We start from the raw sequence: 131,984 nt of genomic DNA, 5'->3' as shown, positions 1-131,984 counted from the left end.
TGTGCAACTGTTTTCATTATTTTGCAGACTGGGACTATGTCCTTTATTTGATTAATATATGGAAAAGAAATTTTTCATTGCTGGCTAATCTCTTATGCTTCTCTCCTGTTTTGGTATTAAACAACCTTCTTGTTCACAGTTTGTATGGTGCGAATTGTCATGCTTTTTTCAGTTATGTAATTCATAAAATCTTCTGTAGAAGGGTAAATTTGACTCCTGCACAATTAATTGTTTTAATAGTTCTTTCAGTATTCCAGTTAGCTCATATTCATGGTTGCATTGCAACCTTCTGTGTTATCTGATGGTGAAAAACAAGGATCACCATATCTTCTCTCTCTCTCTCTCTCTCCCCCCAACTTTTTTTAATGCAACCGATCAGAATTTAGGAATTAGGTTACATCAAAATGGTGGAACTCAATTTATTGGAGGTGGTTGGTTATGGTGTGGTTGCTGGCCATGCGAAAGTGGTGGTTGGCAAAGGTGGTGGCTTGATGGTAGCCAGAGGGGGAATAGTAAAGGGTGGAAGTAATGAAAACTTTGTCTTCAAAACAAATAAATAATTATACAGAATTTGGTAAATTTTATATATTTTTTACAATTTTTTGAAAATAAAAATAGATACGAATTTTTACTTTATAGTCTAAACATAAATAAATAACTGTAAAGAATAAAGATCAATGTTATCAAACTAGTCTAGCAGTAAATGTGAAACCTCAACTTCCAAACTACAAATATCAATTTAGTCCCAAGATACACCATTTATCTTAACCGAACTTTATGAAGAAAAGAAAAGAAAAGAACAAAAAAAAGACTGTAACATCAATTGTTATTGTTATCAAGTCTGTAACATAAAATTGGTTGACTATAGAAAAAAAAAAATATATGACAACAGAAAAAGGAACCAAATACAGAGGAAGAAAAAATGTAACAAAATGGACTATGTTATCTGGCTGAGACCAGATTTTCTAGGCCTGTGCCAGATTCTGACTTTGAGGTATCCTTTCCTTCTCTTTACTTTATTTCTTTTTCACCTCATCTTCCCCTTCCTTCTGGATTTCGATCCTCGCGAAGATAGGCTTCGGTTGAGCCATGATCTGACCACCTTTCAATCCACCCCATTTGGTGTCACTCTGAGATATAGGATCATTTAAACAAGTTGGTAAAAAATATACGTTGACGATTAACAAGCATGCAAATAAATGCTCTGTGTGCGTGTTTGTGTGTGTGTGTGTGTGTGTGAGAGAGAGAGAGAGAGAGAGAGAGAGAGAGAGAGAGAGACCCAGGTAACAGCATTGAACTGGTCCTCTGAGTAGCCAAGCTGGGTATATATTCTGAAGCATAACCTTGGTGCAATAGGGGATAAAGCAATTGCTATGATCCTCATTGTTTCCAAAATGATCACAAGGTCCTGTTCAAAAACCATCAACGAGAAGAACATGAAGCACAAGTTTTAAAAAATGGTCAGTATACGTGTCGGTATCGGGGATACGATCATATATGGACAGCATCAACCCATGTATCGGTGAATATGGGTATCAAAGTCCAAAATCTCGATATTTACAGCCCTAGCAACAACAACAAATTATAGCCATCAATGATAAAAGGAAATCTTGAACTGGCATATTAGGACTCTGAAAGTTCTATATCAAGTTCAAAGGAAAGCAAGGATAGATGATAACAGATTTAGTTAATCCTTGTTGAGCATCTACATATTTTTGCATTGACTAAGTAGCTGAATTAAGGTTTTGAAAGCGGATCTGAAGTCTGATGGTCTTTTTAATCTCAGTTATAGTGAACATGTGTAACATCTAATAGAAACAGAAAGAAATGGAAACCTTTGCAGCAGCTTCAGAAGCAGCACCCCCTTGCTTAAAAAGAGACCACGGTGCGTGTTCGTCCATGTACAAGTTCCCGGCATTGCCAATCTCTAGCACGGCCTCACAGGCTGATGATAGTGAGAGATTTTCATACTGAACCCGAGCCTTCTCAACCTACAAAAAGAAAGAAGTTAAAAGTTACAATCAACTGGGGAAAGTGAAAAAGGAAAGATTCTATGCCGTCAAATGCAGGAGTGATCCCCACCACCTACAACTAAAATTCATCAAAGCCTCAAATCCCAAATTCTTAGGGTTGGCTTCATAAAATATAATCAACATGAACTTGCGCAAATCACATGAAAGCAAAAAGATTTATGTGCGTATTCACAATTGTAAAATGAAAGGCCCTTGATTTTTCCTTTTAAAGGAATTAGTTTTGATAATAATGAAGAAGTTTTAGAACATGAAACTGCGGGACAGAATTTAACTATGCATATGCATATACATAGAACACGTTTGTCTAGCATTCCAAACTGAGGAAAGGAAAACCCATGCAACTTCATATTTCTTAGATTAAATCAACGAATAATATTGATGAAAACAAAAGAAAATGAACACATGAATGTCCTCAACTAAATTTTCCATGGATTTCCAGACAAACAACTGCCCGATTGAAGTTTTCAAGTAATCTACTTATTGCAAAAAAAATTAGAAAATAATCCAGGAAAACCTTACCAGCTTCTCCACAGTGTCCTTGAATGCATTTCCTTCAGCTGCAATAGTTGAATCAACTGCCAAAGTGGATTGACAATTCTTTTTCAAAAGCCCAAGTGTCCGGTTAAGAAGATTTCCTGCATTAATAACTTTAAAGGTCAACCTTCTTTTTCCCTATCTCAGTTTTAGAATTAGCCAGAACAAATTCTATTGTGGAGAAGGTAAATGAAGAAATACCAATCGTATTGGCAAGGTGTGCATTGACAATATTGATGAAGCGGTCCTCTGAGTAGTCCCCATCATTACCAAATTCCACCTCCCTAAGGAAGAAGTACCTGACTGCATCAGATCCAAACCTTTGCACCAAATCATTTGGTTCGAGAGTATTCCCTAGTGACTTCCCCATCTTCATGCCATCCTAAAATTTTTAAAATAAAAAGCATTGCTGCATGAAATCAAAATGGGTATATGAGATTAAAAAATAAAAAGTTCCTTACTAACTTGCATATCTATTTTTCAATAAGTCAAAACAGACATCAAGTCAAATGTATCAAAGACTTGCAGTTTGAAAAAATCCCAAACTAAGACAGCATTGAATATCATGAAGTGTTTAATTATATTAATTGTGTACTCAAAGACATCAAGATATATGGGAAAAGGATATAAAAATTAAGAAGACAGGTAGTGATTTATATTACAGAAATCTTCATGCCCTCCAATATGTAACGTAAGAATGAAACTACTCAGGCATGACACAGGCTCCAGTTATAGTTTACACAAATATAACAGGACTATATTGAGCTTGAATACCAGTCTCTGATTTTGCAACTTAATGGCATCTTAGCAAGACTTGGTATTTGGTAATAGGCCAGATAATTTAAAAAACAACGACACTTGTGAATGTGAAAGGAGTAAGATCCTTCCTGGGACACGTTATACCAGTGTTTTAGAATTTTTTAAGCTATGTATGGCCCCTAGACTTGTTTTGAATAAAGGAGAAGTCATAAATTACAATTAGTTACCTTTGTTAAGAATCCATGGCCAAACACCATCTTCGGAAGTGTTAGTCCGGCTGACATTAACATAGCTGGCCAGTATACTGCATGAAAACGCAATATATCCTGCATAAAAATGTAAAATACATCATACTTCAATGAGTGAAGTTTGAACCAACCATGTTCTTAGAACCATAATGAAAAGATAGAAAATATGAACTATACGATATCTTAGAAATGGTAAAGGAATGAATTAAAATATAGAAAGTCAACGGAACCAAAGAGATGAGGAAGGCAAGAGAGTGGAATCACTGGTTTGTTGAACCAATTTTTGGTCTCTCTTTAAATTTCAGGACCATGAAGTTGGGCATAGAAAATTGATGGAGTTGACAATATTTATAAAGCAAATGGTGTTTGGATGCTAATTCCATGTTTGTTTCATTTGACAGACAGATAATATAGATGATATCAACATCCTATCTTAGATGCAAGCATGGGGATTGCCATACCTTTCCAATCAAGTGTAGTGAAGCAGGCCAACCTGAAGAAAGTGCAGTTTGTAAATTAGTTTGTTCCTTCTCGTCCGAAAGTGCAGATATATAACTGCGTAACATGGGGGGAGAGAGAGAGAGAATTCAAATGAAAATAAAAACTATGAACAAAAGTAATTACAAGCATTTTACTAGTTGAATTAAAAATAGGCTTCAATCAAAAAATTGAAATTACACCAATTGCATAGCTACACATTGTGAATCCAGATTTAGAAACACAAATATGAATTGCTAAGTATGGTAATATGCCTAATGTAAGAAAAATTGATGTATATTATTGATTGATGTATTGATATTTTCTGTCTATTACAAATGGTTCCTTATATAGATGTAGGTGTAGGTGTAGTGGGTTAGGTTTAGTGGAGTAGGTGAGGTGGTAGTGGTGTAGTGGGTTAGGTTTAGTGGAGTAGGTGAGGTGGTAGTGGTGTAGTGGGTTAGGTTTAGTGGAGTAGGTGAGGTGGTAGTGGTGGTAGGTTTATTGATAAATTTTAACAGCCCCCCGCAAACTCAAGGAGGATAGAAACTAACCAACTTGAGTTTGAAGAGAGGAACAAAACAAGAAAATACATAAAAATAAAAGAGGATAGGAGACACTGTATGGTCGTGTCAGACCGATGGTGAAGACACAGTATGGTGGTGTCATAACGTTGTAGAGGACACTGGATGGTTGTGTCAGACCGATGTAGAAGACAGTTTATGGGGTTATGTCGGACCGTTGTAGAAGACAGTTTATGGGGTCATGTCGGACCGTTGTAGTAGACAATGTTGTGACAGTTGTTGTGACAGTTTACGGAGTCTTGCTGGACCCTTGTAGAAACTAACCGGAATCAATGTCGGGACAGTTTACAGAGTCTTGTCGGACCCTTGTAGAAACTAACCGAAATCAATGTCGGGACAGTTTACAGAGTCTTGTCGGACCCTTGTAGAAACTAACCAGAATCAATGTCGGGACAGTTTACAGAGTCTTATCGGACCCTTGTAGAAACTAACCGGAATCTATGTCGGGACAGTTTACAGAGTCTTGTCGGACCCTTGTAGAAACTAACCGGAATCTATATCGGGACAGTTTACAGAGTCTTGTCGGACCCATAAAGGAGCTAACCGGAATCAATGTCGGGACAGTTTACAGAGTCTTGTCGGACCCTTAAAGGAGCTAACCGGAATCAATGTCGGGACAGTTTACAGAGTCTTGTCGGACCCTTGAAAAAGTTGCACCCTCAAAAGGTGTGCCCAATTTTGTCAAAAGGCGTGCCATCAAAAGGCGTGCCCAATTCATCAAAAGGCGTGCCATCAAAAGACGTGCCATCAAAAGGCGCGCCCATGTTGTCGGCGAGCGTCGAGCGGCGCATGATGCGGGTGTCTGCCGCTTCGTCAGGGTCTTTATAAATCGAAGCGGAGGCTGAGGCTGGGAAGCATAACAAACCAGTCTGAAACCTCTGAACCTTTGCAGTCTGAAACACTCTGTAAACACTCTGTAACCAACCCGTCTCTGAAACACTCAGCAACATGGCCTCTTCTTCCCGTCCAGCTACCCAAAACATGGCCTCCTCGTCCCGTGGTCTGCTCACGCTCTTTCCAGAACTGAACGAGCCCACAAGAGAAGTAACTGGTGCGGTGGCCAGTGAACCACAACCAAACACCTCTGTGTTTGCTCCGTTGAACTTTCCGATGCGGTCGGTGGAGCAAAAAATGGCAGTGCAAACGGACATTGAAGCCAATCAGTATACTTTGAAGTCCTGTGTGGAGACGATGACGGCAGTCACAAACTTGTCGCACCGGCTGCAGAGCAGGACAAATGAGGTGCAACAGTTAAACTCCCAGCTGGCTCTGCTCCAACGCATGTATAAGGATGCGCGAGCAGAGATAAGTGTGCTAAAGGCGGAAAACAAGGAGCTGAAGCGGAAGGCTACCGTGATGTTCCGATTTGGAGGGCTGCCATATGCTGCAGTGGAGGAGCAGGGAGTAGTGATCATGCCCAGTGGAGTGGGAAACACGGAGGCAACACCGGCAAGGGCCGCCCAGGACGGAGGCAAGAAGAAAAGACCGGCGGCAGAGTAGAGAAGAAAAAATCCCGCCTGTGGATGAGGTTGTTTGTTTCTTCTTTTTTTTTTTTTTTTTTTTTTGTGTGGTGTAAAATGGTGATCGGGATTGATCCCGGAGATGAATAAAAATGGGTGTTGTGCAAATTTGTAAATTATGTGGTTTTTTTTTTATTTTTATTTTTTATTTTTAGTTTTTATTTTTGTAAAAAAAGAAAAAGATAAAATAAAATAAATAAAGGTAAAGTGGAGGTAGCGTGAAGCAGCATGAGTGGAGAAGGGTGGTGTGTAAAGTTTGAAATGTAATGATGAAATGTGTGTGCGCCTCGTGAAGCAAAGCATCTAAGAGCCCACTGTTTGTTAAAACCTTTTTTTTTTTTTTCTTTTTTAATCCACAGACACAAACCCTCTTTTTTTTTTTTGTTGTCTGGCCACCGCCCCACTTTTGTCAAAAAGAATTTGTGGGTTTGAAAAAGAGGAGAGAGAGAAGAAGTGGGGTGAGTGTGTGTGTGGTTAAATAAATAAAAGAAAAAGGGTTTCAGGTAAAGCTTTGCAAATATTTATAAAAACATAAAAATGTACTGGTACTTCAATTATTACTCATCTTCACTCATTGTTAGGTTCTGTGATAGTTTATTTCCAAAGTTGGGCACCATGTAGGACAAGGCGGACCGGGGGCGTCGGGCTCCGAGCGAAGCCAGTATTGCAGTTGGATCGGCGGCCGTTGATGATCGGCGTGGCCTCCTCGCAAGCCTTCTTAGCCGCCTCGGCTTCCTTTAACGTCACGAAGCCGTAGCCCTTGGATCGGCCGGTGATCTTGTCGGAGATGATGACGGCGTCCAAGAACTCGCCGTAGACATCGAAGTGGTCTCTGAGGGCTTCCTTGGGAGTCTCCCAAGCCAATCCTCCGACGAACACGTTCGTCATCGTCGTGTCGCCGAACGGACCCACAATGTCTCCGAACTGCAGATCTCGGCGAAGGTGGGTGGAGTCTTGGAGTGAAGGAGCTGGAAGATGAGGCAACGGCGTCCGACGCAGAGTTGGAGAGTGGCTGCGGAACTGGTTCGGTAGCCTGGGAGCCATTGAACGGACAACGGGGGGAGTGGAGGTGACGGTGGTGGCGATGCTAGTTCTGTCGAAGTTGAGGATGAAGGTTTGAAAATGGTAGAGTCGGAACGTCAGTGATGATGGGGAATTTTTGAGAGAGGAAAGAAAAGCGGAGGAAGAGAAGACTTTGTGGCAGCGGAGTGAAGGTATGTGTACCAATCTCCAGCGGGCAGTGAAGGCAAGGTTGCCGACCGACTGCCCGCCGGTGAGAGAAATATAGGTCTAAATCTTATCTCTGCTCTGATACCATGTAAGAAAAATTGATGTATATTATTGATTGATATATTGATATTTTCTGTCTATTACAAATGGTTCCTTATATAGATGTAGGTGTAGGTGTAGTGGGTTAGGTTTAGTGGAGTAGGTGAGGTGGTAGTGGTGTAGTGGGTTAGGTTTAGTGGAGTAGGTGAGGTGGTAGTGGTGGTAGGTTTATTGATAAATTTTAACACCTAATAACTATGACAGGATTGGCTGAACTAAATAAAATAAGAGAGCAGAAACCACGTAATTTCATGTACATAAAAACAACCTTGAAGAACATAGCAAGCGTCAAACAAACCCATTTTCCCATGGCAATAACCAATGAAAGATGGCAATCCGACTTGTGGACATAGAATACTGATTATGTCCACAATAATCTAATGAACCAAAAGAAATTTGACCAGAAGAGAAATAGATGACCATTCATTTTTGCATCAATTGCAAGAAGAAGAAAAAATTGAAACAAAGAAAAGAAATAAATCAAGCAAGCAAGAAACAAACACTGACAAATGCAAGTCAGTTGGATCTTAAATGTGATGAAGGAAAAAAGATTAAAGCCGTATAATTATGTTAACTGGAAGTCTGGAGGCCCATTAGTTTACATCACTAAAATAATTTGAAGTACTAAAAGAAGGCATAACTTTACCCCAGTAGAGCATCAAACCAAACATAAATGGTTTGCTTAACGTCATTAGGAACTGTAATGCCCCAATCCACTGATGTTCGTGAAATAGAAAAATCTTTCAGGCCACTTTTGATCCAACCTTGCACCTGAAAAAGGCACATATCATAAATGACATGCAGGGAGAACATGAAGTAACCAAACCATAATTCTAGCTAAAGTGAATGTTCCTTAGGTTCATGGTAAATGATGCAAGAAAGAGACAATTTCCTTTAGATTTACTATATAATTAATGACAGCATCATTGTCATATAAAAGATTCACACTACAGATTTTATTTATTTTCAAATGCTCAAATTATGCACATCTCACCTCATTTAAACGAAAAGAAGGCTGCACAAAATCGGGGTTTTGTGTTAAAGTATCTTCCAACTTCTTTTGATACTTTGAAAGGGCAAAAAAGTAATTGTCCTCTTTCCTTAGGACACATGGCTTTAGATGCATGGGACAACAGTTGTTCTCCAGAAGTTCTTTCTCATCCTGCAGATTTTGCTAAGTTAAAGATAACCATGTAAATGCAGACTACTATAATTAAAAGCCAAGTAGATGCTGATCTCTGTACTTAGATGAATGTAATACATAGTCCCTAGATAGCTAGGGAAAACATATATCTATTCATATCATAGATGCATTCCAACAGACATTAATTTTTTTTTACTGAGGAGCTTCAGAGGTGAACATTTTGCATGTTGGGTACTTTCCTGCATGTGCTCACATGCTGCCAATTCAACGCATAGTGTAACAAGTACCATGGGCAAATTAGGCTTAACGGAAATCTATCAACATTATGAAAAGAAAAAGGATGATAATGATAATACTAATTTACACCACCCAATAGCTTATTGTGGTGCAGAATACCACCTTGTACTCCTCACAGTTGACGCAATAAAGGCCCTCGTAATCTGCCCGGTAAATGTCGCCATTGGCAAGAACTCTGGAGTAAAATTCCTTCACAATAACTTCATGCTTGGAAGCAGTTGTCCGAATGAACTTGTCATAAGCTATGTCTAACTGCAAACAACAAGTAAATGAAGAGAAGGGGAAAATAAAAATATTTATTCAGACTGAATCCCTAAGCAGAGGACCATACATCTTCCCATAGCGCCTTGTAAGCTTGTGAAATGACATCACAGTGTTCACTTGGGCTGGAACCACAGGCAGCTGCAGCAGTAGCAATCTTCTCTCCGTGCTCATCTGTGCCAGTAATGAATATAACTTTCTTTCCCAGCAGCCTCTGCCATGATAAATTAGACATGACAATAAGTCAGGTACCAGAGTTAAGTAGTCATTGTGCGACAGCGTTATATACAAGCCAGGTATTAATTTTTCAACATTTTAACTTTATGTCCAACCCTGTTAGGTATGGTACCTTTAAATTCACCATTTTAAATCCCATTATATATGCACTGATCTTCTTATAGCTTTAATTAATTTCTATCTTTTTTTATTACTGTTGCTCCCCTTATTTAAATATCTTATACTATGATTTATCCATTGTACTTACCTTTTTCAAGAGCCTCTTCAGCGGCTAGTTAAAACCCTTGCTATTATGAAAATTTGACATGAAACTCAACTCAAGATTGAACTCTGCATAACTTATTAAAGTCTGCTGACTCGTGAGTCATGCTTAGCCAGGTTAGCTTATGAACAGTCCTATATGCCCAGAGTTGTTAAATGTTTAGTAATGAAAGCATTGCATTTCCCTATAATTGGTAGTATACCATTTAGTATATCACTTATCTATATTTTTCCTTCACTTTCTCAGCAGCCAAACAGGGCAACCCAAAAATTTGTTGAACCAGGAAACAAATTAAGGCATGAATTCATTAAAAATCAAACGATGGACTTCAAAATGAGCTCTGAAAGGGTTAAACCCTTGCATACACAATCTTATCATAATTTTCTACTGGTAATTATTTGGCAGTACAAAAATAGAGAAACCAACAACATAATATTTTTCTTTCACTTTCTCAGCAGCCAAACCCAGAAAACAAATTAAGGCATGAATTCAATAACAAGCAAAGGACGGAGTTGAAGATGAGGTCTGAAAAGGGTACCTGAAAACGGGCAATTGCGTCGGCGGCGATGGTGGTGTAGGCACTGCCCATGTGGGGAGGGGCATTGACGTAATAAAGGGGAGTTGTGAGGACGAAAGGGTCTGAGATTGCTTCGCCATTAGAGAGATTAGTGCTTCTGCAAGTGCAGTACAGAGCTCCTCTGGAGGGAGAAGATGAGACCAAGTTGGGGCGAAAATGGAGTCGATTCTTGAAATTGAGATTATTGTGGTTGTGGAGTCCTCTGAAATTGAGTGAATATAGTGGAGATGATGATGATGATAAGAACCAGAGGGTGTTTGGTTTAGACAACTGTACTCGACCCGCCATTGATTCTCTATCTCTCTCTCTCACTCTCACTCTCACTCTCACAGTTGAGATTGACGGCTGAGAGAGACAACTTGAAGGATTGAGAGCTTAACCATTTCTAACATCCTTTTGTAATTAATCTAAACTTCACTTATTTTTATTATTATTATTATTATTATTATTATTATTATTATTATTTTGAATGAAAAATGAAGTGATCCTATAGATTTTGGATTTTGTCCCCAAAAAAATGATAAAAATTAAATGAAGTGAAATGTGCTGAGGTTTTTTTATATATATATATTATTATATATATTTAAATCAAGAAGAAAATCTTCATTGTAAAATCGATAAAAAATTAAATCAGAGGTTGTTTGAGATATTCTAAATAAGTGCACTTTCTGACTTTTATAAAATGTGGGTTGAGTTTGAAGTGATGCGGTAGAGAGGTGATGTGATTTAAATAAAATGATGTGACTTAAATAGGATAATGACTTTTTAATTTTTTTTTTTTAGAGATTACAAACAAGGCCTCAATCTCATAACAAAATATCTCATAAAGAAATAAAAAAACTTTTTAAAAGAATCCTAACCTTCATAAAGGAGAGAAAAAACCCTCACAAATGAGGGACATGACCTCCACACATGAAGGATTATTACAACAAACACTAAAAAAATAAAAAAGTAAACCGAAAATAACAAAATCTAAGTTGCCAAATGCATTCAAAACTCCATTACACTGCAACATTCAATTTGAAATCTAAGCATCCTATCTCCGCTAGTCCAGATGGAACATTGAAGTTGAGGTGGTCGCCTACCATAAAGCGAAAGCGTTACATAGTGTTGGTTTTCGAATTATGAGAATATTTGAAACCAGATTTTAATTAGTGTGTTTTGTTTGAGTTTTTTTAATTAAGTTTTTTAAAAATTGAGTTTTTTTATTTTCGTATTTTTTTTGTTTTTAGTAAATATTTTTAAAATTTTAAACATTTTTTTACTTACTTAGATGTATCTAAAAAGTAAAAAAATTGTGAAAAAATATTTTAAAAAATTAATAAATACATAAAAATATAAAAAAAAATGTACTAAATTCTCGTTTTTTATATATATATTTTTAATATTTAGTGAATTTTTTAAAAAAAAATTTCATAAATTTTTTACTTTTTAGGTATATTTATGTTAGGTATGTCTAAAAATAAAAATAAAGAATTGCTTAAAATATTAAAAAAAATCAGTAAAAACAAAAAAAAAATACGAAAAACAAGAAAGTAGAATTTTCTGAAAAGTATTTTTGAAAAACTCTAACTAAGCAATGTTTTGGAAGCGAGGGTGAAAGTTTAAGTGCAAGCCAAATATTAGATCTGAAAAATTAGAAAGAGGGAGAAACGACCCCAACATTGGTGGCCGGATGCAAATCTAGTGAGGGCATGGAGATTGTAAGACCATCTCCAACCCTGAACCAAATCTGGCATCAAATTTAAAATTTAGTGAAAAAAACACTTTTTTTATGCTCCAACGGTTTCACCAAATTGATATCAAATCGAGATTTCACCAAACGTTTCACCAAAATGAGGACAGGCTCCGCATTTCATCAAAACACTGTGCATGACCGTTGGGAGAGACCAACCGATCGACCAGCTTGTAATCTGAAAATTGTAATATAACCTTCCCCTCACTATACTGTACGGTGTGGTTATACGACTAATAGGTCAAACTCAATGCCTTACAAACATGATTAAATGTGTCAAGTGCCTAACAAATATTAATGAATTCTTATATTTGCCCCAAAAACAATATTTATATCGGTTCAATAAAATGAATAATATCAAAAATCAATTTGATAATAATTTAGTTTTGATCTCTAAGACCATCTCTCTCTTTTTTTTTATTATGAAGAAAATCTCCATTGTAAAACTTTTAAAAAATTGGATCAATTTAAGTCTAGCAGTATCACAAGATCTCAAAAAAAGATGAGTAACTTCTATAAAAAAATAATGATCCAAATCTTCATAAAGGAGGAGAAAAGGCCTCAGAGGAAGCTAACTAAAAATTAAGAAAACAAAACAAAACAAAAAAAAAATCAAGTCCAAGTCGCCACCAACCTCAAACTAACTAAAAATTAAGAAAACAAAACGAGAAAAAATAATAATAATAATCAAGCCCAAGTCGCCACCAACCTCATCCAAAATTCTGCATTCCTTAACTTGTAATCTGAAGATCCCATCTCCGCTGTTCAAGATAAAATATTAAGATTGAGGTGGTCCCCTAATATAAAACAAGTGCATTATTCAACGTCGGTTTTTGAACTATAAGAAGATTTGAAATAGAATCTTAATTTTTTTTTTAATATTTTTTTTTGTTAATTTTTTTTTTAATTCACCCAAAAGATCTTAAAATTTTTAACTTAAGAGTGGAAAAAATAAAGCGGCTATGGTCAAACTGGTGAGGCAAACATTAAATTTGAATTAAAGACCAGATCTGAATGAGAATCAAAGGGAGGGAGAGAGAAGAGAGGGAGATCAGAACAGTGAAACAACCATCCCTGTCTTCCAATCTCTAAGACCATCTCTAACCGTTCATATTTTTTTTCTCTCATTAAATTTATTTAACAATTTACATCAAAAGTTTAATTTGATATAACCCACTTCAACATTGACAATCAAATTTTCCCATCAAAGCATTTTTAAAATGCCTAACATATTCCAAAAAACTCATTTAACCAATTCAAGTAAAAAAATTTGATCTCTAATTCTTCATCATTTAACAATTCAATCAAATTTTAAGTGGGAAAAAAAAATGATTGTACAAAATTTGATGAAAAATTTTGGTCATCCCCCATTTGATGATGTTTAGTAAAAACTTAAACCGATACAAGTTTCATAAAAGATTTACAAAAGTATGCTCTATCAACTAACTTATATATGGTTTTTGATAAAAAAGACATTTTGGTAAAATAGCTCCCATAAAAACTACAACAATGATTCATCCCACTAAAAATACCACCACTAATAACACTAATGCATTAAAAAAAAAAAATACAACTCCATGACCAAAACATCACATCATTAATGGCAGGATTCACTGCCACCTAATTAGTGGGAGCACTAATTAGTGTTCCCAAACATTTTTCTAAAAACTATCCCTCACTTGTGCAAATTTGAACTTGCACCATTCTTCCTTATGTACTTTTGGAAATTTGAACTCACAACTTTTTTGTTCTTCCTAGAAAGTAAGTTGTTTTGAAGAAAAAAAAAAATTCATAAATCAAAAACAGTTTTCAAAAATAATGCAGAAAGCATGTTTTCTGTTCTTTCAGAAAACAAAAAACAAAAAACAAAAAAATAAATACCAACCAAACCCTTTCTTCTTGCTAGCCATGATAACACCAATCTATCAATTGAAGGGCACAACATGCCCAGTTGTCTCTTCTCTTCTCAACTTCTCCTAAACCACATCATTGGGCGAAAAAAAAACATATATAAATCCAAACATACCTGGGGCAGCAAGAACAGAAAGAATGCAACCAAACCAGCCTGTGCTCTCAACGAGATCTTATTTAACGCAATCTAACCTTTAACACACAACCCATTTGTACATTTAAACAGCAATCTGTTTGCTACATTGGAAAGGGAGGAAAAAAAGAAAAAAAAGACAACAACAACAAAAAAAACAAATTAAGAATCTCTCCCTTTTCAATTGATTGATCGGCCTCATGCTTGGATATTTACCTGCAAAAGCATAGGTAGCATTAGACCAAAGTTGTAACCAAAGATTCAAAATGCATAGATTGCAGAATGGGGCAGCACCCAAACACAAATGGCATGGGAAATGCTTCACAAATGCAATATTTAACAAGAATAAAAATAAATTTTATGTCCGGTAATGATCATTTGTTCACAAACATCTGTGTATTATATACATAAATATTATGGAGGGGGGTTGAAAATGAACTACCAATTCAAATATGAAGGAAAACAAATGAATTTTGTTGCTGTGAACATCTCAATAAAGAGTATTTCCGGAAAATAACCAAATACTCTTTATCATCTTCGGTGGTGATCGGGCAAACAAATCAATTCATCCAAGCCACTGAGTGCTAATTCCATTTAGTAATGTAACAGGGCAAACCTCAAAATAAATGCATTCCAAGAGGGCATATATTGTAAAAGCAATTTGCATAATAAGATGATTAATTATAGCCAGCTAACTTAACAGAAAGCAATGTTGCTCAATTAATCCCAAATTCCTACTGTTGAGACACAGAAAATGACATCCAAAATAGAAAACCCTCAAAAAGTAGTTTAGGCTAGCATTTCATCCTTGCCCTGGAGGCTATTAATAAAAAGCACTAATCTTCTTCCTCTAGGATCACTGAACCAGCAGTGACCATCAAACCATTCCTTATCCAAGTCAATCAATTCCAAACAGAGAAAATAACGCATGTTGGAATCTCCATAGCATTGTATCCACTGGAGACCACTACAAATGTCTCAAGGATAAGCCATATGTCCCAAGCTCACTTTACTCTCTCATTTTTCAATTGGAACGGTTAGTTCCATACAAAATTCCCTAAATTCTTGGACTCTTACGCTCTGTTTGGTTGGGAATTTAATAAGGAATTTCGAAAAAAGAAAGAGAAAATATGTGTGAAGTTAGGTGAAATGTAAGTATATTTTGTTCACATTTCACCTATATTTTTTCTTTTTTTTTTTCCAAATCCCTCAACCAAACGCAACGTTAGATTGTGTTTAGTTCATGGATTTATGGAAGAATTTGGAAAGGGCAAGCGAAAGGAATGTAAAATGTGAGTGAAATATAACATTTCACCTACATTTCACAAATATTTTCATTTTTCCATTCTAAATCCTCTCCAAATCCATGAACCAAACACAACGTTAATCTTATTAAAGAATCTCCAACATTGTATCCTTTTTTTTCCACCAAATTTGACTAAAAATTTTAGTAAAAACTCCATTTGATATCACACGTTCCAACGGAAGAATTTGAACTTTCATCAAAGCATCGGTCGGCCGAATGGACCAGGCGGATGCCTGGCCGGTCGATCGGCTAGTGTAACTTTTTTACAAATTTTTGCAAGGAGATGGTCATCCAAGGAGACATCCGACCGGTCGTTCGGTGGTAAAAATGCAACGGCCATGAACAGTGAATTGATGAAAGCTCCTAGCCATCCTCAATATGGTAAAAAATTTAACATATTCTCAATTTGATACTTATTTGCAGGCCCGACCCTGAAATTTTCGGAGCCCCAAACCGATAATCAACTAATAAATTTATGGGGCCCTTCACATTTTTTTTTTCATTGAATGAAAAAAAAAAATGAAAGTAAAGGACAAAAGATTTGTGTCAAAATCACAAAAAATACTTAGCATTACATTACAATAACTAATAAGTATCGCTTGATTCTCACTCTTCCTGTATTTTTAGAAGCAAATAAATCAATCATACTTGCATAATCTAATTTTTTTGTAAAATTATTTTCAATGAATAACAATACTAATTATTTTAAATGGGACTTTCATTTTTTAATGGATTAATTTATTTTAAGTTAATTTGGGTCAGCCTTAATTTTTTTTGGCTTAATATATTAGACTAAACTATAGTAAGAGAGACCCCTTTTTTGGATCTATTTTCAATAGATAACAATGCTATTTGTTTTTGAATGGCCTTTCAATTTTTTAATAGGTCAATTTGTTTTAAGTTAGTTTGGGTCTTTTTTTAGACTTAAAGCATATCTAACTATTATACTAAATTATAATAGAAGGGGCCCTTCTTTTTAGTCTATTTTGAAGGACCTAGGCCATAGCCTTGTGGCCTATGCCCCAGGGCCGGCCATGCTTATTTGGTGAAATGATTAGAGTAGCGAAAGAGGCTATTTTCCATCAACGTTGGAGATGGTCTTACAAGGACCACCCCAAAAGAATTCCCAACATTGTCTCCTCTCTAAACTGAACTAAAAAGTAGGGCTGCAAACGAGTCGAGTCGAGTTTTAATATGTTTGGATTTACTTATTAAGATTTTAACAAGTTCGAGCTCAAGTTGAGTTGGCTTAAGCTTGACCTGAGCTCGAGCCTATTCACGAGCCAAAGAAATTATAAATTCATACTTGTATATGAGACGCTTTAAAAAGAAAAAAAAAAAAAACTGCATATAAAACTAAAGTTACAATTGAAATTTTGATTATACAATTATATATACAATATATATAAACATAATAAAAAAAAATCAATACCTTACAAAGATAATAATATATATCACTACTATTATATGAATGTATATAGTTAGCTATTATTTATCTTTATATTATTAAATATATAAATAACATACTTACCCTATTATATATATATATATATACATATATATTTAAAATTATTTAATATATCGATAATGTATTTATATTATTATTTAAATAAACATTAGATGAACCAGTCAACGAGCCAAACTTTAGTATGTTTGGACTCGTTTATTAAGATTTTAATGAGATTAAACTTGAGCTCGAACATAATAAAAATTTAACGAATCGAGTTTAAATGAGCTTTCACTAAGTCGAACTTGAGTCTATTCACGAATAATTCTGTTCATTTGTAACTCTACTAAGGAGAAGAAGTAGTTGCCAGCTTGCCATTTCTTTTATGGGTGATGATTGAGACCCCCTCCAATCACCACCCTCACCACCTCCCCACAGACACGTGGCGGGTGGTGATTGGAAGAGAAAGAATAAAAAAAAGAAAAAAGAAAAAGTAGTCAATCAAGTGAAGAGGGGGTTAAGGGGATGGGAAAAAAAGGTGGTCCAAGTCATTATTCTTTCTTTTATAAGAAAACTTAGTGCAATCCATCCTAAGTTTGGCTGACATAATTTTAAATTTCCTTAATCAAATCACGGCAAAATTGCAGCCATTTGAACTAAAAAAAAAGAAAAATGCTTGAGAGCACTAAAAAGGGATCACTAAAGAGAGCACTAATGATGTGGTAGTGGGCCCCGGCTACTTTCTATGCCTTGTTTTTAATTTTTTATTTTATTTTTTGTCATTTCCAATGTATTAGTGCTATTAGTGGTGTAGTTTTTAGTGGTCTAAATCATTGTTGAAAAAAAAAACTAGAATGAAACAAAACACATTCACATGCACACGAGCATTCCTTTTATAAGAAGAGTATTATAATCCTTTTTCCTTAATTTGATCACCCAAAATGATAATACCCATTCAAACTTGTAATAACGTGTGAACATGTAAGATGTGCGTGAAGAGAGTATTCAGCAGAATAAGCACATGCATCCATCACATGCCACATTGTCCAAGATATTATTTACCTTGTTTGTTTTGATTGATTTTTTGAAAATCAATTTTTTTTTTTTTGTAATTTTTTTTAGTGAATTTTTAAAAATATTTTTAAGTAAATTTTTTATACACCTAAAAACTAAAATATTTATAAAAAAATACTTAAAAATTTCAATAAACACACAAGAGTATGAAAATGTACTAAATTTTTTTATTTTTTTGTTTTTTTTTATATTTGATTAATTTTTTTCTATAAATATTATACTTTTTAAAGTATTTTTTAAGTATTTAGATCAGGCATATCTAAAAAAATAAAAAAAAATTCTTAAAATACTAAATTTTTTTACTAAAAACAAAACAGCACAGAGAAGAAAAAACTCTTCTTTTTTTTTTTTCCCTCAAAAGGGGACTCAATGTTCTCAAAATCTTTTACCTCAACCCCCTCCAACAAATACTCGAACAAACCACCAAAATTGAACACTATGTCCTATCTAAAAAATAAAAAATTAAAAAAATTGAACACAATGTGTGAACACCCCCATAAGCTCACATCACCGCTTTACCAGTTGTTGGAGCATCTCTAAAGGGATTTGCTATAATATCATTGTTATTGCTATAATTTAGTAACGAATAGTAATAATTTGTCAAATTATAATAATGGTGCTTCAATGATACACATACTATTTTGGCAAATCTCAACCAACTTTCCCTTCAAAATTGTAGATATTGTTTGGATATAAATTCTTTTGTGATTTTTTTTTGGTGACCTTTTTTTAACTATTTGTAAAAAATATATATATTTTTTCATTATACCCAACTAGACAAATATAAAAAATGAAAAAAAAAAAAATATAATTCATTCCTCCAAAAATCTATTGTAATGGCAAATTTTTTGTTCCACTGTGTTTTTTTTATTTATTTATTATATTATTGTTCCATCTCTGGTATATTATTGTTCCATTGTGTTTATTTCTTCCACGAAATTTTTGGAGCCAAATTCTGTTTATTTGGATGATGTGGCAAGTTTGGCAGCCCATTGGAGTAAAATTTTTTAGAAATCTTGTCAAATTTTGGCAATGGCAGCTCAAATAGCTTGCCATTGGAGATGCTCTTATGTATTCGCTTGGGATGTGAATTAGTTTTTTAGCTTTTTAACTACGTTAGCTTGGGTTAAAAAGTCTCGTTTGGAATAAGTTTTTTGGTTTTATTGACTCTTTTTAGAGAAAAAATGAAATGACATTTTGTCCTATTTGACAAAAATAGCCAATTTTGTCCTATGTAGCTATTTTAGCTCAAAGTAATATATGGTTGTGTTTGGCTAGGGCTTTTAAGACTAAAAAAACATAAAAGAATTGTTATATCCAAATTATAATAATTTCATTTTTCTCTTATAAAAAAAAGAAAAAAAACGAACCCAAACAAACTTTTTAGTCCCAGCTAAAAAAATCCCAATTTAAAAAAGATAGCTAACAAAGTCCTAGCCAAATGACAACTATTAACATTATTGTGGGTCAAATTTCAAATTGGAGAAATTTTTCTAAGAGCATCTCCAGCAGTATAGTCATTTTGTGCTATCAGCCATAGAAACGAGCTTGGAAGGGTAAAAGATGGCTCCAGCAGACTTGCTCAAGCATCGCTAAGATGGTTGTGAGCTACAGTACCTCGCCAGGACAAGCGAGGTACTGTTCATGGACCTTTTAATTTTTTATTTGTTTTTAGCTCCTGAATTTTGTTTTGGGCAGTAAAATTTTTCCCTTATTTTGGCGCTAAAAGTTGTATCAGTACCTCCCCAACAAATCCATAGAGAAAGCATTCCAAATCTCACAGATCCTCTCTATCTTTTTCTCAAACTTTTTGCTCAAGGGAGGTAATAAATTTTCTCATTTCTGTTTGTTTGTCTATGTATTTGTATTGCACACCATATGTTTGTTGTAATTTCTGTTAGAATATAAATTGTAAATTGTACCCAGTTTATGCTTTCTGTTTGTTTGTTTCATATGCTTTCATATAGATGGTCATTTCTGTTTGTTTCATATGCTTTCTATTCACATAAATTCCATAGACAGAACACTTTAAATATAAATTCTCTTATGTTTGGTGCATGTGCAACCTAAATTCTCTTATGTCATGAATTCCATATGACATAAATTCTATTACCCATAAATTCACTTTAAATGTTTTCCATAGACAGAACACTTTAAATATAAATTCCATATGTTTGGTGCATGTGCAACCTAAAATGTCCTTAATTTGTTTTTCTATATGCTGATAAAAAATATTTTATTTTTTATTTTGTGCTTAGTTAGTTGATAATTTCTTACCCTTCTTAACTGTTGATGATTTATGATTTATTATTTTTTTAAAATCTGTGGTTAATAGCAAATGTAGTAAGAATTAACAAAGTTTTTAAAACAAGTATAGAGCAGTGTTTGTATTTATAACTACCAAAGCAGTGTTTGTATCTATAACTACCAATGTCGGTTGACAGAAAAGTTGAACTGCTAATCTCTGTGTGTGTAGTCGGACAATCTGAGGAAACAAATTCATATATTTAGACAAATTTTAATGAATAAACCTAATTGGACTTCGAAATGGGCTAAATTAATGGTAGTTGAGTGTAATTGAACAATTTGCAGGTTGATTGATATTATTAAACAAAAAAACTTGCTTCAATTATACATCAGCATCATCATCACCAACTCTTAGCCACAAACTTTAGGCAAAACCCAAAAGCAAGCAATTACCAAATTAGTACTACCACCTTAGGAAAGAGTGTTAGATAATGAAAACAGGGTACAAAATAGAAATGGAGATGAAAAAACACTGTTGGATTATGTTAAGGGATCAACCAAAATGGGTGGTAGAGTCTGAGAAGAAAAAACAACCAAAAAGACCAAGAATAGGGACAACCACTTCTCCTTGTACTCCGGATTCAATAAATCTAGGGGAAGACGATGTCTCACCTAATGCTTTTGTAGACTTGGAGAGACCAACCGGTAGGAAGGATGAAAAGGAGCGATTGAATAAACGAAAGAACAAAGAAAACGTACATTCGAGTATTACAAAAACTTTGGAGGACATCAAGCAAGACAAAAAGAAAATGATTGACAAGAAAATTGAAATGATTGACAAAGTGTACGTTCAAAAATAAATGGAACTTCGTATCATGCAAGAAAAGCATGAGGTGGAACTTGAAAAGCATGAAATAAAACTTTTCAAAGAGGACGAAAGAGTTATTTTGATGGATCTTAGTGGCTTGCCGGAAATCCAACAAGAATTTTATCGTGCTCGGCAGATAGAAATCATTAAGAAAAGAAGAATGAATTAGTATTCATTCTTTCTTTGCTCTTTATGATATTTTAGCTTTTGTCTAGTAGGCTAGAAACTTGATATATGATATTTTGGCTTTTGTCTAGGATAGATGTTGAACTCAGCAATGTTTTGGTACACAATGTTAGTTGTCTAATCTGATGTTGTTTGTGCTGTGTTGTTCTGCTGCTCTTTGTTCTGTGTTGCTGCCATTTTTGGCCTGTTTTCTAATATGTTTTTGTTGCTATTTTGCTGGTGTTTTTGGGCTGTTTTGATGGTGTTTTGGGGCTGTTTTGCTGCTGTTTAATGTAAGTACTAAGTGTTACTTATTCTTAGCTTTTGAATCCAAAAGTAGGTTGTGGTTGAGACGGGGCAACAACCAGTACTAATTGATTAATTGTGGTTTAGCTTTGAGCATTGATGAATGATCATCAAAGATGATATTGGGGAGGAGTGATGTGTTTAAGCTTGAGGTGTAGTTTGGTGGTTGGGCAGAATCATAATGAAATGGATTGATGTATATATGTAAAAGATTTATAGTTTTAGGATGCCAATGCAGGTCTCTTTAATTTTTATCCAAATGATTACTGCATGCATGCATCTACTATTGGAAAGTAAAAAAAAGTAAAATAAAACCAGGAATAAAAAAACCCGGGAATGCATCTCAAAAAGACGGTGTAGTTAGGCTTCATTCACCTCACACTGAATTCTTGCATATTTGGTAAGCTGGAGTCCTCTGAATTCTTGCATCTTTGGTGAGCTGAAGTCATATCCATATGAAATTGCTGTGATATTTGGAAATTGATCCATTATGGGACCATGTTCATCGGAAACTTGAAGTTTCTGAATCGTTGCTAGATAAATATTTTATACTGTAAGGGTTGTATTAGTATAATTTTGGTTTCCTAAATTGGAATGGAATGAAGCCATGAAAGAATCAGATTCATGTTTCTGGTGTATATTTGGTCAAATTGAAAGGTATTTTTAAACTATCACATAACAGTAATAACACTTCAGTAGTTATTTCTGATAAGTAACATTTATAGTGCTTAATGAAACATAACTTTTAACACGAATTAATCTCAACATTTATAAAGATGGATTGAAGTTAAACCTTGAAAGCATTGTGAGAACTAAGTGTAAATCTGTTGATTGGAGAGAATCAAATAGTTTGACTATTGTAAATCCGTTGACTGGAGTGGAAATTTGAATTGAAATATAATATTTCCCAAGAATGAATGGAAATTTGAAGGAGAATACATGTAAACTTGGCAAAATAGTTAAAGTGTAAATCTGCTACATGTTTTTGAACTGATTTTGCTACTGTTTTGTTGCTATTTTTGTGGTGTTTTTGCTACTATTTTGCTGGTATTTTTGCTGCTATTTTATGCTGTATTTTCTCTACATTGCTAATGATTTATATATATATATATATAAGGCATATAATTAGAGTGAAAACCATATAATTAAAAGGCATATAGAATTATAAAATTATACATAGATTAAAAGCATATACTGATTACATTTAAAACTAATAGCATACTACATAAAATGAAACTTCAAATTCAAAGCTTTTACAACTCACTGTGTAATTGCCACAAGTGTTCGACAAGGTCCGATTGAAGATGAGAATGTGTTTGCATGTCTCTAATGTTATGATGACATTGAATGAATTCCATAAGTTCAGTAGTTCTCTCCTGTAACACTGTTACATGAGAATTGCCATCGATTTGATCATAATTGAAGTCTTTTACTCCATTGTCATCCCGCTCATCCTCAATGATCATATTATATAGAATTATGCACACCTTCATAATGTATTTAAGCATTTTAGTATTCCAAAAATGTGCCGGTCGATGCATAATTGCAAATCGTGTTTGAAGCACTCCAAACGCATGTTCTACATCTTTTCTTGTCGCCTCTTAAGCTGCAGCAAAAAGTTTTTTCTTATTTCCTTGAGGAGAATGAATTGTTTTCACAAATGTTGACCATTGTGGATATATACCATCGGCGAGATAGTATCCCATTGTATATTCATTACCATTGATGGTGTAATTAACTGCAGGAGCACGCCCTTTAGCAAGTTCGGTAAATGCAAAAGACCTTTCTAGCACGTTGATATCATTATGAGACCCAGGTAATCCAAAAAACGCATGCCAAATCCAAAGATCATATGATGCAACAGCTTCCAAAATAATTGTTGGTTCATGAATGTGACCGGTATACATACCTTTCAACGTAGTCGGACAATTTTTCCATTTCCAATGCATACAATCAATGCTCCCCATCATTCCAGGAAATCCACAACTTTCACCAACCACTAGTAGTTTAGCGATGTCATTGCTGTTTGGTGACCTGAAATGATCATTAGAAAAAATATCAACAACTGCTTTAACAAAATATTTTAAGCTTTCTATTGCAGTGTTTTCTCCAATTCTCACATATTCGTCCATAAAATCAGCGGCTACTCCATAAGCAAGCATCCTAAGTGCAATAGTTATGTTTTGAAGAGAAGACAAACCAAGCTTTCTAGCACAATTTATTTTTTGGAGAAAGTATGGATCGTGCGTTTCTACTGCAGCTTGAATTCGAAGAAAAAGTGAACGCTTTATCCGAAACCTCTTTCGAAATAGCTCAGGAGGATATACAGGCGATTCAGCAAAATAGTCGAGAAAAAGCCTTTCATGACCTTGAACATGATCACGATGAATGACTTTACGACCTCGAACAAAACCACGACGTGAGTTTGATTTTATCTCACTATCTAGTAGTTCTTTATCTATAGTAACAGCTTTGAGCATCTCCAAATCATCATCAGATTCAGAGAAGTCAGAGTCATTTACAAGCATATCATAAAGAGAATTGGAAGCCATAGAGAGAGATATGGAAGTTTGGATGAAGTAGAAAATTGAGTTGAGGGTAAGATCAAATGATAGGGAATGTCTTATTTATAACGGAAAAGTATAAAAATATGACCGTTGGAAAAATATGACCATTGTAAAAATTTGAAAAAATATGATCGTTACAAAAATATGACCGTTGAAAAAATATGACCATTTGAAAAATACAATAGTAGAAAAATGTAACTTTCACAAAAATATAATTATATTTAGAAGAATGAAAAAAAAAAAAAATTGGAAAGAAGTTAGTTTTTTTTTTTCTTTCTTAGATTGGAAAGAAGGTAGTTAAAATATAAGAATATTCTAATAACAGATAGCTAAAGTAGATAGCCTTGTTGGAGTGTATATTAAAAAATGACTAGCTAAAATAGTAAAGTAAAATTTTGAATAGCTATTTTAACTATCATTGCTGGAGATGCTCTAAGAGCATCCCCAGCAGTTCACTTAAATTTTACCCTAAAATATTATTAAAAAATTTATTCATATTTTATGAATCATTTTTTCATTTACTCTCTCCATCAAACTCCATATTCTTTCTCTATTCTATTAAAATAATCTTTTCAACTGCTTTTAAATTTGAATATTTTTTTAATAATAGAATAATAAATGAGAAAGTGTTAGGAATCCATTTTATTTGTATGTAAATGCATCAGAAGTTGTCTAAACTTGAGATTATAAAACAAACCAGTCTCATCTCTTCTAATTTCAACTCAATCCACCAAAAACACGTCCAAATTCAAACCCCAAATCATTCAACAATCCAATCCAAACCAACCCATCAAAATTCCAAGCAAACCCGGTTCGAGAATGAACCCAATTCTAACAACCCATCAACAAGAAAAACCCTTTTTTCCACAACACCCCCACAAAAGACCCATAATGTTACACTTCCTACCTCTCTCCACCACCACCGCAACAACACCAATGTGTTCAATTCAGAACCGTCTCAACCCTCCTTAGCCTTCCTTCAATTCGATCCCTTATTCCTTCAATTCAATTCTTGAGTCTTATGTCCTTGTTGTTCATGTCTAATCCTTACTATGGGCTATGGGCTTCACTAGAACAAAAGATCCCTCTCAAACAAAGGTGAGGTCATTCGTCCAGACCTTCGGCCGGTCGTTCGGCAGGTCAACCCCCTGGACATCCAACCTCTTGTTTGGGCTGCTATGTTTGCGTATTCAACGAAATAAAATAAGAATTTATCATATATGAGAGAGCTACAATGACTCCCTACAAATAGAAAGTCACTACAACAATCCTAAATTTAAGGGATTATATAAGGGATCTGATGAGATTGAATTTTTGAATAATCAATCCCTTATAATAGCGAAAAGCCAAAAAGTTAGCCTATTTTATCTTTTGTGGCTAAAATAGCCAAAAAAGTCCCGTTTAGCTCTTGCCAAACAGAGCCTTATTGGTTTTGGGGTATCACTACGTGATATTTTAGCAATATTATCTCGTTTGGCAAGAGGCTATTTTAGCCAATTAGTCAAAAAGTTACTAAATTAGTCAAAAAGCCAACAACCCATACCAAAAAGTCAAAGATTCTCTTTTTCTCTCTACTTTTTGAATATCTTTTCGTAATTAGTCAAAAAGTCATCCCAAACATACAAGTTTTTTTTACCTACCTTTTTAGCCAAATAGCCAAAAAGTTACTAAATTAGCCTGTTCCCAAATGAGGCCAGTGAACTTACAAATTTATATTGAATAATTAAAAATATGATAAGATATAATAAATTATGATTGTTGAGAGATATGATTAGGAGATGTTCCTAAGAACTCGTTTGGGAAGTGGGTTGATTTTTTAATTTTTTGATTATTTTAACCTGGGACTAAAAAGACTAATTTGAAAAGAATTTTGACTTTTTAAATTTTTTTGTGAGAAAAAAAATATAATAATTATAAATTAAATATAATATTCTATCTTATTAAATTAAAAAATTTATTTCATTTTTTATAAATATTTTGGTTAAAAAAAAACATCAAAACTAACTTCCCAAAGGGAGGTTAAACTACCCCATAATTTTCATTCCACAAAAATACAAACCGCAACAAAGCCGAAAAACATAAAGAAAAGGCAAGCCGCAATCCACGTCAACGATCTGCGTAATGAAAACAAGACCAACCGTCGATTTATACCATATCAACGTACCAAAATCAAGAAGACAACAACACACGGATCGACTCTCTTCACCATCGATCAAAAGCCCAAAACTCAAACAACCACCAATTACCCCGCTCAAATTTCAAACCCCGCATACCTTCCCTATATAAACCCACCCACCCGCTCCCTCTCAATCTCATCAAATTCAAATCAATCTCTCTCTCTTCATATTTCACTTAACTCATCAATCTTTGTCACTCCATTCGACAATAATGTCTGGTCGTGGAAAGGGAGGCAAGGGTTTGGGCAAGGGCGGAGCAAAGCGGCACCGCAAGGTCCTCCGAGACAACATCCAGGGGATCACGAAGCCGGCGATTCGGAGGCTGGCCAGGAGAGGAGGTGTTAAGAGAATCAGTGGGCTGATCTATGAGGAGACTCGAGGAGTGTTGAAGATCTTCTTGGAGAATGTGATTCGCGATGCTGTGACCTACACAGAGCACGCTAGGAGGAAGACTGTGACTGCCATGGATGTTGTCTATGCTCTCAAGAGGCAGGGGAGGACTCTGTACGGTTTTGGAGGTTGATGCTTGGGTTTGGGATTCTGTTTTTGTTGGGGGTTTTGGCCTTAAAATGTCGATTTATGCAATGGATAATTGTTTGGTCTGTGGTTATGTAATAGAATGACTCCACATTTCAATATAATGCATTTCTGGTTTCGGTACATCCTTTCTCTCTATGTTTGTTGTTGTATATTTGTCTCTAAACTATGATTTTGGTTTTGATTGCCTGTATACCCCATATATCTTACAACTTATTTCCCAAGTTGAAGCAGTTTTTGAATTTATCTGCCAAACTCAAGTACATGTTGTAAAGTTTTAGAAAAAGGAGTGGTAGCTTGAAATCATTGTGGCTTGAATGGCTCGACAGCACAAAATAATGTTGTTTTGGGTTGTCTTTTTTTTGTTTTTTTCATTCTTTCCCCTTCATTCTTTTGAACACGGGGAGGGAAGAGGAGAAGAGGGAGAGAGAAGAGAAGGAAGATTGGTGATGGTGTGGTGATGGCGGTGGGTGATTTGAAACTATTGGTCGGTGATTTGAAGCTGTTGAAGATGATGATGATGATGTTGAAGATGAGGAAGATGATGGTGATGTTCAAAATCTAAAGCTGTTCAAAAAAAAATTTGATTTGGATGATGGCGGTGCAAAAAAATTTGTTCTTTATATTTATTTATTTTTTACTTGTTATGGATCTGAAAAAAAATAAATAAAAAAAAGTTGATGATGATGAATTTGAAAAAAGTTGTTTTGTTCTGTATATTTTTTTTTGTTGAACCAACAAGAAGAAAAAAATTTATTTATTTGTAGAACCAAATTTTTGTTATTGATTTGCAAAATTAGATTTTTAAATTTTTTTTTTTATTGATGTTAATCTAGATGTTGATAAACATAACTTTAGATAGAGGAGCTGAACCAAATATCTATGTCTAGAGATGTATTTGGATGTTGATCTTCAGATGTGGATGTAGATGTTGATCTTCAGATCAAAGACCAAATTGTCCATTTTCTTCTTCTCTTTTATTTTTTTCTTCATTGATGTTGATCTAGATGTTCATCTTTTTCTCTAGACCAAATTATGCAGATCAACATTTAAAAATAATTTATTTCATCTTTAGAAAAAACACAAAAAAAAAAAATAAAAAAGACACTAAAATGATGTCGTTTTGGTGTCGAGCTAAATTCGAGCCTCCGAATTTCGAGCTACGAATCGGAACTGAAAGTTTTATTCTGAAACATTCAATTAGTTTATTGCAGAATTTTATAAAATTGTGTTTTGAAAACACGATTTTTAAGTTGATGCTATGTTTTGAAAATACAACTTCAATGTGAGTTTTGGAAAGAAAAAAAAAATTCAAAAATTGCGTGAATTTGAAAAATTGGTTTTTAAAATATGTGAATTTGGTAAGGTATGCCTGTATCTCAGGTTGAATGTTGTGAATAAAAGTATCTCTCGTTGGGTTTTGTTGCAATTTTGTGTGTTTTCTGTGGCTAGAAGGTGTAAAGGCTAGAAAACCTAGGTTGAATTGAAGGCCTGGTTTGGCAATTGGGTTTGGTCTTTTGATGCTCTTTTGCTCTGGGATTAGGTTTTGGTCTTGTTCTATTATTTAAAAGGATCTGATTATCAGTTATGGCTTATTTTGGGAAATAAATTAAAAGTTATTTTTTTGATTTTTTTTTTGACAAAATTTGTAAAAAAATAAAGATATGATGACTTAAAAAAAATATTTTAACCTCTTCATCAGAATAGGCATGTTAATAGAAGCATTTAACTTTTGTTTATCTGTTTACATCGCCCACGTAGGTTTATTGGCTGAGCTTTGGCATTGCTTGGACTGGTTGATTATCAGCTGGATTTGAGCAAGTAATATCACTGACATGGTAATTTCCATAACTGCTACTCCTGTAGAATGTTGGTTTGATGGATTATGCCTAGTTCTATATATGAAATGTTGGAAATTTATGGTTTCATAGGCTTTGGGTCACCTTTAGCTCAAATTTAAGTGGGGTCCACACGTTTTTTAGGGTGAGTTTAAAGAAGAGATGTGTTTCTTGTTACATGATAAGTCATACGGTGAAAATGATTTGTCAAAACCATTTATGAGTGAATAAGAAGTTGATGTCATTTTTGGATTTGTAAAATGGGAAGTTGAAGAGTCAAATACAGGTTTTCTTAAATTGGTTGTCCCACATTGAAATTTTAAGAGAGTTTGTGTAGGTATATAAGCTTTAGGTTGACTTATTTGGGTTGGGTCTCGAGGGGTATCTCAAGTTTTGTAAGGAGGGAAGTTATAGACAAAGTAAGTTTTGGCCCAAATCACTACATGCACATTGATGTTTGTCCGACCGGGCCAGGCACGGGTGTGTGGGTTGGGTCGGGTCCTAACTTTAATTTTTTGAAAAAAATTTGTTTGAATTTTTTCAAGATTCTTGCAGAAAAATTTGAATTTCTAATGAAATTAATTCAAATTTTCTATCTGAAACAATGCCTCTCTCTGGTCACCTTCCTTTCCTATCCGGCAGTTCTTGTTTCACACACGTTTGGAGGGATTTATACCCTTTCGAATATGCATCATAATGCTTATAAATATAGATCCTTTCCAGTAGTTTCAATCATCCAATTCATTCTTTTGTGCTTCTGTTTTTCTTCTCCTACATGTATATTCTTCATATTAGATTACAGAATTTTCAGAGTTGCAGAACATAGGTTTGGTTTGTCAAACAGATTGTTTGTAGTGCTACTATAATTTGTGTAAAATCATTGTATCTTGGAAGATAAATGCCATTATTCTGTAAGCACTTGAGCGGGGCAAATCTGTCCTAAGGACAGAGTGTCACACACTCGACTTAATCAAAAGGTTATTGTTCTAATTTCCGATACAAGAATATTTTTGTAAGTAATTTATTTTTGTTATTTTAGTTTTATTTCTCTACATAGAAGATTGTTTCAACACGAAGTGTTTTGTGCGTGTCATATTACTTCTTTGAGTTATGATGGTAAGTTTTGGATTTAAATATTATTGAGAAACATTCAACTAAGTGTAATTTTTTAAAATTAATTACAGATTAATAATAAATTTTATAAACATTAATAATTAATATTATAATTTTTTTCATATATGTGAAATATTTTTTTGAAAACCCCAATGGATCATAAATTCCCTAATATTATTTAGGGGATGTTTGAGAAGAGGGTTGAGCTAAAATAATCTACTAAAAGACAAAATAGGTTGAAATAATCAATAAGACAAACAATCCTGTGAGTGCCTCGAAATGAGTTGCCACGAAATCTTTGTTTTCCCTCCCATGCACGTGGCTTTCACACGCTTGTTAAATAAAAGAAAACAATAATAATTCAAAAACAAAATAGAAGAGAGAGGAGAGGACAGAGAGAGAGATAGGGGAACTAGATAGCAGAGCAGAGCAGCCACCCATCTGTTAAACATCTTCATCGACAACCACGACAACCATAACGACCACCGACGACCGTCGCTGACCACCGAGACCACTGTCTACATCTGTTCAAAATCCCTACTACTGAATTTATTCATAGGAGATTAGGTAAGTTGTTTTTTCTTTTTTTTTTGGTTATGTGGCCAATGTTTTTGTAACGATGCATTCTAGGTGTTTGATGAAAGTCCACATAGAAAAATTAGTAATTTTGTTCACGAAAAATCACCCAAGTTGCAAGTGATAATAGAATGTAATGATTTTCTTTAGAATTGTAGATGGTTCTTATAGAGATGGTTCCAAAACTGGAGATGTTAAATACCATTGACTATGTGCTCTTTTGGGAAGCTGGTAAAAAGCCAGCTTCCAGCTTTTTATTAATTTTGAGTCACATCATCTCTCACATAACTTATCCACAAAAAGACAAAATAAGCTAAAAAAGTCAAAAAATCAGTTTTTACCAACTTCCCAAAACACATGTTTTTTCATGTGGAAAGTTGTTTAGATTTTTTATTTTAATTGTGGGAATCTATGTTGTGGGCAATTGGATCTCAAGTTTGTGCTTCAGTGAATATATACTTCAATGAATCAATATCTATCTTTAAGTGTCATCTATGAATTCAGAATTTTGTGGATTGGTTGAATGTGAGGGGAATTGGATTAAATTTGTGGAAATATTATATATTTTTTTTCGATTATTAAGGCTTTTTAGTCCTAAAAATGTGAGGGGTTTTGGACGTACTTGTCATACAAGGTTAGGATTTGCATTAGATTATCATGCAGTCTGGTTTGGGAAGTGAAAGAAAACATGGATGATGGTGAATACACTATACCTTTTTGTCACTACATTCGCTTACACTTTTTTTTTGGGTCTGTTTATTGGTTATGTAGACTGAATTTCTGTTTCAAGCTACATGCTTCAATGGACATTGATTCAAACAATCTTTCATTGAATGTGAGTGAGGAAGTTGAAAAGTCGGAAAACAATCCTTCATTAAATGAGAGTGGTGAAATTGAAGAACCTAAGAAGAGGATGTGATTTAGCTCAAAGAAAGAAGTATACGCGTTTTATGCAAAATATGCGGAACACCTTGGATTTGCTATAACTTATAGAACACAAAATATTGAAGAAGATAGGAAAGTAAAATACTTTGGAATTGAATGTACTCGGGTACGGTAGAGAATGAAAAGATCAGAATTACACCATCTAAAACCATATTTGCCTTAAAAAATTGAATATAAAGCAAAGGTAAGAGTGACTCTCCAAAAGGATGAGATTTAAGTTAACCACAGTTGTGCTTGAACATACGCATGACTTGATTCCTAGTGACTCACGGCAGTTTGCAATGTATAAGAGGATTCTTACTCTTGTGAAGAGAAAACTAGAAATAAACGATGAGGTAGAGATAAGGGTGGTTAGGAATTTTCATTCTATAGTTGTTGAAGCGGGAGATACGAGGCATTAACATTTGATGAATGAGACGCAAGGAATCACACTGAGAACGCTAGAAGCTTGAGGCTTGGGATAGGAGATGCCGAATCAATTGCACTTTATTTCCATAGGATTCAACAACAAAATTCGAACTTTTATCCTACAAATGACTTTGATGAAGATGGTTGCATGTGAAACTTGTTGTGGGTGGATGCAAGGAGTAGGGCATCTTATAAAGCATTTGGGGATGTTGTTTCATTTGACATAACTTATCTCACAAACAAATATGATATGTCATTTGCTCCGTTTGTACGAGTTAATCACCACGGCCAGTCAATTTTGTTTGGTTGGGGGCTGTTATATAATGAGAACACTGAGACATTTGTGTTACTATTCAGAGAATGGTTAAGTTGCATGTTAGACGCTCCCCCAATATAAGGCGCTTCTTTCTACTTTTTTCTCAAAGTCAAGCAAGAAACCTTTTGCTTTTATTGAGGAGAAATAAAAAAAAGCTTACTTACTAAGCAAACATAAGCTTGGGCTCGAAAGTAACAAGCAACGGCTTGAGCTGCACGAAAAGTCGTTGTGCGTTAGCGCATCCGTTTTCTCGCTTGTTAGAGCTATGAAGCATCTTAGAGTATTCAATTCCATTTTGCAGCTGGATAGAAAAGTTTCGACTTTCTGCGGGATCTTATTTCTGTGGGATGAATAGACAAGTCTGAGCCCGACCATAGAAAGGATAAAGGCTTGCCAGCAGAAATCATGAGACCCTACCTTAAAGCTAGCTAAGACTTCTGACGAATTTCATTCTTTTATCCGAGCTGACCATTTGTTTCCGAATTCATTTTCAATTGACTTATTAGTCTGGCCTTGTTCTGCTTGTACGCCACTCTTTTGTGGTGCTAGTTGGTTCAATCCTTACCAACAACTGCTCGAATAATTAACTAGTGTAGAGCTATGCAAAATGCCATAGAAATTTTCTTCTCACAAGCTCGACATTGTTGGTGCTTATGGCATATAATGAAGAAAATTCTAGAGAAACTGAGAGGATATTCCCAATATGAATCCATAAAATTTGCTTTACGAAATGCAGTTTATGATTCTTTCACAAAAGATGAATTTGATGAAGAATGACAAGCAATGATTGCAAAGTTCAATCTGGATGATAATGAGTGGTTGGGGTATTATATAGTGAGCGACATAGGTGGATTCTTGCATACGTTAAAGACATTTTTTGGGCTAGCATATCAACTATACAACGAAGTGAGAGTATGAATACATTTTTCGATGGATATGTGATCTTAAAGACAACTTTAAAGCAATCTGTTGAACGGCATGACAATGTGTTGAGAAGTAAGGTGGAGAAGGAGACCAAAGGAGTAAGGTGGAGAAAGAGACCAAAGCAAACTTTAAATCTCGAAACAAATTGTATGATTTCTTAACGGTATATGAGTTTGAGAAGCAATTTCGCACAGCCCACACTAATGCAAAATTTAAAGAAGTTCAAGTAGAATTGAAGTGACTATTGTACTGTTATGCGACTCTTGTGAAAAAGGAGGGATCAATTTGTATTTATCATGTCAGGGAGTCTATTGTAGTCGGTGAGAAAATGAAGAAAATGGAATTTGTTGTCTACTTTAATTCAACTGAATGAGAAATCCAATAAATGTGTCAGTGGTTTGAGGTTATGGGCATTATGTGTGCCCATTCACTTAATGTACTCATTGAGAGGTGCATATATTAGGTTTCAGATAAATACATTGTGCGGAGTGAAGAAAAGATTTGAAAAGAGGGTATACATGCATTCCAACCACGTACAGTAAATCTGGGATTGTTCTCAATGCAAAGGTGCATAAACACAAAGTGATTGATCTTGGGTTGATAGAAATTAAGGATAGAGTAAGAAAGATCAATCAGGTTATACGAGTAATGTGCCACATTCTACTAGTAATGTACGACCTTCTAATACTTCTCCCAAAAGTCCGTCTGATCGTAGTACTACAAAAGTAATCATGTCTCGCAAGTTGCTTAGTCCTCTGGTTACTCGCCGAAGAAGCCGTCCATGTACCAAATGGAAGGTTAACAAAGTGGATGAAATAGTCAATTGGTTGAAAGGAAATAATAAAAAGCCTGCGATGTCGGTTTACTTGAGATTCGTTTTTAATTGGTCGGTAATCCGGCGTATGAGAAGTTTCCAGCAGTGAGAGGAGTCGAATGAGAGGAGTATCCCGCTGACCACCGAGTCAGATGAGAGCCCTTCCCAGAGTATGAGAACTTTTAGAAGTCATTTGTGAGAAGAGAGGAGACGAATATAGTCGAATGTCTGCGTCGAAGAGGTAGTCAGATGAGGGAGGGATGAGAACGATAGGGTTTCCCATAGAGGTGAGCGAATGATGTCAAACTTTGGGTTTAAAAAACAGAAAAAAGGAGAAGTATTATGGGCGAATGAGTCCAAACATTTGGGCAATTTAAGCCATTCATTTCTCGCTACAAAACATTATTGTAAGACAAAATGTTACATCTAACCCATAATCATTTCACTTTTTCTCTTTCAATTATCAAATGAACTACAAAAAAAAAATAATTTAATAAACTTCTCAAACACCACTATTTTAATCAGGCTAAAATAGCTACAAAGTCAAATAGTCAACTAAAATAGCCAACTTCTCAAATAAGACCTTAGTGATCTGCAGTCTTTCAATTGAAGTGCTAGATATGGAAACATACAAGAATTAATGTATAAAATTTCAAGAATAAACTTTTGCTTGGGGAAGGAATGAATGTGGAGATGAGGAATCATAGGAGAATGCTATATGAAAAGTGTTGCTCTAAATTGTCTTCTGGTTTGTGCCACTCTAAGTTAATTTAAATTGTTTAGCCTTAAAAATTTGTTAGATCTCATGGGTTTGTTACTAAACCACTCCTCTGTGTTCGTTTGTAGTGAATTTTTATTTATTTTTTTATTTTTTTTATGCATTTGATCTGATGTCTTGAATTGTTATAATTCAATTATACACAAAATGAATGAGTTGGTTAAACTTGTGAAAAACCTTAGAAATTACAATACCATCTACCTTGTGTGCATTTATCAATTATTATGCTATTTGATCTTTTTTTTATTCTTCACTGTTGGCTGATCTTTTCTGAGAAAAGGCTTGCATTATCTGTTCTTGAGTGATTGCATAAATAAGAGTCAAGTCAACATATAGAATAATTTTAAATAGAAGCCTGATATGTATTGGAGAATGGTTAAAGTCAATGTGTGTGTTTGAATACACACACATACACATATATACACATATAATTAGGCAATGGCGTACATAGAGAAGATTACTTACAGATTAACATATGTCACCGTAGTCTCATGAAGAAATCATTCTTTACTTTCTTGAACATTATCTTGGGCAAACCTTGTGTAAGTCAACTACTTCCTTTTTCTTCAAGTATTTAAACTAATAAGATGATGTAGTTGAAAGTACATATTACTGTAGTAGCCAATTGTTGAGATCAACACTTCGGATCCATTAAATAAACAAAACCTGATATAGAGAAACACACTGCAGAAAGAAATCTGAACTTATAGCATATTGCCCCTAATCAACCTAGTCTTGCATTTAAAACCTACTTTTTTAATGGTATGTTGCTTGTATATGAACTGCCTCTTATTATTGTTGGAAATGGTTGGAAAAATTCTGGGTAAATCAGAATTTTTTCCTAACTTTGGTCTAATTTTTAGGTGGGACCCGAGCGTCGATTTTCGCGGGTTTAAGTGGTAACGCGTTCTATACTGCGTTGTGATTCACGTGATATATTTAGTTGCTTAAAACCATTATCGAGTGAATGAGAAATTAAAGCCAAAGTGTACTCCATGAAAATGGAGTTTTTGTGGAAATTCCTTAAGGATTGTGCAAATGGCTTGTCCCACATTGATTTGGTGGGAAGTTTTGAATAGGTTTATATAGCATGGAATTATAACTTGGGGAGGGCCCCAGGGGGCATCCCAAGTTTGTAGAAGGGAGAAGTTATGGGCTAGACCCATTGGACTCAAAAATCAACACGCGCACCACCGTCTGGGCGGGCTGGGGTTGGGCTTGTCCGGCCTAATACTAATTTTTTTGGACAAAAAATATTTGAATTTTATTTTATTTTTGGTAAATAAAATCTGTTTGAATTCAAATTATTATGCACCTCTTCAAATTTTGTATAGATTAAATTCAAATCTGTCCATTTTTTCTGTACAGATTTTATCTGTCCGAAACAAGTTTAATTATGAGCAACAAATTCGATTACTGTGCAAATTCAAAACCGAACAGTTTTGAACCTATCCAAACAGTGTCTATCTGTTTAATTTAAATTGAACAGGTTTGCACCTATTTAATTCAAAACTAACAGCCATAATTTTGCCTATAAATAGACTAGCCCTTCATTTGGATTTATTCATTAATTTTCATTCATAAAATTTTGTATTCATACTCTTCATTTTGCTGCATTATTTTCTTGTGAGAGAAAGTATAAAACACTTAGTGTGTTCGTTGTACAAATATATTGTAGTGCTGCATATATTTGTTGTTGATTATTTCATCCTGGGAGATAGACGTCCATATTCTGAAAGCACCATGGAGAGGACGAATTTGTCTTAAGGACATAGTGTCAAACACAGGACTTGATCAGAATAATATTCAAGATATTAATCAAGTAAGTTATTTATTTATTTCTTACTTTTATTATTTATTTAAATCAGATTTTAATTTTGTTTTTGTAACAAAATAAAATCTGTTTTTATTTATTTAATTCTTTTTCTAGTTTGATTTTTGTAATCAAACATTCATTCTCCTTTTCTATACTTCTTTTATATTCTGTTTGTCGTTCAGTATCAAAACAGAATTAATTAATTTAAATATAGTGAAGATTGTACAACAATTATTGCCCCTAATCAACCTACAGATGCGATTGCATTCTCGCCTTAAAAAAACAGGTCAGGGGTCGAATTTCCAAAAATGGAGGCCAGCAACATAACATACAATTACAGTGATGGAATTGTCAGGAGAAGATAGGTATGGCGTGGGGATTGTGGGTTGTCTGGGTCTCCATTCGGTTGTATACGGACAAGTATATGCATGCATGCAACGCAACCACATGCCAAACTTTTCCAATGACACCTCAAAAGCTTTGCAAACTACTCCTACCCAAGAATGCCACACTTATTTTCAATTTAAATTATTAATTTATTTCTATTAGGTAAAATTTACTTAAAACAAAATGTTTTAACCATTAAATTCAATGTAAGGACAAGTTTAGAAAGTTATAAGAGCATCTCCAATCTAATATCATATGTTTTATCAAATTTGAGTTTGATGAAAACCGTTTCATTTTGGTGCTCTAAGCTTTTCACCAGATTCATATCAAATAGAGGGAAAACCAAAACTTTCATCAAATAAAGGGATTCTTTCATTTTTCATCAAATTTAAATTTAAATTGTTAATATTGGGCCAAACATCCTCTCGAATGTCCACCCAAGAGCAACTTTGAAAACTTTTTTATTCATGTCCGGACGATTTCCAAGACATCCATCCGTTCGTCCTCCCGGATGACCGAAGACGTGAAAAAATCTGATAAAAATGATAGTTTTAGCATTGGAGTGAATGGTATCAAATTAAAATTTTCATCAAATTTTTATTCAAATTTAATAAAATCTTTGATTCAACGTTAGACGATCTAATAATAGTCAAAAAGTCACAACAAAATAAAAAAAAACTAAGGGCAAGTTTAGAAAGTTATAATAATGGTCAAAAAGTCTCTAAAATATTAAAAAAGAAGAGTTATACAGCAAAGTCAAAAAAAAAAAAAAAAAAAAACTCTCTAATTTTAACACTTTTTTTTGTGTGTGTAAAAAGTTAAAATAAAAATTAAAAAATTATTAAAATAATATATTCTCAAACCAATCCTATAAAATATTTAAAAAGTCAAAATATTCATTTTTGACATTTTTTAATTGACTCTAGTGCCAAAAAAAGAAAAATTATTTTGTGACTCTACCCACATTACTTGTAAGGTTCTTATGCTGGTGTGGCACAATCAATTCTGATATCAATTTATGGTCAATGGATATATTTTTAAAAAGGGGTAATATTAAAAGTGTATATTATATGTAAGTTGGGTTGTCGTTTGGCAACAGAATTTTTTAAGTTAATTTTTTAATTTTTTTAACTATTTTAACTTAAGACTTTAAAGTTTGTTTGGTTTATCTTTTTTAACTTTTGTGAGAGAAAAAATAAAATAATTATAGTTTAAATGTGACATTTTGTCTTATTAATTTATTTAACATATTTTGTCTTTTATGTTTTTTTAACCAAAAAGATGATTGCCAAAAAAGCCTGTGTTATTTGTGAGTTTGATTATCACAAGTGACATAATAAAAATCCTAACTAAAAACAAGTAGACTCATAATCAAACATCACATGAGTTATAACAAAATATTGAATTATAAGCAATATCATAATATGTTATAACTAACAACTATCATAACTAAAAATACAAATATTATAACCAAATAGGCATACAATTTATTTTTTAAGAAACATCTCATAATTGCTTTTGTTGATGTGTCCAACTTGACTCAAGATTTTGGCTTTTGATAAACAGTAGTGATTAAGAGCTTTAATAGTAGAGCACTAATTAGAGCTCTACTAATGTGACAACCAAGGAAGAGGAGTCACTGCTGTGGTTAAGGTACAGCAGTGATTGTTGTACTTCAATTTGAGATGTATTATAAACATATTTTTATGATCCGAATCGTTCATTTTGTAGGATTTGTTGAGTACTTCATGTCTACCAAAAATCATATTAATTGGATATCAATAACTATATGATCGATAATCAAAAAAATAAATAATAAGTTTTTCTTTTCAGAAATAGCATAAAAAATATACTATTTGATCATATATTTATTGATATCCGATTAATATGATTTTTTGTAGGAATGAAGTACTCAACAAACCCTATAAAATGACGGTTTAGATCATAAAAATATATTTATAATACATCTCATATTAAGATACAACAGTCACTGCTGTGCCTTAACCACAGCAGTGACCCCTCTTCCGACAACCAAAGGCTAGAATATCAAATCACATAATAGGGCCCATATTTGAGAGTTCCCCTAAAGGTCACAATTTAGAGGTCTCAAACATTTTTTTTGGACAAATTTTAGTTCAAGATTTGATTAAAGGAGGTTTTTTGTGATACTATAATCAAAAACGGCTCTGGCTCAAGAATTTAGCACGCAACTAGATATGTTCTTACAATTTTTTTTTTTTGTTGGTGAATTACATTTATCTCTCATAAAATTTAAAAAGAATATAATAAATTTTACAATTTTAACATAATTATATTGACTTTTTATTTTTAATAAAGTTAAATGAATTGAAACTAATATAAATATTATAAAAATACAAAAATAAATAACATAAAATAAGTTTTTATTTTTGTGTCAAAGTAATGACAATATAATTTTTTATCCACGTAACTAACAAATTATTGATAAAATAAGTAGGGTAAATTACAGTGACACTTTTTGAGATTTTTGTTTTAATACAAATACCTCCCTCGTATTTGAAAAATTATATTTTCCTCTCTGAGATTTGTAATCTTATTACAAATTACCCTCTGAATTGCTAATGTCATGTCTTAAAATTTTCTAAGTGACGATCTTGTCCTTTTTCCTACAATTTCTTTTTCGTGTCATCATAACTGTATTCTACAATTTTTTAACATTAAATTCCAGTTGAATATATTCTTATTGAGTGATGATATACAAACATAAATTTTACATAGGATTTTCAAACTCAATAATATAATTTAATGATGAACTTTCACTTTAAAATAAAACACTCATAAATATGATTTATATCACTATCACAACATTCACTAAAAATTAAAAAAAAAAAAACATGGAAAAATAATATAAAAAAAAACTTAATTTTTTGTGTAAGTTAAATCAAAGAAGATGATTGTTATTTTCCTTAAAAAGACATTAATAAAATATCTGTATTATTTTATTATTTTATGTGTATTAAGACCAAGGGGTAAATGTGTCATTTTAATTTGACAAGAGGGTAAGTGTAATTTTTCAAATGTGAAGGAGAATCTGTATTAAACAGAAATCTTAAAGAATGTTTAGTGTAATTTATCCAAATATGTACTGTATAAATTAAAATTTCAAGAAAGTTTATTGCAATTTTGTCAAAACACAAAAATTATTGTTTTATCTAAACTTCAAAGAAGATCAGTGTAATGTATCCTTTTTTTTTAAGGATCGTTTTGGGAACAAAATTTTTTTTTGTCGAAACATAATAATTTTTAAATTTTTTTTAATCTAAACTTCAAAGAAGATCAGTGTAATGTATCCTTTTTTTTGAAGGATTGTTTTGGGAACAAAAATTTTTTTTGTCGAAACATAATAATTTTTTAATTTTTTTTAATCTAAAATATGAGTTGAAAAGACAAATAGCAAATAGTTTTTAAAATATTATTTAATATTAAAATTTATGTAAAAAATATTTATTTTTTCTCCATATAAAAATACAAAAAATTATCATATAGATCCATTCTATATCTTACGTGGTATATTTTTACAATTCTATTAATTATATATATACTTATTATTTTTTATTTTTTTCTTATATATTATATAAAATAATCAATAGAATTAAAAGTCATACAGCCTAATTAAAATTTTGAACACTAGAAATACCCTTTAAAAAACAAACAGCAACAAAGCCGGGAAAAAAATAACCAAATACTAAAAAAAAAGCGAACAACGCAATCCACGTCAACGATCTGCGCACCGTAAAGAAGACCAACCGTCGATTTATACCATATCAACGTACAAAAATCAAGCAGACAACAACACACGGATCGACTCTCTTCACCATCGATCAAAGGCCCAGAACTCCAAACAAAGCCTTCCCTATATAAGCCATCACAACCTCTCCTCCATATCATATCTTATCATCAAAATCTCTTCATATTTGAGTTGACTCATCAATCAATCTTTGTCGCAATGTCTGGTCGTGGAAAGGGTGGTAAGGGTTTAGGCAAGGGTGGAGCAAAGCGGCACCGCAAGGTCCTCCGAGACAACATCCAGGGGATCACGAAGCCGGCGATTCGGAGACTGGCGAGAAGAGGAGGTGTTAAGAGGATTAGCGGTCTGATCTATGAGGAGACTCGAGGAGTGTTGAAGATCTTCTTGGAGAATGTGATTCGTGATGCTGTCACCTACACAGAGCACGCTAGGAGGAAGACTGTCACGGCCATGGATGTTGTCTATGCTCTTAAGAGGCAAGGGAGGACTCTGTACGGTTTTGGAGGTTGAGGCTTTGGGTTTTGTTTAGGTCTGTGCTTATGTAATAGAATTAATGACTCTACATTTCAATATAATGCATTTCAGGCTTTGCTACGGCATTTCTCTCTATGTTTGTTGTTGTGTTGTGTCTCTAATCTAATACTATGATTTTCATTTTGATTGCCTGTATTGTATGTCAGATTTTGTTTATTTATTGTCAATTCCATATGTTTTACAACTTATTTCCCAAATTCAAGCAGTTTTTGAATTTATCTCCCAAACTCAAATCCATGTTTTGTAAACTTGTGTTATAAAAATATTAAAACACACAGTTTCAATTAGTTTATTGTAAAATTTTATGAAATTGTCTTTTGAAAACATGACTTTTGAAAACACAACTTCAAGTAATAATATGAGCTTTGGAAATAATTTTAAAAAATGCTTAAATTTGGTAAGTAATGCCAGTATTGCAGGTTGAATGTTGTGAATGAAAGTCTCTCTTGTTGGGTTTTGCTGTGATGTTTGTGTTTTCAGTGGCTAGTAAAGTGTAAAGACTAGAAAGAAAACCTGGGTTGAATTGAAGGCATGGTTTTGCAATTGGGTTTGTTTTTTTTGATACTCTTTTGCACTGGGATTTGGTTTTGGTCTTGTTGTTTTATTGTGGTTTAAGAGGATCTGATTATCAGTTATGTGTTACAATAGAAGCATTTAGCTCTTGTTTATTTGAAATGTTTTTCTTTGCCCATATAGGTTTACGGGCTGAGTTTTGGCATTGCTTGGTCTGGTTAATTATCAGCTGGATTTGGGCAAGTAATATCACTGACATGGTAATTTCCATAACTGCTACAGTGCTACTCCGGTAGAATGTTGGTTTGATGGCTTATGCCTAGGTTCTATATATGAAGTGTTTTGTGCATTTGCCATATTACTGGTTTGAGTTATGATGGTAAGTTTGGGATGGAAATATTGTTGGGAAAAAATGCAACTCAGTGTAAATTCTTTAAAATTAATTACAAATTAATGATAAACTTTATAAACATTAATAATTAATCTTATAAACTTTTCCATGTATATGAAATGTTTTTTGGAAAACCTCACTGGACCATTACTTCCCCAATATTATTTACTGATCAGCAGTCTTTCAATTGAAGTGCTAGATATGGAAACATACAAGAATTAATGTATAAAAATTTCAAGAATAGACTTTTGCTTGGGGAAGCAATGAATGTGGAGATGAGGAATCATAAGAGAATGCTATATGAGAGGTGTTGCTCTAAATTAAATTGTCTTCTGGTTTGTGCCACTCTAAGGGTGTGTTTGATTGGGGGATAATGGGAGATTATCTACTGTTGGGATTATAATTCAGGAAAAGTTTTTTATCCTGTGTTTGTTTTTGTTTTTAGTCCGCCGGACATGGAATCCGGCCGGATTCTTTATCTTTTATATGAGGGATTATACTATCCTAGGGGGGTATAAGATAATTTCCATTGGACTATTTACTGTTGGAATTAGAATGTGAAATAATCATTTTGACTCCTTATTATTTAATTATGTATTATATTTAGTAAAATTCAATAAAATTTAAATGTCTCAATGTAAAATTAAAATAATTTTGTTTAACTTTTTATTGATGTTTTATTTATTTAATTTTTTTAAATAATTTTTTATAGATATTTTATTTTAAAATTTTGTTTATATTTTATTTAATTTCATTATTTAAATTTTAATGGATGTTTTATTTAATTTCATTGTTTAATTATTATTATTTTTAAAAATAAATTTATTTAAAATTTTAATTAAAAAATAATATATATTTTTATTGATATTTTATTTTTTTAAAAAAATTATTTAATTGTGTAAAAAATAAAATAAAATAAAATTTTATTTAATATAGATAAAAATAATTAAAATATTAAAGATTTGTTTAATATTGTTATTACTTAGTAAACAATTGAAAAATGATCAAATAATCTTTTGTTCATTTATCTTATCCAGTCCATCTAACCAATAGTTCTTTCTAGACATTTAATACCATGAAAAAACAAATACGGGATACACATCTAATCCAACCAAATAGTCTGGGGTATTCACAATCCCAAGATTCAAGTTTAATGGATTATAATCTCTCCTTATCCAGTCCATCCAACGGTGTGTTTGATTGGGGGATAAGGGGTGACTATTTACTGTACAAATTGTAATCCATTGGAAGCATCTAATTCGGCATTTGTTTTTTAGTCCGCCGAACATGGAGTCTTGTCGGACTTCTTATTCTCCATATGAGGGATTACACTATCTTAGGGAGGGTGTGGGACAATTTCATGCGATTATTTACCATTGGTATTAGGTGATGAAATGACAATTATGTATTATATTTAGTAAAATTTAAATGTCTCAGTTTAAAAATAAAATAATTTTATTTAACTTTTTATTGATGTTTTATTTATTTAATTTTTGAAAATAATTTTTTATAAATATTTTATTTTAAAATTTTGTTTATATTTTATTTAATTTCATTATTTAAATTTTAATAGATGTTTTATTTAATTTTATTATTTAATTATTATTATTTTTTAAAATAAATTTATTTAAAATTTTAATTTAAAAAATAACATATATTTTTATTGATATTTTATTTATTTAATTTTTAAAAAACAAATTTATTTAATTGTGTAAAAAATAAAATAAAATAAATTTTTATTTAATCTAGCTAAAAATAATTAAAATATTAAAGATATGTTTAATATTGCTATTACTCAATAAATAATTGAAAACGGATAAAATAGTCTTTTGCTCATTTATCTTATTCAATCCGCCCAATCAAATACTGGATTCACTAAAAATAGTCGTTTCCAGATATGCCCTCATTATTTAATTCAAAAATTTGCCTCATTTTTTAATTTGAAAGTAGACAGGTTTCTATTTGTTCCATTTTTGTTTTTTGAAATGATTTAAAAGTGGACAGATAGGCATATATATCTCCATTTTAATTTTTTTAATTTGAAAGTGGACATATATGTCTATCTGCTCCATGTTTTTATATTTAAAAGTGTACAAATATACATATTTATTCTCATTTTTTAATTTTAAACTTGTGAAAAACCTTGGAAATTACAATACCATCTACCTTGTGTGCATTTATCAATTATTATGCTGTTTGTTATTTTTTTTTATTCTTGACTGTTGGCTGATGTTTTATGAGAAAAGCCTTGCATTTATCTGTTCTTGAGTGATTGCATAAATAAGAGTCAAGTCAACATATATTTAGCATAATTTTAAATAGAAGCCTGATATGTATTGGCGCATGGTTAAAGTCAACGTGTGTGTTTGAATACACACACATACACATATATATACATATATAATTAGGCAATGGCGTACATAGAGAAGATTACTTACATATTAATATATGTCACCATAGTCTTATGAAGAAATAATTCTTTACTTTCTTGAACATTATCTTGGGCAAAACCTTGTGTAAGTCAACTACTTCCTTTTTCTTCAAGTATTTAAACTAATAAGAAATTACATATTACTGTAATAGCCAATTGTTAAACAAAACCTGATATAGAGAAACACACTACAGGAAGAAATCTGAACTTATAGCATATTCTATTGCCCCTAATCAACTCACTCTTGCATTTAAAACCTATTTTTGATGGTATGTTGCTTGTATATGAACTGCCTATTATTTCCTTCACCATTGACATACAATAATTAGCCTGAATCGTTCAACTGGACCGATATAAAACATACACCAACAAAAAATATGGAAGGAGAAGGAAGAAAAGGAACATCAGAAGGAAGTTTTAGTGTGAACTTGTCCAAAATTAGTCCACTTTAGTATGACTTTACAATTATCTATTCAAGTAACAACATCTATGGTTGTTGCCGAGTCAGTTTAAGTTCATGTGGACATTCTTTACACATCAAGAAACAATACCTTAGCCATGAAATATCATATGTTTGCTTCCTTTCTCCTTTTTCTTCTCTGCAAGTTGTCTTTTGCTAATGGTTGCCATGATTATGAAAGAGCAGCACTCTTAAACTTTAAATCCTTTCTTACAGATCCTTCGAAACGGTTGTCATCGTGGCAAGCCCAAAACTGCTGCAACTGGGATGGAATACTCTGTTCAAACTCAGGATATGTCATAGCTGTCAATCTCCGCAACCCTGTTCCAGATAATGCCTTACTCAACTTGAATTCAGAATTTGTTTCTACGGCGAACTCATCCACTGCCATCAAAGGTACAATCTCTTCATCTCTTTTCACCCTTAGCCATGTCCGCTACCTTGACCTCAGCTTCAACAATTTTTTGTTTTCAAAAATACCCACTGGATTGTCAAATCTCACAAGACTCACTTACCTTAACCTCTCAAATGCTGTGTTTAAAGACTCCATCACAACCCAATTTGCGAACCTGACTTCCCTAAAATGGCTTGATCTCTCATGTTCTGGCGAAATACCCGACTTGTCATCTGTGTCATATTACTTAGGATCCTCACTGAGGATGAACTTGGGATCGTTGTCTTCCTTCATCTATCGTGGCAATTTGTCTTCCTCAAATTTGAATTGGTTGAAGGGTCTCCGCAATCTCAGGGAACTAAGATTGGGTGGTGTCAATCTATTTGAGGCTTCTCAATTGATTAAATGGGCTGATCCATTAACATTTCTTCCCAATCTTGGGTCACTTGAATTGTTCAATTGCAGAATTTTCGGAACAATTCCTCTAGATCAGCTTCTGAACCTCACTCATCTCTATTCATTGACAATGAATACCAATTCTCTCACCTCCCTAATACCAAATCAGCTTGGAAACCTAACTTCCCTTTCAATCCTTGACTTGAAAAGTTGTAATCTACATGGTTCAATCCCTTACCTACCTCAACTGAAAGAACTTTATGTGGGTAACAACCTCGCTGTTATCGTTGATCTGAATTCAGTGTTTTCAGTTCCCTGGCCCCATTTAGAAAGACTCGAAATTCAATTAACTCAAGTTATTGGATCAATTCCACCTTCTTTTGGCAACACTACTTCACTGGTTCACTTTATAGCCGATAGTTGTTCAATTCAAGGGCCCTTACCTTCTTCCATCACAAACCTTTTTAAGTTACAAAGATTACAGCTTGATTTTAACAACATAACTGGGCATCTTCCACTATCAATATCCGAACTAAAAAGCCTCCAGTTTCTGTATTTAGCCGGGAACTACTTAGAAGGATCGATTCCAAATTCAATTTGTGATGCCTCCTCTATCCAGGAGCTTAATCTGGATGTCAACCTACTAACAGGAAGTTTACCCAGCTGCATTAGCCGGCTTCCCAACCTCCTTTCTCTTTGCATCGCCGGTAACAAGTTAAATGGAACCATTCCTTCATTGGCATATTTGTTTCAAAATTCCACCCCAAATACATTAAGTTTTGGTTCCAGTGGATTAACAGTGAAAATAGACCAATCCCCATTTCCATCCAACTTCCAACCCCAAATGTTGGAACTTGCTTCTTGCAACATCGGAGGAGGCATCCCTGATTTCATTTCAAATCTGACCCGGCTTTCATATCTGAGCCTATCTAACAACCAACTATTCGGACCAATCCCACATTGGTTGTTCAGCAACTTACCAAGACTAAGCTATTTGGATCTCTCCATGAACCAACTCCATGGGGTTATCCCACTAAGTATTCGACTACACTCACAATTTTTGTGGCCGACCACATTAAATCTAGCAAGCAACAACCTTGAAGGGCCTCTTCCTCGACTAAATCTTCAGAATGTACAAGTCGTTGATTTATCCGGGAACAAATTCACAGGTTTTATACCAACGCAGCTAGGAGAACTTCAGAGCCTCAGGTACTTATCACTCTCTGGGAACAAACTCTTTGGCGAAATCCCACTCTCGTTCTGTCACCCAACGAATTCTCTGATGCTTCTTGATCTTTCGAATAACAACTTGTCAGGGAGAGTTCCAACTAGCTTGGGAAACTGTACATCTCTCATATCACTTAACCTTGGACAAAACAACTTCACCAGAGAGATTCCTAATGGTCTTGGGAATGCCGAGAATCTGAGTTATATTGATTTAAATGGCAACAATTTTGAAGGCCCTTTTCCAAGCTTCATCCAGAGATTTCAAAGTATTGAGGTTTTAATTTTGGGAAACAATAGATTTGAAGGAAAGGTTCCCCAGTTCATTGGAGACCTCCAGAATCTCCGAATTCTTGTCCTAGCATCCAACTTCTTCAATGAATCAATCCCACAAGAGATGATGAACAATTTATCAAAACTCCAATACATAGACTTCTCAAATAATGAACTCTCTGGTCCTATCCCTGAGAAACTGGACGGTTTGAAGATTCTGAGAACTCGACCCAATGATGGAATTGTTCTAGGCTATGTCGTGTCGCTCATGTTTGCTGGTGTTCAACTTGACATAGTGTCTAAAGGATTTTCACACCAACTTGAAGTTGTACACACCTACAATAGTGGCATAAATCTCTCAGGCAACAATCTCACAGGAAATATTCCAGCCGAAATAGGCCTTTTACAGGGTCTATACATGCTTAACCTTTCGCATAACGATTTGTTTGGTGACATCCCAAGGACGGTTGGTGAAATGAGCGGCTTAGAATCATTGGATTTGAGTTTTAACTGTTTGAGCGGGGAAATTCCAGCGACATTAACATTGCTTGATTTTCTGTCATATCTTAACTTGTCGTTCAACAATTTGAGTGGGGAGATTCCAAGAGGGGCACACTTTGATACCCTTTCTGGAGATGGATCAGCGTATGTTGGGAATGAGTTCCTGTGTGGTGCTCCTGTTGGGGTGAATTGTAGTAGCAATGACAACTCTACAAATAGTACTGAAACAGATGATGAGGAAAAATGGTACTACTTTTATGGGATTGTTAGTATTGGCTATGGAGTTGGGCTACTTGGGTTCTCTCTACTCCCCTATCTGATGAGAGGGAAATTTGTAGAGTGGTATTGGAGTGCCATTGACAACATTGTATTGAGAATCATTCAATGTTTTAGATAGAGAAAGATAGTACTTTGAAGTTGGGGTGGTAGCTACAAGCTTAAGTTTAAAAAAATAAATAAATAAATAAAAATATTCTTGTGTTGAAGCCCAACTCGGTCCAATATTATGCTTAAAAGTTCAATTACAAGTGTGGACCTTAAATTGCATCACAATTCCAAGCCTACCCAATAAATTGATATATTTAATAAAATAAAATAAATTGTTGTGTTTGGGTTAGCGGTAGAATCATAATTCCATCCCCCTATTTTAGTGCTGTGTTTGAATTTAGTTTTCTAAAATTGATTTCACACTCACATTTGAAAATTTATTTTAGAACATGTTTAGCAGAGTAAGTTTTTGAATTTTAAAATTGGGTCTACCTAGTTATCTGCCCGAACATCCTCCCGAACAATTTTTGAATTTTTGGGTGTACCCTATTATCCATCCGGACATTCTCTCGGATGTCTGACGGTTGACCGGAATAATATTTTTTTTTTTCCCTCTTTTTTTGGCAGTTGCCATATGCTATTTGCATGTTTTTGATATGTTTAAAATATAGAAATTATTTTTTTAGACCAAAATGACAAATTATTTGGCCATTTATTTAAAATTAACAAAAAAAAAATTAATTTGTCACAATAATTTTTTAAAAATAAAAAAAAACATTTTCAAACAAAACAATTAACAAAAAAATTCCAGTCAAATATACAATTAAAAATAATTTTAAAGCACTAGCTGAATATTTTTTTTAATAACAAATAATATATATTTTTTCATATTTTAAATAAAAAATATTTTTGGAATGTTTTGAATTTTTTAAATAAAAAATTTATTTTTTGCAATAATTATTTTTTTGAATTGAATTTTTAAAAAAGTTTGGTTATGAGTTTTGAATAGATTTTTCAATAGAGTTTTTTGAGTTATGTATTTGATTATGAGTTATAAGTTTTTGGATTAAGTTAAAAAATTCTTTTCAAAATTCATAACCAAATAATCTTTTTTATTATTTCAAAACTCATTTCAAAAATTCAAAACTCAAATTTTCAAAATTCATAACTAAACAAATTTTCTCTTCTCAAATTATGATTTTACAACTCACAAACTCGAAAAATAATTTCATTCTCAAATCATGATTTTAAAACTAAATCAAATGCTACTAATATTTTTTTAAACAAATATTTATTTTTTGTTTGTTATATCATAAGTTTAAGGCTAGATGGGTGTATTTTATTTATTTTAAAAAAAAATAGAACTGAATAAATTATATAATATATAAAAGATTTTGTTAGTGTGACTCATGCTACGAAATTTAAAGGTGCCGTTTGGTAACACTTACGTCTTCAGTTTTCTATTTATATTTACAAAAATTTTAAAAACTCAAATAAAAACTTGTTTGGTAAAATTTTTGATTTATAAATCAGTGGTCTCAGTTTATAAATTTGGCAAAAAAATGAAAACACAAAAAATGTATTTCTATTTGAGTTTTCAATTTTTTTTTTTTTTTAATCACCCAACACTAGTCACCACCCGCCACCATTTTCCACCACCGTTTTCCGCCACCACCATCCGCCACCTACCTGCCATCCACCCACCACCACCCACCACTCGCCACTACCATCCACCGCCCGCTACCACAACCCACTTGCCACCACCACTCACCACTCACTTGCCGCCACCACCACCATCCACCACCTGCCACCACCAGCCACCCACCACCACCCACCACCACCACCAGCCACCTGTCACTCACCCGCCACCACCACCACCACCGACCACCACCACCACTACCACCACCACCACCACCACCATCACCCACCACCCACTCGTTACCACCTACCACCTGCCACCGTCACCTACCCACCCACCCACTCACCCACCACCACCACCACCACCATCCGCCACCTACCCGCCACCACCCGCCATCCGCCACCCACCTGCCACCACCACTCGCCATCACCACCACCACCCGCCACCGTCACCCACCCATTCATCCACTCGCCTACCGTCACCACCCACCACCCGCCACCGTCACCCATCCACTCACTACCACCACCCGCCACGTACCCGCCACCACCACCCACCTGCCACCACCACCCGCTACCACCACCACCACCACTCACTCGTTACCACCCGCAACCATCACGCACCCACCCATCCACCACCACCACCACCACCACCACCACCACCCACCACCACCAGTTACCCACCACCCACACCGTCACCACTTTCTACCATCGTCTTCCGCCGCCACTTGCCATCACTCGTCATTTCTTACTCTTTTTTATATTTTAAATTTTTTTTAAACATTTTGTCCATTACCAAACGCGTTTGTAGTTTATGTTTCTCTAAAAATAAACAAAAAATAAATAAAATCAGTTTATAAAATTTTTGTAAATATAAATTGAAAATATAAATATTACCAAACACACCCAAAATGTTCGCATGTAAAAATATAAAAACATGTATAATATTTTACAGACATTTGAAGTTTCTCAACAAGACATACATAGTTTACTAACGGGGTGTATGTTCACCCGATAGGTGTATTCTGGTGCTGATAGTAGAGGTGCTTGTAGTGGAAGCTGACTTTAAGGTTAGGGTTAGTGGAAGATTGACGAAGATGAGGATATTTTGGGTTGGGGGGGGGGGGGGGGGGGGGGGGGGGGGTTTGGGGGTGTGAATTGGGGAAGAACAAAAAGACAAACAAATGAACAAGACAAAATTTGTGTGGTGTGAGAGAGTTGGTAGTTTGGAAAATGAGGTTCACATAATAATATTGTGGGTATTTGGAAAGTTGCTATTTTAATATGTTATTTTAGTTTTAGCCTCTGTTTGGAAAGTGGGTTGGTTTTTTTTATTTTTTTGGCTATTTTAGCCTGGGCTAAAAAGTTTGGTTTGGGAAGGATTTTTCGGCTTTTTGATTTTTTTGACTTTTTTATGAGAGAAGAGTTGAATGATTATGGGTTGGATGTAATATTTTGTTTGTTGTGACTAAAATAATATATTTTGTTTTTTGTGACTAAAATAGCCCCAAAACCTCCTTGCCAAACTATTTTAGTAAGTTAAAATTTTTATATTTGAAAAGATGATGATATTTTTTTTGTTGGATGTGATGTTTGTGAGAGGAAAAATAAAATGATTATAGATTTGATAAGATATTTTGTCTTATTAACTATTTTAATTTATTTTATTTTTTTGTGAATTGTAGTTAAAAAAAAAAAAAAAAAAAACCCAAATTCAACTTGCCAAACAGGATATTGCAAAAAAATCCATACTACTCCCCGATCTAATAAGGGAAAGCAGTAAATTCATGAGACCAAACCACTCAAAATTTTATAAAGAAGCCAAAAAACAAAAACAAAATTATAGCATCTCTAACGGCTCCTTCAAATTTCTTCCTTGGCTATTTTGAGGATATTAACGTAAAATCTTACTCTAATGGATCAAAAAGATTTAGTTAAATGACTATTTATTTTATTAATAGTGACAAGATGTTATATTTTAGCAAAGTAATTCTAATAATGTAAATGTTATCTTTCTAACTTTTTTTTTTTTTTTTTGCAAAAATGTCAAATTAAATTGTTATATGTTGGTCCTACTATGGGAGATGTAGAGATGTCAAAACTTGTCAAAATTTACCTATAGCTAAATCTTATGTCAAATTTGGCATAAGATATATGTGAAAGAATTTGAAATCAAAAAAAAAAAAAAAAAATCAACACATTTCTGAGTTTTTTTTTTTTTTTAAATTGCATACAAACTTTACTTTTAGGTATATTTAAGTATGGGCGAATTACACTAACGATCCCCATAATTTGAGCCTTGTGTCACTTTACTCCCTAACATTTTAATTGTAACACATTTGACCTTAAATTTTAAATCTTGATCCAAAGAAGGACAATTGAAGATACTATTGCTCAATTTTAAGGGCAAAATTGTCAATTTGATAAAATATAAACTAATTTGACAAAAATAAATGTCAAAAAAATATTTTTGAATTTTTAAAAATTATTTCTAGCCACTAAAAATAAAATTATGTAAAATTGATATATGTTTTAGACATTTATTTTCTTTTTTTTTTATCAAATTAATTTTTATTATGTGTTTGGATGATGACCATGTAATGGGTGATTGTTTTTATTTTCATTAAATTAGTTTTCATTTTTTCAAAAGTCAAATATAGTGATAACTTTGATATCATTATTAAATCAAAAAATCCAAAACTAAAAACATTTCATATGTTCAATAAATATCGATTACACATTACAAAGCCTAATAGCCACCCATTATATGATCATCATCCAAATACATAATAAAAATTAATTTGGTAAAATAAATAAATGTCTAAAAGATTTATCAATTTTACATAATTTTATCTTTAGTGTGTAAAAATTATTTTTAAATATTCAAAAATATTTTTTGACATTTATTTTTGTCAAATTAGTTTATATTTTATCAAATTAACAATTTTGTCCTTGAAATTGAGTAATGGTATCTACAATTGTCCTTATTTGAAACAAGATTCAAAATTCAAGATCAAACGTATCACAATTGAAAAGTCAGGGATCTAAGTGACACGAGTCTCAAACTATAGGGACTGTTAGTGTAATTTGCCCTTTAAGTATATATATATATATATATATATATTTTAAATATGAAGAAAAATATCACTAAAAACAAAAACATAACAATAAGAAGTTAGTATTCCTTTGGCATATGGCTTTTTTTGTGTTTTTTAGTTAAAATAGGAGTTAATTATCTAAAAGTCCTATTTAGGAATGTTATGTTAGCTCAGGTCCTATTCAAGAGTTTTGAACCAATAAGTCCTATTTAGTAAAATTGAGAATATTATCAGTGTTTTTCAATTTTAAAATTAAAAACATTATCAATTTTGCATAATAAATATAATTGCTTCACTAACTGATAAAAAAACAGAGCATGAGATTAAACGTTTTTTTTTCCTTTTTATTTATTGGTTTGATTCAACTATCCAATAAAACTGAAAATATTATCAATTTTTTTCAGTTTTAAAATTAAAAATATTATTAATTTTTTCATTTTTAAAGTTTTTTTTCCCCCAATTTTTCACATTAATTTTCCAACATCATGTTCCTTTATAGATACAAAATTTACAATTTTACACACAAAAAAAAAAAAATCATTTTTTCAATTTTTACGCAAGTATTTGGTGATTAGTTTAGTGATTTATTTGTGTCGGTAACATTTTTGAGTCCGGATCCCCTCTTTAAGAAGTCTCCTCCATATCCTACTTGCAATGGCTGAGATCAGTCGTTGCACATCCAACGACTAAGATAAAAAAAAAAAAAAAAAAAAAAAAAAGAAATTGAAATTTTGGTGAATTCCCGCCCAAACAAAACACAGCTCTGTGAGGTTATACATTCACTCTCACTCTCACTTTCACTCAGCCTCACAGTCACCCGTGCTTGTCCACCGAACCCACCCTCACTGGTGAACCGGCGACTAGTCCTGACAACGACCCAGACGGCGAACCCATTCGTAACCCCACGACGACCATAGCTCCACCGCTCCAGCCGTAATATTCTATGCTTCGTGAACCATAGCTCCACCGCGACGACCACCATCGGTTGAGCAAAGAAATTTCTTGATGAACCAGGTTGGTCTTCGAACGTCTGAAATTAAGAAGTTAGGATTGTGTGATTGAGATTGAGATTTGGGTTTGGAATTGAGCTTGAGAAGTTAGGGTTCTATGAACGTCTGAAAAAATTTAGGGCTTTTAGATTTGGAATTTCAAAATTAGGGCTTTGATTTGGGATTCCAACGGCTAAAAATTTAGGGCTTTGAAACGTCTGAAAAAAATTTAGGGCTTTGATTTGGGATTCCAAAGGCTAAAAATTTAGGGCTTTTAGATTTGGAGTTTCAAAATTAGGACTTTGATTTGGGATTCCAACGGCTAAAAATTTAGGGCTTTGAAATGTCTAAAAAAATTTAGGGCTTTTAGATTTGGAATTTTAAAATTAGGGCTTTGATTTGGGTTTTTTTCTTTTTCTTCTTCTTTTTTCCATCTCTCTCCATATATAATTACTTCTGTAATTTTCTATCTTAAATTCCAGAGACAACTAATTCATGGAAATATGATACGAAATATGAACAATCTGAATACCAATTCTTTAAATCAGTAGGCAATTTTTGATAAATCAGTAGCCAATTCATGAAATATGCTCCCTGTTTTTGATGAATCAGTAGCCATTTTTTGATGAATCAGTAGCCAATGACTGAGATATGCTCCCTGTTTTTGATGAATCAATAGCCAATTTTTGATAAATCAGTAGTCAATTCATGAAATATGCTCCCTGTTTTGGATGAATCGGTAGGCAATTTTATTTATTTTTTAGCTCATTACTTAATGGCCTCAAATTTGAACAATCTGAATACCACTTGAACAGTGTTGATGTTTACTCCTCAAGTTGCAATGTGGACCAATAGACAGAATAATGTAGACAGAAACCTTGTAACTCATTCTCAACCTTTTCTTAAATGTACCTACATTGCCAAAATAATGTAGACAGAAAAATTACAGAGAATTTAGCAAGTTTAAGCCAAGTAGTAGAAATCAACTAGTTGTAGAAATGGTAACACTTATCTCAATCTCAAACTAGTTGTAGAAATCAACTTTTTTACGCAAGTTTAAGCCACATGTTGACTTTGTTCCTTATGAAAATTACATTTCACTGCTGACATGGAGTATAGAACAACTTCCATTAGCACCAAGTTAACCACACTTCACTGCTGAGCTACATTGTTAACCACAGTGTTGGTGATTCTGTTTTCAAGCTGAACTACACTTCAATGCTGAACTACATTCTGTTTTCAAGTTGAAATTCAATTGATGTACACACAGTGTTGATGATTCTATACTTATCCTGAAATCCTTAATTACTCTTAATAGAGCTAAACATAATTTACACTAGTTGTTCCACATTGTTCTATTCTCATGTCTACAGATTTAAAAAATGGTTTCTTCTAACATTAGCAACATAAGATTACAACCGAGGTTATTCAATTGTGGAAGAACCGCTGCCATACATATTGTAAGAACCAATGAGAATGGAAATCAAGGGCGTTTGTTCTTTGTTTGCCCATCAAAATATGTAAGTTTGTATTGAAAAATTTCTTCCTTTAGTAGTCACATTAATATTTATGTTATTCAACTAACTGATTCTCATGCATTGCAGAGTAACACTCTCACTACCCATTGCAATTACTTCAAGTTCGTGGTTGAAAATGATGAAAACGTTACGTCCAGAATCCGTTCCAACAGTACAGCTTGTGATGGTATAACAGTAGAAAACTTTAACGATGTAAGGACGAGGCTTGATTACATGGAAAATCACTATGGTCGAAGGCTTCAAAGGATGGAAAATAATATCAAAGCGATGGTGTATTTCATTGCATTTTCTATCATTTTGTACTTGATGATGTAACTTTTGTACGTTATTGTATTTTGGGAAACTGAATAGAAGTTTGTACAATTTTGGGTTTTATGTACTTCATGATGTAACTTATGTTCATGGAATTAACTTAGCTATGGATTGATTTTAATTTTAATTGAATTAATTTATGAACATTATGTACTTCATTATGGTTTGATTTTTGGGAAACATTGGTTGATTGCCCTTACATTGTGGCCTCAACATGTTATCTGTTATCTGTTATGGAATGAACTATGGAATGAATTTACATTGGTTGAACATGTGGCCTCAACTGGTTTTGAGTATGCCAGCAGCATGTTTATCTATTATCTGTTAACAAGTTTATCTGTTAGCATGGTTATGAGTATGTCAGCAGCATGAACTATGGCATGAATTTACATTGGTTGAACATGCGGCTTCATTATGGTTCTATATGTTACGAAGTTTATCTATTGTCTGTTAGCATGTTATGCTTCTGAGTATGGCAGCAGCATGAAGCTGTATCAGAACTAAATGATAGCAGAACCAACATATTATCAGTATGGAACATTTTGGTTTAACAACAGTAGCAGCATACCATAACCAACATGTTATGGTTTTATGAGTATGGCAATAGATCCAGCAGCTCCTGCAGATCCAACTTTGGTACCAATATGTTATGGTTCTAGCAGCAGATCCAGCATACCAGAACCACATGACAATAAAACTAGCAGAACATATAATAGCATCATACCACCAGCAGAACTAGATAACAGTATCATATAACCAGCATACCAGAAGCAATACAACAGAATATCAAACATGGACACCAATACAAGTTAAATATAGTTGTAGCAGAATCAAAAAATGGACAGCATCACAACAGATGGGATAATGTTTCTAACAAATGAAACAGCTGAGTAAATGAACATCAACTGTAAATTAACATCAACTGTAAATGAACATCAAGTGAAGTTTGCTCAGTTTGCTTTGAACACGCATACAAGCCATTAACATTTGAACACATATTTGCTTTGAACACACATACAAGTTTGCTCAGTTTGCTTCACAGTTTGCTTTGAACACACATACAAGCCATTAACATTTGAACACATATTCCTTCACATCACTTTCCAGCAGCAGTTTGCTTCACAATTTCAAAGGCTATGACTTTACTTTCCAACCCAATTTCAGCATCAATTTGCTTATGTTTCTGCTTGTCCATAGCCTAAAAGGGAAAAAGACAGAATTTTGAGCAAGTAAATACATGCTATCACAGAATTTTTATCAACTAAAAACCCAAATTTTTCAGCAACTATAAATTAAAAAGACAGCAAGGACGAACCTGACTACACATTGGACTAGTTGATTCTTAAGAATATAGAAACCCAATGTCACATCCACATGAACCTTGAAGTAGTGACTGGAATGTTGGTTGAGCAGAATACTGTTGAGGCATTGAATTTGGCAAAGAATTTGGCATTACATAAATCTCCCGCAAATTGTTCACCTACAACAATGTCATATATTAAGCTTCGCAATCATGGTTTGAGTCACATATTATATCCACACAAAAAAATACAATGTTAAACTAACACTTACATGATATGCGGGATACATCAATGGCAGATGAATAGAATTACCACCCATGGGCAAAGATGGATGAAGGGGAGGAAGAGGTTGAAGAGGAGGAACATGTTGACGAACATAGATATCTCCTTCAACAGATAATAGAGAAAGTGTAACTATTGGATTTGCAATAGATTGTGATGAAGCCAAGCTGTTAGCATGGGATTTTTTTTTGGAGTTCACTACCAACGCCGCTTCAAATCCACATTTTACCCTCCTTTTGCCCTTACTAGTTGCCGCCTTTTTCTTCAATCCTTTTGGTTGCACAACATGATTCACATCTTCGCAATCCACTTCAAAGATTTGGGTGTCATCATCATTACTTACTTCATTTCCAACACCAAAATGAGCACTTAACTTGCCTTCAACATTTGCACTTAATGTGGTAAGGTGTGCAATACAAAAATCATAAGTTTCTTCAGTTTCAGCAGCTCTACTTGCTAGTGCTCTAAATGCGGTCATCAATGTCTTATACCGCGAGACTTGTTGGAATTTCACATCTACTTGAATGTCATTTCCCTTAATGTCTTTCACAGTTTCGGTTCTTGCTTGTTTGGTCCACCTCTTTAGAATGTATTGTGGAGGAACCTCTTTCATCTTCAATGTCTCTAATAACCTTCAACAAATGACAACACAAGATTCATTCCCTTTCAAACTTCGTACAATTACAACCCAAAGAACCATCCCTCTCCATCTTCACTTTCCTTGCATGTTTGTTACCAACATCAACAACTGTGTAAATGGTACTAGTCTCGCCATATTCAATTGGTTCTATGTCCGATTCAATGGATCGAAAGTACTTATTTTGAAATTCCTCAAAGATCTTTTTTGTGTAGACATTACCCATTTGAATTAACATTCTTATTGCTGCTTTCACCTTTGGCAACCTTTGGCACAAAACATATCCGGCTTCTAACTCCTTGTATCGCTTCTCGCAAAGTACCCTTTCAAAACGCATGAAGAATTCATTTAAGTTAAAATCAGAATGAATGTAATCCTGCAAAAAAACATTAGAAGATTCACTAAGTTGTGTGGTACTCATTCCCGCAGCCCATGCTGATCTAACATATGGCCAGCCCCATTTTTCTTTCACCGCAAAAGTCAATTTCAACCAGTGGTTTTCATGCGCATCATATTTATCAAGCATTTCCGCCCACTCTAACTTCCATTGATTTGCATCTTCAATGTCAAAGAAGAATTTATTTAGTATACTCTTTACCCCCTTATCTTGGAACAAACAATTAACATGTTTTAATGCATTTTGCATCAAATGCCAAGTACACAATCGGTGACTTGTGTCAGGCATAACGATGGGTATGGCTTTAGCCATTGCAGCATCTTAATCGGTGAACAATGTTTTTGGTGCCTTTCTTGAAATAGTCTCTAGAAAATTTTCAAACAACCATACAAACGATTCGGCGGTCTCATCATACAACAATGCTGCACCAAATATAACTGTTTTCCTCTGATGGTTGAATCCCACAAAAGATGCAAAGGGTCTATGTTCTTTGTTTAACTTGTAAGTCGTATCAAATGTGACAACATCACCAAATTGGGCATAATCCATGATCATTTGTGCATCGGCCCAAAACATATTGGTTATTTGTACCTCATTATCTAATTGAAAAGCATAAAAGAATGAAGGATTCTGCAAATATTTTTCTTTAAAGTATTGCAACACATTGCCTACTTCCCCATATGCTAAACTTTGTTGTCTTTTGGTTCTCAAATAATTTTTTTGATCTAATTTCGTAAACCCAAGACATTGCCTGCCACTAGCTTCCCTACCCATGAGTTCAAAAGACTGGCCTAAACGAAGACCAGATTGTGCCGCCAAATCTAACTCAATTGCTTGGGTAGTCGATATCTTTCTTTGTGACGGCAACATATGGGCACACTCGGGTGATACAAGATCATGGTTGTGTTTTTCTTTGAAATCAGTCACAACAAATTTCCCAGTACCCTCATCTAATTTAATATAAAGTCGAGCCTCACAACCAGTCCTAGTTTCAGCTCTAGGGTTTTTTGCCAATGGGTCTCGCTTGTCAACCTTTCGAAATCCCTCATTGTTGCAAACCAAAAGTCTACAAATAAGTTGGTTAGTGAACTTATTATTCCTACAATAATCCCTTCTTATGCTAAATCTCATTCTTCCTCCATATGTATTATAAAAATCATACGCACATTGTTTAGAATCAAATGTCATTCCCTGTTTTGGCTTCCAAGCACAATCATTCTGAGGTTCCATATCCATATCAAAATGCAACTGAAAACCCATATAAATAAAATTTTTGCTACATAAATTAAATCTTTATTTTAGACACAAAAAAACATAATTTTAGTTTGAAAAAATATTCCAGCCATAAAAACTTAGAGACTAAGTTCAATTTTAAAAAATTCCAAACACACATTTTTGGGAAGAGGATATGTTTCAAGCTCAATCAAACATAATCAATAATCCATTACACAGATAGAGATGGACAAATAATCTTGTCAATTATTAGAGACATTATTTTGTCAAATAATCTGGTCAGTTTGAGCTTCAAATTGAAATTGCTTTATTAGAGACATTATTTGAGCTTAACAATGGGTTCAGCTTAGCAGAAAATTAGCTTAACCCATTTAGCAAATTAGCAATTTGTTTAACCCATTTCTCCTCATTATTAACAACCTCGTTATTTGCTAATTTGTGATTAACAAAAAATGAGGGCAAACCAAATAATGAGGTTGTTAATTTTTTGTTAGACAGAGACAAATGGGTTCAGTTTGAAGCTCAAATAATGGGTTCAGTTGGACAGTATTGTATGTATGTTTGAGCTCAAATAATCTTGTCAATTAACAAATAATCTTGACGACAGAGACAAACTTATCAGACTAAGTTCAGTTGAAGCTCAAATAATAAATTACACAGTGTGAGGCAATGAAGAAGACTAACCTCTGGTTTGCGAAGTGAGGGTAGATAGAATGACAGCAAACCAATGGGTTCGGCTTGGGGAGTGCTGTAGAGAGGGTCTGCCGGTGCGACGGGCTCGGTGAGGTGGAGGAGAAGAACTTGACGGCTTTGGTTTGCCAAGGACCCATCCAGACAGAATCTGTATCGATTTGAGATTGGGTTACCGTCGTCGAATCTATAACGACGTCGAGAGTGGGTCGCCGGTGAGGGTGGGTTCCACGGAGGAGAAGGGGTGAGTGTAGGCTGTGTGAGAAGAGTGCACATAACCTCTGTATCTGTTTAACCTCACAGAGATGTGTTTTGTTTGGGCGGGAATTCACCAAAAATTCAATTTCTTTTTTTTTTTTATCTCAGCCGTTGGATCCGTTGCAAGAAGGATATGGAGGAGGCTTCTTAAGGAGGGGATCCAGACTCATACAGAAATCATTCGTCGGCGACTTCTACGGCCTTGGATTCTTCAGATTGGTTTTGCAAAACCTCATTAGCAGAGAGGGTGGAAATGAATTAATGCAGCAATAGAGAAAAAAATGACGAGGATACAAGTGAGCTTGGTTAAAATTTAATGGGACTTGAAAGTTTAAAAAATTTTAATTATGACTTAATGGAGTATAAGTTCATAAATTAGGAGTTGAATGTAAATGTCTCTTAAAATAGTTACAAAAAGATAAAATAGGTTAAAAATTCAATAAGATAAAATATTATATTTAAACCACAATTGTTTCATTTTTTCTCCCACAAAAGTCAAAAAAGTCAAAAAAATTTATACCAAACGAAACTTTTTAACTCGGACTAAAATAGTCCAAAAGTCAAAACCAATTCACATCGGCTAAAAAGTTTTATTTGGGATAGATTTTTTTGACTTTTGTGAGAAAAAAATAAAATAATTATGATTTAGATGTGATAATTTGTCCTATTTAACTAAAATAGTCAATTTTATCTTATATGACTATTTTAACCTAAATGGACATGCCAAATAGCGTTAATCTTTGATTTTTTTTTTTTTGGACTAAAAAAAAAAAAAAGGAAAAACGAAGAAACTAGAAAACAGTTTTTAATAATCAAACAAACAAGATGATTTACGTGAAAGCTACTTTTTATTATTTGATTCAGAGTCTAAGCTGTGATGAGGTTGTCTCCCGTAACACTTCTCTCCGTATAAATCAATCAATCTCAAATCTCTATCTCAAATAATTGATATCAAGGCTTGCTTACCACCCACTTGACCATTTGTTTAATTTATCAATCTAAAATGCTATTATTGGGTAAATTACGTTAAACCCTTTTAAATTATGATTAATTTACATTTTATACTCCAAATTTTAGAACTCTATTGGTAAAGTATTATTTTATTATAGTTAATTCTTATTATTAAAATATGTTAAGAATTTATTGAAAATTAAATCAAGTGTAAAATACATGACGCATTTATTAAATTTTTAAGACAATAATACCCTTATCAAATATCTCGTTTGCATTTTATTACTAAGATAAGAAAGACACGTGCAAATATAATTACTAGATAAAAGTATTATTATTTTAAAGCAATCAATAATAGGTATTATTCTCAAAATTCAATAAATGTGCTATATATTTTATACATTATCTGATTTTTTTTAAAAAAATTAACAGAATCTAATAAAAAGGATTAATTGAGATAAAATAATACTTTGAGAGAATTAACCGTTGAGTTTTGAAATTTAAGAAAACAAAGTGCAAAGAGTCATAATTTAAGGGAGTTTATTATAATTTACCCATTATTATTCTATTCATTTCTTGGTAATAATGAATATCATGACGTTGTCAAAAAAAAATTAATAATTGTTTTTATGATTAATTACTTGATTTTAGTGTTTAGAATAAAGTTATTTCTATCTGGCAATCAAATTGATGTTTTTATCTTCTTGTGGCGGCTGCGAGATTTGTGTTTCGGCAATGGTTGGTGGCCCGAAAATTCATGTCTCGAATGGCTCGAAACACCCAAAATAACGTCGTTTTAGGTTCAAAATGACGTCGTCTTGCCATATTCGGACTATTTGAGCCACAGAATTCGAGCCACCAAACATTATTCTTTGTGTTTTGTGGTTCCTAATATTTTACTTATTCTACTTATGTTCCATTTAGTTCACATTATTTTCTTATATTTTCAATAATACTTTGAGAGAATTAACTATTGAGTTTTGAAATTTAAGAAAACAAAGTGCAACGAGTCATAATTTAAGGGAGTTTATTATAATTTACCCATTATTATTCTATTCATTTCTTGGTAATAATGAATATCATGACGTTGTCAAAGAAAAATTAATAATTGTTTTTATAATTAATTACTTGATTTTAGTGTTTAGAATAAAATTATTTCTATCTGGCAATCAAATTGATGTTTTTATCTTCTTGTGGCGGCTGTGAGATATGTGTTTCGGCAATAGTTAGTAGTCCGAAAATACATGGCTTGAATGGCTCGAATCATACAAAATAATGTCGTTTTGGATGTAAAATAACATCATTTTACCATATTCGGACCATTCGAACCACAAAATTCGGCCACCAAACGTTATTCTTTGTGTTTTGTGGTTCCTCATTTCTATCCGTCCACTTCAGTGTTGATTGTGATAGCTTACCAACCGTCCGATTTAGGGAATTAGAGGAAACAATGACTGTCTCCACACACAAAAAGGAAAAACATTAATATAGCCCCCAAAAAATATATATATATATATATATAAGAAGAAAAGGAAAAACATGAACACAATAAGGTCCTTCAGTCAGTTTATTGTTTATTTTTGATAAAAAAACAAAAATAAAATGGAACAATTGTTTTAAAAAAATACAATTTATTAGTATTTTCAAAAAAATAATTACAAATTTACAAAAAAGAATTATGTCCTAATTATTCATATTTATAAAATTTATCACTGATTTGAATTATTTTGGTAAACTTACATTGAATTATGATCTTTTAAAAAAAATTATTTTGAAAACAAAAGGGTTTTTTTTTTTCTTTGAACCACAAAAACAAAAGGGTTGGCTGAAGATGATTATTGATACTGAGATGGTAGTTAAAGGTGATTCAACATTTTAGCGGATTTTAAAAAACTCATAAAAACTAAACTATCATGAAAAACCAAACCTAATGGTTCTGTTTGGGAATTTTCAAATAAGTTACTTTGCAAAAAAAATTTCTCTTTAGTAACCTCATTTTTTACATTTTTGATCCATTTTGTGTACACGATTCTACAAAAGTAAATTTTTAATAAAAAATTCAGAAAAAAAAAAAGAAAGAGCCAAAATAAGCTTAAAAAATTCACTATTTTGGACCTATTTTTGCCTTTTAAATTTTTTTCTATAATTTTATAAATTTTCAATTCGTTTAATCAAATAAAATGTAAAAGCCTACATAATTTTTTTTTTTTTTTTAAAATAAGGCAACAAAAATGCAAACCCTAACATTAATTTGGTGTTAATTTTTACCTCCGACACATCATGAATCATAACTTAAAAAAATCACACGAAAGCGACAGAACAAAAGACAAGATTGGGCATGTTGAGGAGAGGACCACATAATTGAAATTATGAATGAATTGAATGCAATGAACAGCCCACTTTAAACAAAAGTGTTCTTGTCATTTTCATATCACACTTGTCTTTGCGCCCACTTTTAGGTTTAGTTTGGAATTTAGTTATTTTAATTGATTTTTTAATTATTTAATTATTTAATTTGATTAAAAAAATTATGTTTAGAATGATGCTATTTTTTTTTATAATTGATTTGATAGTTGTAAAGAAAAAAAATAAAATGACTATGATTTTAATGTGATATGTTATCTTATTAATTATTTAACTTATTTATCTTTATTGATTATTTTAACTAAAAAAATAAATCCCAAAAGTGTTGCAAGGCTTTTATTTGTACAATTTTTCTCGCTCTATTCTCGGATCTTTGATTTTCTTTTCTTTTCTTTTCTTTGCACAATTTTTTCCTTCCCCATAAGAAAATCTTGCCTTGCATGTGCAAATTTTTTTAGCCACAACAAACATTATACAAATTTTATTTTCTTAACTCGTTCTATTTCTTCTTTGTTTTTTCCTCAATTGTATTTATAAAATCTCTTATTGTGTAGATATTATATATTTTAATTTTATTGAATATAATAAAATAAAAATATTTCATTTAAAGCTAATTTTAATTTCTTTATTTTTCACACCTCGTAACTTTTATCACTGCTATATGTAAATATACATATTATATTATTTTTTATTTTTATTAATACTCTTAAAAAGTAATGTTTTGGCCACAAAAAAAAAAAAAAAAAAAATTCAAAAGTTAAAAAGTTTGACTAAAAAAACAACGTCTTCCTATGAAGTAACCTTCTTTTCTTTCTTTTTTTTATTTATGAAAATGTCAATAAAATTGTTTAAAAATTGATTTTACCCTTTATACTTTAAGAAATTTCATCGCTATAAGTGTCCTTCAACATTACAAGGGCAATATAAAAGTTTCTCAAGATTTTTTTATTTTTTTATTTTTTGAAAAAAATAGAGAAGTAATTATCAAAAGCATTAATTTTTTTAAATTTCAAACATAGAAAAACAATTGTGGATCACCAACTTAAAATGATTTGAGACACGAAGAATTATTAAGAATACAAAATAAATTACAAAATAATTCATAAAAAATTAAAATTTAAGCCTAATTATTGTAAAAATTATATTCAAAATAAATTTTACCCTTGCATCAATGCACTTCAAATGGATTCTCATCTTCATTTTCGTTGTACGGAAAAAGGGAAAAATTATATATTAATGAGATGTTTACAAAAAATTTTGTAATTTCTTATAAAAAAAATTTAAACCTCCCCCTAAGAGTTTGCGGAGTGTGGTTTGAATGTAAAATTATAAACCAAAAAGTGGATTGACAAATAATTAAATCATAATTGAGATGGTTTCAATTTATTAGTTGATTGAAAAATAATATTAAACAATTATCATACATTTTCATAATATATAATACTAATTTGCATAATATTTTCCATATATCTAACACTAATTTACAACAACTTTCATATCTTAAATTTTTCTCACATTGATTTTTATTTTGATATTTTATTAAAAATAAAAAATATATATGTATTAACTATAGTAGAGTGTGATAATTTCAAAGATGGATTACAAATTTCAAACCACACATCAAACTAACTCCCAATTAATAATTGGTGCAAATTAAGCGATTTTAACAAATTATGTGATATTTTACACAACTCTATCCCTAACTTTTTAAGGCCCTGTTTAGGGAAAGGGTTGGAGGCTAAAATAGCCACCAAAGAAAAAAAATAGGCTAAAATCATCAAATCATAGTAATTCTATTTCCACACACTATTTGTTCTCTTTGTACACGCTTAATGAATTAATTTTTTTTTTTTTACAATTTACCACTAAACAAAATGCCCAATATGGATATCAATACACACACATCAAATCTTAAAACTAGATAATCTTAGTACACATTTTTTACATAAAAATTCTCAGTATACATTTTATTTTAAAATAATACACGCATCAGACCTACTCTTCTATTGTCGCAATTATCATTTCAAATTAGGCAATGAAAAAGGTGATTTTTTTTTTTCTTTCCTGGAAGTATTATTTTTTTCATTATCACAATGATCATTCACAAAAACCAATTTTGAAAATGTTGCACCTATAGGGAAATCAGCTTCAGAAAATATTTCATATACTTGAAAATCAACTTAAAAAATAGTTGCATCTAAAAAAATTATTTTTGGTTCGGAAGTACAAAACCAAAAACTATTATTTGATTCAGTTGTTAAGCGCCCAATTTATTAATTTATTTGGATAACCAAAACAAAATTATTTTCCATCTCTTCACCAATCAATATGGAATGAATAATGAAAATAGTATAACAATAACTTACACTCTGTTTGGTTTTGAGTTTTGAGAATTTCAATTCGTATTCTTTTGTTTTAGTGAACATTTTTAATATTCTAATTATTATTATTTTTATTTTTTAGATTCACCTAATTTAGATACATTTTAAAAACATACAAAATGCAAAAAATTAGTGCATATACACTTTTTGTATATATTGATTTTTTTTTTTCTAGAATTTTTCACAAATAATTTAGCTTTTAAATGTATCTAAATTAAGTAGATATAAAAAGTAAAAGACTTATTAAAATATTTAAAAAGTCTACTAAAACAAAGGAAAAAGATTTTAAAATAATATATATATATATATATATTTGAAAATTCAAAATCAACCAGAGCATTAGTTTTGCAGAATAATAGTAAAACAATAACAAGAACAAAAATGAGTGAGACCACTAAAAAGAGGAGCACTAATAGCTTTAAAGTGGTGTGGGTCTCACATAATGGGATGTTTTGCTCTTGTATTTTTTTTTTTTTTTTTTTAATTTCCACCTCATTTGTGGTCTATTAGTATTTCAAAATTAGTGGGATGAATCATTGTTGATTTATTAATGTGCGTTGAGAAAGATGTGTATAAAGAGTAAATAATGTGTGAAAATAAAATAATTCTCAAATTAATTATTAAAAAAATTCAATTATATTTCTAAATATTGTATAATTTTTTAATCAGATTAAAAAAATCAAAAAAAAAAAACCTAACTAAAAGAAACAAATTTTCAAATAAAGCCTACGACCAAAAAATGCCAATCAGGGATTAAACTCCTAATAATGTTACGTATCATGAAAAAAATACAGCAGTAATTTAGACCCCTTCAAACTTCAATCCCCACCACCCCCCACACACATAGCAGGTGGTGATTGGAGGAGAAGAAAAAGAAGAAAAAGAAAAAGAAAAAGTGACTAATTAAAAAAGAAAAGGGGTCAAAGGGGATGGAAGAAAGGGGGTCACAATCTTTATTCAAAAAAATATTATGAAAATAATCATAAAAATTTTTTCATTATTAAATTACACACAAAAAAATATCACACATTAATTAAAAAATAAAAAAACTTCATAAAATATTTCATAATTTTTTTTCATGATTGCTATTACTCTTAAACTCCCGGTGGCCCAAAAAAACATAACAGAGGACTTTTAATTTAGGTCCGGACACCTGCTTTTATTAATTCGTCGTCTACCTCTTTGCTTACGTGTAATTATCATGGCAGTGGACCCCATTTTTCCACATACTTGACCTGACGCGGCGACCCTCTTTTGTTTCAAATGAAACGACAATGATTGACACCGGAATTTGAAAGAATCAGGATTCTTTTCTACTTGTAATTTCATTTTGTTAACTTTTCGGTCCAATTTTAATAATTTGAACCGTTTATACTTTAAAATTTGTTTAATATATCATATCTATAAAAAATTAAGTTGATCGGATATCAAAAAGTATGTGTTCGGAAAATTGTTTATTAAATTTTTTAAAAAAATAATTTTTAGTTCGAGTTTTCCAAACACATTTCCTGATATCTGATCAACTTTATTTTTTACAGATATGATATACTAAACAAATCTTAAAATATGATTGGTTCGGATTATTAAAATTGAGCCAAAAGTAGGCCCAATGAGCTTACAAGTAGAAAATGCAATGAGAAAATACGAGGAGATACTGATTCAATTTGAAGACCTTCATGATTTTAAAATGATCTAGGTCATTTATGTGAGTAACAATCATTAATCTCTCTAATTTGGAAGTATTAATTGAGTATTAATGAGGTGATAATTTAAAAAAAAAAATTTAAAGTCAAAATATTACATCAATAAGTGAGACCCATCACCTAAAACTTCTTTAAAGCTTATAGTATGGGTGAGCAGCGGATATACCGATCCGTCAAAACCGACCGAACCGAACCAATCCGCCGCATTTTGGACGGATGCGTGATGATGAGCGGACAGTTGCGGATTGATTTTCTCCAATCCGCCAATTTGGCAGACAGATGGCGGATTTGAAATTTCTTTGGTCGCAACCGAACCGTCAAACCGCGAATACCCCTAGTAATTTATAAGACTTTGTGTTTTCAATTTGTTTAAATATTATGTTTGTGTTTTCAATTGAAAAAGAGTTTAAATATTCTGTTGAAAAAAAAAATTCAACTTGAATATATTTTTTGAATTGAAAAAAATAAACGTATTATTTATCTATATTTTTTGGTTTTTAAATCTAACTCTAAAAATAATAAATAGAAAATATGATATATGCTGGTTAGTTTTTGTTTTCAAAAACATATATAGATGTAACAATACAGAGACATACAATCTCTACTACTGCTCTGTTCATGGTTTTGGTGGTTTGAATTGTTATTATATTTTAAGAATCACAGATTGTAATACTTTATGTGGATAAATCATGCTGTGATTGTAATATGTTTGGTGGTTTGAATTGTTATTATATTTTAAGAATCACAGATTGTAATACTTTATGTGGATAAATCATGTTGTGATTGTAATATGTAGATGAGGCATGCAGTGATCGTAATATTCTAAAGTTTTAAACTTTCTTTCTTTAGATAAGACATGCAGTGATTGTAATATTTTTTTAAATCATTGACTATAATACTTTCTTTCTTTTTTTTTTTTTGTTTTTTTGAGGAAGTGCACGAGTTGAATTATGTTGAAAATTTATAAAATTTTAAACCACCAAATCGATTCGCATCCATACGCCAATCCGCTCAATCCATATCCGCCAGATTGGCGGACGGATGCGGATTGATTTTCTTCAATCCGCCAATCTGGCGGACAGATGGCGGATTGAAGGTTTTGTGGCCGCAACCGACCCGCGCCCACCCCTAGCTTATAGTTTAGAACTCTCAAACATTTTTCTTTATGTGAGAGACAAAAAAAAAAAAAAAAAACATAAATAATTCAGATGATTTCAGAATTATGAGAATTTCCAAAATTGAGAGTATGACTCATTTTTCTAAATGAAAATAGTTGGTGTTTAATTACATGATAGTTGAGATTTTTTATTGAAATGTTTATTACTTTTGTTTGACATAGATTTTTTTGATTTTTTTAATTTTTATAAAAGAAAAAATAAAATAGTTACAATTTAGATGAAATATTTTGTCATATTAACTTTTTAATATATTTTTTTTTATGATTTTAGCCCAGCCTAAAATAACTAAAAAGTTAAAAAGCCAACTCACATCCCAAACGAAGTCTTAAATGGAAATTTTTTATTGAAAAAATTACTCTAAAATAATAATTTCTTTTGAGAAATCTAATTTTTTTTATAATATAATTATTACACCTAAAAAATATAATTTTTCAAAATTATTCTTTAATAGTATATTTTTTTAAGAATATTAATTGTTATAATTATACTTTTTGTATTGTTAATAAATTTAAAAAAAAAAGATAAAATAAGAAATTCATATTATTTTAATTATTAATTTTTAGAAATGAACTAATATTTTGAGATAATAAAAAATATAATAAGTGATTAATATTTTACGATGGAGAAAATATTAAACGAAAAATTATTATTAATAAATTTTGATAAAAAGAAATTTCAATCAAATCATATTTTCATAAACTCTTATAATTAAGATCCTTCTATTAATTTTTTTGGACCAGACACCTCAATTGTCTGATCAATTTAGAGAGACCAACCAAATCCTTTTATAAATCACGCAGACCCAACCTCCCTCTCTCATTTCATTTTATTATAGAGAGAGAAAACCAGTTAAGAGAGAGAGAGAGAGAGAGAGAGAGAGAGAGAGAGAGTTCTAGCAGGTTTTCACCGGAGAAGTTATCGGCAAATTGAATTATCGGCGACGAAGCCCGACCCGGTGCGGAGTTCCGGGTGGTTTGTTTTGTTTGGGAAAAAATAAGGATTCGGTTTTCGGGTATGGGCATTTCTTGGGACGACGTCGTGTTGATCAACCAAGGGAAGAAACCAGGCGACCCGTCCGTCATCACGGTGAACTGCCCCGACAAGGCCGGACTCGGGTGCGACCTCTGCCGAATCGTAGTCGAATTCGGACTCTGCATCACCAAAGGAGGTCTGCAATTCTCAAATCTCCAGATTCAAATCCATAAAAAGATAAATAACTATTAATTTTTTTTTGTAAGTTTTTGTTTTTTAATATTGATATTTATTGAACAGCTTATCAATTACGAATTTATCGATTTTTTTTTTCCCCAACAAATTTGATTGTGGAATTCTGATACCATGTGATGTTTGTAATGCAGTTACAGTTAAGTTGAAAATTTATTACATCTGCTAAATAATATGAGGAACAAAATGTGATTTATCGACAATCATATTGAGATTCAAATGATTTTCTGTAGATATATAGGATGTGTTTGTTTGGTTGATTTTTTAGAATTTGTTTTCTGAAATTATTTTGAAAAATTTAAAACTAGTTCGACAAGAATTTTAAAAAATATTTCCTCCAAAAAAAAGAGAAAATCATACGAAATATATATATATATATATATATTTTTTTTTTCCATTTCTTTCACTAAATTAGTTATTGATTTTTTTCCCCCTGAAAACTCAACCAAACTGACCGTCTCTAATGATTTTGGAAAAATCCTAATTGCCTCGAATCCAATCACAGAACTGTGTGGAAGAGAGTTGTGTTTGGCTCTGTGTTTGTTTGGGAATTGGCTTTTTTAACGACGTTTTGGTATTTACGAAAAGACATGCAAAATAGTAAAGATAATAATTTGACAACTTGTAATGATTTTTTGGCTAAAAATCTAAATTTCAAAGCACACAGAAGAGTTATGATTCTAGGTTTGAAACCTTGACTATATTTAATTATAGGCATATTATTAGATATCAACTTTCTTTGTTTTATGGTGCTTAATTATACCTATTATTGTCCATATTAGAAGTCATCATTGATTTCTTAGGTCCTGTTTATTTGCCCTTTTTTTTTTTTTAATTTTGGATCTTAACAGTAAACATATATTTTTAAATATTTTCTGAATGCAGATTTTTGTACTGATGGTAACTGGTGTTACATAGTATTGTGGACTGTTCCACAATCAAGCTCATTGACGATTGATTGGGAGAGCTTGAAAAGCCGGCTATTCTCTGCGTGCCCTTCATGTTTGATGTCATTTTATTTCAATCAACAGTCCAGCCGTTCACCACATTCGACAATTTACATGTTGACGGTCTTTTGCTTGGACCGGAAAGGATTGTTACATGGTGAGTACCGATTACAAATGTTGTTACTTGTCATTCATTTGTTTTACCAAGTCCTCTAAAGTGGCTCAATATGTTGATATGCATTTTTCATAGATGTTACAAAAGCGCTCTGTCAGCTTGAGCTTGCAATTCAAAGAGTGAAAGTGATGACAACCCCAGATGGCAAGGTCTTGGATCTCTTCTTCATCACGGATAGCATGTGAGTTCAATTTTTGGGTATTTGAAATACTTATGTGATTAAATTGCATGCTGTGTCTTGCCAAAATATTGCATTCTAAGATAACATGCTAACCATAAGTACAGAGCCCTTTTTTTCTCGAAGTGTGATAATTTATGAAATGATTTGGCATAGCTTGTGAGAAAGTTTATAGAGGTCAGCTGTCCCTGGTTTGATTTGATTATGCTATGTTTGGATCTTGGATTTATCGAGGGAAATAAAAGTGAGAATGGAAAATAACTAAATTTAGCTTCTTTTACTTCATTTAGATTATGTTTGGATCTTGGATCTCACAATAGGATTCAGGTTATGCATCCAATGTTGTTACTTTCTTTGTTTTATGAAGTGTGATACCAATAAATTTTGCAGCCCTTAATGCTAACTTTCGTTATTCATGTTTAAGACAATATTGATTATGTTATACTCATAGATCCATACTTACAACAGGATGTTGAGGCCATTTAGAAAAAATTATTTGCAATTTTAGAAAAGCTAGCTTAACAAAAGTAGTTTTTTATAGCTTTTTTTGAGCCTTTTGAGTTTTTTTTTGGGTGAATAGCCTTTTGAGTTGAATAGGCAAATAAGTTAAAAACGTGAAAAGTTTTACCTAACACCCTAAATTTTCGAAGTACAACTGCTTAAGCATGAAATTTCTAATTTTAAGCTAAATAAACAACAAATAAGTTTTCCAAACAGGGCTGTTAAAGAACTCGGTTGGCAGGTTGTAGTAATGAAGGAAAGAATGAGATTAGTTCTGTCTTAAGTCTTTGGGTGAATTCATTTAGGTATTGAAGTTTTAGTTATTTCCATCCTGGCAACAGTGGGCTTAGTATTAGGGAAAACCTAAAGTTTGTTTCACCTGAAATAAAGTCTTTCGATGCGTTGTCCTCAATAGACGTGTTTGAAGCAAACATTGTGTTAGGCCACCAGACCATCACATTAGGTTTCAATAACATGGCAAACTGGTGAAAGTTTTACCTAACACCCTAAATTTTCAAAGTACAACTGCTTAAGCATGAAATTTCAAATTTTAAGCTAAATAAACAACAAATAAGTTTTCCAAACAGGGCTGTTAAAGAACTCGGTTGGCGGATTGTAGTAATGAAGAAAAGAATGAGATTAGTTCTGTCTTAAGTCTCTGGGTGAATTCATTTATGTATTGAAGTTTTAGTTATTTCCACCCTGGCAACAGTGGGCAGTATTAGGGAAAACCTAAAGTTTGTTTCATCTGAAATAAAAGTCTTTGGATGCGTTGTCCTCAATAGACATGTTTGAAGCAAACATTGTGTTAAGCCACCAGACCATCACATTAGGTTTCAATAACATGGCAAACTGGTGACATTGCAGTATGTATGGGGTAGATTTTTGTATGCTCAACCGCCCTAGTAACAAACAATTTTATTTTGACAAACCAAGTCAAAAGTTTTCTCTGGAAAATATTTTCTGTTAGAAAATGTTTTCTGCTAAAACAAACAGAGGGATATCATGCAAGGTTATTTTCTAAACAGATTAAAAGGGCACTTTCAGTCCACGAAACTTCCAGCACCGTGGGATACAAGGAGAGTAAGAAGTACACAACCTTACCCCTGTGTGCAGACATGTTGTTTTCATGGTTTGAACTTTGAACCCGTGACGACTAGGTTACAATGGAGCAACCTTATTATGTAATTTAAGAATAAATGCTATGTTCTTTCTCAGTTGACCTGATTCTGTTCTTTCCGATTTACTATTTGGAAGTTCTCTTCCTGCAAATAAAACATGGTTTTGGAATGGCTCCATCTTCTGAATATGCTTTATTACTTGGTTGACTGATAAGCATGTTCTTAGTGAGATTTCTTGGAACTTTTGATCATTTGTCGTTGGTAATAATTAATTTAATTTACTTGATAATGTATTATTTCAGGGATCTGTTACATACAAAAGAGAGACAATCGGATACGCGTGAACATCTTAGTGATGTTTTAGGAGAGGATTGCATCTGTTGTGAACTTCAGCCTGCAGGGCCTGAATATGAAGGTCAGCAAGGGTTCTCATCTCTTTCAGAAGCAGTCGCAGAAGAATTATTTAGTTCTGAGCTGTCTAATAAGAAAGCATGTTCACAAGCTCTAAGCCCCGATATGAAAAAAGTAAAGACGACGAATGTCACAATAGATAATTTTATGAGCCCGGCTCATACCTTGCTTCAAATACAATGTGTTGATCAAAAGAACGTCGTCTATGACATTTTGAGGACTTCAAAGGACTGCAATATTCAGGTACCTCTTCAACAAGTTTGTTGTAATTCCTTAACAAATGAGTTATGCCCATATTGAAGTGGAAATGACTGTGCAAAGTGCTCCCTTTTCCTTGTAATCAAGTTTTTGTGCAAAAGCTACATGAAGTAAACATTTGCCACTATCAGTGACAACAGACTGTCCTTTTTTGTTTTTTTTATTTTATTGTCAGGGTCTGGGGTTAATTACATTGATTGGGTAATTGCCTTATGCCACAGCTTTGCAATACAAGCGGGCAACAAGCATCTAAGGCCGTACAGTAGACTTAAAATTTTCAAAACCTTGACACTTAGATTGAATCACTTTGACAGGGTGAATTTTCAATGAAATTTTGCAGATGGGCCACTTAATTGCGTGTCCTGCAAATCTGCCTCTATGTTGTATAATATCATATGCTCAGTGTATAATTGTATGCGTGCAATTATTAGTATTCTAATATATGGTGCGTGGCTGTTCCTCATTTAGATTGCTTATGGAAGAATATCACCAAGTTTGGAAGGCAGCAGGAATGTGGATCTATTTATACAGAAAACAGATGGGAAAAAAATTCTAGAGTCTGATCATCAGATTACGCTATGTTCTCGTTTAAAGGAGGAGATGCTTCACCCATTGCGAGTTACAATTGCCAACCGTGGCCCAGATACCGAACTCTTGGTTGCTAATCCAGTCGAGTTATCTGGAAAGGGAAGGCCTCGTGTTTTCTATGATGTTACTTTCGCATTAAAGATGCTTGGTATATGTGTCTTTTCGGTAAGTAATAAGATATATGATTAAAATCATTGTTTGTTTTCATTTTTCAGAAAACACTTTTCAGAAAATTCTACTTTCTTATTTTCCGTGTTTTTTTGTTTTTACTGAATTTTTTTAATATTTTAAGCAATTTTTTTACTTTTTAGACACACCTAACATAAATACGCCTAAAAAGTAAAAAAATTGTAAAAAAAATCTTTTAAAAATTCACTAAATACCAAAAATACAAAAAAAATACAAGAATTCAATACTTTTTTTGTATTTTTATGTATTTATTAATTTTTTTAAATTATTTTTTCAGAAATTTTTTACTTTTTAGATACATCTAACTAAGGTGCATCTAAAAAAAAAATGTGTAAAATTTAAATAATATTCACTAAAAACAAAAGAATACGAAAACCAAAATCAAAAAACTCAGTTTTCAAAAAACTTTATCCAGAAAACTCAAACCAAACATTATCTTTTCTCTCCTATTTATCCTAATAAGAGGAAGAGAAAACACAACCTTTTTTCTTATTTTCTTTTCTCTCTGAACTTATATGTAATCATTTCTTTTATTTTCTCTCCTAGATTCCAAAACAGTGAAATCTCTCTTTCTAACAGATTATGTTTGTGTGCTTGTGTGAAGTGAGCAAGGATCCTCTAGAGTGATTTTTTTCTAAAGTTTCTTAGAGTCCTACATTGTATGGTTGAGATTTACTGGCAAGTCACATCAATTTTTCTGATGTGACTTGCCAGTAAATCTCAACCACACAATGTACTACTCTAGAAAACTTTAGGAAAATTTCACTCTAGAGGATCCTTGGTGGTGTGAAGTGAATCATATCTCATTTTTTTTGGTCTATAGGCTGAAATTGGAAGGCATTCAACATCAAATCGCGAGTGGGAAGTGTACAGATTCCTTTTGGATGAAAGCCGGGACTTTCCATTAGCAAGTAGTCGAGCTAGAAATGAGATCGTGGACAGAGTGAGAAGAACTCTTATGGGCTGGTGAGCCATTACATTCCTTGCATTGGTCATCAAGAAAAGGAAATTTCCCGTCTCCCTCTGCTGATAATCATGTCCGTCTTGCTATTGAGAAGAACCCGCGTCTCAGGGACATCATCGCAAATCTGTGGCCAACCATGAGGCTTGTCAGTGTAAAATATGGGTTCTTTGGGTTAAAATATATCCGTAGTCCATGCATTTATTTACATGCTTTTAGATTTTGTTAATCTCAGTTCTTGGGGAAGTTTGTCGGTGATGAGCATTACATACTCATGTTAGACGATGTTCATTCTTTTATCTATCAAATTAGGTGAAGTGGTTGAAATTCGTGGTAAAATGTGTCTAGTGATTTGGTTTCTATGAAGAGAAATTCATGCTTGAGCTATTCCGGATAGTGGAGGATGTTGTTGTGAAGAAATATTTGCAGGCGCAGTTTACTGCAACCTCTTTCGTCCGGTTTAGGACACAATAATATTTGATTTTTCGCTTTTTAACCTGTTACGTATACTGTTTCTGTTTGTTGATTATGCTCGAATGGAATCTGCCCGGCGTCTTGATGAAAAAGAATAACCAAAAATTTCATTTGCCATTAGATTGAATCACATTGGAGATTTTTGAATACTTTAATTGAAAATTTGTTTTGTTCAAAGGCCAAATGAGGTTATGCTTTAAGAGGACAATATCTAATATATGTAAAAATAAAAATAAAAATAAAAAACATGCGTGCGCACACAAGTGCTTAAAATGAGATTTATTTTTTTAATTTTTTTTAAAGGAGAAATAGTAATTCTGTGTAAAATTGGAAGCAAAAAAATAAAAATGCTAGAGATCTTCAAAATTCTACCACGTCTCAGTGTTGTGTAGATCTCACACTCATGTGAGACATTTGGTAAAAGTTTTGGTAGAATTTTTAGGATCTAGCATTACTCAAAAATATATATATATATATATATACATCAAAGATAAATTTGATAAATATTAATAATTAAAATTTTAAAATTTTCAATTTATTTATAAATAAAAAAAGCCTACTGGACTGTAATTCCTCACTGTAGACACCCCATTTTTGACCGACCTTAAGACTCAGACGTCACCAGTTGAGCGCTCGGTGATATTGCATATTGTGCTCATTCAGAAGTTTCAGAGTCTCGGCTGCGAGCCTTGCCTCCGGACTTCCGGGTTCTTTCGTGTCTTGCCTTGGTTTGCGAACCAGGCTCTGTTTTCTCTGTTTTCTCTTCCCGAAGGGAGGGAGAGGTCTCGTAAATCATCTCCTAGTGGCCGTAGGCTACGTTTTGTAGTCGTAGGCCATTTTTTCCGTTTGGAGCCCGGTTTCCTGTTTTTCTGAGCCGACGGCCGTGTGCCTCGGTTCGGGACCACCTAACCACCTCCGTTTGCTCCGGTTTTTGTTATACACCTTATTTCCTCCCTTTTGAGGAACACTGTGGCCCGAGAGACCAACTTCGTGGTCAAACGCCACCTCCGGTGCTTAACAGCCCATTTTCGGGGCCCCGGGCCGCGCGTTTCGGTCCCTCGAACCTCCGTTTTGCATCCGTTTTGGTTCATTTTTTGTGGAGACCTTATTTTCATAGTTAGGAAGCTTGTAAGAGGGTGAGAGGCCAGCAATTGTTCTGAAAAGCCAGCTTTATTCCTTCATCGCCCTCTGACGCCCGTTTTCCTCATTTAAAAGCCAATGTTGACCACCCCGGAGCCACTTTCTTGAACCCTAAACCCCATATTTATGTTGTACACACCTGGGAGGCCACCAATAGTTGGTGGCCGACCAGTAATTGTGCCTGACCCTTTTGACCCCCTCTGAAAAATGGTCTTTTCTCTCTCCTAGTTCACTTTTTCTGGGTTTCAACCACATAGTTGTGTTGTGCACACATGGGAGACCACATTTTCGAGGTGGCCGACCAGTAATTGTACTTGACCTCTTTGACCCTTGGTCGACCGGCCATGGGAGGTGGTCGGGCGGCCACCTGAACCTTCTGAACCTGGCCGGCCATGACCCCCACTCCCTGTTCTTTCCAGCTGTGCCCTTCTTTCCCCCCAGATCCTGTATCCGAGGGGGGTCTTTTTGGGGGAAACTTGAATTTGATTTTCCCCCCTTTTCCTCCACTCCTCTCCTCTATAAAACCAGCCCCCCAGCTCCATTTTTCAAGGTTAGAAAAATTGGTCTTGAGCTCTTGCATTCAATCTCCCTCTCTCTCTACTCCAAGCCTTAAAACCACCTTGCTCCTATACCATTTCTACATCAACCCATAGCATAAGGCCTCCATCCTCCATTCCAACAACTTGAGGCTGCTTTCCAGAGGTAAAGAGCTCCCAAACTTGGTCCAAGAGCTGCTGGTCCATTGGTCTACAAGGGTGAGTCCCATTTTCCCTCTTTTGTGCCTTATTTTGCTTTGTATCTAAGCCACACTTGCTTGCATTTTTGGGCTTCGACCCAAACTGAAAATAGTCATATTTTGAGCCCCTTTTCATATTTGATTAAGGGTCTTTCTCTGTTTGAGGCCAGCAGCTATCACTTGCCTCTTTAACTCTCTTTTAGGCCATATTTTTGCATAGTATTTTAGGCCTATTTGTGAGCTGTTTTGGACTTTTCCATAAGCTGTAAAATAACTTTTTTTGAGCCCCTCTTCAACATTGTTGAAGGGCTCTCCTCTGTTTGAAGCCTCCTGCTATCACTTGCTTCTTTATCTCTCTTTTAGGCCAATTTTTTGCATAGTATTTCAGGCCTATTTGTGAGCTGTTTTGGACTTTTCCATAAGCTGTAAAATAACTTGTTTTGAGCTCCTCTTCAACATTGTTTAAGGGTCTTTCTCTGTTTGAGGCCAGCAGCTATCACTTGCCTCTTTATCTCTCTTTTAGGCCAATTTTTGCATAGTATTTTAGGCCTATTTGTGAGCTGTTTTGGACTTTGCCATAAACTGTGAAATATCTTTTTTTGATCCCCTCTTCAACATTGTTGAAGGGCTCTCCTCTGTTTGAGAACAGAAGCTGCTACTTGTCTCTTTACCCCTCTTTTAGGCCTTTTTTTGCATGATAGTTTGGCCTTATTTGTGATTATTTTCGTGGCTTGATGTAAACTGTAAAGTGTCCTATTTTGAGCCCCTCTTCAACTTTGTTGAGGTCTCTTTTCCATTTGGGGCCATCTGCTGTCCCTTTGTGTTTAATCTCTCTTTTAGGGCCATTTTCGCATGATAGATTAGCCCTATTTGCATTCATTTTTGGGACTTGTTATAAACTGGAAATATGCATGTTTTGGGACTGTCTTGCATCTGTCTTCATGCTTCATGATCAAGTAGTGCATGCTTTGTATAGCTGTAAGTCATTCCATGTGCCTAGTTTCGAATTTCGGGGTTCATTCCATGCATCGGGTGCTATATTTCCATGTTTCGGGGCTGTTTTGTGTCACATTTCAGTGCTGAAATCTGCATGATTGCATACCATATGCCATGCCTTGTTAGAGTTGCATACTATGCCTTAGGTTTGGTCCTCGGTTTGCGTACATGCGTGTACGCATTTCGAGAGTCTCATTTTCATCTAATGGCTACTGATGCGAGTGTGGCTGAGGTCCACTCATGTTGGTGTAAGTCCATTGTGCATTGTGTATGCCATTTCATTTCATAGCATTGTGTATGCTAGGTTGTATGTCAGCGCATTGTGTATGCCATGTTACCTCGTGCATCGTGTATGCCATTTCATAGCATTGTGCATGCTAGGTTGTATATTAGTTGCATTCATGCATGTCATGCATATTGCATTGTGTTTGGGATAGGAGTTAGCCCGAGCACGGGAAACGAGGGACGTTTCGTACTTCGAGTGACGGAACGTGTCTCAATTCCCGGTCACCGACACTCCGGATTATCCATGATGGAGTTTAGGTCCTGTTGTGTTTTTATGTGCATTCATTTCATATTGAGTCGTGCAATTCGACTCCTTGGCCATCATGCATCGATATGCGTGATTGGTGGCACGAGGATCGAGGACTACACTCCCTGAAGAGTAGTCATGCATACATATGTGAAAATACTTTGCCATGCCCCTGTGTTGCTCTCTGTTGCAGCAAATCAGAAATCGGCAGCCTTTCGGAGCTTGACACGCATTCCAAGAACAATTGCAAACAGAGGCAAACCGGGGCATCACAGTGGATTTTCGCGCAAGGCAACTCAAGCATGCATCATCCATCATTTGGAACAGAGCTGAGGTGGTCCACGGATTTGCGTGCCAATTTATTGCTTTCCTAGATTAATTTGTTAATTAATTAGGGTTTTGTAATTATTTGGACTGTAATTATTTATTTGGGACTGTATTATTTATTCGGACCCTCTGCGCGAGGGCACAACTATAATAAGTGTGCGTGTGTGTGATGTATGTCTTCCAACCCCACGTCTTTCTCCCTTTTATTTACCCGCTTATGATGGTTAGATTAGGGCATGTTTCAATTAGCATACAGTATGATAGCATGTTTGCATTCATTCATCTATTTTGCATGCACCGGGCTCGGCGCATCATACTAACTGCATTGTATTTTCAATTCCAAGTTGAATACATGTTAGCTGTAGCATTTCATATGCCATGTTTAGAATAGCCGAGCCTACTATAGTTGCACTTTTGCATGTGTTGCATTAGGCATTCCTGTATAATTAGGATCATGCATGGATTTCTAATTAGCTTCTGTTTTGGCTTGGAGTACTCAGTAAGTTTTATGCTTTAGCATCCTTGCATGCGTGTGAGTGACTGCCATGGATAGCATGCTTACCATAAGGCTATATGCTTATGTGATATAACTGCTTGAATGCCTGTGGGTGAAGGTTGGGTTATTTGAATTGGAACAATTCATCAAATGTGTGTTTTAAGCCCACTACATAGTGGCAAAATCATGTTTTTCTAAGCCCACCTGAGGGTGGCAAATCCACGTCTTAGCCTACTTGCGGGTAGCACCATCAAACCACTTTCAAATAAACAAACATGAAATGTTTTGTTCCAATTCAGGCGATCCAGTCTATACTTGTATGTTGTGCGCATCACATAGTAAATCTAGGCTAATAACCGGAATAAGAACGCATAATGTTTTCAAAACTAGATATCATGGTTAGTAGAGGCCGATCTTTGATCGGGCTGCTCACGAAGTGACCTTCCCTAATCGTACCCAAGTTCCCGAGCCGAGGCAACTTTGGTGATGACGGACACGTGGCCTTAGGCAAACAAGTCAGGGTTTCCTAAATTTCCCCAAAATAAAACATTTAGGTGGCGACTCTGTATCTGGCAAAGCAGTCCATGTTTGGCACTTCTTTCAAAATCTGTTTTCTCAAAACGATTTGCCAGATTTGGACTCTTTGGTTCAAATTTAGAACCGTGATAATCTGAGAGTCCCGAACTGTAGTGAGCCCAAATGAACAGAACGGGACTCACCCTCCCGGGGCGTTCGGGGAAGTCTACAGTTTCTGGCGACTCTGCTGGGGACTTACAGAACTTGACTCGAACTCATGATATCTGTTTTTGACTACACTTATGTGTTTCTTTGCATTGCATGTGCATTGGTGCGCCTAGGACACCGTGTTTGCCATCTGCTATTCTTGAACGGTTTGCCGGAGGCTTGTCTTGTCAAGGCATGACCATAAGGCTGACCGGTTATGGGCTCTGCCAGTATGGGAACACAAACCTCGGTTTTACCAGGGCACCCTTTTTTGACCATTCGACCTAGTGCATATTCGGATCCATAGTGACCATTCCAAACTAGGACAAGTTGCTTACCCGTTTATAGGTTGTTTTGAAACCGCTGCGTGCGTAGTGAAACCCTAGCTCCTGACAAAATAGGACAGGGAAAACCTCCCCCAACATAGGGGTGTTTTGGCTCTTAATTATCTGTTATGTGCTGTCAGAGTGTGTCTCTACAGAGATTACATGTATCAGTTTGAGAGTTTGGGGCATCAGGCCTGCGGGCATCAGTCAGTGTTTGAGAATCGGTTATCGGGTATCAGATTCAGTCTTTGGGGACAGTGATTCAGGAATAATGATCAGTGATTGAGGACAACGTGTGTTCAGCTTACCGACTGTGTGTTGTTATGCCTGGCTGTGTGTTGTGCATTCACTTTAAGCTGCTATGCTGTCCGTTTATCTGTTTATTTATTTCCTTATTGCTTTATTTATCTTTTACTAGGGCAGTTTTAGCACAATTGCTTCCGATCAAGTAGATATTCCCCAAGTAGCCTGGACAGGAGGTCGCCGACTCAATCGATCTGAGGATCTGGTTGACGGACAGCCAGTGTTTCACTCTCTACCCCCAGTTATCAGACAGAGGCCAAGAAAATGCAGTGTATCCGAGCAGAGGTTGCCAGAGCAGTGGATCACCCCATCAGTGGACAGTCAGATTGAGATCCCGATTGTTGCTATAGAAATAGACCTGCCAATAGTTCAGACAAACCAGGGTAGTATGGCGGTACCGACAGGAGTTGAGGAAATGATGCGTTAGATGTAAGAGGCCATGAGAGCCATGCAGCAGGACGCTGTTCGCCGGGATGAGTTTGCCAAACAACAGGCCGAGATCATGGCCCAGCAAGCAGAATTAATTGCCAGGCTGCAACAACAAAACGGAGCATCTGCTTCACACCCGGTCCCTCCCCCACCAGGAATCCCAGCACCCGAGGAGGCACCAAATGTCCAGGCAGATACGGACATACCAACAGGGCCAGCTTCGCCCCCAATTCTGCCCCAGCTATCTAAGGCACCTACGCCTGTCAATCAACCGAACTCTCCCTTCGAGTTCGAGGTAGACCATACAGCACTGAAATTGAGCAAGCTCGAGAAGCTATTCAAAAAATCCCAGGGGGTAAAGGCTATCCCGGATATCGAGGACGGATATACCAACGTGGCTATAACGTTGCCGGATAGATTTAAAATGCCGCAGATCGATCGCTTCGATAGGTCTGGGGATCCCATGGTCCACCTCCGGCTATTCTCAGATATACTGCGGCCAATGGGCCTTACTAGACCCCAGAAGCTTTCACTATTTGGTCGAACCCTGTCGGGTGTAGCCGCCATCTGGTATGCAAAATTGGAGGATGATGTCAGGCGGAGTTGGGATGAAATGGTCGAGGCCTTTGTTGCGCAATACTCTTACAACACCCAAATTGAGATTACAACTCGTGATCTCGAAACAACAAGGCAGGAGCCCAAAGAGAGTTTCTCGGATTTCATAACCTGGTGGAGGGCGAAGGCCTCGATGATGACTTTAAGGCCCACCGATAAAGACCAGATCAGGATGATTGTACGCAATCTCCAGCCAAAATTCATGCAAAAGATGATTGTACTCCCCTTCCCCACTTTTTCAGATCTGCACGAGATGGGGGTACAGATTGAAGATGTAATGAAACAGGGTCTGATCGACCAAGATAGGGAGCAACCAAGGAGGACTTTCAACCGTAACAACAATGCAGGCCCGAGTGGCGCTGCAACTGCAAGAGCTTCAGAGGTGAGCATGGTCACCACCATTCCCCCTCCCCTTCCAAGACCCATAGCAGCCACGCCCTTCTCCGGTGCATCTGGAAGCAATACGCAGACCACCAAATGCCAACCCAGAGGCCAAAGAACCTTCACACCCTTATACATGCCCCTGTCCAAAGCTCTAGGGGTATTAATCAGGAAAAAGCATTTGAAGCCCTTGGAGCTGAGGCCACTACCAAATCCACTCTCTCCCTCTCATGACCCAGCAAAATACTGCGTGTATCACCAACAACACGGTCACGACACCGACCGTTGTTTTAGATTGCGTCACGAGATCCAGGATCTTATTGACAAGCAGGTGATTGCGCCTCCCGACAAACCCAATGTCACAACCAATCCCCTCCCACCACATAACCAAGCTCCCCCTCCCAATAGAATCAATTTTATCCAAACTGGGGTCGCATCTTATGATCCGAGTATCTATATCACCCCATCCCACCTACCCAAGCTGGAGGTGCTCCTTCCTGATTGCACCGACTCTTTGTGCATGTTAGACATCTCCACAACCCAACCAGAGTCGACGGTAGTGACCATCGAAGATGGGGCAGGGCAGACTTCAAAAAAGAATGGAATTGTTGAATCTGGGATTAAACAGTCTGAGAGTTTTGCTGGGGAAGCCTACAATCCGAGTGAGTACATCTTGTCAACAGGCCAGATTGGGCTGGGTATAGAATTGCCAGAGAAGGAAGAGATGTGTGTGATCTAGAGGGATGGATTTGAGCAAGGGGCAAATGATTTGACGGCTGTGGAGGAGGACTTCTCCAACCTACAGTTTTTCGATGACCAAGAATCAGGGGGCGCGGCAGTCAACTGGTTTGATTATGAGGAATCGGCAGAGGCCACTGGATGGCTGGATGATTAACCAGATGTGGTAGAAGAGGCCCAACTAGAACAGAGCCCAGCAGAGGCAGGAATATTAGCTGTGGCCGGAAGGGCCGGAAGTCAAAATACATTGCCGGAGAGCGCCGGTATGAAGAATTTTGCTCGGGACCTGAGCATTGTGGATGCACAGAAAGTTGAACAACAAACCACACTGACACAGGCGAAACAAGAAAAGTTTTGGGATTCTGAGAGAATCAGGAAGGCAAAAGCCGATGAAGGGGCCGAGGGTGCTGTGGGGACAAGAACAGAAAATGCTGCGGGCATGTGGACTGAAGGTACTGCGAGTACGATCATACCGGGGCCGGACAGGTGTCTGTCGGCCGCCGACGGAATGTGGTGGGAAGACGATGATTTATGTCTTGCCCACACAGATGAGGATTGGGGAAACCATCAGCCAGACGACACCTGGTATGTCGGAGAGGTCGACCATATGACGAGAAGCGGGCGGTATTTCAAGCCCCTGCACCTGGACCAGCCAGAGGCATCTGGGAAGGATAAAGAAGCTGAGAAACAGAAGGAGAAACAGCTTGAAGAGGAGGCTGTACTCAAACAGTTAAAGAAGATACAAGCAGACATCTCCATCTGGGGACTGCTTATGGCTTCACGAGTGCACAGACAGGCTGTCCTATCTGCTATGGACAAGGCCAAACTCTCTATAGATACCACACCAGAGCAGCTGGTTGGACTGGTCTTTCCGGGAGGAGGTTCCCCGATACTAACCTTTTCAGATAAAGAACTACCGCCTGAAGGCGCAAATCATAACAAACCCCTTTACATCTCCGTGGAATGTAGAGGCAAGTGGGTGCCAGTGGTTCTTATCGACACGGGATCCGCCATTAATGTGTGCCCGTCAACGACGGCATATGCGATCGGGTTGAAGCCCGCGGACTTCATGCCGACTACTCAAGTGATCAGAGCCTATGATAACACCGGCAGAGAGGTGATGGGGACTGTCAAAATTTAGACCCAGGTTGGTCCAGGACAACACAACATTGAATTCCATGTCTTGGACGTTCCCGCAACCTTTAACCTACTTTTGGGGCGACTGTGGTTGCACCAGGTCAAGGCAGTCTCTTCCACTTTGCATCAAATGTTGAAGTACCCTCACGGGAAAGGGGTAGCTATCATTTTTGGAAATTCGTCAATCCATCTGCCGCCGGAAGTGTCTACGCCAGTCTTGGAAATTGAACATCGCACGGAGGATTTGTTCTTATCAGGGTTTACTTTGGCTGAGGCCCGGGTTGTGCAGAATATCATGGCCGTTAATGAGGGAGTGTATGTCAGTGCTCAATCTGTATACCTCATGAACAAGCTTCAACACATCCCCGGGATGGGATTGGGAAAGAGCGGCCGGAAGGGCGCCGCAGCATTGGCCGAAGTGCCGCACAATCCATATACCTTTGGCTTGGGTTATCTGCCCACCAAAGAGGACTGGGTGAGGAAGGGAAAGGAAATGGCTGGAAGAGACAGAGCAAAGCAGGCCGGGAAGCCTTTTGAGCTGATGTATAGGCCCATTCAGGGTACCCTAAACGGACGCTTCGTCCGGGAGGGGGAAGACTTTCCATTTTGCGGCTTCCCAGAGCCGTGGCTAAACGCGGAGAGGAAGCGCGTGCTGGGGTTTGAGATTTTCTTTGACCTGCAGTTATCCGGGGAGGACGTTGCCGAAGAGCAGACAGACCCATCAGCTGAGGTTGAACAGACTAAGAAAGTGTAGTCTAAGGACACCGAACTTGAAATGGGGGTAGCGCTGGCATGTCTACTTTCAGATCCTCCGATCGACTAGGAGTGCTTGGGGGATAACTTCTCGGTATGCGTAATCGAGAATGGAACGGCTGCGAGCCCACCAGCAACTATTTTGGATGCATCTATCGCACCCTCTCTCACTTGGCAGTACGAAGAGGGATTTTTGTCCAGCAGTACCGAGTCAGGTAGTGAGCCGGAATCTGATTCCACCGAGTCTAGTGAGTCGGAATCAGGTTCCAGCTCGACTGAGTCTAAGTCTGGTAATCCTGGGGATGATAACCCGGATGCCACAGTCTTGTCCAGGTCGTCTTTTTCTTTCTCTTTTGAGTCTGTTGTAACCGAAGAATCGGACGATTTGGATGTGCTTAATGAGAATCAAGTAGCTGTGGTTTCTGAGTACTTTTCTGTGCCCTTGATTTATTGCATTAACTCAGACTTTTAAAATTTTGATAAAAACGACGAGGACGAAGTTCCTCCAATTTTGCAATGCTTAATTGAACAAGAGCAGGAAAGATTTGTTAAACCCCTGGTTGATGAAATCACTACAGTAAATATTGGTACTGAGGAAGACCCGCGGCTGGTCCAGATCGGGTCCACGTTGTCTTCAGAGGAACGCGAGCGCTTAGTCACTTTATTAAAAGATTTCAAAGATGTTTTCGCGTGGTCCTACGAAGACATGCCTGGAATCGATCCTGATATTGCACAGCATCGGATCTCTCTTGACCCCAAGGCCCGACCTGTTAAGCAGAAACTCAAGAGGATCCGCCCGACTGGGCTCTCAAGATTAAGGAAGAGGTCACCAAGCAAATCGACGCAGGCTTCCTACTGGTATCTGAATACCCGACTTGGTTGGCCAACATCATCCCAGTGCCAAAGAAGGATGGCAGGATCCGAGTGTGCGTGGATTTCAAGAATTTGAACAGAGCTAGTCCGAATGATGACTTTCCCTTGCCGCGTATTGACGAGTTGGTAGATTTCACAGCGGGGCATGCTTTGCTTTCGTTCATGGATGGCTTCTCAGGTTACAATCAGATAGTGATGGCACCAGAAGACAGGGAAAAGACTGCTTTCACCACCCCGTGGGGGACTTACTACTACAGAGTGATGCCGTTTGGGTTAAAGAATGCTGGAGCTACATATCAACGGGCCGCGACTACAATATTGCATGATATGATCCACAAAGAGGTTGAGGTGTACGTGGACGACATGATTGTCAAGTCCAAAGAAAGAGAGGGCCACTACACCGCCTTGCAAAAGTTCTTTTAAAGGATCAGAGAATTTCGTTTGCGGCTGAATCCTCAGAAGTGTACGTTCGGTGTTACAACGGGAAAAATGCTGGGATTTCTGATTACACAAAGGGGCATCGAGGTCGACCCTTCAAAAATCAAGGCCATCTTAGAAATGCCACCACCAAGGACTGAAAAGGAGGTGCGAGGCTTTCTGGGTAAAGTGCAATTCATAAGACGGTTTATCTCAAAATTAACCTTGACTTGTGAACCACTTTTTGGTCTCCTGAAGAAAGGCAAGAAATTCCAATGGGACGGCCGATGCCAAGCTGCTTTTGAACAGATCAAAGAATACTTGCAGAACCCACCCGTGTTGTCACCGCCAGAGCCGGGGAAACCGTTGATATTATACCTTTCAGTGACCGAGACCACAATGGGCTGTATGCTCGCACAAGAGTTAGAGGACAAGGTGGAGAGAGCCATCTACTATCTAAGCAAGAAAATGCTAGAGTGTGAGACTCGCTATACGCCATTGGAGAAGACTTGCTTAGCTTTGGTATGGGCTACCAGGAAGCTGCGACACTACCTGTTAGCTCACTCCATAATGTTGGTTTCACGACTCGATCCCATCAAATATCTTTTCGAGAAACCGGCATTTACAGGTAGGCTAGCTCGTTGGTTGTTGTTGCTCTCCGAATTCGACCTGAAATATGTGACACGCAAGTCAGTCAAGGGGAGGGCAGTGGCAGAGTTCTTCGTCGATCATCCAGTGGAAGGAGGTGAAGCAGTTGAATACTTATTCCCAGATGAAGCCATTTTGCACATCGACGACGAGTATTGGACGATGTACTTTGACGGAGCGTCAAATCAGTACGGGTATGGGATAGGAGTGTTGCTGATAGCACCCGATAATTCCCGTATCCCTCTAGCCTTCAAACTCCGGTTCAAAGTCTCGAACAACGAAGCAGAATATGAGGCATGCATTGCCGATCTAGAAACGGCCTTGGAACTAGGAGCAAGACGGTTGGACGTCATCGGGGATTCAAACCTTGTTGTGTCTCAAGCAAAAGGAGACTGGAAAGTCAAAGAAGAAAAGATAATGATGTATCACCAGACCTTGGACTTGTTAATTCCTCGGTTTGAAAAGCTAAACTTTGCTCATCTTCCAAGAGAGAACAACAGGTTCGCAGATTCTTTAGCAACTCTATCTTCCATGATAGACATCCCGTTTGGAGTCCGGATGCGTCCAGTCATCATTGACCATAAATTTGCGCCAGCCTATGAGTCGATTGCTGCTATAGATGAGATTCAGGACGAAAAGCCCTGGTATTACGACATTTGGAATTTCTTGGAGAATGAAGCATATCCGCCAGGGGTAAATGCCAAGGATAAAAGGGCAATCAAAAAAATGGTCGTTCAGTTCATCATCTGTAGGGGTAAGTTGTATAAGAGAGGTCATCTGGGAATGCATAAGCTGTGTGTTGAAGCCGAGGAATCGAAGCGCCTGATGGAGGTCATCCATGGAGAAGAATGCGGTGCACATATGAACGGAGTAATGCTAGCACGGAAGATCCTCAGACAGGGTTACTACTGGTCCACCATGGAGGAGGATTGTATCGATTTTGTTCGGCGATGCCACAAGTGTCAGATTCATGCAAACCGCATGAACATCCCGCTGTCGAAGCTGTACAACATGACTTCACCATGGCCATTTTCAGTTTGGGGAATCGATGTGATCGGGGCTGTCACTCCAAAAGGGTCAAATGGGCATGAGTTCATCTTGGTCGCAATAGATTACTTTACAAAGTGGGTCGAGGCCCAATCATATGCCGTGTTGAAGGTGTCGCACGTTGCAAAGTTTATCAGAAACAACATCATCTGCCGCTACGAGGTCCCAAACGAGGTCATTTCGGATAACGGTTCCCACTTTAAGAAGGAAGTAATTGACTTGTTGGAGAAATACAACGTGGCTTTCCATAAGTCATCTACATACCGGCCGCAAACCAACGGAGCGGTCGAGGCCGCCAACAAGAATATCAAACACATACTGTAGAAAATGGTGGAAACCTACCGGGATTGGCCAGATAAGCTGCCATTTGCTCTGTGGGGCTACAGAACTTCAATTAGAACTTCTACCAGAGCGACTCCGTATTCATTGGTTTATGGGATGGAGGCCGTTCTACCTATCGAGATTGAGGTTCCGTCATTGCGAGTATTGGCTGAGTGTCAAATAGCCGAAGCGGATTGGCAGCAGAGCAGGTTTGAGGAACTCATGCTCTTTGATGAGAGAAGACTGAAAGCACCGTACCATGTTCAAGGCTATCAGCGCAGAATTGCCCGGGCTTTCAACAAGAAAGTTAAGTCCAGGAATCTAAAGGAAGGAGATTTGGTGCTCAAGGACAACCGAGCTCCCATCCACGACCCAAGGGGCAAGTTCAAACCCAATTGGACTGGTCCCTACATCATTAAAGCTATCTGGTCAGGTGGAGCTGTGGTTCTGATGGACCTAGATGGCCTAGAGTTCTCCCAACCGATCAACATAGATAAGTTGAATAAATATTACCCCTGAGAGGCTCGCTAGGCCAAAAACTCGAAAGGGCGACCTAGGTAAAAGTTAGAGCATAAAAAATTGGAAAAACATAAAAACTGAGCTCGCAAGGTTGAAAACCCGCAAAGGGCGGCCTTGACAAAAGTTAGAGCGTAAAAGAAGAGTGAAAATACTCGAGTGAACCTAAGCCTAAACTACGTAAGGCTTGATTCCCATCTTCGGGATACGCAGGCAACTTCATCCTGAAGTTCAGCCATAAACTTTTCCCCGATCAACTTTGTCCATTTGATCATCTCGGTCATCTTTGTCTATCAGCTTCCATTTGAATCTCCGGTGCAGTGCTATTCAGACTAGGGACAACTTTCCGTTGCCATGCAGTGCCGCGGTACTCTTCAGACTAGGGGCAACTTTCCAGTTACAGGGATCCGGGGTTGTGCATCTCAGTGACAGATCTTAGGCGTGTCCAGTTCTGATCCATAGCGAAAATGCTTTTGAAAAGTTTTAATAAAAAGTTGACTTTTTTCAATTAATCTTTCTACAACTAAGACCATTTTTGGACCAAAGCGGAAAATTTTCAGTACCACAACCTTCAATTTCATTGATTTTAAAACAGAGCTCTCCTGCTCTTGCATACAATTGAAGTTGCTTCATAAAGAAAACTTGAAAGTACTAATAAAGTAATAAATCCGGGGCATAGTCAAGTCAGGTGTCCTTGCGCCCCCTCTCAGAGCTGGTCGAAGCTTCTGATACCGAGCTGGGCCCGATCTGTGCCTCTTTATTAAGCCAATCCAAGCACTCGTCAGACAAAGTGCAACTGAAAGTAGGAGCAGGGGCCAGGAGTTCTCTCATCCTCCATGCTGTGGCGTATCAGGCAAGCTGTGCACCTCTAACTGGGAAGGAAGCCAGATACTCTATTCCCTCTGGCGGGCAAGTCTGATCATGACCAAACTGGCGTTGGAACCGGAACGGAAAGTAGAATACACAGTGAGTCAGACCAACCAACTGGATCCCAGTCTGCCAGAACATACTATAGCTCATTGCCGGGAGATTGAGCCAAGGGCAGCGCCAGGCGATGCGATCTGCAGACAAATTGCACATCCAATCGAACCACCATCCCTCATCAAAGGCATCGACTAGGCGTTGTCGAAAGAAGTAGCCGCGAGCTGAGTAGGCTGGGCAAGAGTCCACAACCTACAATTTATCCATCAACCATACCTGGGGAGGGATGAAAAATGAGAGAATAAAGAATAGAGAGATGTACGATGAGAGAAAAGCAAGACAAGGGTTTTGTGAGAAAAACCAAGCCTGAGGGCCGAGTGATGTGAGCATTACATATGTGAGATTGGGTGGGAAACATTACCTGCAGCAGTAGTGGACTCCCCACAAATCTGGTCGTCTCCCGGCGATGGAAAGCATCCAAGCCCATCAGCGTCTCAGCCAGTGTCATCGTAATACAACTCTTTCCATCCTTCAAGCCTTGAGCAACTTCAATCAAACGAATGCTAGATCCACCAAAGCCCGACACAAGCAGAAAGTGGGATAGCATACATAAGCAAAGGGCATGCTGTCAGAAACCTTGCCAATGATGGTCGCCACGGTCACCGGCGTCAGAAAAGCGATAAATCAATCCGAGGATGTCCAGTTCCCCATTACATGTCAGAGACCGAGCGTCATGCGTGGTAAGTCCACACATCCGCCCTAAAGCTTGGGCGTGACCAAAGTGAAACTGAGGCAAGATCTCTTCACAACTTTCAGATTCCATCAAAGCTTGAAAATCTTCGAAAGTTGGACATACCTCTTGCCCGCCAAAGCTAAAGACATGCGTTACCGGGTTCCAAAACTTTGCCGCGGCATGAAGAAAAGGAAGGTGTAGCGAAGTACGGCTCAGCGTGAATAGTGCATTCAAGCCAAAGCCCCGGAAGTTTAACTTTTCCGAGCCGTCTAAAGAAGCAATCCAAGCTGTGAGATTTTCGACGAGAAACGCTTCCATTTCGGTGCAAAACTGAGATGAAATGAATGAGCCACGGAGCTAGGACTTTTAAAGGGGATAAGGCACTATTCGGGGGGACACGTGTCGAAAAACTGGTGGTTGCTGAGCTAAGTGGCCAGCCGGCCACCTTTTCTGGTAGGCCGGCCACCTCTCCCTCCCTCAAATGCAAAAAGTTGGTCGGCCAGCTCCCAAAAGTGGCCGGCCATGCTGCAATCTGCGTATTTGGCCCTGTTTTACTCTCCAGAAGAAAGTTCCTAGCATTTCCATGCACTGGGAGTGTCAAAAGCCTCAATCTCTCTCTGTTTCGGATGCGTTTCGTCGCCCAAATCGTCCAAAATACACTTTGTTTATAGAGTTGTTGTTAAAATCTTGCTTATCGAGTTGTTGTTTTGCTTATCGAGTTGTTGTTTTGTTGGTCGAGTTGTTTGGCTTACCGAGTCTTGTTTAATCGAGTCGCCGAGTCTCGTGTATTTGAGTCGTTACTCTTTGTTTATCAATTTTGTTGTGTTTTACTTATCGAGTTGTAAACTTGCTGAGGTTTTTGTTGTTTCTCAGTAAGATTGGGTTGTTTAGTTTGTCGTGTCGGTTCGCTACCTGACTTGGCACATACACAATGCACATTTACCGTTCAAATCTCTTTACTTGCAAAATGATGCGATGCGATACTGAGAACATAAAGCACAACACTTTTTCAAAAAAAAAAGTTGTTTCATTCCATCATGTTTCCTTTGTTACAACATTTTACAGCAAAGGTACAAGTTTTACAGAAAATAAAACTGCCTAATAATGTACAATGTGCTACAACTACTAGTAAAAAAGATAAATAAAGCAGGAAACAACTGCACCAATGCTCTCAAGAGCGGGAATAAGAGGCCCTCTTCGTCCTCTTCTGTGGAACAGGCTCTGCACCACCGGCACCATTTGAGTTGGAACTGTCATCCTCAGGATCCTCCTCAGCCTCCTCTCCAGGGTCGGAACCCTCCCCTCTGTCAGCAGAGGTCTCTGACTGACGATCTGTAGCCTCCTCCTCGTCCTCCTCCTCGTCGGGCTCCTCCTCTACGATGTGTGCCCTGCGTCTGCGGGACGACTCCCCTCTCCCGGTCCCGCGAGAAGGCCGAGATGGCCCGGCTCCCCGAGAAGGTCGAGATGGCCCGGTCTGTGGCTGATATACTAGAGGCATCTGAAAATAAAAAGTACAATTTGAATACATCAACTCAAAAGGTGTGTATCAGATACAGATGCAAACAAACTACATGAAATGAGGGTGCATGCAAATACAATATACGAATGTGGTGTGTCAGATGTGCTCTACACATACAATCAAAGCAGTAAAATGTTCAGGGTCAACATGTCGTCAGAAGTACGATAAATATGAGAAAACTAAAGAGTACCTGGAGACCCATGATGGACAGCTGCGCCTCTCTCCGCAAGACCATGCCCTCGAGTGAGGCCACCAATCCGATCACCCCCTCCATGTACTCTCTGGGTGGCTGCAGATACAAGCTCAAATCATCAATGAAATAAATGAATGTCTAAGTATTTGAATGATAGATGAAAAGCAGTGGGGCATACCGGCGGCGAGTCGGGATCAATGACATATCGATGATCAGGCATGGGAGGCTCTATCGGAATTGGGTAGGAGGTCCCGTATCGCCATCCTGTCAACTCGGTCGGCATGTTTGGCCATCCGACATGATGATGAGTCGGAGGAATCGGGGGGACCAGTCCAACCCCTCCTCTCGATGTGCCAGCCCTGCTAGTAGAAGGGGCGCCTACAGCCCGAGCCCGACTCAAAGACGACATGTCAGTAGACCTCCTCGAGGGAGTACGGACACCTGTCAACGGAGGCATCAAGTAGGTGTGACCGTAGGTCGCGTACTCCCCGTCCTCTATATACAGCAATGCATCAGTGCCCAGCCTAGCGTCAATGACAACCTGGGGAGTAAGCCTATCAGCAAGCCGCATACCGTCCGGAGGTGCTGAGGGAACACTCGGCTCAGGAAAGCCCATAGTTTGACGAAGGAAGCGTTCCCCCTGGAACCAGGCCCTACCAACTGGCCCCTCGAGTAAAACCCTATACCGGGAAGAGCCCCATCCTCCGGCAAACTGAAATCGAAGATCCCCACCCAAAGACAACCAGGGCTGCCAGGTAATCTGCGGGTAACCAATGCATAAGCTGATCAGAAATCATAGGTGCACGGAATAAACCAAAGATGAAAACACTGGGAATTGGGAGTTTTGGGTTACCTCTGACGACCGCACCGTGTCAAAGTACTGCCGTAGGTAGAGAAGAGTCTCCCGAGGCCGCGGCCGGCACTGGCCCGCGAAAACAAGCGAATAAGGGGTCATAAGGGGCGCCTCCACCTCGAGCTCCGGGGCTAGTGTCGGAAAGTACGCGAAGACCCATAACTGTGGAAAACAGGGCAAAAGCCATCAGAATACAGAATGCTGAGTGCAGAATCTGAATACAGAATGCTGAGGGCAGAATGTAAGTACAGAATGTAAAGTGTGCCGTGTGTGCAATATACAGATAATGAAAAGCAGAAATGTAAATCAAGAGGGCAGAAGGTACCTCCCAAGCTCTCCAGTAGCCGCCAACTATGTTTCCCCGTCCGCGGGAGGTCGCGCTCATATAGCAATAGAGGGTAGCCAAGCTGGCGCCACCCCAATCATATCGACTAACCTGTGTGAGGTCTGCCAGGGCACCCAGCAGATATAGCCCAACGGTGTTCCCCCTGCCGGAGAACAGAGTGGTCCCGAAGAGGAACATCAGAAACCCGCGGACGTACTGTGTAATCTCCTCCAAAGTCTCGGGCTCAGTATGCCTAAAATGTGAAGAAAACCAAGTGTACCGGACTCGGCCCGATGATCGGTCGACCGGTGGACGAGCTCCCAGTAAATAGATCCAAGCGGCCTCCCACTGGCCCATGTCCTCATTATATGGGATCGCCCAGCCTCCCACGTCAAGGTCGGTCAATACGGCAAAGTCAAAAGGGGTCATGGTCATATCCCCGACATATGAGAAATGAAAGGAGTTGGTGGTATCCCACCACCTCTCCACTAGGGTGCCCATCAACGTCCTGCTAGGTGGATAACGAGATATCCCGGCACAAAAGGGCCCGAATCCTGCTAGATCAACCCAATCGCGGACGGCCTCTGGGAGCTCCGCGTACCAATCTCCCACAACAATGGAGCCGTATCCCCGTGTAACACGGGAGGACACCTGCATTCACGGTGAATACATATATTCAGTCTCAGAATGAAATAAACAAGCTGCGTGCAAATGAGATATACAAGCTACGTGCAAATGAAATGTATAAGCTATATGCAAAATCGAATCAGAATTCAAAATATTTGGGCTGTGTGTTCAGATTTCAAAACCAGTGGGCTGTGTGTTCACCTCAAAGTTCGAGCCGAGTGTTCAACATCAAAATATTTGGGCTGTGTGTTCAGATTTCAAAACCAGTGGGCTGTGTGTTCACCTCAAAGTTCGAGCCGAGTGTTCAACATCAAAATATTTGGGCTATGTGTTCAGATTTCAAAACCAGTGGGCTGTGTGTTCACCTCAAAGTTTGAGCCGAGTGTTCAACATCAAAATATTTGGGCTGTGTGTTCAAATTTCAAAACCAGTGGGCTATGCGTTTACCTCAAAGTTCGAGCCGAGTGTTCAACATCAAAATATTTGGGCTGTGTGTTCAGATTTCAAAACCAGTGGGCTGTGCGTTCACCTCAAAGTTTGAGCTGAGTGTTCAACATCAGAATTTGGGCTGTGTGTTCAGATTTCAAAACCAGTGGGCTGTGTGTTCACCTCAAAGTTCGAGCCGAGTGTTCAACATCAGAGATTGGGCTGTATGCTCTACTCTCAACAAATCAGTGGGCTGTGTGTTCACTTCAACTTGGGCTGCGTGTTCAGAAATTCAGAGTTTGGGCTGTGTGTTCTACTCTCAATCAGTGGGCTGTGTGTTCACTTCAACTTGGGCTGCGTGTTCAGAAATTCAGAGTTTGGGCTGCGTGTTCTACTCTCAATCAGTGGGCTGTGTGTTCACTTCAACTTGGGCTGCGTGTTCAGAAATTCAGAGTTTGGGCTGCGTGTTCTACTCTCAATCAGTGGGCTGTGTGTTCACTTCAACTTGGGCTGCGTGTTCAGAAATTCAGAGTTTGGGTTGCGTGTTCTACTCTCAATCAGCGGGCTGTGTGTTCACTTCAACTTGGGCTGTGTGTTCTACTCTCAATCAGTGGGTTGTGTGTTCACCTCAACAATGGGCTGCGTGTTCATAAATTCAGAGTTTGGGCTGTGTGTCCTACTCTCAACAAGTGTGGGCTGTGTGTTCAACTGTCAACATATATGTGTGTTGTGTGTTCACCATCAGGTTATGGGCTACGTGATTAGAAATTCAAGCGTTCAAAACGAAAACAGAATACTATATCATGGGTTAAGCGTCGGAACAAGCTACATGCTAAAAGGAGCAGATATGCATAGCAAGAGGCATGAAACATACAAAAATGCGGAATACGTTGCAGAAATGTAAAAAGGGGAAATAAATACCTCTCGTGTCTCATAAGAGAGGTGAGACTCCGGCTCTCGCAAGAGCAGATCCCCAGGCGCTCGATCGTCAAAGTCAGTGAAGTGATAAAAAATAGCCCATGGAAGGATATGTGCCCGAGGGGCGTACCTCTCGGGTATGAAGGGTCGAACCCTCGGAGGCAGAGCCATAATATCAGGATCATCCCCAACGCCCGGAGGACCTCCATCGTGAGGAAAATGACCGGTCATTTCAGAGAATCTGCAAAAATGAGCAAAAATGAGCAAAATGAGCCAAAATTGGAAAAAGTCAACAAAAGTCAACCCCCGAGAAAATCTTCCAAATGTTGAGACAAACTTACCTCAAGTGGTGAAAATGAGAAAAGAAGCACCGAAATCAAAAATTAATCGGTCCAAAGTGATGAAAACTGAAAGATTTCGCGAAAAGAACTTGTGTGGGGCGTTGGAAAACGCGTATAGAGCTCAGATCTAAAGACGAAAATGGTCTAGGAAGGTAGAGAAGGTGTTTTCAGAGCTGAGGTTGTGAGGAATGAAGCTTTAGCCGAGTGTATTTAAAGAAATGAGAGCAAAATGACCGAATTGCCCCGGATTTGGGCTAAGTGGTTGGCCGACCACCTTTTGTGGCAGGCCGACCACCCCCTTTGCAAAATTCTGGTCGGTGGCCTCTCCTTGGGACAAGACCTGGTCGGTGGTGTTCCCCAAGTGCCCACCAAGCTCTCTGGAAATTTTGGGAAGGATTGGAGTCCCCGAGACCTGAAAAAGTACAAGAGAAGTGCACTTTCCATCGCGAAATCGTTCTACCGGAACTTCAACTCCAACTTTCGAGGCGTTTTTCATCGTTACTCATCAAAAGTGAGATGTATCATTTTCGAACATGTTGCGACCCCTCCGGGAGGTAAACCGGAGGTCGCAATTGAGCCACTCTCATCGAAAATGCGCATTTATTTGCTCGTCGTTTTACGACAAATTCGCATTCGAATTCACATTTATTCTGCATTGTTTATGCACGTCACTTGCATTCTCATGCACACCACTCATAATATTGTGCACGTTTCACAAGTGTTGTCAAATCCTCGTGCTAAACCCGCGTTGTCACACGCGTTACTCCTTGTATTGCGATGCACTTTTCTATCGACGCCGCGATTGTCTGCATTCAATATCACTCTGAACATGTGTTGCTAATTATGTTGTGCTTGTCGAGTTTCTTTCTTTTGCAGGCACGATATTGTATGTACGGTTCATTTGAGGCTGGTGCGACCAGACGAACCGCGCTGGTATTGTATCTTCTCCGTGTGAGACGTGGCGAGAATCGAATAAATTCTCCGCATTCTTAACTGCATGAAATGTAGTTGCTGCTTTGCATTCTTGCTTAAAACTGTTGCATCTATTGAGAATATGTGCTTCATTACAGCTTGCTGTATTTGCATGATCATTGAGGTACCTTCGGCTTCTTGCATTGTCGGTTGCATTTTGCCCCTGCCTGCGGGCACATCTCTGTTTGTCTTGCCTGTTTGTCTAAGTCTTCGGCCCTGTCAAAAATGGGTCGTCTCTGGGCTTCGACATTCACTCCCGTCACTTATGACTTCCGAGTTCTGTCAAAGAGGGGCAACTATAGACACCCCATTTTTGACCGATCTTAAGACTCAGACGTCACCAGTTGAGCGCTCGGTGATATTGCATATTGTGCTCATTCAGAAGTTTTAGAGTCTCGGCTGCGAGCCTTGCCTCCGGACTTCCGGACTCTTTCGTGCCTTGCCTCGGTTTACGAATCAGGCTCTGTTTTCTCTGTTTTCTCTTCCTGAAGGGAGAGAGAGGTCTCGTAGATCATCTCCCAGTGGCCGTAGGCTACGTTTTGTGGTTGTAGGCCATTTTTCCCGTTTGGAGACCGGTTTCCGATTTTTCAGAGCCGACGGCCGTGTGCCTCAGTTCGGGACCACCTAATCACCTCCGTTTGCTTCGGTTTTTGGTATACACCTTATTTCCTCCCTTTTAAGGAACACTGTGGCCCGAGAGACCAACTTCGTGGTCGAACGCCACCTCCGGTGCTTAACAGCCCATTTTCAGGGCCCCGGGCCGCGCGTTTCGGTCCCCCGAACCTCCGTTTTGGTTCATTTTTGGTGGAGACCTTATTTTCATAGTTAGGAAGCTTGTAGGAGGGTGGGAGGCCAGCAATTGTTCCGAAAAGCCAGCTTTATTCCTTCATCGCCCTCTGACGCCCGTTTTCCTCACTTAAAAGCCAATGTTGACCACCCCGGGGCCACTTTTTTGAACCCTAAACCCCATATTTGTGTTGTACACACCTGGGAGGCCACCAATAGTTGGTGGCTGACCAGTAATTGTGCCTTACCCTTTTGACCCCCTCTGAAAAATGGTCTTTTCTCTCTCCTGGTTCACTTTTTCTGGGTTTCAACCACATAGTTGTGTTGTGCACACATGGGAGACCACCTTTTCGAGGTGGCCGACCAGTAATTGTACTTGACCTCTTTGACCCTTGGTCGGCCGGCCATGGGAGGTGGTCAGCCGGCCACCTGAACCTTCTGAACCTGGCCAGCCATGACCCCCACTCCCTGTTCTTTCCAGCTGTGCCCTTCTTTCCCCCCAGATCCTGTATCCGAGGGGGGGTCTTTTTGGGAGGAAACTTGAATTTGATTTCCCCCCCCCTTTCCTCCACTCCTCTCCTCTATAAAACCAGCCCCCCAGCTCCATTTTTCAGGGTTAGAAAAATTGGTCTTGAGCTCTTGCATTCAATCTCCCTCTCTCTCTACTCCAAGCCTCAAAACCACCTTGCTCCTACACCATTTCTACATCAACCCATAGCATAAGGCCTCCATCCTCCATTCCAGCAACTTGAGGCTGCTTTCCAGAGGTAAAGAGCTCCCAAACTTGGTCCAAGAGCTGCTGGTCCATTGGTCTACAAGGGTGAGTCCCATTTTTCCTCTTTTGTGCCTTATTTTGCTTTGTATCTAAGCCACACTTTCTTGCATTTTTGGGCTTTGACCCAAACTGAAAATAGTCATATTTTGAGCCCCTTTTCATGTTTGATTAAGGGTCTTTCTCTGTTTGAGGCCAGCAGCTATCACTTGCCTCTTTAACTCTCTTTTAGGCCTTATTTTTGCATAGTATTTTAGGCCTATTTGTGAGTTGTTTTGGACTTTTCCATAAGCTGTAAAATAACTTTTTTTGAGCCCTTCTTCAACATTGTTGAAGGGCTCTCCTCTGTTTAAGGCCTCCTGCTATCACTTGCTTCTTTATCTCTCTTTTAGGCCAATTTTTTGCATAGTATTTCAGGCCTATTTGTGAGCTGTTTTGGACTTTTCCATAAGCTGTAAAATAACTTGTTTTGAGCCCCTATTAAACATTGTTTAAGAGTATTTCTCTGTTTTAGGCCAGCAGCTATCACTTGCCTCTTTATCTCTCTTTTAGGCCAATTTTTGCATAGTATTTTAGGCCTATTTGTGAGCTGTTTTGGACTTTTTCATAAACTGTGAAATATCTTGTTTTGAGCCCCTCTTCAACATTGTTGAAGAGCTCTCCTCTTTTTGAGAACATCAGATGCTACTTGTCTCTTTACCCCTCTTTTAGGCCTTTTCTTGCATGATAGTTTGGCCTTATTTGTGATTATTTTCGTGGCTTGATGTAAACTGTAAAGTGCCTTGTTTTGAGCCCCTCTTCAACTTTGTTGAAGGGATCTTTTCCATTTGGGGCCATATGCTGTCCCTTTGTGTTTAATCTCTCTTTTAGGGCCATTTTCGCATGATAGATTAGCCCTATTTGCATTCATTTTTGGGACTTGTTACAAACTGGAAATATGCATTTTTTGGGACTGTCTTACATCTGTCTTCATACTTCATGATCAAATAATGCATGCTTTGTATAGCTGTAAGTCATTCCATGTGCTTAGTTTCGAATTTCGGGGTTCATTCCATGCATCGGGTGCCATATTTCCATGTTTCGGGGCTGTTTTGTGTCACATTTCAGTGCTGAAATCTACATGATTGCATACCATATGCCATGCCTTGCCATGCCTTGTTAGAGTTGCATACTATGCCTTAGGTTTGGTCCTCAATTTGCGTGCATGCGTGCACGCATTTCGAGAGACTCATTTTCATCTAATGGCTACTGATGTGAGTGTGGTTGAGGTCCACTCATGTTGGTGTAAGTCCATTGTGCATTGTGTATGTCATTTCATTTCATAGCATTGTGTATGCTAGGTTGTATGTCAACGCATTGTGTATGCCATGTTACCTCGTGCATCGTGTATGCCATTTCATAGCATTGTGCATGCTAGGTTGTATATTAGTTGCATTCATGCATGTCATGCATATTGCATTGTGTTTGGGATAGGAGTTAGCCCGAGCACGGGAAACGAGAGACGTTTCGTACTTCGAGTGACGGAACGTGTCTCAATTCCCGATCACCGACACTCCGGATTATCCATGATGGAGTTTAGGTCCTGTTGTGTTTTTATGTGCATTCATTTCATATTGAGTCGTGTAATTCGACTCCTCGGCCATCATCCATCGATATGCGTGATTGGTGGCACGAGGATCGAGGACTACACTCCCTGAAGAGTAGTCATGCATACATATGTGAAAATACTTTGCTATGCCCCTGTGCTGCTCTCTGTTGCAGCAAATCATAAATCGGCAGCCTTCCGGAGCTTGACACGCATTCCAAGAACAATTGCAAACAAAGGCAAACCGGGGCATCGCAGTGGATTTTCGCGCAAGGCAACTCAAGCATGCATCATCCATCATTCGGAACAGAGCTGAGGCGGCCCACGGATTTGCGTGCCAATTTATTACTTTCCTAGATTAATTTGTTAATTAATTTGGGTTTTGTAATTATTTGGACTGTAATTATTTATTCGGGACTGTATTATTTATTCGGACCCTCTGCGCGATGGCACAACTATAATAAGTGTGCGTGTGTGTGATGTATGTCTTCCAACCCCACGTCTTTCTCCCTTTTATTTACCCGCTTATGATGGTTAGATTAGGGCATGTTTCAATTAGCATACAGTATGATAGCATGTTTGCATTCATTCATCTGTTTTGCATGCACCGGGCTCGGCGCATCATACTAACTGCATTGTATTTTCAATGCCAAGTTGAATACATGTTAGCTGTAGCATTTCATATGCCATGTTTAGAATAGCCGAGCCTGCTATAGTTGCACTTTTGCATGTGTTGCATTAGGCATTCCTGTATAATTAGGATCATGCATGGATTTCTAATTAGCTTCTGTTTTGGCTTGGAGTACTCGGTAAGTTTTATGTTTTAGCATCCTTGCATGCGTGTGAGTGACTGCCATGAATAGCATGCTTACCATAAGGCTATATGCTTATGTGATATAACTGCTTGAATGCCTGTGGGTGAAGGTTGGGTTATTTGAATTGGAACAATTCATCAAATATGTGTTTTAAGCGCACTAGATAGTGGCAAAATCATGTTTTTCTAAGCCCACCTGAGGGTGGCAAATCCACGTCTTAGCCTACTTGCGGGTAGCACCATCAAACCACTTTCAAATAAACAAACATGAAATGTTTTGTTCCAATTCAGGCGATCCAGTTTATACTTGTATGTTGTGCGCATCACATAGTAAATCTAGGCTAATAACCGGAATAAGAACGCATAATATTTTCAAAACCAGATATCATGGTTAGTAGAGGCTGATCTTTGATCGGGCAAGCGGGGGTGCTCACGAAGTGACCTTCCCCAATCGTACCCAAGTTCCCGAGCCGAGGAAACTTTGGTGATGACGGACACGTGGTCTTAGGCAAACGAGTCAGGGTTTCCTAAATTTCCCCAAAATAAAACATTTAGGTGGCGACTATGTATCTGGCAAAGCAGTCCATGTTTGGCACTTCTTTCAAAATTTGTTTTCTCAAAACGATTTGCCAGATTTGGACTCTTTGGTTCAGATTTAGAACCGTGACAATCTGAGAGTCCTGAGCTATAGTGAGCCCAAATGAACAGAACGGGACTCACCCTCCCGGGGCGTTCGGGGACGTCTACACTCACAAATTTACAACTCTTTTATACTTGACATAAGTGGGTAGGAGCTTTTGGCCCACTACTTATGGCCCAATCCATGATTCAAATACTAAAGCCCAACTTTCCTGAACCCAACGTTACACCAAGAATCAATCACCATGCTTGGTTGCATTTTTTTAAAAAAGTGATTTGAAAACTATTTTTTGAAAAAAAATGCTTGTTTGGTTTTCTAAAAAATACATCATTACTATTTCAAATTTCCCTCCAAATTAATGATTGAAACAATTAAAAAAACACAAAAAAATCACATCAGAACATTCTCTCATTTTTTTAAAACATATATGTATATATACATACATACATATATATATATATATATACTTGGACCTATGAAAACATAATGTGGTATGCACCCATTTATGGGTATATATCTTACCATTAACTGTATCATTTTTTTATAAAATTTCTACTCATTGCAACCATAAAAAACGTAATTTTTTTTTCTAAATTGGCATTACAAAATTTATTTCGTATAATCAAATTTTCATAAATGTTATGCACAAAATGAAATCATAAATTTGTATTCGCAAAATTGTACGCTTGGCAAATTTATGTAAAAAATTTCAAAATAACCAAAATTTCAGAAAAATCGTAATTTCAAAAAAACGCCCAATTATTTCAAATTGGCATTAAAAAAAAAATGTGAATCGATGTGTAAATTTATTTATGAAATCATAATTTTTTTTACAAATTTACGATTTAAAAATTTATGTTTATATTTATTTTGAAAATCGTTGAATTTCCATGAAATTTAAATAAATAGTCAAATTATTTGTATGAGGGAATTTTAAATCCTGATAAGAAGATTTTGACCAAATCAATAAATGCAGGCATGTGAAAAGGCATGTAGATTGAAAAAATTTAATAAATGCTGATCAAGAGATTTTGACCAAATCAATAAATATTGAATTTTTTTTTTAAATAAAAAATTTAGAAAATTTAAAATTTTTTGAATACGTGCCTGTATGTTTTTACAGGTTGGATCTCACACGAGCCACGAGAAGGTCCACTGAAGCCTCTGTTGTACACTAGCTTGAGACAGAATTTTTTTTGTTAAGTAATCTATTTTGCACAAATGCCAAAGGTTATAAGGAGGAGCAGAAGTAGGTTCTACTAAAGCTTACCTATTCCCACATCACGTGAATAATCATATGGCTCATTTATTGTTTTTTTTTAAAATATAACTCATTTTTTAGAATAATCAAATAAATTGTATAAAATTTTTAAAAAATTATATTCAAAAAATCACAACCAAGCACAATGAATGATATCAGACACGTGTCAAGAGTAGAATTAGCCACATCAATAGACAAAAATCTTGCAAAGTTATTGCACCATACATCAGTCATTAATAAGTTCCCCTGCAGCATTTATTACGATAACTCCTTCACGTCGGAACAGTATAGCCTCACCACGAACAAGGCAAGCTAGAATATAGACTTTCGGAGTGGACATATAAGTAGCCTTCTAAGACAAAGAGAAGGTTAAGTTCTCTATCACCACTCTATCTCTATGCCCCATCACTCTCACTTTTCTAACTTGCTCGTTGGAGGGTTCGCTGGGGGACTCTCTGTTCCTCGTTGAACTCTTGTTTAGGTTTCTCTGTGGGCTCAACACTCGGACAACAGTTTGGAAAGCGTTGATCAATCCAACTCGTTCCATCTAGAACATGCTGTATCATCAATATTAATTTATTTGTATAAGATATGTATGGTAGATTTATTAAATCAATACATTAGTAGCACACATGAAATGATATCTAAAAATTCAAATCAAAATTTGGTTACAACGATACTTTTTTATTTATTTTTTACTCAATAAGATATTAATGAAGTTTAATAAATTAGGTTCGTACACATTAACATCCTACACTTCTCCACAAGGTACAATACTCAAATTTTTATGAAATTATAAAATAAATAAATAAAAGTGAAATCACAAAATAAAAGTTAGACCCCACTACGATTTGCCGTTTTGAGTCCTTGGATAAACGGTCCAGATCTGGTTTTCATAAAGCCGTTTGGTATAAAAAAATATATAAATTATAAATATACTTCATCAAATATATTTAAAATACACATGGTCTTTATAATTTGATAAATTATAAATATCCCCTTATCAAGATTTTTTATTTATATGATTAACAAAAAAATAAAATTCTTAACTGTTCTTCTATATAATAAAACTAGTGTATGCCCGTGCCTAAAGGCACGGTGTAAATAATATTGAGATCGAAATATATTTGTAATTTATATACGTATCATGTTAAAATATGTGAAGTCTGTAACATTTTTTCTTCTTAAAGAACTTTTAATAATTTTGTTTGTACCATACCCTCTACAGAATTCAATTAAAAATAACAACTCTCCTTAGTCTTAATGCAAATTAAGGAATAAACATATAAAATTTATAATGTTCATTAAAATTAAAATGGCAAACTAATGTTCTGCAATTATAATAAAATAAAATTAACCAAACAATGCACACCAACTAATATTCTACAATTCTAAAAAATTAAAATTGGATACCAAACAATGCACGCTAGTGTTTTGCAATTCTAAAATAATTTAATTAAAACAAAACAACAAACAATGCACACCAACCAATCATCTGTAATTTAAGACCAAACAACAAACAACAAATAATGCACACCAGTGCTTTCCAAATGTGAACGTAAGTTCAAATAGTCTTGTGGAGTGTATTCATTCTAAAGCCCAACCTCCACTAAAGCCTTGTAAATGGTCTCATACATCATTTGCATTGTTTTGTTCTGTACAATATATGAGAGATAATTTCAAAATCAAAAATTGATCCTTCTGAAGTATATACACTGATGGGCAGATTAATAGAATTTTTTGATTTCCCATTGAAAATAAATTAATCCAATGAAAAAAAAGCAACAAAGTTATCCATCTCTGAAGCTGCCTTTAAAATGCAAAAGTACAATGCTATGCGTTGAAGTCATAATTGGTTCCTACCTGCCAAAATAAAATCCTTTGTGTAGCAGCACCTGTTAGATTGCCTTCTGGCCAAATCGGAATAACAATATAAGCTGCAAACCTCTCACGTGCTCTGATTTTCTCAGCAATTTTAAGTGCAATTTCCATGGGAATCAAATTGTTCGCACCTACAGCAAGAAAATATGCTCACAATCAGTATTCAGTAAAGGAATTTCAAGCATAAAAGCTCAGGAAAGCATTTATGTATTGTCATATCGAAGGCCACTTCACTCTCAACTAAAACACGATGTAGCAAATCAAAAGAACTACCTAATCCTATTAAACCGTCTACCGTAAGTAAAGACACAGAAAAAATCCTCAACCAGTCTCCTTGTTTGCTACAACCAAGCAAGTTTCACTACCATCACATTGAAAGCTTATGCTGTTAGAGAAAGGAGTAACTTCATCAAGATGTATGGGTAATTTCATTATTTGTATCCTTAACACTCCCACTCACATGTGACCATGCTCTCATTCATTAACGGATAGAACACCAGTTATCCCAAAAGCTTAAATTGTCAATAGATGAGCCCAATAATGTATGTTATGTTAACACTCAATAAATAGTGTTGAAAAAAAAGAAGCATAGTAACGTATCCTCCTCTCATGGCATCCTAATCAGCCTTTTTTCTTTCATTCTTAGCTAAAACAATAGAGCCCCAATGCAAGGGCAATTGAACTCACAATTATTAAAAAAATATGAAGTTATCATCCTAATTAATTATTGAATAGGTCCTTAGAAAATCAATATTCTATAAGTCATTATTGAACCTCACCTCTGAAATTCATTAGACATTCCACCATAATCTCCTCCATATCCACCTTGATAAATGAGAGCTTGCTTTGCAAAAATTGGCTCAGAGTTTAGCATCCAAAATAATATGCTTTAGTCTAGTACTTGCAGGGAAGCAATCGATGAAGCTATGTTGCCATATTAGCCTTCAGTACATCATAATGTGTTCTAAACAGAAACATGTATTGAAACTATAAGAAGCTAGCCTTTTTAAATTAAACAGTGAATCTAATCAATTCAAATCGAATAGTCCATGTAAATAAAACCCAGTAGCCTAATCGATTATACAGTGCCCATAATCACTTCAAGTAATTGTCTATATGCCTAAACACTTCATTCGTGACTCCATTGTTTTACTAATCGTTGGTGAATGTAGCTCAAGAAAACAAATAATTTAAAACACCTCTAATAGGTTAGATTTATAGATTGCTGCCAATTTGTTTTCTTTAGTTTTTTCTTGATTTGGATTAAAATTTAGCAGAGTGATGCTACATTACTGAGAGATTTAACTCACATGTGAGTTGCAAAATTCCTTTCTAATCCCCCTCCTTTTTCTTTTCTTTTCTTTAGCTAGGCTAAGAAAATGCAAATTCAGGGAGGCCAAAGCTAACAGTAAATATCATATCTCTGGAAATGTTAAACATAGGGATGAGATCAAAATCCAATTTGAACCATAAACTTCCTCAACCAATGATTTAGTAGAAACACCAAATTCAACACTTAAACTGAACATGTTTCACTGTTTAGTGAATCCTACCAAACACAACTTTCCTTTCCTAAAATGCAGCAACAAAATTCACAAATTCTGAACCACAAAACAACACCCAAAAATTTAAAAGCAAAAAATATCAAAACTTTCTTCTGGGTATTGTAGTAACCAATTGTTAAAACAAAACCCTCTGCTGGGTTGCTGAGATTTCAATGTAACATTAAACTGTACTGTTTCTGTGATTGTTCATATGCATATATAGAATTTGGATTTGGTTGATTGTTCAAAACTATAGAATTGATTGTAACATTAATTTATAGAATTGATTGCTCAAAACTATTGTTCATATGCATTAAACTGTTTCTGTGATTGTAACATTAAACAGTCATAATTGATTGTTCAAAACTTTATATGATCAAATTCAAATGAAAGTTCAACTCAGCATCATTTATGGAAATTATAGAATTTGCATTTGTTTGTAATTTGATCGATTATTAAAGGGTGACATTACAAACAAACATGTGCTAGCTTGGTAAGGCATGGTTGCTAAGAAAAGGGCATTTTATCTAACATTCTTCAATCTAAGATATGTCTCAGTGTATTAGTCATGCGCGCGCGGGTTAAAGTACCTGTGCAGCATCCTTAAGTGGGCCCCAACATTCCACGCGGTTGTATTTCTTCAAATTGGAATGGAAATAAACTCGAACAAATGCATCCAATAATTCTTGATGCTCAGTGAAAAGCAGAGAATCTCCATGCATCACAACCTTAAGAACCTGCCATGCCATGACAGAGAAGAGTTCAGCTATGAATCATCCATCCCAACTCAATAATCTATTCAATTAAAAATTAAAATCCTCAATAAGGTCTAAAACTCAGCATTCCAACTCATTGAATTGCTGATAATAAGGTCTAAAACCTGTCAAATTTCTATCATTTGTTTCTTTGGATGTGCCAAGTGCTTTCTACATAGATGAGGTATCGGTGTTGCCTACTTGAACTTACCAATGGCAACTCCTTTGAGAATATATGGTATCTAAACTCTGCAGCGAGGTCTAGTAAGAGATTAGGCCCGCTCACATAACAATGGACGTCTAAATACATATCCCCTTTCACTTCCTTCCACTCAGCAACGACATCATCTTTGCTGTACCATCCTTTCAACTGCCACATAACACACAGGTAATGCAAACATGCAATATCACAAAAACATCAACCCAACCAAACACCCAGAAAAATATTTAGATTCAAGCAAAAAAATATTCAGATTCAACCAACCAAACATCCAGATTCAACAAAAATATCTAGATTCAACTTTACAAACCCACAAAAATATTCAAATTCAAGCAAAAAAATATCATGAATTGCAACTTTACAACCAAACCCACAAAAACATCATGAATTGCAAAAGTTAGAAGTTCTAGTTTACCTTGCAAGGGGAGAGAGACGAAGGAGGAAGGTGAGAGGAGAGGAGGTGGTCGGTGGTGTTGTCGAGAAAGGATGACACACAGAGGAGAGGTGGTCGATGGTCGTCGACCTCGCGATGGTTGGTGGTCGTCACACGGGATGGGCTTCGATGCAGGTAGAGAGAGTGAGAGAGAGAGAGAGAGTTCAAAAATTGAAATCAGAGTGAGAGAGGAGATGAGTACCTGTGACGGAGAGGAGAGACAGAGATTTTCTTCAATTTACATTTTGGACCATTAGATCTTGATGGTAATTGATCTCAACCGTTGATGCTCAAAGAGCATTTGGGCGGGAAATATCAACCATTGAAGTTTAGATGAAACAATTTAAACCATTGGATCAAAATGTATCCCTAAGATAAATTACACATTTTCAAAAACCCTTCTCCCTTATTTTATAGATGGGATTACTATCCCAATTGAGGATAGTGATTCCCTAGATTTAGACATTCAATTTAAAAATAAATAAACAAATAAATAATGCTGATCCGGATCCAAACCCACCAAAATTTTTTTAAAAAAAATGGAAACCAGTTTGGTGGCATATAAGCCTACCAAACTTTAACATATACTTATAATTAATATAAGAAAAAAAATAAAAAAATAAAAAAATAAAAAAAGAAGAAGAAGAAAAAAAAGAAAAAGAAAAGCCTATAAGTAAATAGACGATTACCTGGATACGAAGCTAAATTAGCGTGTCTGGGACGCACTCTGCTGCAGAGTGATTGAGCAACAAAAAAATAATTAATCCATTCAAAAATCCAAAATCAAACACTGGTACTGGCTTTGCACCCGAAAATACTTTAATCTTAATGTACACTTATTATAACCAATCCTAATAATTATGAGTTGTTTTGAAAAGTTGGTTAAAAGCTGATTTTTTGTATTTTTAGCTAATAATGTTCAAACCCAATTTAAATGACCCATAAACAATCTAAACTAACCCTAAAATGATAGATGAAACATGACATTCAAATTGACATTCAAATTAACCTCTAATGAATATAAATCATCAAAACACCATAATAAATCAACATAAATCAAATTAATTCACAATAATAATAATAATAATTAATAAATATAAATAAATACAATAAAAAATTTAAATATGATGAAGAAAAATGAGACCTTGGAATAAGAACCAACGCCATAGATACTGCCCAATTCAAAGCTCTTAGATCTGGGTATGTTCCCTCAATTGGAAGAATTGCTCTCAATCCTTAGCTTTGAATCAAAATCCTTCTCCATATTAGCTACCGCTCCAGACCCAACATATATACGTATAGTTTTTTCTGTTTATAAATATCAATCTCTCTCTCTCTCTCTCTCTCTCTCTCTCTCTCCTCTAATAATAGCACACACTCTCTATAAAATCTTGGAAGAAGAATAGGGTCATCGTCGTCGTTACGGCCTCCAATGAAAAGGGAAATTAGGACCGGTGAACAGGATAGAGCAGAAGAAGAGCAAAGCCATGGTACATTCAAGTTTAACACACGTCAACACTATTTACAGGCTCATGACTGTCTTTAGCATTTTATAAGATTTTTTTCTTTTTCTTTTTCTTTTTTTTGGACTTATTTTTGCATCGTTACTGAATTTAAAGAAAAATGTAAATAAGCTTTAGGATTTTGAATTTTACTGGATTAGATGGATTGAAAAAATAATTTTTTTTAAAAAAAAATTGAAAAGAAATCTAGAAAGGCCCAAAAAAAATAAAAAAATTCAAAGCAATTGAATTTCTTAATAGCTTCCTTTTTTGGAATTTTTAAATTAAATTTGCGTCCGCAAGACCGGCTAAAAATTAATTTTTTTGATATAATTTTAATAAAAGTTAAAAAAAATTATGACTTTTACCATGGTTCCAAGCACCCTACAATTCAAAAGGAGGAAATATTTCTTTGTGTAATACATTTATATGTAATTTTATATAAAATTACGTAAATTAGTAAATTCGTAAAAATTTAATTTTCTTTCAAAAATGATAAACGAAAGAAATTTTAATTATCTACATACATCCACAAAATGCAGAGCATTGTTTGATGAAAAGTTGATTCCAATTCCAATCTAATTTTCAGGAACAGTAATCACAATTCATGTTGTTGTTCAAACAGTAGTTGTGTTCATTCAGTTCAGTAATCAAAAATCAAAAATAAAAAATCAATTATCTACATACATCCACAAAATGCAGAGCATTGTTCATTCAGTTCAGGAACAGTAATCAAAAATCAATTTCACAATGAAATTGTAATTATCTACATACATCAAAAAATGACAGAGTTTGACTACTGCATTCATCACTGACTTACACCTCATTTGTTCTACAAACGTGAACAAATGATAGTGCTAGGGGAACATCTGAAAAGTTGCAAAGGAGACTTATAATTGAGGGAAACAACCATGTATAGAAGTGCAAGACACATCACAGAGGTGTACAAATGAATTTGGACTTTGAGATAATACCGACTTAAGGAGAAAAATCCATTGGTAGAAAAAACCATAGGTAGAAAAATTCAAAAGCATTTAGAAATGATTATTGATCCAGATATGGGATCAACAACTTAGAAAAAGCATGGATCAAACTTTAGGAACTAATTTAATGGCTCTTAGGATTAATCCAAAAAAAAATACTACTAAATGACCCAACAATTCAAATTGACAAAGTATCATCTCTCCCTGTAAGTAATTAGTAGATGAAAAATATGAAATCGCTATACAAACGTTGGACCAAGCAAACAATGTCTAATTCTTTAAGAAGGTGAGTGGCTAAGTGTAATTAGTGTGTGATTATAGCATTGACAGGCATAAGAGTGTCTACTAAGCGTTGGACTCTACTACGATTAATAAAATAAAAATGTGCCAGCAATTTTCAAAACAACAATTTGAATTGAATTAAACCAGTATGGTATCGAAAAGCCGCTGAAGCAAATTATTAGTTTGAATTCACTATTTCAAAATCAATGTATAATATGACTACTAAAGATACAATTTTTTAAAATCAAATAAGCATAATTAATCCACAACCAAGAGGCCAAATATGTATTCCCGAGGTAACCAAATGAGCAAATTGCCTGAACAATAATTTCAATAAACACACAACCCAATTTCCATTCGACTCAAAATCCAATACAGTAGTAATATAATATAATCCCCAAAAGATGAAATCAGAGTCTTAAACCCAATACCACATAGAAGTACAAAACACAAAATTCAAATTTGAAAAGCAAAAACCCAAAAAGGGAAAAGGGTATTACTATTATAGTATACAGAGAAAAAAAAATACCTGTATTGAACCCCCATCTTGATACCGAGTGACATGTCAACTGTAACAACCCTCGTCACTGATTACTGATTAGCCGCTGATTACTGCTAAACTGAGACTGATTACTATTGGTAATCGAACTGACTGAAATCTAGAACTAACTGACTGACTGTATCTGTTTAAAAGTATTGTCTATCTGTTTGACTGCCAAATTTTCTGTTTATGTCATATGCATTAAACTACAAATTGAAGGCCTTATCGGCGGCCGAATCTGAAATTGATTGATGTTTGTGACCATTGGAATTTATATGATTTTTTTGGCATATTTATCTAAAATGTGATTTAGTATGACTAAATTAGATTAAATAGTGGTCAATTACAAGAGTTGGACTTATTTACTATTCTACCACTTAGTGGCCCACTATATGGACCATCTTTGAATCATATTACACTTCATTCAAAACATTTCCTCAGCTCATTTTGAGAGCATAACCGAACTAGAGAGAGAGAGAGGAGATAACTTGATTTCATTGTGAATTGGCTTAGAGAACTTGAAGATTTGAAGTGTAGATTGCCCATTTGAGCTTCATTTCTTGAACTACAAGACCTAAGGTAGTGTAATTACCCTCTTGTTATGAATTGAGCTTGTTCTTGCATGATTCATGTCAAAAGTAGTGATTTGAGTATAGAACTAGCTTAAGTTGTTGAAATGAAGCTTAATTGTTGCATGCATGTTTATATCGCTAAGTTTTGAGGTTGTAGTTCATAATTCCTCACATGCATGTTCATGTCTTGAGAGTAGATCATGAATTCATCATGTTTTTGGCAGTTTAGACTCATTTGAACTTACTTTGGAGCTTTGAAGTTGATTAAAGCCATGCATGTCACATTTGAGTTGTTGTTCTTGAAACATGGTTTGAAATCATGTTTAATTGAGCTACTTTTGGGCTTTGATTTCTCAAATTGATCTTTGAAACATGTTATATTATGAGTTTTGAAGTGTTTTCCAGAAAATTAGCCCAAAATGATCGAATTTGATGCATTGAAACTTGATTTGAGCATTGGAGTTCAAATCTGGATTTTCCAGATTTTGGTCTCCCGCTCGAACGGGGAAAGTAAAGCTCGAGCGGGGAATTCGAGCTCCCAGCATCTTGCACTGTTTTACAGTCCGCTCGAGCGGATTAATGTACGCTCGAGCGGAGACCTTTGTTAGTATGTCCGCTCGAGCGGGGAAACTCACGCTCGAGCGGGAACTCTGATTTTCTGAAAATGTTTTCTGAGTGCATATTTGCATCCTCTTCCCATTCTAGGCATTCTTAGGCCTAGTTTAAGACATCTTAATGAGGATATAGATGTAGAACACACCGAGGCATTAGGGGTTAAGTTCTTATCTTTCCCAACTGTGTAGCTTAGTGTGTGTTCGATCTGTTGACTGTGTAGGGTTGACTTCCGAGGAGACGCTCTAGCTTACTATAGCCCAGAACTCTGTGAGTAACGATTGTGTAAAGATACGTTCAAATTATTATCTTCTGAATACTGAACTGAACTATTTACTGAACTGATATTGTTTACTGAATGAATGTATGTCCTATATTCTAAACTGTACTGTAGCATCCTTGGCATTTACTGTTACTGTTACTGTTACTGTTACAGAGATCTCTGTCGGTTCCCATGTTGGAACCACTACTGTTTACTGATATGATGGCCATCATTCACTGTTTGGTCTATTAAGACCCGGTCTATTAAGACCTACTGTACTGTTTAGCTACTGGATGTACCACATATGACTGTTATAATCTGTGAAACTTGGAGCAAAGTGCTGCACGGAACTAAGTGCTACAGAGTGAGCCACCTCTAGAATCTGTGCGAGACACCTCTTGAGTCCATAAGAACTGTACTGTTACTGTACTGTTACTGTTACTGTTACTGCTACTGTACTGTTACTGTACTGCTACTGTACTGTTACCGTTACTGTTACTGTTACTGCTACTGTACTGCCACTGTACTGTTATTGTTACCGTTACTGCTACTGTACTGACACTGCTACTAGTACTGCTAACGGATGTGCCACGTACGATTACTATGATTTCTAAATGACTGTTACGGCATCAAATATGAGCCACAAACTGACTGACCGATATACTGAATCAATGGACTGTTTTAAATATTGAAAAGACATTCATCCTAAACCTCTTTACGTATTATGTTATTCACTGGGCTTTAGCTCACTGCTCATATATATATGTAGGTGTTCAGGCACTGGACCGCTGCTAGGAGCGTCAGGCAAGCTTTTGTTTTGTCAGCCAACCACTGTGCCTCACTGTGAGGTTCTAAGCCGTTCAAGCTTCGGCTTTGGGGTGTTTTAATATTCTCCGTCTGTCTCTGTAACTGTTTTGTTTACTGTATAGACTGTATAGACTATTACTGTACTGTTTAATCGGGATTAGATCCCTGTTCTGAATGATTATACTTGTATGTGTAGACTGTCACAGCTCATTGGACATTGTTTATTTACTGTATTGGCTTCCGCCAGGCCCTGTACTCTGTTTTACTGGATTACTGTTAGGCAGGCCTTCGGTAATCTCGGATTACTGGCCGGTTACGGTGCTAAACCCATAGGGCCGGGTTTGGGTCGTGACATCAACACTGCCAACAGCCTCAGCAATGGCGAAATACTTGGAAGGGTCATCAGCAACATACCTAAAAGGCCTAATCCCAGCTTCTTTGACCAGACCCAGAAGCTGCCTCATATACAGCTCTGGATGATCGTTCTTGGAGATCTCAACCGGAGTCTGAAGATCAGACCTCAACCCTCTCTTGTATGTCCCTGTGCTTCCCTCTCATGTAGTCCCACAGCTGTTGGGTGCTCGCGCACGATTGCAGCTCGAGGGCGTCGGTTACTTGACGGTCAGGATGAATCGGCGGTGGGTTTAGGTGCAAGGACAGTCGTTTGATCAAAGAAATCGATCTTCCCCTGATTCAGCCGTCTGATTGGGATTGAGAGAATGAATTGTGGGGCTCAAAGAGATCATTTGCAGGAAGTGAGTGCGAGTGCGAGGAGGGTAGGTGTCGATGAGCCAAGTTCGATCTTCCCCTTCAATGGCAGCGATGAGCGAACGCGTAGAGAGAGAACGTGTAGAGAGGGCCAGATCTATAGTGAGAGAATGTGTAAAGAGAGGCGTCTATTTGGGCAGACGTAGGAGTGAGAGAGAGATGAGCGTTTGGGCGGGAATCAAACACATCTCAATCATTGATATTTATTAGAATGGATTTAAACCCTTGATTTAAGATGTATCTTTCATACATCTTAACACATTTTCAAAAACCCTCTTGCCTTATTATATAGATTACTTAAATTATTAATTAAAATATATTTATGATATCATTAAAAATTATTAATCGACGTGATGATTTATTAATAAAATGTGATATTTGTTATGAAATTATAAATTTTAAGGGGTGGAAGGGAATGATTTATTGATAAAATATTCTATTTGTTATGAAATTATAAATGGTAAATTATAAATACACCCATTGAGATTTGCTTAAAATACGAATTACTCTCTGTGGTTTGAAAAATTATAAATATTTCCCTGTCAAAATTTTTTATTTAACAGAATTAATTAAAAAAGTAAAATTTCTAACTGTTCACATATACAATAATAAAATTATTTGAATTATTAATTAAAATAAAATTTTAACATTATTAAAACTTGTTAATTAACTTGATGATTTATTAATAAAAGAATATATTTGTTATGAAATTAAAAACCTTAGGGACATAATATAATTTCTAGAACTATATGGGATAATTTGTAATTTATCCAATTATAAAAAATAAAATAAAATAAAAAAAGAAAAAGGAAGATTGGCTTGAACCGGAATCCGGTGCGGCTCAGCACCGTCTAACGGTGAACCGGCTACTTATTATTATTGCCCCTAAACACGACTTAACCATAGTAGTAGAGCTAGGGTTCAAGAACTGGACGTTCCAATTGTGCGACGATTACCTTCCCTTCCCCAGGTCTCTCTCTCTCTCTCTCTCTCTCTCTCTATACGTATATATATAGAGATTGTATGCGATGTGTTTGTAAGTATTTCGATATATTACATTCACAATCTAAATTTTTTTTCTCAGATTCTATGTTTCATAGTTGTGTCCCAGCATCTCCATTTTCACTCAGTTTGTGCGCGATGTGACGGAGAATAAGTGTTGTTTTTTTCTTTTCAAATATAAAATGTGTCGATTTTGAAGAATTAGCATTATGGATAACTTGCAACATCATTGTTTCTTGACATAGTTGGGAATAATGTAAAAATAGCAGTTTTGGCTTAATTTGTTTACTATGAAGTGTGTCAAGTTGTTCTATGTCGAATTGGTTTTTACAATCGGTAGAATATTATTTACAAATATGAAGAGAATTACATTTAGATAATTAACTAAGACAGTCCAAGTGCAAACCAAAAACTCTAGCCCCGTTTGGTGTAGCTGTTAAAACAGATTATAGTCCTGTTTGGTAGAGATGTAGGAAAGTAATTATAGATTATAGTTTATAGCTGTGAATATAAGTTAAGTAATTATAGATTATAGTTTATAGATGTGAATATAAGTTGGTAACCTATTTGGTGTAGCCGTAGGATTATGGATTTAAGGAAGAGTAGTGTTTAGTAAATAAACTGTAAAATAATTTTTTGTTGTGTAATAGTTATTTTTGCTTTTATGAACAAAAAAATTGTAATTTTGTCATTTTCTTCCCTTTAAATTTTGAAAAAGTTATTTCATTAATGGAAGTTGATATAATTAGTACCTAATTTGGTGCATTCTTCATTTTTTCTTCGATTTTAATTTTAAAAAAAAATTGTAATTATGTTTTTATTAAATTTTTTTTCATTACAATTAATAATATAACAATTGTTATTCTTTTAATAGAAGCTATTTAATTGAAATAAATTTATATCAATATTAATTGAAATAAATTGTGCAATTTATTTCTTTATTTAAATTGTGCAATTGTGCAATTTATATCAATATTAATTGTGCAATTTATTTAATGGATATAAATATTAATTGAAATAAATTGTGCAATTTATATCAATATTAATTGTGAAATAAATTGTGCAAATTATTTCTTTATTTTTCTTTTATTCTCTTAATTTTTTTCCTTCTTTTTCTTTATTTTATTTTATTTTTTTCTCTTCTTACATATTAATTATATTCATGTCTTTATATTAATGTTGTGATTTCATAACATATTATTTTTTTATATTCATTTTAATTTATTATTAATTAATGGCTTAATTAGTATCAAGTAATACTAAAATTATTAATTAGTATCAATTAATATAAAATTTATTTCATTAATGGCTTAAAATGCTGCTTTATTATTATTATTATTAAAGAAACACTGAAAACCCTAGCCGCCGTTCTTCTCCAGCAAAGGCAAATGCTCCGGCAGCCCATTCTTCTCCTCTCATCCCTCGCCGCCATTCCATCGCAGACACGGAACAACGCTGGCGAGAGAGAAAGAGCTCTAGTTCACCGAAAAAGAGTTTTACTGAGATCACTTCTCCATCGATCGCGATAGGGGATAGGGGACAACGATGAAGACACAGATCGATCGCGATGGGGGATTGACATCGCGACGGCGGAAGGTCGATCCCCATGAATACCCACTTCACCTGCAAACATGATTATCAGAATCCCGATTCGGATCTTACGATCCTACGATCTAACGATCCGTTTGAGTACAATCAATCCGGATCATGTAAAAAACTCCTTATAGGTAGGATCTTTCGATCCTGGTAGTGGGATCTTATAAGATCGTGGAATTTCGATCCGAATCCGATCCAATTTACAAACCTTGTTTTGTATTGTATGACATATTTTATTATAAATTTTATATTTGTTGTCTAAATACCATTTTATGTGGTCAAAATAAATAATAAAAATTAAGTTGTATTGAATCAAATAGACTAAGAAAAAAAAACTAGGAAACAAATATTTAAATATTTTGGTAATTTAAGAAAATTAAATAGTCGGAAAAACAAACTTAGCTTTAGTGGAGTGTAAGGAGAGTAAGCTGATTGCAACTTTATCCCAATTTTTGGAGAGATTATTTTTGTGACTTAAATCCGCTCCACCAGGGATGCTAACGACAAATCTTATTATTTGGTTAAGCTATTCTTTTGAGTTCTTAATCTATTTTTATATCCAACTTTGTTAAATATTTTTTCTTCACTTTTTATGCATTATTGTAGATTGTGAAGTATTTTGTTATAAAATTCTTCTTATTCTTCACCTTCTTTTTTAATGAAATACAAAACTTTTATCATCGAGTTTTCTATTGTATAATATTATATGTACATTTTATATGGAGTATTATATTTTTCATAATATCTTCACTTCTTTTTAATAAAATATAAGCTCATTTTGTGTATACTTTATAAGAAATATTTATTTAAATTAAATTGTTATGTAATTTGTCTTTTTCGGTAGGATCTTACGATTCTCGATCCGATTCTACGATCCGATCCTATAAACACTTCTAACGATCCAACGTAGTATCCCGATTTTAACAACCTTGCTTGCAAATCTACGCATTTCCTTAACCTCCTCAGATTGAAGAAACCCTTTCATTTTCTCCTTCTTCCTAGCCTTGTTCATGCCATCCAATAATACCTCATTGCTAATCTCCCAAACTGTTTTCTAAAGATCCTCACCGAAATCATCATGGGATGGGGTTGCCACAGCTGATCTAAGCATTTGTTCAGGCCACCTTTTTCCATTTCTGATACAGCCTTCCCAACAATGATTAAAAGCATTCCATCAATTGTCTTCTTGTCACAGTCAGTGTAGACTTCAGAGAGTTTACCACGCATTATCCACACGAATCAGGACAAGAACTCATTTATGGTTCCATCATCCTTTGATTCTTCTTCTTGGTCACTGATTAGGCGATTAGAATGGGTGTATCTGTTGAAGGATAATTGAATTGGGTTTGGGAAATTAGGGTTTTTGATGAGAGTAGAGTTATGATTGGTTTGTGAATGAGTGAAAGAAGAGATCGAGAGAGAGAGAGAGAGGGCTCACAAAGCTAGCTCTGGTTCACACCAGAGACAGAGAGAGAGAGAGAGCGAGAGCACACTAGTTTTGGTTCACGCCACCAGAAATCGCCTCTCAAGTTGTCTCTCTGAAGAAGTGAGCAGTGTTTGGTAGAGCTTTTTTATATATGGGTTTTTGGTAATAGTTGAAGTTGATGAGGGGGATTTAAGTAACTTTGTCCCTCCCTTCCCAACTTGCCGCTTAAGCTGAATCTCCTAAGCACCCCCATAGCCACTTCAAGAAAAAATTGATTTTTGACTTATAAAAAATTATAATCTGTATTATTAAGCTATACCAAACACAATAAAACAGCTTAAATTAAGTTAAAAACTGAAATAAGTTGGAAAAAAACTCTACCAAACAAGCACAATGTAACTTAACAGATTATAGATTATAACTTTAATCAGATGTTGTTAATCAGTTTGATGTAGCTGTTGAATTATAGATTTAATTTGTTGAGTAGTATTTGTTAAATAAGCTGTGAAATAACTTTTTGAATTAATTTTTATTTTTTGTTATTCACTACTTCTCTACATTTCTCATAAAAAAATAATAATAACAATCTATAGTCCATTTGGGTCTTTTATTTTTTTAAAAATAAAAAATAATAAAAATCTAAAAGTATAATCTTAAATTAACATGTCGACAGCAGAAGCTGATAATCAGAAATAAAGGCTGAGCAGTTTCTCATAATAAGCTTTTTTGAATTAAAATAAGTCGGTAGAATCAGAAACTGTTTGAAATAAGTTTAACCAAACAGCCCAAAATAATTTTTTCAAAAATAGAATCTATAAGTTGGCCAAAATAAGCCATACCAAACACCTCCCTATAATGAGAAACCCCAAGGGGCTAACTTGGTGGCAAAGCTTTGGGTCTCAGGGTGTGCTCCCTCCAAGGTTCAGGGATCAAAACCTCTTAGGTGCTAATAATTTCTTAGGAACATCGGGCTGAGGGAAAACCCTTGAATTAACCGAACTACACTTGCGGAAAATCCCTTGCCGAGGGCTGTGTATCTCTGGGATTGGTCGAGTTTTGACTTGAACACCCGGTTTTGATCTGAACACCCTAGTGCCAATAAAAAAAAAAAAAAGTAAATTACCTATAGGTCTTAATAGTTAGACTTAATTCTCATCAAGTCTTATTGAAAATAAGTCATAATAAAATCGTTGTTAAAAATAAATTTTTTGTGACTATTGTTTTACATACGTTGCTAAAAATTGACAATTAGTGACTTTTTTGTTACAGTTTTTATAAATTGTTGCTAAAACTTAAAATTAGTAACTTTTTCCTGTGATGAATTTTTCAAACTGTGATTGAAAGTTGTAAATTAGTGACATTTTTTTGTGACGATTTTTTTGAACTGTCGCTGAAACTTATAATTAGTGATATTTTTTGTGTCAATTTTTAAACCGTCGCTGAAAATTAATAATTAGTGACTTTTTTTAATAATGTTTAATGAAAAATGTCATTAATTATCATAGGATCTATTGAATAATAAGTACATTTATTAAAATCTACACGCAAGTCCCCCAAAACAAAACTCTATGATGGGAAGAAGCAATCAATTCAAGAAAAATCCCCATCTTGAGAAGGAAATAATCAATCATTGACATTGACAAAAAATGACTTCCTGACTGCTCAATTGGTAGTATATTGGCCAACTGGGCTAACCCAGTTGGTTGCTAGTACTGAATTTTATTATATTTATGATCTGCATATTTTCTGAAAGAAATTCATTACTCTTGAAAATACATATGCATGTTTTATTCTTATGTTGAAATATAGATTTGATAAAAAAAATTCGGTAGATGAAAATTAAGAGAATCATATCATTTAATGTGATAATCGTATTGTTAAAATTTTTGAATCTCCAACATTATTAATTATCAAAGAGTTTATTGTATACTGATGGTGTTTTGTAGTTAGACTTCAGGTTTCTTAGGTCAATAATTTTGGATAAATATGATTGCATGTATTTGTTTTGTTCTCATTTACTTTGTCTTTTTCTTTCTCTCTCTCACTATTTTTTTTTACCCCGATGATTTTTATAATGATGCATCTAAGAGCACATGGACTTGTCTGTAAATTATGGTTGTGGTGCTTGGAGAGGGTTTTGGATTCATGTTTGGATGGTTTGGGTTTCGTGGTTATGTGGTCAGGGAGGAGATCCTTTTGGTGATGTTTGGTCCCTGACTTTTGGAGTTGCTTCGGGTAGTGGTTCAGATCTTTGTTTACATCCATATATTTGAGAAATTACGAGGCAGTGTTCATTATGACTCCAGATAGAAGTAGAAGCCCCCCACGAGCCAAGAGGTTTCGTAGCAATGAACGTGCATCTTACCGTGATGCACCTTACCCAAGGGATCGCCGCACGTACCGGTGTGTATGTTTCTCTATTTCAGGAAAATCAATAGTTTCATTCTTTATTTTTTATTTATTTATGTTTTTTTGCTATATAGTTGCATTTTTGTCTTAGTTGCATCATGGTTCTTCTTTGAAGAATGTGTTTCCTTAATGCTCTGGTTATTTGTTGTAATATCAGTTTGTTTACCTGAACCTCGTTCACTTTTTTTATATACATGTTATTTTATGTTCTTCTCATTTTTTTTGGCTTGCTTTGTTGGCAACTTGCATACTATTTGTTTTGTGCTTCAAAATGAGTCTGAACTGATCTCAGCTGGATCTTTATCTTGTTGGTATGGAAACTATTTTAAAATAGGTTCACTGCAAAGTTCATTTGTATTGCGCTGTTAGCTATGATATTTTTTTTGATAAGTAAAGCAAATTGTATTAAAAGAGACATCAGAAGGGGATGCAGCCATATATGAAAGTCTAGAAGACAAAAAATGCTACAACTTCTTACAAGTAAAGGGAATCTACAAAATCCACAATATGATCCAGGTTGGAAATAATTTATCAAATTTTTCCTAAATTTGAACTATACAAAATGGCCACACACACACAAAAAAAAATAAATAAATAACAAACAACAACAACAACAACAACAACAACTCGTAAGCTTATTCAAAAGGTAGCTATTTTCCTTGAAAAGTCTTCTGTTTTATCTCCCTTCATAAAAGCCAAATCAAGCCCATAGGAGCCAAGCACCATGCTTTCCACGTTTGCTTCCCACCCCAGCCCACCTCCCCACCAACCAAACATAATGGCCACTACATCCCAGTGGAACACCTAATCCATTCCAAATAAACCAATACCAATCCCCATAGATCCCTAGCCACACAAGAGATAACATGAATAAGCAAGTGAGAAATTGACTTCCTGTCGCCATTTCAAAGGCAACGCCAATTGATAAAAAATTGTTGTTTTCTAATGAGATTATGAATTTTAAGGATCCTTTCGCGAGTCGCATTCCAAATAAAGAGAGCAACCTTGGACAGAGCACCAACAGAACACATGCCTATCCAAGGAAGCCCTACTGTCCTACTCCCAAGCAAGGCCACTGTGTTTTTGGTTATATGGAAAAATATTACATATGCAATATGATTATGATTATGATTATGATTTATGATATATGATATCTTTATTCTAGTCATGATCTTAAGAATTAATCAATTAACTTGCTCATGTGATAACATTTTGGTCTCAGCTTTTATTGTTTCTATGCTTGGGTTCCATGGTCCATATTTAAGTGAATACAACTAACTGGTTTATATTCAAAATTTTGACTCCTTATTTGTTTCTTGATCCTTGATCTCCATTTTTTAATAGTATTTGGTCAAAGTGTTGATTAAAAAAAAAATTTTGGTATTTGGTCAAATTAAAATTTCCTGCCATGAAGTTATCTTTGGGTTTGACTTTTTACTTATGACCTTACTCTTATTTTTCAGGCAAGATTATCTGTGTAATAAATGTAAACGACCTGGGCATTTTGCCAGAGATTGTCCAAATGTGACTGTTTGCAACAACTGTGGACTTCCTGGGTGAGATGAAAATATCTTTTCATTGTTAAATTACCTTCCTGTTTTGCCATATAAAAAGCATCCTAGTAATGTGCTGTTTTATTGTCATTGTTGTCCCTTTTAAGCTTAGAAATAGTATTTTCAGGTTTAGTTAACTGAGCAATTGATTTTCTCTGGTTTTCTTTTCAAGCTTAGAAATAGGCTTCGTTAATGAGGGAATTTGCTTTTCTGGTTTCCTTTTATTTAGAAATATTATTTGTAGGCTTAGTTAGTCAGGATTAGTTTTCTCTGGTTTCCTTTTAAGTGTAAAAAAATAAAAATTCAGGCTTAGTTAGCGTACAACCCTTATGAGAATCGCAGTGGATTTTGACTTTCAAGAGTCAATGGATTGATTCTAGGTCAGATAAGTAGCATGAAATTTTTTTTGGATCTTCCAGAGTTTCCTCTCTGGTCTGTTGGTGGAAAACATTTGTTTTGGATCTTCTAGGGTTCTCCTGGGTGCCCATTCCTAGGAGAACTACTTTATTCAAAATGGAAAATTGCATAGTAGAATTCCTAATGCCAAAAGAATTTTGGCCTTGGTGGTTGGTTTCTCAGAGGAATTGATAAACCCATCATTTCACTCTGCTTCAAGATCTGATATTTCCAATACTCTGTCTTTATTTCTAGTCACATTGCTGCTGAGTGCACATCAACAACCATGTGTTGGAACTGTAAGGAGCCAGGTCACCTCGCAAGTGAATGCCACAATGATCCAGTCTGCCATATGTGCGGTAAAATGGGTCACCTGGCTCGTGATTGCTCTAACCCAAGTCTGCCTGCTCACGATGCAAGACTCTGCAACAATTGTTACAAGGCAGGCCACATTGCCGCCGATTGCACCAACGAGAAGGCTTGCAACAACTGTCGTAAAACCGGTCACCTTGCCCGTGACTGCCCAAACGACCCCGTCTGTAACATCTGCAATATATCAGGTCATGTGGCGCGCCAATGCCCCAAGTCGAGCTTGCCGCCACCAGAAATGGTGGGGGGTCCTTTCCGTGACATAATATGTCGTAATTGTGGTCATCTGGGTCACATCAGCCGCGACTGTGTATCAATTGTCATATGCAACAACTGTGGTGGGAGGGGTCATCAAGCGCATGAGTGCCCTTCTGTCCCGATGTTTGATCGGGGCCTTCGTAGGTATTGACGATGAATTTGGTTGGTAGTATTTATTGTTGGAACTACTAAATTTGAGAGTTGTGATATGATTTTGGCTGTGGATTGATTGAATCTGAACAAGAATGGTGGTGGTCTTTTTGAAATTGAAATGATTTGAGGCATGCATAGGCACATTTGTTTGTGTGTGCAAGTTTGTGTAGGGTTTTCTGTTTTGACATGGCTTTTATTGATGTGATTAGGGTTTTGGATCTTTTTCATTCTTGGAATTTTTTGCTTGCAATTATCTTATTGTGTGCTATACGTTGTAACCACTCATGATTTGTCGTATTGTGTGCTAAAATAGTGCTATGAGCCTATGACTAATTCTGATATTGAGATGTGATTTGATTGCAATTAATTTTTTCATGAAGCAACAAAAATCTCTCTTAGATTAAGAACAAAAATCAATCAATAATCCCTTTGCTGTGGGACAATTTTGTGGATTGATGAGTTGAACATGTGAGACGGTTGCGTAGCTTACTTGGTAAAGGAATCTTTTAGTTTAGCGGTCTTGGATTGATTCAAGGTGGTTTAACTTGTATACCCCTATTCTCAGAGTTCACGTTCTGATATAGCAAATTGACTTTTCAAATGAGTTCCATAGTTTTGGCCAGGACAGGTGGAAACCAGGAGGTGAAGTGTCTGCTAAAGCAATCGGAAAATTCTTACTTGGGATGCTAAGGTAGATGCGGAAGTGAGGTGGGAAAGCAAGCGGGCAACAAGTGGATCGGGTTAACGGTTTATTTGCTCGGTAGGCTTTCCTGTTCAAGCAGGGACAATTCTGTCTTGTGTGCAGACTGTCGGCAGTCCGTCTCTCACTTTCATGCAGGCACAATTCTGTCTTGCGTGCAGACTGTTGGCAGTCCGTCTCTCACTTTTGTGCGTTCGCAGTCGGATGGTAGACCCTGAGAACTTGTGATTCCCTTGTGATCTTGTCTTCAAATTGCCTAAATTTCATGGTTGTGTTTGGGTCAAAAATTTAAGAGGAGATTCGTGGAGGGAAAATTGAATAAAATAGAAGTCAATTTTTTTTGTTGTCACTTCTTTTTTTCTTCTGGGTTTGGTTTGAGAACTCCCTATAATAGTTTAAAAAAAGTAGTTAAAAAAATTTAAAATTTATATAAAAAAGTCAAATATTTTTTTGCTTCTTTATTTTTTACACTTATTTTTTTTTTGTAAAAAGTTGAAAAATCGTTTTAAATATACAATTTTTTTTGAATTTCTTATTTTAATCAAAAAAATTATTAAAATAACTTATTTTCAAACCAACACTTAATAAATGTTTACCAAAATTTTTTATCCAAACACATCTAATAGGGATTGTGTCTAAGGGGGTTCCAAAAGAAGCACATCATGTCCATGTGAAGATTTCAAGCCATTGCCCATTCCCTGTGAAGAATTATCACATGTGTTGCTCCCTTCTCATTTCAAATGTGAGATTAAAATATGGCTTCCCCACTCCTCCGTTTGAGAAGTGGGTTAATTTTTTGACTTTTTAACTTTTTTTATTATTTTAGTCTGGGGTTAAAAGGCCTGATTTGATAAGGACTTTTGACTTTTTTGATTTTTTTAACTTTTTTTGTGAGAGAAATAATGTAATGATTATAAGTTAGATGTGATATTTTGTCTTATTGGGCTAAAAAATTTATTTTGTTTTTTGTGACTATTTTAGCCAAAATAGCCTTCAAACCAACTTTGCAAACGGAAGCACCCGTTAATTTCTTGTATTATTATTATTGTTGTTGTTGTTATTGTTGATTTTTGTAATTGAATGTATTTTAATTTTTACCTGAACTTGCATAATAAAATCATACATACGTATAAGATTCATCATATTTAAAAAATAATAATAATCATTGCATCACATAATGAGTTCTAATCCATAAAGAGTTTGGTTGGTTATCTCAATTTAAGAGAGTGTTTAAATTTGATAAACTTATTTTGGGATTGATTTTAGTAATTCAAACAATTCATTTTGTAAGATTTATTAAGTAAAATATTCATATAGCTTTATATAAAAAGTGAAAGGGTAAATTTAACAGCCACTGAAATTGAATTTATTTATGAATCCTGTTAATGGTATTTAACATGTTTAAAATAATTTTACATTCTCTATAATTGATAAATTTACAGACATTGAAAACTACTATGTAAAATATAAGGTACAACTATATTATATGCTTTTATTATACTGTATCTAAAAAATTATAGCAAATATAATTACAATGTGTGATAAATACGATCAATAAAAATAATAAGTAAATTTCATTTTTTGATCATATTATGTGATAAATACAATTAGTTACAGAGATAAGTTAAATAATATTATGTGATAAGTGGAATTAATTTTAGTGATAAATAATCATGAAAACCATCTTCTTCTTCTTTTTTTTCTTTTTTTTATAGAAAACTATCCCATTTTGATTCCATTTGTGTGGGTGATTTTCTGACCACACTGCCCGCTTAGTAACCTGCTGGAGAGCACCGACAGAATAGATGGTACCTGGCTGACCTGCAACAGAAAGAGAAGATTCCAGCGGTGGTTCGTTCACCCGGGGGCACTCTAACGATCAAGTCAGTATATCTCTCAAAGATAAATCAAGTGTTAAACTCACAAGCTTGAGTATCAAAAGCATACCTTAGACCCATGGGGGTGCCTCTCTTTTATAGCCAATATAAACCTAGTCCTAATAGAAGCCTAACTTGTATGGACTCAGTATTACTACTAATCTTGGACTCCCAGTAAGATTAAGATAAACTCTCTAAGAGTCTTATCTTTACCCAAACTGAAGTCTTCTCCCAATCTAGGACTCTTGTCCATATCTAGGTTGAGTTCCCTCTTTATTCTAGGACTCTTGTCCTTTATCCGCTTATCTCGGATTCCGATATCTTCGGAGATAACCTCGGCCTTGCCGAGATCACCTCGGCGTCACGACCAGGACACGTGGCACCTCGGCTGACACGTCGGCATCACCTTGCCACGTGTTGGTACTCATAAAATATATCCTCACAACTGCCCCTTAGGTTTTATTACCTCGGCATTCTGAGGTGATGGAACCTACACTGTTCGTTCATCTATGCCCCTCTGTCCGAGATCAAACTCGCCGACCTCAAAGTTCCCTGGACTTTACTATCCACTTCTGTCAAATATCAAGATTCATGCCTTCCAAGCTGCTTGAAATCGCACCTCCTCGCGAGGTTCTGGTTCCATTAATTCGTAAACTCTAAGAGTTTTGCAACTGCTCCATTCACACTCTCTGGCGAGTTCCCGACTTTTAGTCATCTATTTGACTCCGGTGATTTTCATATCGGCGTTCATTTCACTTTGTAGGTTCATAAACTCTTTACTTGCTTTTGAGTTCAATCTTTCACAACTCTTTTGAATCTGTTTACTTGCCATCTGTTGCCTTCTATTTTTCGTCTCTCATCAAGTTTGGAATTGTTTGAATGCCTGGCAATGTTCTTGTCATATCCGCTTTCTGTTGCTAACATCGTGTCTGGGTCATTACTTTCTTGTTATTTACATACTTACTTAGTGCCTGTGCACTTAGCTTTATTCTTGAACTTTGTCGTCTTCTTGACTCTGATTTTTCTCTTTTTTCATTCAATCCTCTGGCTTTTTCTCTTTCTAGCTCTTTTGCTTAAATCCGTCATTGTTCCAAGCTTTCAAGCTTCTGCAACTGTCTTCGTTCCTCTCCTCCGGTGAAGCTTACGTCATTGTGTCATTGTCGTCAGACTTCAGCAATTCTCATTCCGGCTTCCCTTTTTATGGTAAGCCACTGTTTCTCCTGGTTTTATTTCTCGTTGCTTTCCAATGAGCTCTACTTGATTGTTAATCACCATTGTTGTTTTACCGTTGTTTCCAAATCATCTTCTTGAATACACACTGTTCACACATCTGTTGATTTCTGCCACTGTTCTTGGCTTGAAACACCTGTGCAATCTTTTTGTCTTAATTTCCTGATAGCTTCATCACCATTCTTGATTACGAATTACATTCTTGTTTATGTTTTCTGTGTCTTTTTTTAGATTCTTGCTTTCAATCCTTGCCTTCAAACTCCGAGGTGCCAATTGCCGAGAAGAGCCTTGATCAAACTCTTCGGGAGATCGATGTTGAGCTCGAGACCGAGAAAGCTGCTGAGAAGTCTTCCCAACTGTCTTCTATATCCTGCCATTGATGCCGAGTAGTTTTGTGTCCTTCTTGAAATTGTTGCCGAGATAATGGTAGAGAAGCTCTCCCAGCTAACTGCCAATGCTGAACCACCGTTAACCGTTGTAGTAGATTAGTCCGACGTTCTTATCCTAGCCCCTAGTTCTTAGAGTCTTCATCTTTGCACTTTTGTTTTCTTTGCATATGCAACCTTTTTTGCTTCTGAAAAATGTCTGTTGTTGGCCGATGTTAACATTCCTTGCTCCTTGATTATCATTCATTTTTTCACTGTATTTGATAGTCATGTCGGGTAATTGACTTCCCGGATGGCCCTGGGCTCTAGAAGTCTGTCTACATCTTCCTCTACTGCTTCGACGCGTCGGTCCTCTTGCTCGTTGGATTACAGGTTTGACCGACCTGTCGACGTTCAGTTGGTGGCAGGTGACCTCGGGGTCAATGCCAGGTATTTCGTAAGGTGTCCAAGCAAATACCTCAATGTTTGCTCTAAAAAAAAGGCTTCCAATTCTCTTTCTTCTTCTTCGGCTAAACCTGAGCCGAGAAGAAAGAAGCGTTCTTCATCCTCCTCCTGGATGAGGATTTTCAGTGCCTCTTCTCTCATCTCGGTTGGCTCCTTGCCGACATCATCTAGGACCTCTATGTCCTCGTTTTCAATTTCTGCCTTCTCTGATTCTCGAATGCTGCAGGTGAATTTCATTGCTGCCATGGAGCAATTCTTCGCCTGCAGTTGATCCCCTCTGACTTCTTTAATCCCATGTTCTGTTGAGAACCGCAGTAGTTGATGTAACATCGAGGGAACTATCCGCATTGCATGCAACCATGGCCTTCCCAAGATGATATTGTATGGCGAGGGCGTGTCAATCACCATGAATTATGTCTTGATCTTTTTCTAACTGCTCTTACATGATTCTATACTTATAATATTTTGCATGTCTTATGTACTTTTCCTTCTTTGTGCAATCTTCTCGGGGTGACACACCTCAGTTATGCCACCTGACGTTTTTCTTCGGCAAGTACTTGTCCTGTAAATTGCTTACAAATTTCAATAAGGATAAACATATACTAGTTTAATCTCAATTTCTTAAACTTTTCTTAAGTTATAACAAGTGCGAAACAATGATCTACTTGTAAATTGTTACAAATTTTCACAAGTGTTAAACAATATATATCGGCTTAACTTCAACTTGTAAATTGCTACAAATTTCAACAAGTGAAGGTAAACAGTGATCTCGGCTTAACTTCAACTTGTAAATTGTTACAAATTTCAACAAGTGAAGATAAACAATTATCTCTGCTTAACTTCAGCTTGTAAATTACTACAAATTTCAACAAGTGAAGATAAACAATTATCTCGGCTTAACTTCAACTTGTAAATTGCTACAAATTTCAACAAGCGTTAAGCATTACTTCGGTTTAATTTCAACTTGTAAATTGCTACAAATGTTAACAAGTGAAGATAAACAATTATCTCGGCTTAATTTCAACTTGTAAATTGCTACAAATTTCAACAAGTGAAGATAAACAATTATCTCGGCTTAACTTCAACTTGTAAATTGCTACAAATTTCAACAAGTGAAGATAAACAATTATCTCGGCTTAACTTCAACTTGTAAATTGCTACAAATTTCAACAAGCGTTAAACATTACTTCGTTTAACTTCAACTTGTAAATTGCTACAAATTTCAACAAGTGAAGATAAACAATTATCTCGGCTTAACTTCAACTTGTAAATTGCTACAAATTTCAACAAGCGTTAAGCATTACTTCGGTTTAACTTCAACTTGTAAATTGCTACAAATTTTAACAAGTGAAGATAAACAATTATCTCAGCTTAACTTCAACTTGTAAATTGCTACAAATTTCAATAAGCGTTAAGCATTACTTCGGTTTAACTTCAACTTGTAAATTGTTAAAAATTTCAACAAGCGTTAAACATTACTTCGGTTTAACTTCAACTTGTAAATTGCTACAAATTTCAACAAGTGAAGACAAAAAATTATCTCGGCTTAACTTCAACTTGAAAATTGCTACAAATTTCAACAAGCGTTAAACATTACTTCAATTTAACTTCAACTTGTAAATTGCTACAAATTTCAACAAGTGAAGGTAAACAATTATCTCGGCTTAACTTCAACTTGTAAATTGCTACAAATTTCAACAAGCGTTAAGCATTACTTCGGTTTAACTTCAACTTGTAAATTGCTACAAATTTCAACAAGCGTTAAACGCATTATTTTTCTCTCTGCCCCCCCAGTGTGAACTTAAAATCCACTTGGGTTCTCATCATACATGTAGCTTCGACCTTGTCGCCGAGGTTTAATTCAAGCCGAGGTTGTCGGCCTTGGTTTCTCTATTGATCTTACTTGGCTCCAACCTGAGTTTGATTTTCAGCCTCGCATCGACGAGCCGTTTCTCTTTTCTTGTTCTGACGCCTTTGTTCCCGACATGTCCTCCTCGGCCCTAGCATACTTCTCAATTCTGGCAAACTTTAGTCTGATCTTGTGTGTTTCCTTTTTATCTTCTGGGATCTGAGATCTGCTCATTGTGCTCTTCTCTTCTCGGACTCAGGTGTCGAGATCTTATCTTCTGGAATCTTGGATCTGTTCACTCAGGTTGAGCTATTCTTTTCTCGGACCTACTCATCTAGGCCAAGATTATGTCTTCTGGGATCTGGGATCCGGGATTTGCTCACTCAAGTTGAGCTCTTCTATACTTAAATGTTATCTCCTTGGGAGCGCTCATGCCCCCTGTCTTTACATCCCTTCTGGAAGGGTCTTCGTTCCTCCGCATATATCTATCATTCCATACCTGGAGGTCATCTTCGTTGTATTATCCGCTTCGATCTGTTGTCTTTGGTGCGTCACCTTCCTGGCTGGCGTCTTTCACTCTGTGACTCTGGTCACGAGTTTCTGTGTTGCGGTCGTCCCCTTCAACGTTGAGATCGATAGGTCTCCAACTCCCAGCAGGAGCGTTGTCTCTAATTTGATTATTCTGTCCGTTATTGGCCATCTATTCTTCTTTCTTTCCCACAGATGGGGCAAAATTGTGTAGGTGATTTTCTGACCACACTGCCCGCTTAGTAACCAGCTGGAGAGCATTGGCAGAATAGATGGCACCTAGCTGACCTACAACAGAAAGAGAAGATTCCGGCAGTGGTTCGTCCACCCGGGGGCACTCTGACGATCAAGTCAGTATATCTCTTAAAGATAAATCAAGTGCTAAACTCACAAGCTTGAGTATCAAAAGCATACCTTAGACCCATGGGGGTGCCTATCTTTTATAGCCAACATAAACCTAGTCCCAATAAAAGCCTAACTTCTATGGACTCAGGATTACTGCTAATCTTGGACTCCCAGTAAGATTAAGATAAACTTCTTATCTTTACTCAAACTGAAGTCTTCTCCCAATTTAGGACTCTTGTCCATATCTAGGTTGAGTTCCCTCTTTATTCTAGGACTCTTGTCCTTTATCCGCTTATCTCGGATTCCGATATCTTCGGAGATAACCTCGGCCTTGCCGAGATCACCTCGGCGTCACGACCAGGACACGTGACACGTCGGCTGACACGTCGGCGTCACCTTGTCACGTGTTGGTACTCAGAAAGTATATCCCCACACCATTTTACTTCATTTTTTGATAAAACCATCCAAAAGTTCTATATCCCAATTTTACTCTTTAATGGTACAGCAAAACTATATATGGTTTTATAACGCTTCAATTTCTTATCTTCATTTTTTAAATTTAAAAAAAAAAAAGAAAAAATGTGTTTTATTTATTTAAAAAAAAACAAGTTTCCAATCTCTCCTCTGCTCTTGTTACTTCTGGCTGCTACCCACAATCGCTACGGAACCTCCACTATCACTTGTTGCCAGCAATTCCAACAAGTTTCGACCACCTTTCGATGGTTGATCGGTCACCCTTATGGCATCTGTCAACCCGCTAGCACTTCTATTGTCGTATACTTTACCATAAATCACCATCTTTTGTAATTTATAAAAAAAAAATATTTATTTAATATTTTTTTTTATACGTCGAAAGAAAATCAATAGTTTAATTTTTAAAAAGACTTTGACCCTCACCGGTCCAAAATTGGATTGGACAGTCCAATTTGACTTGTTGAATTTCTCATTTTCGATTATCTTAATTATTTATATTTTAAGATTTGTTGAGTATAATGGATATGTTTGGTTTGGATTTCTAGAATAATTTTGGAGAAAAAATTTAAAAAATTTGTTTGGTTTGAAAATTTTCCAAAACAATTTTTAAAATCACTTTCTCTCTCTTACCTATCAATCAATTACTTTCTTTCTCTTCTATCTCTTTCTCAATCACTTTTTTTCTCACACACGTTATAACAAAATATCAAATCATTCCAGATTCCCAAACTACTTTCAAAATACATAACCAAACAAACCAAAAAAATTTCTAAATTCTCTCCCCAAAACAATTTTTAAAAATTTCTCTCCTAAAATCAAACCAAACATACCCACTACAAAACAATCAAGTTAATTAGATAACGACAACTACATATTTGAATCAACTTTGCAT

At 35.8% G+C, this 131,984-nt stretch overlaps 10 protein-coding genes, 1 long non-coding RNA gene and 1 pseudogene across 15 annotated transcripts in view; 7 read left to right on the top strand and 5 right to left on the bottom strand.

Moving 5' to 3' along the window:
- Positions 1-88, top strand: part of LOC114262193 (UDP-glucuronic acid decarboxylase 6) — a 5,574-nt gene extending 5,486 nt beyond the window's left edge. For all 3 annotated transcript variants that reach the window (XM_028202547.2, XM_028202546.2, XM_028202548.2), the window contains exon 13: positions 1-88. This exon is cut by the window's left edge and continues 320 nt beyond it. The gene's annotated coding sequence lies outside the window, so the exon portion shown is untranslated.
- OVA1 (methionyl-tRNA synthetase / methionine-tRNA ligase / MetRS (cpMetRS)) overlaps positions 1-10,707 on the bottom strand; it is an 11,029-nt gene extending 322 nt beyond the window's left edge. Inside the window, exons 1-12 of the mRNA XM_028202545.2 lie at positions 10,224-10,707; positions 9,257-9,400; positions 9,028-9,177; positions 8,479-8,646; positions 8,131-8,255; positions 4,036-4,129; positions 3,554-3,652; positions 2,769-2,949; positions 2,553-2,668; positions 1,836-1,991; positions 1,280-1,408; positions 1-1,130 (exon numbers count right to left, since the gene is read on the bottom strand). The exon at positions 1-1,130 is cut by the window's left edge and continues 322 nt beyond it. Of these exons, the coding sequence (XP_028058346.2) occupies positions 1,017-1,130; positions 1,280-1,408; positions 1,836-1,991; positions 2,553-2,668; positions 2,769-2,949; positions 3,554-3,652; positions 4,036-4,129; positions 8,131-8,255; positions 8,479-8,646; positions 9,028-9,177; positions 9,257-9,400; positions 10,224-10,550 (1,803 nt within the window). The 5' untranslated portion in view covers positions 10,551-10,707 and the 3' untranslated portion in view covers positions 1-1,016. The remainder of the gene's footprint in view (positions 1,131-1,279; positions 1,409-1,835; positions 1,992-2,552; positions 2,669-2,768; positions 2,950-3,553; positions 3,653-4,035; positions 4,130-8,130; positions 8,256-8,478; positions 8,647-9,027; positions 9,178-9,256; positions 9,401-10,223) is intronic.
- Positions 10,708-23,055: 12,348 nt separating this feature from the next.
- Positions 23,056-24,006, bottom strand: LOC114262181 (uncharacterized). Its single transcript, XM_082923940.1, has one exon. The coding sequence runs from the start codon at positions 24,004-24,006 to the stop codon at positions 23,056-23,058; it is 951 nt and encodes a 316-aa protein (XP_082780066.1).
- A 2,319-nt stretch (positions 24,007-26,325) lies between these two features.
- LOC114296764 (histone H4) lies at positions 26,326-26,858 on the top strand. The gene has a single exon (XM_028241093.2). The coding sequence runs from the start codon at positions 26,410-26,412 to the stop codon at positions 26,719-26,721; it is 312 nt and encodes a 103-aa protein (XP_028096894.1). The 5' UTR covers positions 26,326-26,409; the 3' UTR covers positions 26,722-26,858.
- A 3,113-nt stretch (positions 26,859-29,971) lies between these two features.
- On the top strand, positions 29,972-48,046 carry LOC114296467 (uncharacterized). Of its 2 annotated transcripts, none has more exons than XM_082874924.1 (3): positions 29,972-30,253; positions 41,668-41,744; positions 44,983-48,046. In XM_082874924.1, the coding sequence occupies exon 3, from the start codon at positions 45,426-45,428 to the stop codon at positions 47,949-47,951; it is 2,526 nt and encodes an 841-aa protein (XP_082731050.1). In that variant the 5' UTR covers positions 29,972-30,253; positions 41,668-41,744; positions 44,983-45,425; the 3' UTR covers positions 47,952-48,046. The 2 variants fall into 2 exon arrangements, with proteins under 2 accessions (XP_082731050.1, XP_082731052.1); XM_082874926.1 differs by lacking the exon at positions 29,972-30,253 and adding an exon at positions 41,185-41,518.
- Positions 40,479-41,032, top strand: LOC114262190 (histone H4). The gene has a single exon (XM_028202544.2). It carries the CDS (start codon positions 40,636-40,638, stop codon positions 40,945-40,947), a length of 312 nt encoding a protein of 103 aa, XP_028058345.1. The 5' UTR covers positions 40,479-40,635; the 3' UTR covers positions 40,948-41,032.
- Positions 48,047-53,030: 4,984 nt separating the features above from the next.
- On the top strand, positions 53,031-55,460 carry LOC145792931 (uncharacterized). Its single transcript, XR_014333180.1, has 3 exons — positions 53,031-53,568; positions 54,917-55,063; positions 55,148-55,460. It is a non-coding gene; the product is annotated as an uncharacterized LOC145792931 (long non-coding RNA).
- Positions 55,461-57,632: 2,172 nt separating this feature from the next.
- Positions 57,633-58,322, bottom strand: LOC114296476 (protein FAR1-RELATED SEQUENCE 5-like). Its single transcript, XM_082923889.1, has one exon. It carries the CDS (start codon positions 58,320-58,322, stop codon positions 57,633-57,635), a length of 690 nt encoding a protein of 229 aa, XP_082780015.1.
- A 9-nt stretch (positions 58,323-58,331) lies between these two features.
- On the bottom strand, positions 58,332-59,270 carry LOC145824216 (protein FAR1-RELATED SEQUENCE 5 pseudogene; annotated as a pseudogene).
- A 10,175-nt stretch (positions 59,271-69,445) lies between these two features.
- Positions 69,446-75,817, top strand: ACR9 (ACT domain-containing protein). The gene is made up of 6 exons (XM_028241103.2): positions 69,446-69,936; positions 70,878-71,096; positions 71,190-71,295; positions 73,217-73,568; positions 74,052-74,336; positions 75,184-75,817. The coding sequence occupies exons 1-6, from the start codon at positions 69,783-69,785 to the stop codon at positions 75,328-75,330; spliced, it is 1,263 nt and encodes a 420-aa protein (XP_028096904.2). The 5' UTR covers positions 69,446-69,782; the 3' UTR covers positions 75,331-75,817.
- A 28,825-nt stretch (positions 75,818-104,642) lies between these two features.
- Positions 104,643-107,620, bottom strand: LOC145789608 (magnesium dechelatase SGRL, chloroplastic-like). The gene is made up of 3 exons (XM_082866607.1): positions 107,315-107,620; positions 106,951-107,100; positions 104,643-104,947 (listed from the first exon to the last, which is right to left on the bottom strand). The coding sequence occupies exons 1-3, from the start codon at positions 107,492-107,494 to the stop codon at positions 104,933-104,935; spliced, it is 345 nt and encodes a 114-aa protein (XP_082722733.1). The 5' UTR covers positions 107,495-107,620; the 3' UTR covers positions 104,643-104,932.
- Positions 107,621-114,913: 7,293 nt separating this feature from the next.
- Positions 114,914-123,479, top strand: LOC114296784 (uncharacterized). Of its 2 annotated transcripts, XM_028241121.2 has the most exons (5): positions 114,996-115,067; positions 115,182-115,253; positions 120,305-120,524; positions 121,994-122,086; positions 122,735-123,479. In XM_028241121.2, the coding sequence occupies exons 3-5, from the start codon at positions 120,418-120,420 to the stop codon at positions 123,255-123,257; spliced, it is 723 nt and encodes a 240-aa protein (XP_028096922.2). In that variant the 5' UTR covers positions 114,996-115,067; positions 115,182-115,253; positions 120,305-120,417; the 3' UTR covers positions 123,258-123,479. The 2 variants fall into 2 exon arrangements, with proteins under 2 accessions (XP_028096913.2, XP_028096922.2); XM_028241112.2 differs by lacking the exon at positions 115,182-115,253 and having other exon boundaries at positions 114,914-115,067.
- The last annotated feature ends 8,505 nt before the right edge of the window (positions 123,480-131,984 follow it).

The sequence above is a fragment of the Camellia sinensis genome, chromosome 1, assembly GCF_055761805.1.
Source record: "Camellia sinensis isolate YWXY chromosome 1, ASM5576180v1, whole genome shotgun sequence".
NCBI lineage: Eukaryota > Viridiplantae > Streptophyta > Magnoliopsida > Ericales > Theaceae > Camellia > Camellia sinensis.
The sequence above is the reverse complement of the archived record's forward strand: the minus strand, read 5'-3'. Positions and strand labels throughout refer to the sequence as shown.

Coding starts and splice junctions, on each gene's coding strand:
- ACR9 (XM_028241103.2), top strand. CDS start 69,783: ATGGGCATTTCTTGGGACGACGTCGTGTTGATCAACCAAGGGAAGAAA. Junction 73,569..74,051: donor CAAAGGACTGCAATATTCAG/GTACCTCTTCAA, acceptor TTCCTCATTTAG/ATTGCTTATGGAAGAATATC. Junction 74,337..75,183: donor TTGGTATATGTGTCTTTTCG/GTAAGTAATAAG, acceptor TTTGGTCTATAG/GCTGAAATTGGAAGGCATTC.
- LOC114296467 (XM_082874924.1), top strand. CDS start 45,426: ATGAACTTGGGATCGTTGTCTTCCTTCATCTATCGTGGCAATTTGTCT.
- LOC114296784 (XM_028241112.2), top strand. CDS start 120,418: ATGACTCCAGATAGAAGTAGAAGCCCCCCACGAGCCAAGAGGTTTCGT. Junction 120,525..121,993: donor AGGGATCGCCGCACGTACCG/GTGTGTATGTTT, acceptor CTTATTTTTCAG/GCAAGATTATCTGTGTAATA. Junction 122,087..122,734: donor AACAACTGTGGACTTCCTGG/GTGAGATGAAAA, acceptor CTTTATTTCTAG/TCACATTGCTGCTGAGTGCA.
- LOC114296476 (XM_082923889.1), bottom strand. CDS start 58,322: ATGGCTAAAGCCATACCCATCGTTATGCCTGACACAAGTCACCGATTG.
- LOC145789608 (XM_082866607.1), bottom strand. CDS start 107,494: ATGTGGCAGTTGAAAGGATGGTACAGCAAAGATGATGTCGTTGCTGAG. Junction 107,101..107,314: donor TGCCATTGGTAAGTTCAAGT/AGGCAACACCGA, acceptor GTCATGGCATGG/CAGGTTCTTAAGGTTGTGAT.
- LOC114296764 (XM_028241093.2), top strand. CDS start 26,410: ATGTCTGGTCGTGGAAAGGGAGGCAAGGGTTTGGGCAAGGGCGGAGCA.
- LOC114262190 (XM_028202544.2), top strand. CDS start 40,636: ATGTCTGGTCGTGGAAAGGGTGGTAAGGGTTTAGGCAAGGGTGGAGCA.
- LOC114262181 (XM_082923940.1), bottom strand. CDS start 24,006: ATGGCTTCCAATTCTCTTTATGATATGCTTGTAAATGACTCTGACTTC.